Here is a 144,179-nt window from a genome sequence, read left to right on the forward strand (position 1 = left end):
AGATTCCACAAGTTGAGATAGAAATAAAGTGTTCCATATAGCAAAAGTATCACGGGCCTTTATTTCACAGCAGGTAGACTCATGTGTGTGGTCATTGTCTATGGTGCTATTGACTTCATTCTTCTGGCCAATGACATATCAGTTGCACCACAATTAAGTATGAAAGCAGGAAACCTGATATATCTTCTTTCTTTTGGTAAGCATGGTTACCCCTTTGTCACCTTTAAACATTAGATTCCACAAGTTGAGATAGAAATAAAGTGTTCCATATAGCAAATGTATTCACGGGCCTTTATTTCACAGCAGGTAGACTCATGTGTGTGGTCATTGTCTATGGTGCTATTGACTTCATTCTTCTGGCCAATGACATATCAGTTGCACCACAATTAAGTATGAAAGCAGGAAACCTGATATATCTTCTTTCTTTTGGTAAGCATGGTTACCCCTTTGTCACCTTTAAACATTAGATTCCACAAGTTGAGATAGAAATAAAGTGTTCCATATAGCAAATGTATTCACGGGCCTTTATTTCACAGCAGGTAGACTCATGTGTGTGGTCATTGTCTATGGTGCTATTGACTTCATTCTTCTGGCCAATGACATATCAGTTGCACCACAATTAAGTATGAAAGCAGGAAACCTGATATATCTTCTTTCTTTTGGTAAGCATGGTTACCCCTTTGTCACCTTTTAATATTAGATTCCACAAGTTGAGATAGAAATAAAGTGTTCCATATAGGAAATGTATTCACGGGCCTTTATTTCACAGCAGGTAGACTCATGTGTGTGGTCATTGTCTATGGTGCTATTGACTTCATTCTTCTGGCCAATGACATATCAGTTCCACCACAATTAAGTATGAAAGCAGGAAACCTGATATATCTTCTTTCTTTTGGTAAGCATAATTACCCCTTTGTCACCTTTAAACATTAGATTCCACAAGTTGAGATAGAAATAAAGTGTTTCATATAGCAAATGTATTCACGGTACTTTATTTCACAGCAGGTAGACTCATGTGTGTGGTCATTGTCTATGGTGCTATTGACTTCATTCTTCCAGACAATGACATATTAGTTGTACCACAATTAAGTATGAAAGAAGGAAACCTGATATGACTTCTTTCTTTTGGTAAGCATGGTTACCCCTTTGTCACCTTTAATAATTAGATTCCACAAGTTGAGATAGAAATAAAGTGTTCCATATAGCAAATGTATTCACGGGCCTTTATTTCACAGCAGGTAGACTCATGTGTGTGGTCATTGTCTATGGTGCTATTGCTTTCACTCTTCTGGCCAATGACATAACAGTTGCACCACAATTAAGCATGAAAGTAGGAAATTTGATACATCTTCTCACATTTGGTAAGCATGGCTACCCCTTTGTCACCTTTAAACATTAGATTCCATAAGTTGAGATAGAAATAAAGTGTTCGATATAGCAAATGTATTCACGGGCCTTTATTTCACAGCAGGTAGACTCATGTGTGTGGTCATTGTCTATGGTGCTATTGACTTCATTCTTCCAGACAATGACATATTAGTTGCACCACAATTAAGTATGAAAGCAGGAAACCTGATATATCTTCTTTCTTTTGGTAAGCATGGTTACCCCTTTGTCACGTTTAAACATTAGATTCCACAAGTTGAGATAGAAATAAAGTGTTCCATATAGCAAATGTATTCACGGGCCTTTATTTCACAGCAGGTAGACTCATGTGTGTGGTCATTGTCTATGGTGCTATTGACTTCATTCTTCCAGACAATGACATATTAGTTGCACCACAATTAAGTATGAAAGCATTAACCTGATATATCTTCTTTCTTTTGGTAAGCATGGTTACCCCTTTGTCACCTTTAAACATTAGATTCCACAAGTTGAGATAGAAATAAAGTGTTCCATATAGAAAATGTATTCACGGGCCTTTATTTCACAGCAGGTGGAGTCATGGGTGTGGTCATTGTCTATGGTGCTATTGACTTCATTCTTCTGGCCAATGACATATCAGTTGCACCACAATTAAGTATGAAAGCAGGAAACCTGATATATCTTCTTTCTTTTGGTAAGCATGGTTACCCCTTTGTCACCTTTAAACATTAGATTCCACAAGTTGAGATAGAAATAAAGTGTTCGATATAGCAAATGTATTCACGGGCCTTTATTTCACAGCAGGTAGACTCATGTGTGTGGTAATTGTCTGTGGTGCTATTGACTTCATTCTTCTGGCCAATGACATATTAGTTGCACCACAATTAAGCATGAAAGTAGGAAACCTGATACATCTTCTCACATTTGGTAATCATGGCTACCCCTTTGTCACCTTTAAACATTAGATTCCATAAGTTGAGATAGAAATAAAGTGTTCCATATAGCAAATGTATTCACGGGCCTTTATTTCACAGCAGGTAGACTCATGTGTGTGGTCATTGTCTATGGTGCTCATGACCTCATTCTTCCAGACAATGACATATCAGTTGCACCACAATTAAGTATGAAAGCAGGAAACCTGATATATCTTCTTTCTTTTGGTAAGCATGGTTACCCCTTTGTCACCTTTAAACATTAGATTCCACAAGTTGAGATAGAAATAAAGTGTTCCATATAGCAAATGTATTCACGGGCCTTTATTTCACAGCAGGTAGACTCATGTGTGTGGTCATTGTCTATGGTGCTATTGACTTCATTCTTCCAGACAATGACATATTAGTTGCACCACAATTAAGTATGAAAGCAGGAAACCTGATATATCTTCTTTCTTTTGGTAAGAATGGTTACCCCCTTTCTCACCTTTAAACATTAGATTCCTTAAGTTGAGATAGAAATAAAGTGTTCCATATAGCAAATGTATTCACGGGCCTTTATTTCACAGCAGGTAGACTCAAGTGTGTGGTCATTGTCTATGGTGCTATTGACTTCATTCTTCCAGACAATGACATATCAGTTGCACCACAATTAAGTATGAAAGCAGGAAACCTGATATATCTTCTTTCTTTTGGTAAGCATGGTTACCCCTTTGTCACCTTTAAACATTAGATTCCACAAGTTGAGATAGAAATAAAGTGTTCCATATAGCAAATGTATTCACGGGCCTTTATTTCACAGCAGGTAGACTCATGTGTGTGGTCATTGTCAATGGTGCTATTGACTTCATTCTTCCAGACAATGACATATTAGTTGCACCACAATTAAGTATGAAAGCAGGAAACCTGATATATCTTCTTTCTTTTGGTAAGCATGGTTACCCCTTTGTCACCTTTAAACATTAGATTCCACAAGTTGAGATAGAAATAGAGTGTTCGATATAGCAAATGTATTCACGGGCCTTTATTTCACAGCAGGTAGACTCATGTGTGTGGTCATTGTCTATGGTGCTATTGACTTCATTCTTCCAGACAATGTCATATTAGTTGCACCACAATAATGCATGAAAGTAGGAAACCTGATACATCTTCTCACATTTGGTAAGCATGGCTACCCCTTTGTCACCTTTAAACATTAGATTCCATAAGTTGAGATAGAAATAAAGTGTTCGATATAGCAAATGTATTCACGGGCCTTTATTTCACAGCAGGTAGACTCATGTGTGTGGTCATTGTCTATGGTGCTATTGACTTCATTCTTCCAGACAGTGACATATTAGTTGCACCACAATTAAGTATGAAAGCAGGAAACCTGATATATCTTCTTTCTTTTGGTAAGCATGGTTACCCCTTTGTCACCTTTAAACATTAGATTCCACAAATTGAGATAGAAATAAAGTGTTCGATATAGCAAATGTATTCACGGGCCTTTATTTCACAGCAGGTAGACTCATGTGTGTGGTCATTGTCTATGGTGCTATTGACTTCATTCTTCCAGACAATGACATATTAGTTGCACCTCAATTATGCATGAAAGTAGGAAACATGATACATCTTCTCACATTTGGTAAGCATGGCTACCCCTTTGTCACCTTTAAACATTAGATTCCATAAGTTGAGATAGAAATAAAGTGTTCGATATAGCAAATGTATTCACGGGCCTTTATTTCACAGCAGGAAGACTCATGTGTGTGGTCATTGTCTATGGTGCTCATGACCTCATTCTTCCAGACAATGACATATCAGTTGCACCACAATTAAGTATGAAAGCAGGAAACCTGATATATCTTCTTTCTTTTGGTAAGCGTGGTTACCCCTTTGTCACCTTTAAACATTAGATTCCACAAGTTGAGATAGAAATAAAGTGTTCCATATAGCAAATGTATTCACGGGCCTTTATTTCACAGCAGGTAGACTCATGTGTGTGGTCATTGTCTATGGTGCTATTGACTTCATTCTTCCAGACAGTGACATATTAGTTGCACCACAATTAAGTATGAAAGCAGGAAACCTGATATATCTTCTTTCTTTTGGTAAGCATGGTTACCCCTTTGTCACCTTTAAACATTAGATTCCACAAGTTGAGATAGAAATAAAGTGTTCGATATAGCAAATGTATTCACGGGCCTTTATTTCACAGCAGGTAGACTCATGTGTGTAGTCATTGTCTATGGTGCTATTGACTTCATTCTTCCAGACAATGACATATTAGTTGCACCACAATTAAGTATGAAAGCAGGAAACCTGATATATCTTCTTTCTTTTGGTAAGCATGGTTACCCCTTTGTCACCTGTAAACATTAGATTCCACAAGTTGAGATAGAAATAAAGTGTTCCATATAGCAAATGTATTCACGGGCCTTTATTTCACAGCAGGTAGACTCATGTGTGTGGTCATTGTCTATGGTGCTCATGACCTCATTCTTCCAGACAATGACATATCAGTTGCACCACAATTAAGTATGAAAGCAGGAAACCTGATATATCTTCTTTCTTTTGGTAAGCATGGTTACCCCTTTGTCACCTTTAAACATTAGATTCCACAAGTTGAGATAGAAATAAAGTGTTCCATATAGCAAATGTATTCACGGGCCTTTATTTCACAGCAGGTAGACTCATGTGTGTGGTCATTGTCTATGGTGCTATTGACTTCATTCTTCCAGACAATGACATATTAGTTGCACCACAATTAAGTATGAAAGCAGGAAACCTGATATATCTTCTTTCTTTTGGTAAGCATGGTTACCCCTTTGTCACCTTTAAACATTAGATTCCACAAGTTGAGATAGAAATAAAGTGTTCGATATAGCAAATGTATTCACGGGCCTTTATTTCACAGCAGGTAGACTCATGTGTGTGGTCATTGTCTGTGGTGCTATTGACTTCATTGTTCTGGCCAATGAAATATTAGTTGCACCACAATTAAGCATGAAAGTAGGAAACCTGATACATCTTCTCACATTTGGTAAGCATGGCTACCCCTTTGTCACCTTTAAACATTAGATTCCATAAGTTGAGATAGAAATAAAGTGTTCGATATAGCAAATGTATTCATGGGCCTTTATTTCACAGCAGGTAGACTCATGTGTGTGGTCATTGTCTATGGTGCTCATGACCTCATTCTTCCAGACAATGACATATCAGTTGCACCACAATTAAGTATGAAAGCAGGAAACCTGATATATCTTCTTTCTTTTGGTAAGCATGGTTACCCCTTTGTCACCTTTAAACATTAGATTCCACAAGTTGAGATAGAAATAAAGTGTTCCATATAGCAAATGTATTCACGGGCCTTTATTTCACAGCAGGTAGACTCATGTGTGTGGTCATTGTCTATGGTGCTATTGACTTCATTCTTCCAGACAATGACATATTAGTTGCACCACAATTAAGTATGAAAGCAGGAAACCTGATATATCTTCTTTCTTTTGGTAAGCATGGTTACCCCTTTGTCACCTTTAAACATTAGATTCCACAAGTTGAGATAGAAATAAAGTGTTCGATATAGCAAATGTATTCACGGGCCTTTATTTCACAGCAGGTAGACTCATGTGTGTGGTCATTGTCTGTGGTGCTATTGACTTCATTGTTCTGGCCAATGACATATTAGTTGCACCACAATTAAGCATGAAAGTAGGAAACCTGATACATCTTCTCACATTTGGTAAGCATGGCTACCCCTTTGTCACCTTTAAACATTAGATTCCATAAGTTGAGATAGAAATAAAGTGTTCGATATAGCAAATGTATTCATGGGCCTTTATTTCACAGCAGGTAGACTCATGTGTGTGGTCATTGTCTATGGTGCTCATGACCTCATTCTTCCAGACAATGACATATCAGTTGCACCACAATTAAGTATGAAAGCAGGAAACCTGATATATCTTCTTTCTTTTGGTAAGCATGGTTACCCCTTTGTCACCTTTAAACATTAGATTCCACAAGTTGAGATAGAAATAAAGTGTTCGATATAGCAAATGTATTCACGGGCCTTTATTTCACAGCAGCGAGACTCAAGTGTGTGGTCATTGTCTATGGTGCTGTTGACTTCATTCCTCCAGACAATGACATATTAGTTGCACCACAATTAAGTATGAAAGCAGGAAACCTGATATATCTTCTTTCTTTTGGTAAGCATGGTTACCCCTTTGTCACCTTTAAACATTAGATTCCACAAGTTGAGATAGAAATAAAGTGTTCCATATAGCAAATGTATTCACGGGCCTTTATTTCACAGCAGGTAGACTCATGTGTGTGGTCATTGTCTATGGTGCTATTGACTTCATTCTTCCAGACAATGACATATCAGTTGCACCACAATTAAGTATGAAAGCAGGAAACCTGATATATCTTCTTTCTTTTGGTAAGCATGGTTACCCATTTGTCACCTTTAAACATTAGATTCCACAAGTTGAGATAGAAATAAAGTGTTCCATATAGCAAATGTATTCACGGGCCTTTATTTCACAGCAGGTAGACTCATGTGTGTGGTCATTGTCTATGGTGCTATTGACTTCATTCTTCCAGACAATGACAAATTAGTTGCACCACAATTAAGTATGAAAGCAGGAAACCTGATATATCTTCTTTCTTTTGGTAAGCATGGCTACCCCTTTGTCACCTTTAAACATTAGATTCCATAAGCTGAGATAGAAAAAAAGTGTTCGATATAGCAAATGTATTCACGGGCCTTTATTTCACAGCAGGTAGACTCATGTGTGTGGTCATTGTCTATGGTGCTCATGACCTCATTCTTCCAGACAATGACATATTAGTTGCACCACAATTAAGTATGAAAGTAGGAAACCTGCTACATCTTCTCACATTTGGTAACCATGGCTACCCCTTTGTCACCTTTAAACATTAGATTCCACAAGTTGAGATAGAAATAAAGTGTTCGATATAGCAAATGTATTCATGGGCCTTTATTTCACAGCAGGTAGACTCATGTGTGTGGTCATTGTCTATGGTGCTCATGACCTCATTCTTCCAGACAATGACATATCAGTTGCACCACAATTAAGTATGAAAGCAGGAAACCTGATACATCTTCTCACATTTGGTAAGCATGGCTACCCCTTTGTCACCTTTAAACATTAGATTCCATAAGTTGAGATAGAAATAAAGTGTTCGATATAGCATATGTATTCACGGGCCTTTATTTCACAGCAGGTAGACTCATGTGTGTGGTCATTGTCTATGGTGCTATTGACTTCATTCTTCTGGCCAATGACATATCAGTTGCACCACAATTAAGTATGAAAGCAGGAAACCTGATATATCTTCTTTCTTTTGGTAAGCATGGTTACCCCTTTGTCACCTTTAAACATTAGATTCCACAAGTTGAGATAGAAATAAAGTGTTCGATATAGCAAATGTATTCACGGGCCTTTATTTCACAGCAGGTAGACTCATGTGTGTGGTCATTGTCTATGGTGCTATTGACTTCATTCTTCCAGACAATGACATATTAGTTGCACCACAATGAAGCATGAAAGTAGGAAACCTGATACATCTTCTCACATTTGGTAAGCATGGCTATCCCTTTGTCATTTTTAAACATTAGATTCCATAAGTTGAGATAGAAATAAAGTGTTCGATATAGCAAATGTATTCACGGGCCTTTATTTCACAGCAGGAAGACTCATGTGTGTGGTCGATGTCTATGGTGCTCATGACCTCATTCTTCCAGACAATGACATATCAGTTGCACCACAATTAAGTATGAAAGCAGGAAACCTGATATATCTTCTTTCTTTTGGTAAGCGTGGTTACCCCTTTGTCACCTTTAAACATTAGATTCCACAAGTTGAGATAGAAATAAAGTGTTCGAAATAGCAAATGTATTCACGGGCCTTTATTTCACAGCAGGTAGACTCATGTGTGTGGTCATTGTCTATGGTGCTATTGACTTCATTCTTCCAGACAATGACATATTAGTTGCACCACAATTAAGTATGAAAGCAGGAAACCTGATATATCTTCTTTCTTTTGGTAAGCATGGTTACCCCTTTGTCACCTTTAAACATTAGATTCCACAAGTTGAGATAGAAATAAAGTGTTCCATATAGCAAATGTATTCACGGGCCTTTATTTCACAGCAGGTAGACTCATGTGTGTGGTCATTGTCTATGGTGCTATTGACTTCATTCTTCCAGACAATGACATATTAGTTGCACCACAATTAAGTATGAAAGCAGGAAACCTGATATATCTTCTTTCTTTTGGTAAGCATGGTTACCCCTTTGTCACCTTTAAACATTAGATTCCACAAGTTGAGATAGAAATAAAGTGTTCCATATAGCAAATGTATTCACGGGCCTTTATTTCACAGCAGGTTGACTCATGTGTGTGGTCATTGTCTATGGTGCTCATGACCTCATTCTTCCAGACAATGACATATCAATTGCACCACAATTAAGTATGAAAGCAGGAAACCTGATATATCTTCTTTCTATTGGTAAGCATGGCTACCCCTTTGTCACCTTTAAACATTAGATTCCATAAGTTGAGATAGAAATAAAGTGTTCGATATAGCAAATGTATTCACGGGCCTTTATTTCACAACAGGTAGACTCATGTGTGTGGTCATTGTCTATGGTGCTCATGACCTCATTCTTCCAGACAATGACATATTAGTTGCACCACTATTAAGTATGAAAGTAGGAAACCTGGTACATCTTCTCACATTTGGTAAGCATGGCTACCCCTTTGTCACCTTTAAACATTAGATTCCATAAGTTGAGATAGAAATAAAGTGTTCGATATAGCAAATGTATTCACGGGCCTTTATTTCACAGCAGGTAGACTCATGTGTGTGGTCATTGTCTATGGTGCTATTGACTTCATTCTTCCAGACAATGACATATTAGTTGCACCACAATTAAGTATGAAAGCAGGAAACCTGATATATCTTCTTTCTTTTGGTAAGCATGGTTACCCCTTTGTCACCTTTAAACATTAGATTCCACAAGTTGAGATAGAAATAAAGTGTTCCATATAGCAAATGTATTCACGGGCCTTTATTTCACAGCAGGTAGACTCATGTGTGTGGTCATTGTCTATGGTGCTATTGACTTCATTCTTCCAGACAATGACATATTAGTTGCACCACAATTAAGTATGAAAGCAGGAAACCTGATATATCTTCTTTCTTTTGGTAAGCATGGTTACCCCTTTGTCACCTTTAAACATTAGATTCCACAAGTTGAGATAGAAATAAAGTGTTCCATATAGCAAATGTATTCACGGGCCTTTACTTCACAGCAGGTAGACTCATGTGTGTGGTCATTGTCTATGGTGCTATTGACTTCATTCTTCCAGACAATGACATATTAGTTGCACCACAATTAAGTATGAAAGCAGGAAACCTGATATATCTTCTTTCTTTTGGTAAGCATGGTTACCCCTTTGTCACCTTTAAACATTAGATTCCACAAGTTGAGATAGAAATAAAGTGTTCCATATAGCAAATGTATTCACGGGCCTTTATTTCACAGCAGGTAGACTCATGTGTGTGGTCATTGTCTATGGTGCTATTGACTTCATTCTTCCAGACAATGACATATTAGTTGCACCACAATTAAGTATGAAAGCAGGAAACCTGATATATCTTCTTTCTTTTGGTAAGCATGGTTACCCCTTTGTCACCTTTAAACATTAGATTCCACAAGTTGAGATAGAAATAAAGTGTTCCATATAGCAAATGTATTCACGGGCCTTTATTTCACAGCAGGTAGACTCATGTGTGTGGTCATTGTCTCATTGTCTATGGTGCTATTGACTTCATTCTTCTGGCCAATGACATATCAGTTGCACCACAATTAAGTATGAAAGCAGGAAACCTGATATATCTTCTTTCTTTTGGTAAGCATGGTTACCCCTTTGTCACCTTTAAACATTAGATTCCACAAGTTGAGATAGAAATAAAGTGTTCCATATAGCAAATGTATTCACGGGCCTTAATTTCACAGCAGGTAGACTCATGTGTGTGGTCATTGTCAATGGTGCTATTGACTTCATTCTTCTGGCCAATGACATATCAAATGCACCACAATTAAGTATGAAAGCAGGAAACCTGATATATCTTCTTTCTTTTGGTAAGCATGGTTACCCCTTTGTCACCTTTAAACATTAGATTCCACAAGTTGAGATAGAAATAAAGTGTTCCATATAGCAAATGTATTCACGGGCCTTTATTTCACAGCAGGTAGACTCATCTGTGTGGTCATTGTCTATGGTGCTATTGACTTCATTCTTCTGGCCAATGACATATCAGTTGCACCACAATTAAGTATGAAAGCAGGAAACCTGATATATCTTCTTTCTTTTGGTAAGCATGGTTACCCCTTTGTCACCTTTAAACATTAGATTCCATAAGTTGAGGTAGAAATAAAGTGTTCCATATAGCAAATGTATTCACGGGCCTTTATTTCACAGCAGGTAGACTCATGTGTGTGGTCATTGTCTATGGTGCTATTGACTTCATTCTTCCAGACAATGACATATTAGTTGCACCACAATTAAGTATGAAAGCAGGAAACCTGATATATCTTCTTCCTTTTGGTAAGCATGGCTATCCCTTTGTCACCTTTAAACATCAGATTCCATAAGTTGAGATAGAAATGAAGTGTTCGATATAGCAGATGTATTCACGGGCCTTTATTTCACAGCAGGTAGACTCATGTGTGTGGTCATTGTCTATGGTGCTATTGACCTCATTCTTCTGGCCAATGACATATCAGTTGCACCACAATTAAGTATGAAAGCAGGAAACCTGATATATCTTCCTTCTTTTGGTAAGCATGGTTACCCCTTTGTCACCTTTAAACATAAGATTCCACAAGTTGAGATACAAATAAAGTGTTCCATATAGCAAATGTATTCACGGGCCTTTATTTCACAGCAGGTAGACTCATGTGTGTGGTCATTGTCTATGGTGCTATTGACTTCATTCTTCCAGACAATGACATATTAGTTGCACCACAATTAAGTATGAAAGCAGGAAACCTGATATATCTTCTTTCTTTTGGTAAGCATGGTTACCCCTTTGTCACCTTTAAACATTAGATTCCACAAGTTGAGATAGAAGTAAAGTGTTCCATATAGCAAATGTATTCACGGGCCTTTATTTCACAGCAGGTAGTCTCATGTGTGTGGTCATTGACTATGGTGCTATTGACTTCATTCTTCCAGACAATGACATATTAGTTGCACCACAATTAAGTATGAAAGCAGGAAACCTGATATATCTTCTTTCTTTTGGTAAGCATGGTTACCCCTTTGTCACCTTTAAACATTAGATTCCACAAGTTGAGATAGAAATAAAGTGTTCGATATAGCAAATGTATTCACGGGCCTTTATTTCACAGCAGGTAGACTCATGTGTGTGGTCATTGTCTATGGTGCTATTGACTTCATTCTTCCAGACAATGACATATTAGTTGCACCACAATTAAGTATGAAAGCAGGAAACCTGATATATCTTCTTTCTTTTGGTAAGCATGGTTACCCCTTTGTCACCTTTAAACATTAGATTCCACAAGTTGAGATAGAAATAAAGTGTTCGATATAGCAAATGTATTCACGGGCCTTTATTTCACAGCAGGTAGGCTCATGTGTGTGGTCATTGTCTATGGTGCTCATGACCTCATTCTTCCAGACAATGACATATTAGTTGCACCACAATTAAGTATTAAAGCAGGAAGCCGGACACATCTTATTTCTTTTGGTAAGCATGGCTACCCCTTTGTCACCTTTAAACATTAGATTCCATAAGTTGAGATAGAAATAAAGTGTTCGATATAGCAAATGTATTCACGGGATTTTATTTCACAGCAGGTAGACTCATGTGTGTGGTCATTGTCTATGGTGCTATTGACTTCATTCTTCTGGCCAATGACATATCAGTTGCACCACAATTAAGTATGAAAGCAGGAAACCTGATATATCTTCTTTCTTTTGGTAAGCATGGTTACCCCTTTGTCACCTTTAAACATTAGATTCCACAAGTTGAGATAGAAATAAAGTGTTCCATATAGCAAATGTATTCACGGGCCTTTATTTCACAGCAGGTAGACTCATGTGTGTGGTCATTGTCTATGGTGCTATTGACTTCATTCTTCCAGACAATGACATATTAGTTGCACCACAATTAAGTATGAAAGCAGGAAACCTGATATATCTTCTTTCTTTTGGTAAGCATGGTTACCCCTTTGTCACCTTTAAACATTAGATTCCACAAGTTGAGATAGAAATAAAGTGTTCCATATAGCAAATGTATTCACGGGCCTTTATTTCACAGCAGGTAGACTCATGTGTGTGGTCATTGTCTATGGTGCTATTGACTTCATTCTTCCAGACAATGACATATTAGTTGCACCACAATTAAGTATGAAAGCAGGAAACCTGATATATCTTCTTTCTTTTGGTAAGCATGGTTACCCCTTTGTCACCTTTAAACATTAGATTCCACAAGTTGAGATAGAAATAAAGTGTTCCATATAGCAAATGTATTCACGGGCCTTTATTTCACAGCAGGTAGACTCATGTGTGTGGTCATTGTCTATGGTGCTATTGACTTCATTCTTCTGGCCAATGACATATCAGTTGCACCACAATTAAGTATGAAAGCAGGAAACCTGTTATATCTTCTTTCTTTTGGTAAGCATGGTTACCCCTTTGTCACCCTTAAACATTAGATTCCACAAGTTGAGATAGAAATAAAATGTTCCGTATAGCAAATGTATTCACGGGCCTTTATTTCACAGCAGGTAGACTCATGTGTGGGGTCATTGTCTATGGTGCTATTGACTTCATTCTTCTGGCCAATGACATATCAGTTGCACCACAATTAAGTATGAAAGCAGGAAACCTGATATATCTTCTTTCTTTTGGTAAGCATGGTTACCCCTTTGTCACCTTTAAACATTAGATTCCACAAGTTGAGATAGAAATAAAGTGTTCCATATAGCAAATGTATTCACGGGCCTTAATTTCACAGCAGGTAGACTCATGTATGTGGTCATTGTCTATGGTGCTATTGACTTCATTCTTCTGGCCAATGACATATCAAATGCACCACAATTAAGTATGAAAGCAGGAAACCTGATATATCTACTTTCTTTTGGTAAGCATGGTTACCCCTTTGTCACCTTTAAACATTAGATTCCACAAGTTGAGATAGAAATAAAGTGTTCCATATAGCAAATGTATTCACGGGCCTTTATTTCACAGCAGGTAGACTCATCTGTGTGGTCATTGTCTATGGTGCTATTGACTTCATTCTTCTGGCCAATGACATATCAGTTGCACCACAATTAAGTATGAAAGCAGGAAACCTGATATATCTTCTTTCTTTTGGTAAGCATGGTTACCCCTTTGTCACCTTTAAACATTAGATTCCATAAGTTGAGATAGAAATAAAGTGTTCCATATAGCAAATGTATTCACGGGCCTTTATTTCACAGCAGGTAGACTCATGTGTGTGGTCATTGTCTATGGTGCTATTGACTTCATTCTTCCAGACAATGACATATTAGTTGCACCACAATTAAGTATGAAAGCAGGAAACCTGATATATCTTCTTCCTTTTGGTAAGCATGGCTATCCCTTTGTCACCTTTAAACATTAGATTCCATAAGTTGAGATAGAAATAAAGTGTTCCATACAGCAAATGTATTCACGGGCCTTTATTTCACAGCAGGTAGACTCATGTGTGTGGTCATTGTCTATGGTGCTATTGACTTCATTCTTCCAGACAATGACATATCAGTTGCACCACAATTAAGTATGAAAGCAGGAAACCTGATATATCTTCTTTCTTTTGGTAAGCATGGTTACCCCTTTGTCACCTTTAAACATTAGATTCCACGAGTTGAGATAGAAATAAAGTGTTCGATATAGCAAATGTATTCACGGGCCTTTATTTCACTGCAGGTAGACTCATGTGTGTGGTCATTGTCTATGGTGCTATTGCTTTCACTCTTCTGGCCAATGACATAACAGTTGCACCACAATTAAGCATGAAAGTAGGAAACCTGATACATCTTCTCACATTTGGTAAGCATGGCTACCCCTTTGTCACCTTTAAACATTAGATTCCATAAGTTGGGATAGAAATAAAGTGTTCCATATAGCAAATGTATACACGGGCCTTTATTTCACAGCAGGTGGACTCATGTGTGTGGTCATTGTCTATGGTGCTATTGACTTCATTCTTCTGGCCAATGACATATCAGTTGCACCACAATTAAGTATGAAAGCAGGAAACCTGATTTATTTTCTTTCTTTTGGTAAGCATGGTTACCCCTTCGTCACCTTTAAACATTAGATTCCACAAGTTGAGATAGAAATAAAGTGTTCCATATAGCAAATGTATTCACGGGCCTTTATTTCACAGCAGGTAGATTCATGTGTGTGGTCATTGTCTATGGTGCTATTGCTTTCACTCTTCTGGCCAATGACATAACAGTTGCACCACAATTAAGCATGAAAGTAGGAAACCTGATACATCTTCTCACATTTGGTAAGCATGGCTACCCCTTTGTCACTTTTAAACATTAGATTCCATAAGTTGAGATAGAAATAAAGTGTTTGATATAGCAAATGTATTCATGGGCCTATATTTCACAGCAGGTAGACTCATGTGTGTGGTCATTGTCTACGGTGCTCATGACCTCATTCTTCCAGACAATGACATATTAGTTGCACCACAATTAAGTATGAAAGCAGGAAACCGGATACATCTTCTTTCTTTTGGTAAGCATGGCTACCCCTTTGTCACCTTTAAACATTAGATTCCATAAGTTGAGATAGAAATTAAGTGTTCGATATAGCAAATGTATTCACGGGCCTTTATTTCACAGCAGGTAGACTCATGTGTGTGGTCATTGTCTATGGTGCTATTGCTTTCACTCTTCTGGCCAATGACATAACAGTTGCACCACAATTAAGCATGATACACCTGATACACCTTCTCACATTTGGTAAGCATGGCTACCCCTTTGTCAACTTTAAACATTAGATTCCACAAGTTGAGATAGAAATAAAGTGTTTGATATAGCAAATGTATTCACGGGCCTTAATTTCACAGCAGGTAGACTCATGTGTGTGGTCATTGTCTATGGTGCTATTGCTTTCACTCTTCTGGCCAATGACATAACAGTTGCACCACAATTAAGCATGAAAGCAGGAAACCGGATACATCTTCTTTCTTTTGGTAAGCATGGCTACCCCTTTGTCACCTTTAAACATTAGATTCCATAAGTTGAGATAGAAATAAAGTGTTCCATATAGCAAATGTATTCACGGGCCTTTATTTCACAGCAGGTAGACTCATGTGTGTGGTCATTGTCTTGGTGCTATTGCTTTCACTCTTCTGGCCAATGACATAACAGTTGCACCACAACTAAGCATGAAAGTAGGAAACCTGATACATATTCTCACATTTGGTAAGCATGGCTACACCTTTGTCACCTTTAAACATTAGTTTCCATAAGTTGAGATAGAAATAAAGTGTTCCATATAGCAAATGTATTCACGGGCCTTTATTTCACAGCAGGTAGACTCATGTGTGTGGTCATTGTCTATGGTGCTCATGACCTCATTCTTCCAGACAATGACATATTAGTTGCACCACAATTAAGTATGAAAGCAGGAAACCGGATACATCTTCTTTCTTTTGGTAAGCATGGCTACCCCTTTGTCACCTTTAAGCATTAGATTCCATAAGTTGAGATAGAAATAAAGTGTTCCATATAGCAAATGTATTCACGGGCCTTTATTTCACAGCAGGTAGACTCATGTGTGTGGTCATTGTCTATGGTGCTATTGCTTTCACTCTTCTGGCCAATGACATAACAGTTGCACCACAATTAAGCATGAAAGTAGGAAACCTGATACATATTCTCACATTTGGTAAGCATGGCTACACCTTTGTCACCTTTAAACATTAGTTTCCATAAGTTGAGATAGAAATAAAGTGTTCCATATAGCAAATGTATTCACGGGCCTTTATTTCACAGCAGGTAGACTCATGTGTGTGGTCATTGTCTATGGTGCTATTGACTTCATTCTTCCGGCGAATGATATATCAGTTGCACCCCAATTAAGTATGAAAGCAGGAAACCTGATATATCTTCTTTCTTTTGGTAAGCATGGTTACCCCTTTGTCACCTTTAAACATTAGATTCCACAAGTTGAGATAGAAATAAAGTGTTCGATATAGCAAATGTATTCACGGACCTTAATTTCACAGCAGGTAGACTCATGTGTGTGGTCATTGTCTATGGTGCTATTGCTTTCACTCTTCTGGCCAATGACATAACAGTTGCACCACAATTAAGCATGAAAGTAAGAAACCTGATACATCTTCTCACATTTGGTAAGCATGGCTACCCCTTTGTCACCTTTAAACATTAGATTCCATAAGTTGAGATAGAAATAAAGTGTTCGATATAGCAAATGTATTCACAGGCCTTTATTTCACAGCAGGTAGCCTCATGTGTGAGGTCATTGTCTATGGTGCTATTGCTTTCAGTCTTCTGGCCAATGACATAACAGTTGCACCACAATTAAGCGTGAAAGTAGGAAACCTGATACATCTTCTCACATTTGGTAAGCATGGCTACCCCTTTGTCACCTTTAAACATTAGATTCCATAAGTTGAGATAGAAATAAAGTGTTCGATATAGCAAATGTATTCACGGGCCTTTATTTCACAGCAGGTAGACTCATGTGCGTGGTCATTGTCTATGGTGCTCATGACCTCATTCTTCCAGACAATGACATATTAGTTGCACCACAATTAAGTATGAAAGCAGGAAACCGGATACATCTTCTTTCTTTTGGTAAGCATGGCTACCCCTTTGTCACCTTTAAACATTAGATTCCATAAGTTGAGATAGAAATGAAGTGTTCGATATAGCAAATGTATTCACGGGCCTTTATTTCACAGCAGGTAGACTCATGTGTGTGGTCATTGTCTATGGTGCTATTGACTTCATTCTTCTGGCCAATGACATATCAGTTGCACCACAATTAAGTATGAAAGCAGGAAACCTGAAATATCTTCTTTCTTTTGGTAAGCATGGTTACCCCTTTGTCACCTTTAAACATTAGATTCCACAAATTGAGATAGAAATAAAGTGTTCGATATAGCAAATGTATTCACGGGACTTTATTTCACAGCAGGTAGACTCATGTGTGTGGTCATTGTCTATGGTGCTCATGACCTCATTCTTCCAGACAATGACATATTAGTTGCACCACAATTAAGTATGAAAGCACGAAACAGGATACATCTTCTTTCTTTTGGTAAGCATGGCTACCCCTTTGTCACCTTTAAACATTAGATTCCATAAGTTGAGATAGAAATAACGTGTTCGATATAGCAAATGTATTCACGGGCCTTTATTTCACAGCAGGGAGACTCATGTGTGTGGTCATTGTCTATGGTGCTATTGACTTCATTCTTCTGGCCAATGACATATCAGTTGCACCACAATTAAGTATGAAAGCAGGAAACATGATATATCTTCTTTCTTTTGGTAAGCATGGTTACCCCTTTGTCACCTTTAAACATTAGATTCCACAAGTTGAGATAGAAATAAAGTGTTCGATATAGCAAATGTATTCACGGGCCTTAATTTCACAGCAGGTAGGCTCATGTGTCTGGTCATTGTCTATGGTGCTATTGCTTTCACTCTTCTGGCCAATGACATAACAGTTGCACCACAATTAAGCATGAAAGTAGGAAACCTGATACATCTTCTCACATTTGGTAAGCATGGCTACCCCTTTGTCACCTTTAAACATTAGATTCCATAAGTTGAGATAGAAAGAAAGTGTTCCATATAGCAAATGTATTCACGGGCCTTTATTTCACAGCAGGTAGACTCATGTGTGTGGTCATTGTCTATGGTGCTATTGACTTCATTCTTCTGGCCAATGACATATCAGTTGCACCACAATTAAGTATGAAAGCAGGAAACCTGATATATCTTCTTTCTTTTGGTAAGCATGGTTACCCCTTTGTCACCTTTAAACATTAGATTCCACAAGCTGAGATAGAAATAAAGTGTTCCATATAGCATATGTATTCACGGGCTTTTATTTCACAGCAGGTAGACTCATGTGTGTGGTCATTGTCTATGGTGCTATTGCTTTCACTCTTCTGGCCAATGACATAACAGTTGCACCACAATTAAGCATGAAAGTAGGAAACCTGATACATCTTCTCACATTTGGTAAGCATGGCTACCCCTTTGTCACCTTTAAACATTAGATTCCATAAGTTGAGATAGAAATAAAGCGTTCGATATAGCAAATGTATTCACGGGCCTTTATTTCACAGCAGGTAGACTCATGTGTGTGGTCATTGTCTATGGTGCTCATGACCTCATTCTTCCAGACAATGACATATTAGTTGCACCACAATTAAGTATGAAAGCAGGAAACCGGATACATCTTCTTTCTTTTGGTAAGCATGGCTACCCCTTTGTCACCTTTAAACATTAGATTCCATAAGTTGAGATAGAAATAAAGTGTTCGATATAGCAAATGTATTCACGGGCCTTTATTTCACAGCAGGTAGACTCATTTGTGTGGTCATTGTCTATGGTGCTATTGACTTCATTCTTCTGGCCAATGACATATCAGTTGCACCACAATTAAGTATGAAAGCAGGAAACCTGATATATCTTCTTTCTTTTGGTAAGCATGGTTACCCCTTTGTCACCTTTAAACATTAGATTCCACAAGTTGAGATAGAAATAAAGTGTTCCATATAGCAAATGTATTCACGGGCCTTTATTTCACAGCAGGTAGACTCATGTGTGTGGTCATTGTCTATGGAGCTATTGCTTTCACTCTTCTGGCCAATGACATAACAGTTGCACCACAATTAAGCATGAAAGTAGGAAACCTGATACATCTTCTCACATTTGGTAAGCATGGCTACCCCTTTGTCACCTTTAAACATTAGATTCCATAAGTTGAGATAGAAAGAAAGTGTTCCATATAGCAAATGTATTCACGGGCCTTTATTTCACAGCAGGTAGACTCATGTGTGTGGTCATTGTCTATGGTGCTATTGACTTCATTCTTCTGGCCAATGACATATCAGTTGCACCACAATTAAGTATGAAAGTAGGAAACCTGATACATCTTCTCACATTTGGTAACCATGGCTACCCCTTTGTCACCTTTAAACATTAGATTCCATAAGTTGAGATAGAAATAAAGTGTTCGATATAGCAAATGTATTCACGGGCCTTTATTTCACAGCAGGTAGACTCATGTGTGTGGTCATTGTCTATGGTGCTCATGACCTCATTCTTCCAGACAATGACATATCAGCTGCACCACAATTAAGTATGAAAGCAGGAAACCTGATACATCTTCTCACATTTGGTAAGCATGGCTACCCCTTTGTCACCTTTAAACATTAGATTCCATAAGTTGAGATAGAAATAAAGTGTTCGATATAGCAAATGTATTCACGGGCCTTTATTTCACAGCAGGTAGACTCATGTGTGTGGTCATTGTCTATGGTGCTATTGACTTCATTCTTCCAGACAATGACATATTAGTTGCACCACAATTAAGTATGAAAGCAGGAAACCTGATATATCTTCTTTCTTTTGGTAAGCATGGTTACCCCTTTGTCACCTTTAAACATTAGATTCCACAAGTTGAGATAGAAATAAAGTGTTCGATATAGCAAATGTATTCACGGGACTTTATTTCACAGCAGGTAGACTCATGTGTGTGGTCATTGTCTATGGTGCTCATGACCTCATTCTTCCAGACAATGACATATTAGTTGCACCACAATTAAGTATGAAAGCAGGAAACAGGATACATCTTCTTTCTTTTGGTAAGCATGGTTACCCCTTTGTCACCTTTAAACATTAGATTCCACAAGTTGAGATAGAAATAAAGTGTTCGATATAGCAAATGTATTCACGGGCCTTTATTTCACAGCAGGTAGACTCATGTGTCTGGTCATTGTCTATGGTGCTATTGCTTTCACTCTTCTGGCCAATGACATAACAGTTGCACCACAATTAAGCATGAAAGTAGGAAACCTGATACATCTTCTCACATTTGGTAAGCATGGCTACCCCTTTGTCACCTTTAAACATTAGATTCCATAAGTTGAGATAGAAATAAAGCGTTCGATATAGCAAATGTATTCACGGGCCTTTATTTCACAGCAGGTAGACTCATGTGTGTGGTCATTGTCTATGGTGCTCATGACCTCATTCTTCCAGACAATGACATATTAGTTGCACCACAATTAAGTATGAAAGCAGGAAACCGGATACATCTTCTTTCTTTTGGTAAGCATGGCTACCCCTTTGTCACCTTTAAACATTAGATTCCATAAGTTGAGATAGAAATAAAGTGTTCGATATAGCAAATGTATTCACGGGCCTTTATTTCACAGCAGGTAGACTCATGTGTGTGGTCATTGTCTATGGTGCTATTGACTTCATTCTTCTGGCCAATGACATATCAGTTGCACCACAATTAAGTATGAAAGCAGGAAACCTGATATATCTTCTTTCTTTTGGTAAGCATGGTTACCCCTTTGTCACCTTTAAACATTAGATTCCACAAGTTGAGATAGAAATAAAGTGTTCCATATAGCAAATGTATTCACGGGCCTTTATTTCACAGCAGGTAGACTCATGTGTGTGGTCATTGTCTATGGTGCTATTGCTTTCACTCTTCTGGCCAATGACATAACAGTTGCACCACAATTAAGCATGAAAGTAGGAAACCTGATACATCTTCTCACATTTGGTAAGCATGGCTACCCCTTTGTCACCTTTAAACATTAGATTCCATAAGTTGAGATAGAAAGAAAGTGTTCCATATAGCAAATGTATTCACGGGCCTTTATTTCACAGCAGGTAGACTCATGTGTGTGGTCATTGTCTATGGTGCTATTGACTTCATTCTTCTGGCCAATGACATATCAGTTGCACCACAATTAAGTATGAAAGTAGGAAACCTGATACATCTTCTCACATTTGGTAACCATGGCTACCCCTTTGTCACCTTTAAACATTAGATTCCATAAGTTGAGATAGAAATAAAGTGTTCGATATAGCAAATGTATTCACGGGCCTTTATTTCACAGCAGGTAGACTCATGTGTGTGGTCATTGTCTATGGTGCTCATGACCTCATTCTTCCAGACAATGACATATCAGCTGCACCACAATTAAGTATGAAAGCAGGAAACCTGATACATCTTCTCACATTTGGTAAGCATGGCTACCCCTTTGTCACCTTTAAACATTAGATTCCATAAGTTGAGATAGAAATAAAGTGTTCGATATAGCAAATGTATTCACGGGCCTTTATTTCACAGCAGGTAGACTCATGTGTGTGGTCATTGTCTATGGTGCTATTGACTTCATTCTTCCAGACAATGACATATTAGTTGCACCACAATTAAGTATGAAAGCAGGAAACCTGATATATCTTCTTTCTTTTGGTAAGCATGGTTACCCCTTTGTCACCTTTAAACATTAGATTCCACAAGTTGAGGTAGAAATAACGTGTTCGATAAAGCAAATGTATTCACGGGCCTTTATTTCACAGCAGGTAGACTCATGTGTGTGGTCATTGTCTATGGTGCTATTGACTTCATTCTTCCAGACAATGACATATTAGTTGCATCACAATTAAGCATGAAAGTAGGAAACCTGATACATCTTCTCACATTTGGTAAGCATGGCTACCCCTTTGTCATTTTTAAACATTAGATTCCATAAGTTGAGATAGAAATAAAGTGTTCGATATAGCAAATGTATTCACGGGGCTTTATTTCACAGCAGGAATACTCATGTGTGTGGTCATTGTCTATGGTGCTATTGACTTCATTCTTCTGGCCAATGACATATCAGTTGCACCACAATTAAGTATGAAATCAGGAAACCTGATATATCTTCTTTCTTTTGGTAAGCGTGGTTACCCCTTTGTCACCTTTAAACATTCGATTCCACAAGTTGAGATAGAAATAAAGTGTTCGAAATAGCAAATGTATTCACGGGCCTTTATTTCACAGCAGGTTGACTCACGTGTGTGGTCATTGTCTATGGTGCTATTGACTTCATTCTTCCAGACAATGACATATTAGTTGCACCACAATTAAGTATGAAAGCAGGAAACCTGATATATCTTCTTTCTTTTGGTAAGCATGGTTACCCCTTTGTCACCTTTAAACATTAGATTCCACAAGTTGAGATAGAAATAAAGTGCTCCATATAGCAAATGTATTCACGAGCCTTTATTTCACAGCAGGTAGACTCATGTGTGTGGTCATTGTCTAAGGTGCTATTGACTTCATTCTTCCAGACAATGACATATTAGTTGCACCACAATTAAGTATGAAAGCAGGAAACCTGATATATCTTCTTTCTTTTGGTAAGCATGGTTACCCCTTTGTCACCTTTAAACATTAGATTCCACAAGTTGAGATAGAAATAAAGTGTTCCATATTGCAAATGTATTCACGGGCCTTTATTTCACAGCAGGTAGACTCATGTGTGTGGTCATTGTCTATGGTGCTCATGACCTCATTCTTCCAGACAATGACATATCAGTTGCACCACAATTAAGTATGAAAGCAGGAAACCTGATATATCTTCTTTCTATTGGTAAGCATGGCTACCCCTTTGTCACCTTTAAACATTAGATTCCATAAGTTGAGATAGAAATAAAATGTTCGATATAGCAAATGTATTCACGGGCCTTTATTTCACAACAGGTAGACTCATGTGTGTGGTCATTGTCTATGGTGCTCATGACCTCATTCTTCCAGACAATGACATATTAGTTGCACCACAATTAAGTATGAAAGTAGGAAACCTGATACATCTTCTCACATTTGGTAAGCATGGCTACCCCTTTGTCACCTTTAAACATTAGATTCCATAAGTTGAGATAGAAATAAAGTGTTCGATATAGCAAATGTATTCACGGGCCTTTATTTCACAGCAGGTAGGCTCATGTGTGTGGTCATTGTCTATGGTGCTATTGACTTCATTCTTCCAGACAATGACATATTAGTTGCACCACAATTAAGTATGAAAGCAGGAAACCTGATATATCTTCTTTCTTTTGGTAAGCATGGTTACCCCTTTGTCACCTTTAAACATTAGATTCCACAAGTTGAGATAGAAATAAAGTGTTCCATATAGCAAATGTATTCACGGGCCTTTATTTCACAGCAGGTAGACTCATCTACATCTACATTGATACTCCGCAAGCCACTCAACGGTGTGTGGCGGAGGGCACTTTACGTGCCACTGTCATTACCTCCCTTTCCTGTTCCAGTCGCGTATGGTTCGCGGGAAGAACGACTGTCTGAAAGCCTCCGTGCGTGCTCTAATCTCTCTAATTTTACATTCGTGATCCTCTCGGGAAGTATAAGTAGGGGGAAGCAATATATTCGATACCTCATCCAGAAACGCACCCTCTCGAAACCTGGCGAGCAAGCTACACCGCGATGCAGAGCGCCTCTCTTGCAGAGTCTGCCACTTGAGTTTATTAAACATCTCCGTAACGCTATCACGGTTACCAAATAACCCAGTGACGAAACGCGCCGCTCTTCTTTGGATCTTCTCTATCTCCTCCGTCAACCCGACCTGGTAAGGATCCCACACTGATGAGCAATACTCAAGTATAGGTCGAACGAGTGTTTTGTAAGCCACCTCCTTTTGTTGATGGACTACATTTTCTAAGCACTCTCCCAATGAATCTCAACCTGGTACCCGCCTTACCAACAATTAGTTTTATATGATCATTCCACTTCAAATCGTTCCGTACGCATACTCCCAGATATTTTACAGAAGTAACTGCTACCAGTGTTTGTTCCGCTATCATATAATCATACAATAAAGGATCCTTTTTTCTATGTATTCGCAATACATTACATTTGTCTATGTTAAGGGTCAGTTGCCACTCCCTGCACCAAGTGCCTATCCGCTGCAGATCTTCCTGTATTTCGCTACAATTTTCTAATGCAGCAACTTCTCTGTATACTACAGCATCATCCGCGAAAAGCCGCATGGAACTTCCGACACTATCTACTAAGTCATTTATATATATTGTGAAAAGCAATGGTCCCATAACACTCCCCTGTGGCACGCCAGAGGTTACTTTAACGTCTGTAGACGTCTCTCCATTGATAACAACATGCTGTGTTCTGTTTGCCAAAAACTCCTCAATCCAGCCACACAGCTGGTCTGATATTCCGTAGGCTCTTACTTTGCTTATCAGGCGACAGTGCGGAACTGTATCGAACGCCTTCCGGAAGTCAAGAAAAATAGCATCTACCTGGGAGCCTGTATCTAATATTTTCTGGGTCTCATGAACAAATAAGGCGAGTTGGGTCTCACACGATCGCTGTTTCCGGAATCCATGTTGATTCCTACATAGTAGATTCTGGGTTTCCAGAAATGACATGATACGCGAGCAAAAAACATGTTCTAAAATTCTACAAGAGATCGACGTAAGAGATATAGGTCTATAGTTTTGCGCATCTGCTCGACGACCCTTCTTGAAGACTGGGACTATCTGTGCTCTTTTCCAATCATTTGGAACCCTCCGTTCCTCTAGAGACTTGCGGTACACGGCTGTTAGAAGGGGGGCAAGTTCTTTCGCGTACTCTGTGTAGAATCGAATTGGTATCCCGTCAGGTCCAGTGGACTTTCCTCTATTGAGTGATTCCAGTTGCTTTTCTATTCCTTGGACACTTATTTCGATGTCAGCCAATTTTTCGTTTGTGCGAGGATTTAGAGAAGGAACTGCAGTGCGGTCTTCCTCTGTGAAACAGCTTTGGAAAAAGGTGTTTAGTATTTCAGCTTTACGCGTGTCATCCTCTGTTTCAATGCCATCATCATCCCGTAGTGTCTGGATATGCTGTTTCGAGCCACTTACAGATTTAACGTAAGACCAGAACTTCCTAGGATTTTCTGTCAAGTCGGTACATAGAATTTTACTTTCGAATTCAATGAACGCTTCACGCATAGCCCTCCTTACACTAACTTTGACATCGTTTAGCTTCTGTTTGTCTGAGAGGTTTTGGCTGCGTTTAAACTTGGAGTGGAGCTCTCTTTGCTTTCGCAGTAGTTTCCTAACTTTGTTGTTGTACCACGGTGGGTTTTTCCCGTCCCTCACAGTTTTACTCGGCACGTACCTGTCTAAAACGCATTTTACGATTGCCTTGAACTTTTTCCATAAGCACTCAACATTGTCAGTGTCGGAACAGAAATTTTCGTTTTGATCTGTTAGGTAGTCTGAAATCTGCCTTCTATTACTCTTGCTAAACAGATAAACCTTCCTCCCTTTTTTTATATTCCTATTAACTTCCATATTCAGGGATGCTGCAACGGCCTTATGATCACTGATTTCCTGTTCTGTACATACAGATTCGAAAAGTTTGGGTCTGCTTGTTATCAGTAGGTCCAATATGTTATCTCCACGAGTCGGTTCTCTGTTTAATTGCTCGAGGTAATTTTCGGATAGTGCACTCAGTATAATGTCACTCGATGCTCTGTCCCTACCACCCGTCCTAAACATCTGAGTGTCCCAGTCTATATCTGGTAAATTGAAATCTCCACCTAAGACTATAACATGCTGAGAAAATTTATGTGAAATGTATTCCAAATTTTCTCTCAGTTGTTCTGCCACTAATGCTGCTGAGTCGGGAGGTCGGTAAAAGGAGCCAATTATTAACCTAGTTCGGTTGTTTAGTGTAATCTCCACCCATAATAATTCACAGGAACTATCCACTTCTACTTCACTACAGGATAAACTACTACTAACAGCGATGAACACTCCACCACCGGTTGCATGCAATCTATCCTTTCTAAACACCGTCTGTACCTTTGTAAAAATTTCGGCAGAATTTATCTCTGGCTTAAGCCAGCTTTCTGTACCTATAACGATTTCAGCTTCGGTGCTTTCTATCAGCGCTTGAAGTTCCGGTACTTTACCAACGCAGCTTCGACAGTTGACAATTACAATACCGATTGCTGCTTGGTCCCCGCATGTGTGTGGTCATTGTCTATGGTGCTATTGACTTCATTCTTCCAGACAATGACATATTAGTTGCACCACAATTAAGTATGAAAGCAGGAAACGTGATATATCTTCTTTCTTTTGGTAAGCATGGTTACCCCTTTGTCACCTTTAAACATTAGATTCCACAAGTTGAGATAGAAATAAAGTGTTCCATATAGCAAATGTATTCACGGGCCTTTATTTCACAGCAGGTAGACTCATGTGTGTGGTCATTGTCTATGGTGCTATTGACTTCATTCTTCTGGCCAATGACATATCAGTTGCACCACAATTAAGTATGAAAGCAGGAAACCTGATATATCTTCTTTCTTTTGGTAAGCATGGTTACCCCTTTGTCACCTTTAAACATTAGATTCCACAAGTTGAGATAGAAATAAAGTGTTCCATATAGCAAATGTATTCACGGGCCTTTATTTCACAGCAGGTAGACTCATGTGTGGGGTCATTGTCTATGGTGCTATTGACTTCATTCTTCTGGCCAATGACATATCAGTTGCACCACAATTAAGTATGAAAGCAGGAAACATGATATATCTTCTTTCTTTTGGTAAGCATGGTTACCCCTTTGTCACCTTTAAACATTAGATTCCACAAGTTGAGATAGAAATAAAGTGTTCCATATAGCAAATGTATTCACGGGTCTTTATTTCACAGCAGGTAGACTCATGTGTGTGGTCATTGTCTATGGTGCTATTGACTTCATTCTTCTGGCCAATGACATATCAGTTGCACCACAATTAAGTATGAAAGCAGGAAACCTGATATATCTTCTTTCTTTTGGTAAGCATGGTTACCCCTTTGTCACCTTTAAACATTAGATTCCACAAGTTGAGATAGAAATAAAGTGTTCCATATAGCAAATGTATTCACGGGCCTTTATTTCACAGCAGGTAGACTCACGTGTGTGGTCATTGTCTATGGTGCTATTGACTTCATTCTTCTGGCCAATGACATATCAGTTGCACCACAATTAAGTATGAAAGCAGGAAACCTGATATATCTTCTTTCTTTTGGTAAGCATGGTTCCCCCTTTGTCACCTTTAAACATAAGATTCCACAAGTTGAGATACAAATAAAGTGTTCCATATAGCAAATGTTTTCACGGGCCTTTATTTCACAGCAGGTAGACTCATGTGTGTGGTCATTGTCTATGGTGCTATTGACTTCATTCTTCCAGACAATGACATATTAGTTGCACCACAATTAAGTATGAAAGCAGGAAACCTGATATATCTTCTTTCTTTTGGTAAGCATGGTTACCAATTGTCACCTTTAAACATTAGATTCCACAAGTTGAGATAGAAGTAAAGTGTTCCATATAGCAAATGCATTCACGGGCCTTTATTTCACAGCAGGTAGACTCATGTGTGGGGTCATTGTCTATGGTGCTATTGACTTCATTCTTCTGGCCAATGACATATCAGTTGCACCACAATTAAGTATGAAAGCAGGAAACCTGATATATCTTCTTTCTTTTGGTAAGCATGGTTACCCCTTTGTCACCTTTAAACATTAGATTCCACAAGTTGAGATAGAAATAAAGAGTTCCATATAGCAAATGTATTCACGGGTCTTTATTTCACAGCAGGTAGACTCATGTGTGTGGTCATTGTCTATGGTGCTATTGCTTTCACTCTTCTGGCCAATGACATAACAGTTGCACCACAATTAAGCATGAAAGTAGGAAACCTGGTACATCTTCTCACATTTGGTAAGCATGGCTACCCCTTTGTCACCTTTAAACATTAGATTCCATAAGTTGAGATAGAAATAAAGTGTTCCATATAGCAAATGTATTCACGGGCCTTTATTTCACAGCAGGTGGACTCATATGTGTGGTCATTGTCTATGGTGCTATTGACTTCATTCTTCTGGCCAATGACATATCAGTTGCACCACAATTAAGTATGAAAGCAGGAAACCTGATTTATTTTCTTTCTTTTGGTAAGCATGGTTACCCCTTTGTCACCTTTAAACATTAGATTCCACAGGTTGAGATAGAAATAAAGTGTTCCATATAGTGTGTGTGTGTGTAAGTATAATCTAACTTCTGCACCATTTCAGTGCAGTAATGTGTTCATTGTAAATAAGTATTACAGTAGTTGTATTACATGTTTCTTACCTTATAAATAAATATAAAACTTTTTTATTTTAAATTCAGTGCAATAGTATTTGTAAAATGACTCTTAGTGTTCATTAAAAAATGACGATCATTCCACTTGGGACCTGTGGAATGGTACATCAGCTTATTTGTTTTAGTTTAAATATTTGTCATGTATTGTTGTTTTTCTGACATGTTCCACATCCTGGAGGACCTCCTCACTACGGATCAATTGGAATGAATGTAAATCTAATCTAATCTAAATGTATTCACAGGCCTTTATTTCACAGCAGGTAGATTCATGTGTGTGGTCATTGTCTATGGTGCTATTGCTTTCACTCTTCTGGCCAAAGACATAACAGTTGCACCACAATTAAGCATGAAAGTAGGAAACCTGATACATCTTCTCACATTTGGTAACCATGGCTACCCCTTTGTCACCTTTAAACATTAGATTCCATAAGTTGAGATAGAAATAAAGTGTTCGATATAGCAAATGTATTCACGGGCCTTTATTTCACAGCAGGTAGACTCATGTGTGTGGTCATTGTCTACGGTGCTCATGACCTCATTCTTCCAGACAATGACATATTAGTTGCACCACAATTAAGTATGAAAGCAGGAAACCGGATACATCTTCTTTCTTTTGGTAAGCATGGCTACCCCTTTGTCACCTTTAAACATTAGATTCCATAAGTTGAGATAGAAATAAAGTGTTCGATATAGCAAATGTATTCACGGGCCTTTATTTCACAGCAGGTAGACTCATGTGTGTGGTCATTGTCTATGGTGCTATTGCTTTCACTCTTCTGGCCAATGACATAACAGTTGCACCACAATTAAGCATGAAAGTAGGAAACCTGATACATCTTCTCACATTTGGTAAGCATGGCTACCCTTTTGTCACCTTTAAACATTAGATTCCATAAGTTGAGATAGAAATAAAGTGTTCGATATAGCAAATGTATTCACGGGCCTTTATTTCACAGCAGGTAGACTCATGTGTTTGGTCTTTGTCTATGGTGCTATTGCTTTCCCTCTTCTGGCCAATGACATAACAGTTGCACCACAATTAAGCATGAAAGTAGGAAACCCTTATACATCTTCTCACATTTGGTAAGAATGGCTACCCCTTTGTCACCTTTAAACATTAGATTCCATAAGTTGAGATAGAAATAAAGTGTTCGATATAGCAAATGTATTCACGGGCCTTTATTTCACAGCAGGTAGACTCATGTGTGTGGTCATTGTCTATGGTGCTCATGACCTCATTCATCCAGACAATGACATATTAGTTGCACCACAATTAAGTATGAAAGCAGGAAACCGGACACATCTTATTTCTTTTGGTAAGCATGGCTACCCCTTTGTCACCTTTAAACATTAGATTCCATAAGTTGAGATAGAAATAAAGTGTTCGATATAGCAAATGTATTCACGGGCCTTTATTTCACAGCAGGTAGACTCATGTGTGTGGTCATTGTCTATGGTGCTATTGACTTCATTCTTCTGGCAAATGACATATCAGTTGCACCACAATTAAGTATGAAAGCAGGAAACCTGATATATCTTCTTTCTTTTGGTAAGCATGGTTACCCCTTTGTCACCTTTAAACATTAGATTCCACAAGTTGAGATAGAAATAAAGTGTTCCATATAGCAAATGTATTCACGGACCTTTATTTAACAGCGGGTAGACTCATGTGTGTGGTCATTAGCTATGGTGCTATTGCTTTCACTCTTCTGGCCAATGACATAACAGTTGCACCACAATTAAGCATGAAAGTAGGAAACCTGATACATCTTCTCACATTTGGTAAGCATGGCTACCACTTTGTCACCTTTAAACATTAGATTCCATAAGTTGAGATAGAAATAAAGTGTTCGATATAGCAAATGTATTCACGGGCCTTTATTTCACAGCAGGTAGACTCATGTGTGAGGTCATTGTCTATGGTGCTATTGCTTTCACTCTTCTGGCCAATGACATAACAGTTGCACCACAATTAAGCATGAAAGTAGGAAACCTGATACATCTTCTCACATTTGGTAAGCATGGCTACCCCTTTGTCACCTTTAAACATTAGATTCCATAAGTTGAGATAGAAATAAAGTGTTCGATATAGCAAATGTATTCACGGGCCTTTATTTCACAGCAGGTAGACTCATGTGTGTGGTCATTGTCTATGGTGCTCATGACCTCATTCTTCCAGACAATGACATATTAGTTGCACCACAATTAAGTATGAAAGCAGGAAACCGGATACATCTTCTTTCTTTTCGTAAATGGCTACCCCTTTGTCACCTTTAAACATTAGATTCCATAAGTTGAGATAGAAATAAAGTGTTTGATATAGCAAATGTATTCACGGGCCTTTATTTCACAGCAGGTAGACACATGTGTGTGGTCATTGTCTATGGTGCTATTGACTTCATTCTTCTGGCCAATGACATATCAGTTGCACCACAATTAAGTATGAAAGCAGGAAACCTGATATATCTTCTTTCTTTTGGTAAGCATGGTTACCCCTTTGTCACCTTTAAACATTAGATTCCACAAGTTGAGATAGAAATAAAGTGTTCGATATAGCAAATGTATTCACGGGACATTATTTCACAGCAGGTAGACTCATGTGTGTGGACATTGTCTATGGTGCTATTGCTTTCACTCTTCTGGCCAATGACATAACAGTTGCACCACAATTAAGCATGAAAGTAGGAAACCTGATACATCTTCTCACATTTGGTAAGCATGGCTACCCCTTTGTCACCTTTAAACATTAGATTCCATAAGTTGAGATAGAAATAAAGTGTTCGATATAGCAAATGTATTCACGTGCCTTTATTTCATAGCAGGTAGACTCATGTGTGTGGCCATTGTCTATGGTGCTCATGACCTCATTCTTCCAGACAATGACATATTAGTTGCACCACAATTAAGTATGTAAGCAGGAAACCGGATACATCTTCTTTCTTTTGGTAAGCATGGCTACCCCTTTGTCACCTTTAAACATTAGATTCCATAAGTTGATATAGAAATAAAGTGTTTGATATAGCAAATGTATTCACGGGCCTTTATTTCACAGCAGGTAGACTCATGTGTGTGGTCATTGTCTATGGTGCTATTGACTTCATTCTTCTGGCCAATGACATATCAGTTGCACCACAATTAAGTATGAAAGCAGGAAACCTGATATATCTTCTTTCTTTTGGTAAGCATGGCTACACCTTTGTCACCTTTAAACATTAGATTCCATAAGTGTAGATAGAAATAAAGTGTTGGATGTAGCAAATGTAGTCACGGGCCCTTATTGCACAGCAAGTAGACTCATGTGTGTGGTCATTGTCTATGGTGCTCATGACCTCATTCTTCCAGACAATGACATATTAGTTGCACCACAATTAAGTATGAAAGCAGGAAACCGGATACATCTTCTTTCTTTTGGTAAGCATGGCTACCCCTTTGTCCCCTTAAAGATTAGATTCCATAAGTTGAGATAGAAATAAAGTGTTCGATATAGCAAATGTATTCTTGGGCCTTTATTTCACAGCAGGTAGACTCATGTGTGTGGTCATTGTCTATGATGCTATTGACTTCACTCTTCTGTCCAATGACATATCAGTTGCACCACAATTAAGTATGAAAGCAGGAATCCTGATATATCTTCTTTCTTCTGGTAAGAATGGCTACCCCTTTGTCACCTTTAAACATTAGATTCCATAAGTTGAGATAGAAATAAAGTGTTGGATGTAGCAAATGTAGTCACGGGCCCTTATTTCACAGCAGGTAGACTCATGTGTGTGGTCATTGTCTATGGTGCTCATGACTTCATTCTTCTGGCCAGTGACATATCAGTTGCACCACAATTAAGTATGAAAGCAGGAAACCTGATACATCTTCTTCATTTTGGTAAGCATGGCTACCCCTTTGTCACCTTTAAACATTAGATTCTGTGGTGTCACCGCCAGACACCACACTTGCTAGGTGGTAGCTTAAATCAGCCGCGGTCCATTTAGTACATGTCGGTCCCGCGTGTCGCCACTGTATGATCGCAGACTGAGCGCCACCACAAGGCAGGTCTCGAGATACGGACTAGCACTTGCCCCAGTTGTACGACGGCTTTGCTAGATACTACACAGACGAAGCCTTTCTCTCATTTGCCGAGAGACTGTTAGAATAGCCTTCAGCTAAGTCCATGGCTACGACCTAGCAAGGCGCCATTAGCCTTACATAGTTGGATAGTTATCGTATGAAATTTCTCATCAAGAGCGTTGTAAACCAAAGGACTATATAAAAGTTAAGTATTCGAGGAGCTGCATACTTTTCTTATTAGAATTCACTACTTATCCTGTTCCAGAATTCACGCCCGTCTGCGTTAGATAGCGTGCATTTCGGCCTCCTCTATCTACAAGGTGTTGGCACATTTGCCAACACATCATTGGCGACGAGGGAAACGTGTTCTTTCTAATTGCTTACATTTGCTTGTGTCATGGCTTCGCCAGATGTACTGTCCGAATTTTATAGCTTGCAAAATCAGCAGACACAGGCATTATTGGATGCCCTTGGACAGCTCGTCCAGGGTCAACGTGCCATTCAAACCGATGCGGCAGCCGCCGCTTCACCGCTACCGCAGCCACAACTCGCAGTTGCACCGCAGTTTCGCAATTGCGATGCACAGCAAGAGACCTGGCCTGAGTGGTCTCGCCAGTTTGGATTTCATCTTGCCGCCTACAGAATTCAGGGTAACGAGCGGCAGCCTCACTTATTGTCTTGTGTCGGCGTGCAAACGTACCGTGTGATAGTGAAATTATTTCCTCGACGCGACGTAGCAACTCTGTCCTACGAAGAAATTTTGTCGGCATTGGATGCGTATTTCAAAGAAACAGTTAATGTAGTTGCAAAAAGGTATACTTTCTTTCGTACAAAGCGTACGGCTGGTCAAATCAATCGGGAGTGGGTTGCAACTTTGCAAGGCCTTACTAGGGATTGTGCGTTTGAATGTGACTGTGGCCTTCCTTATTCAGATACTATGGTGCGTGATGCAATTGCACAGAACGTTTCTGATGTTCGCATACGGGAACAGATTTTGAAACTAGTTAATCCCTCCCTTCAGCAAGTGATAGACATATTGGATAGGCAAGACACACTTGACTGTGCTCAGGAATCTTTTGAAACTTCGCCAGCAGTGTGTAACATTAACCGGCCCGCCGGGCGCGCTGTGCGGCCCGGTAAACTGCCCTCGCACACTTCCGTGCAGCTGCTGCCACGCTTTAAACCAGGTGTGCCGCGCCAGCATACAAAAGCAGTGAAATCATGCCCGCCGTGTGCTACTAGACATTCGCGTGACAGTTGCCCGTCACGCCAAGCTATTTGCTTTTTCTGTCGTAAGAAAGGACATGTTCAAAGTGTTTGCCAGAAACGGCTCAGATCAGACAATCACAATCATTCCCGGCCCTTTGCTTCACGCCGGAATCGAACCAAGGACACTCAGGCTCGTGGACCTTCGCCCATGGACATTCATGTAGTTAATTCCACTTCGTCCAGTGCCACTGTCTCTACCTGTGACTGTGTTCGTCCCACAAAAAGTGTGCATCGACGTCGCCGGAAATCACGTCAGTTAGCAAGTGGGACAATAAACTTTTTGTAGATTTGGACTTTAATGGCAAGGTCATACCATTCCAGCTCGATACCGGAGCTGCAGTTTCATTGCTCAATCACGACACGTACAAACAACTGGGCAAACCTCCGTTGCGTGCCGCAAATGTTCAGTTAAAAAGTTGTTCAGGACAGAAAATTCCTGTGTTAGGACAGTGCAGCCTTCTTGCAACATACAAGGGACAAACAAAACTTGTGTCATTTTACGTTCTTCGTTCGTCTACTGCAGTGAACTTGTTTGGTTTAGATTTATTTCAGTTGTTTAACTTGTCTATTGTAAATCAGGTCCTATCAGTGAATCAGACTGTGCCTTCAGACAGTATTTCTCGTCTATGTGAAGAATTTGCAGACATTTTTGCACCGGGCCTTGGTTGCGCTACGAACTATGAAGCACATTTGGAACTGAAAGTAAACGCGCAACCGAAATTTTTCCGAGCGTGCAATGTTCCCCACGCATTGCGTGATGAGGTTGCAAGAACATTAAACGATCTAGAATCACAAGGTGTAATTGAACGTGTGCAAGCTTCTCTCTGGGCCTCACCCTTAGTAATTTTGCCAAAACCTTCCGGTAAACTGAGACTTTGTGTGGACTTCAAGGCAACAGTGAATCCACAACTCGTGATTGCGACTTTTCCCTTACCCCGCCCGGAAGATCTTTTTGGTAAACTGTGCCCGGGTAAATACTTTTCGAAGTTGGACCTAGCAGATGCGTACTTGCAAATCCCAGTGGACGCCGAATCCCAGCGCGTCTTGGTGGTTAACACGCATCTTGGTTTGTACCGATTCAAAAGACTGCCATTCGGGTGTGCATCTGCCCCTGCATTGTTTCAGCAATATTTACAAACTGTTTGTGCGTCGGTCCCTACTGCTGCGAACTATCTGGACAATATTGTGATCTCCGGAAAGACAGCCGACGAGCATTTAGCACACCTACGAACATTATTTCAGGTATTGCGACAAAATGGTCTTCGCTGTGTGTTTTTTGCTCGTGACTTACCATACCTGGGACATGTCATCAATGCCCAAGGCATACATCCGAGTCCAGAGCACCTCCGTGCCATACAAGAATTGACTTCGCCACGGAATATGAAGCAGCTACAGAGTGTGTTGGGTAAAATTAACTATTATCATCGCTTTCTGCGCAATGGCTCTTTCATTTCAGCTCCGCTTCATCGCTTACGCTGTAAGGGTGTTCCGTTCGTCTGGACGACGGAATGCGAACGCGCCTTTCGCCAATTGAAATCGGCGTTGCTTTCTAATACTTGCCTTACGCCATTCGATCCCCAGAAACCCCTTTTGTTGATGGTAGATGCATCGGATTTCGGGATCAGTGCTGTGCTTGCGCACAAAGTTGGCTCGAATGATCGCCCTATTGCCTTTGCGTCCACATTGCTCTCAACTGCGCAAAGAAATTATTCCCAGATAGAGAAAGAAGCTTTGGCTCTCGTATTTGGTGTTACTAAGTTCCATGATTTCTTGTATGGTCGTCACTTGACCATCATCACAGACCACAAACCTTTGACGTCGCTTTTTTTCATCCGAACAAGCCTGTACCTCCGTGTACAGCGCCGAAATTCATTCGCTGGTCTATTTTCCTCTCGCAGTACCGCTACGATATCTTGTATCGGTCCACTGCTAAGCACGGCAACGCTGTGCGTTGTCCCGTTTGCCTGTTGCTGATGATAAAGCATTCGATTCTTCCGAACTTGCTTGCATGTTCATTGATTCGGAAACCGATGAAGTGGTCGAATCGTTTCCGATTGATTTTCGTCGTGTGACCCTGTCCTTGCTACCGTTTTGCGTTTTGTTGCTACGCAATGGCCATGTGTCAAAGTCTCGGATCGAGGATCCGTTGGTTCGCCGATTTTTTGCTCATAAGGAGAGACTTTTTGTACGACGTGGTGTTTTGTTGTTGCGTTCTGATAATGATCAGTCCAGAGTCGTGGTCCCACGTTCGTTACAGTCCTCTGTTTTATGGCTTCTTCTCCAAGGACATTGGGGTATAGTGCGAACAAAACAACTTGCTCGTCAGCACTGTACTTGGTTCGGAATCAATGCTGCGATTACGAATATGTGTCCTTCTTGCATGGCGTGTGCCGAACAACAATCCGCACCGCCGCAGAAAGTCTTTGCATGGCCAAAAGCCACTTCCCCTTGGCAACGCTTGCACATCGATTTTGCTGGTCCATTCTGGAATGCTCGATGGTTGGTTCTGGTAGATGCCTTCAGTAATTTTCCTTTTGTTGTCCGGATGTCTTCCACGACGTCCTCTGCCACCATCCAAGCGTTGTCTGCTATCTTTTGCATTGAAGGTCTTCCGCAGACTATTGTTTCCGACAATGGCCCACAATTCATGTCCGCAGAATTTCAGTCATTCTGCCAGGCCAATGGTATTCAACATCTGACATCCACGCCGTTTTTGCCTCAGTCAAACGGTGCCGCTGAACGATTGGTCCAGACTTTCAAGTCACAGATGTTGAAGTTGAAAGAATCGCATTCTCAGGAGGACGCGTTGTTGCTCTTTTTGTCATCGTATCGCTCTCAGCCCCGAGATGGTCGCTCGCCGGCTGAGTTGTTCCACAGTCGTCCTCATCGAACCATGATGTCTTTGCTGCATCCGCCGCATCAGGTTCCTGTGCAGCGGCAGACTCCTGCTTTTGCTCCAGGCGACGTTGTATTTTATCGCAACTATCGAGGTTCACGGCGTTGGCTCACAGGGCGCATTCTTCGCTGCCTCGGCCGCGCGATGTATTTGGTTTTGGGGGCCTCTGGTGAGGTGCGTCGGCATCTCAATCAGCTGCGCCTCTGTCGTCCCACGGGTTCTGCCCCTCCCCATCTGCTTTCAGCGACAATGCCGTCCGGTCAGCGCCCTGGGGACCCATCTACTGGCTCGCCTCATCCCCAGGTGTTACCGACGATGCCTTCCATTTTGCCCCAAGGCGACACGCCGCCGCAGCTGCCGCCACCGCCGCCTGTTCTCCCGCCGGCGCCGCCCAGATTCGACGCTTCGTTGCCGCCGCCAAGCGCCTCCCTGGGTCACGCGCCGCCGATCGCTTCCAGCAACCAGCTGTCCTCCGCCATGGAACTGTTGCCCGCTCCGGACCACATGCCGTCTTCGCGCGTCGGGTACCCCGACGCCATGGAGGTCGACCCTTCGGCCCCTCCTGTCTCTTTATGGGCGCATACACTGCATGTTGACGTGCGCCCTGGACTAGGTTTTCAGGCGTTTCCTAGATCCCCTCGGACCGAATGGCCGGGTGCGGGTGGCACAAACTTGCCTGTTGTTAGGATCCCCACCTCATCGCATACGTCAACATGGGGTCCTCCCCACGGCGGGCGGAAGCCTTATAACAGGACCGTTCGCCGATTTGCGGGGGAGGCATATGGTGTCACCGGCAGACACCACACTTGCTAGGTGGTAGCTTAAATCGGCTGCGGTCCATTTAGTACATGTCGGACCCACGTGTCGCCACTGTGTGATCGCAGACCGAGCGCCACCACAAGGCAGCTCTCGAGATACGGACTAGCACTCGCCCCAGTTGTACGAAGACTTTGCTAGCGACTACACAGATGAAGCCTTTCTCTCATTTGCCGAGAGACAGTTAGAATAGCCTTCAGCTAAGTCCATGGCTACAACCTAGCAAGGCGCCATTAGCCTTACATAGTTGGATAGTTATCGAATGAAATTTCTCATCAAGAACGTTGTAAACCAAAGGACTATATAAAAGTTAAGTATTCGAGGAGCTGCATACTTTTCTTATTTGAATTCACTACTTATCCTGTTCCAGAATTCACGCCCGTCTGCGTTAGATAGCGTGCATTTCGGCCTCCTCTATCTACAAGGTGTTGGCACATTTGCCAACACATCAGATTCCATAAGTTGAGATAGAAATAAAGTGTTCGACATAGCAAATGTATTCAGAGGCCTTTATTTCACAGCAGGTTGACTCATGTGAGTGGTCATTCTCTATGGTGCTATTGACTTCACTCTTCCGGCCAATGACATATCAGTTGCACCACAATTAAGTATGAAAGCAGGAAACCTGAGACATCTTCTTTCTTTTGGTAAGCATGGCTATCGCTTTGTCACCTTTAAAAATTAGATTCCTTAAGTTGAGATTCAAATAAAGTGTTGGATGTAGCAAATGTAGTCATGGGGCTTTATTCCACAGCAGATAGACTCATGTGTGTGGTCATTGCCTATGCTCGTATTCACTTCATTCTTCCGGCCAATGACATATCAGTTGCACCACAATTAAGTATGAAAGCAGGAAACCTGATATATCTTCTTTCTTTTGGTAAGCATCGCTACCTCTTTGTCACCTTCAAACATTAGATTCCATAAGTTGAGATAGAAATGAAGTGTTCGCTATAGCAAATGTATTCAGAGGCCTTTATTTCACAGCAGGTTGACTCATGTGTGTGGTCATTCTCTATGGTGCTATTGACTTCATTCTTCCGGCCAATGACATATCAGTTGCACCACAATTAAGTATGAAAGTAGGAAACCTGATACATCTTCTTTCTTTTTGTAAGAATGGCTACCCGTTTGTCACCTTTGAACATCAAATTCCAAAGGCTGAGATAGAAATAAACTGTTCGATATAGCAAATGTATTCTGGGGCCTGAATTTCGCAGCAGGTACCCTCATGTGTGTGGTCATTGTCTATGGTGCTATTGACTTCATTCTTCCGGCCAATGACATATCAGTTGCACCACAATTAAGTATGAAATCAGGAAACCTGAGACATCTTCTTTCTTTTGGTAAGCACGGCTACCCCTTTGTCTCCTTTAAACATTAGATTCAAGGAATTGAGATAGAAATAAGGTGTTGGATGTAGCAAATGTAGTCATGGGGCTTTATTTCACAGCAGGTAGACTCATGTGTGTGGTCATTGTCTACGGTGCTATTGACTTCATTCTTCCGGCCAATGTCATATCAGTTGCACCATAAATAAGTATGAAAGCAGGAAACCTGATATTTTCTCTTTCTTTTGGTATGCATAGCTACCCTTTTGTCACCTTTAAACATTAGATTGCATATGTAGAGATAGAAATAAAGTGTTGGATGTAGCAAATGTATGCCTGGGACTTTATTTCACAGCAGGTAGACTCGTGTGTTGTCATTGTCTATGGTGCTCATGACCTCATTCTTCCGGCCAATGACATATCAGTTGCACCACAATTAAGTATGAAAGCAGGAAACCTGATACATCTTCTTTCTTTTGGTAAGCATGGCTACCCCTTTGTCACCTTTAAACATTAGATTCCATAAGTTGAGATAGAAATAAAGTGTTGGATGTAGCAAATGTAGTCACGGGCCTTTATTTCATAGCAGGTAGACTCATGTGTGTGGTCATTGTCTATGGTGCTATTGACTTCATTCTTCCGGCCAATGACATATCAGTTGCACCACAATTAAGTATGAAACCAGGAAACCTGATACATCTTGTTTCTTTTGGTAAGCATGGCTACCCCTTTGTCACTTTTGAACATGAGATTCCATATGTTGAGATAGAAATAAAGTGTTCGATGTAGCAAATGTATTCACGGGCCTTTATTTCACAGGAGGTAGACTCATGTGTGTGGTCATTGTGTATGGTTTCCATGACCTCATTCTTCCGGCCAATGACTTTTCAGTTGCACCAAAATTAAGTATGAAAGCAGGAAACCTGATATATCTTCTTTCTTTTGGTAAGCATGGCTACCCCTTTGTCATCTTCAAACATTAGATTCCAAGGGTTGAGATAGAACTAAAGTGTTCGATGTAGCAAATGTATTCACGGGCCTTTATTTCACAGCATCACAGCAGGTAGACTCATGTGGGTCTTCATTGTCTATGGTGCTATTGACTTCATTCTTTCGGCCAACGACATATCAGTTGCACCGCTATTAAGTATGAAAGCAGGAAACCTGATACATCTTCTTTCTTTTTGTAAGAATGGCTACCCATTTGTCACCTTTAAACATCAAATTCCAAAGGCTGAGATAGAAATGACGTGTTAGAATGTAGCAAATGTGGTCACGGGCCTTTATTTCACAGCAGGTAGACTCGTGTGTGGTCATTGTCTACGGTGCTATTGACATCTCTCTTCCGGCCAATGACATATCAGTTGCACCAAAATTAAGTATGAAAGCAGGAAACCTGATACATCTTCTTTCTTTTGGTAAGCGTGGCTACCCCTTGGTCACCTTTAAACATTAGATTCCACAAGTTGAGATAGAAATAAAGTGTTGGATGTAGCAAATGTAGTCATGGGCCTTTATTTCACAGCGGGTAGACTCATGTGTGTGGTCATTGTCTATGGTGCTATTGAGTTCATTCTTCCGGCCAATGACATATCAGTTGCACCGCAATTAAGTATGAAAACAGGAAACCTGATAAATCTTCTTTCTTTTGGTAAGCATGGCTACCACTTTGTCACCTTTAAAAATTAGATTCCATAAGTTGAGATGCAAATCAAGTTTTGGATGTAGCAAATGTGGTCACGGGCCTTTATTTTACACCAGGTGGACTCATGTGTGTGGTTATTGACTATGCTGCTATTGACTTCATTCTTCGGGCCAATGACATATCAGTTGCACCAGAATTAAGTATGAAAGCAGGAAACCTGATACATCTTCTTTCTTTTGGTAAGCATGGCTACCCCTTTGTCACCTTTAAACATTAGACTCCATAAGCTGAGATAGAAATAAATTGTTGTTTGTATCAAATGTAGTCACGGGCCTTTATTTCACAGCAGGTAGACTCATGTGTGTGGTCATTGTCTATGGTGCTATTGACTTCATTCTTCCGGCCAATGACATATCAGTTGCACCACAAATAAGTATGAAAGCAGGAAACCTGATACATCTTCTTTGTTTTGGTAATCATGGCTACCCCATTGTCACCTTTAAACATTAGATCCCATAAGTTGAGAAAGAAGTAAGGTGTTGGATGTAACAAATGTATTTACGGGCCTTTATTTCACAGAAGGTAGACTCATGTGTGTGGTCATTGTCTATGGTGCTATTGACTTCATTCTTCCGGCCAATGACATATCAGTTGCACCACAAATAAGTATGAATGCAGGATACCTGATACATCTTCTTTCTTTTGGTAAGCATGGCTACCCCTTTGTCACCTTTCAACATTAGATTCCGTAAGTTGAGATAGAAATAACATGTTGGATGTAGCAAATGTAGTCACGGGCCTTTATTTCATAGCAGGTAGACTCATGTATGTGGTCATAGTCTATGGTGCTCATGACCTCATTCTTCCGCCCAATGACGTATCAGTTGCACCACAATTAAGTATGAAAGCAGGAAACCTGATATTTCTTCTTTCTTTTGGTATGCACGGCTACCCATTTGTCACTTTTAAACATTAGATTCCATAAGTTGAGAAGAAAATAAGTGTTGAATGTAGCAAATGTATTCACGGGCCTTTATTTCACAGCATCACAGCAGATAGACTCATGTGTGTCGTCATTGTCTATGGTGCTATTGACTACATTCTTCCGGCCCATGACATATCAGTTGCACCACAATTAAGTATGAAAGCAGGAAACCTGATACATCTTCTTTCTTTTGGTAAGCATGGCTACCCCTTTGTCACCTTTAAACATTATATTCCACAAGTACAGGTAGAAGTGAAGGGTTTGAAGTAGCAAGTGCAGTCACGGGCTTTCATTTCACAGCTGGCAGACTCATGTGTGGACACTAGCTATGGTGCTATTGACTTCATTCTTCCGGCCAATGACGTATCTGTTGCACAACAATTAAGTATGAAAGCAGGAAACATGATACATCATCTTTCTTTTGGTAAGCATGGCTACCCCTTTGTCACCTTTAAACATTAGATTCCAAAAGTTGAGATAGAAATAAAGTGTTCGTTGTAGCAAATGTAGTCACGGGCCTTTATATCACAGGAGGTAGACTCATGTGTGTTGTCATTGTCTAGGGTGCTCATAACCTCATTCTTCCGGCCAATGACATATCAGTTGCACCACAATTAAGTATGAAAGCAGGAAACCTGATATATCTTCTTTCTTTTGGTAAGCACGGCTACCCATTTGTCACCTTTAAACATTAGATTCCATAAGTTGAGATAGAAAAAAAGTGTTGAATGTAGCAAATGTATTCACGGGCCTTTATTTCACAGCATCACAGCAGGTAGACTCATGTGTGTCGTCATTGTCTCTGGTGCTATTGACTACATTCTCCCGGCCAATGACATATCAGTTGCACCACAATTAAATATGAAAGCAGGATACCTGATCCATGTTCTTTCTTTTGGTAAGCATGGCTACCCCTTTGTCACCTTTAAACATTAGATTCCATAAGTTGAGATTGAAATAAAGTGTTGGATGTAGCAAATGTATTCACGGGCCTTAATTTTGCAGCAGGTAGACTCATGTGTGTGGTCATTGTCTATGGTGCTATTGACTTCACTCTTCTGGCCAATGACATATGAGTTGCACCACAATTAAGTATGAAAGCAGGAAACCTGATACATCTTCTTTCTTTTGGTATGCATGGCTGCCCCTTTGTCATCCTTAAACAGTAGATTCGATATTTTGAGACAGAAATAAAGTGTTCGATGTAGCAAATGTATTCACGAGCCTTTATTTCACAGCATCACAGCAGGTAGACTCATGTGTGTTGTCATTGTCTATGGTGCTCATGACCTCATTCTTCTGGCCAATGACTTATCATATGCAGCACAATTAAGTATGGAAGCAGGAAACCTGATACATCTTCTTTCTTTTGGTAAGCATGGCTACCCCTTTGTCACCTTTAAAAATTAGATTCCATAAGTTGAGATAGAAAAAAAGTGTTTGATATAGCAAATGTATTCACGGGCCTATATTTCACAGCATCACAGCAGGTAGACTCATGTGTGTCGTCATTGTCTATGGTGCTATTGATTTCTTTCTTCCGGCCAATGACATATCAGTTGCACCGCAATTGAGTATGAAAGCAGGATACCTGATACATCTTTTTTCTTTTGTTAAGCATGGCTACCCCTTTGTCACCTTGAAACATTAGATTCCATAAGTACAGGTACAAATCAACTTTTAGATGTAGCAAATGCAGTCACGGGCTTTCATTTCACAGCTGGCAGACTCATGTGTGGTCACTGGCTATAGTGCTATTGCCTTCAGTCTTCTGGCCAATGACATATCAGTTGCACCACAATTAAGTATGAAAGCAGGAAACCTGATACATCTTCTTTCTTTTGGTAAGCATGGCTACCCCTTTGTCACCTTTAAACATTAGATTCCGTAAGTTGAGATAGAAATAAAGTGTTCGATGTAGCAAATGTATTCACGGGCCTTTATTTCACAGCAGGTAGACTCATGTGTGTGGTCATTGTCTATGGTGCTCATGACCTCATTCTTCCAGACAATGACATATCAGTTGCACCACAAATAAGTATGAAAGCAGGAAACCTGATACATCTTCTTTGTTTTGGTAATCATGGCTACCCAATTGTCACCTTTAAACATTAGATCCCATAAGTTGAGAAAGAAGTAAGGTGTTGGATGTAACAAATGTATTTACGGGCCTTTATTTCACAGAAGGTAGACTCATGTGTGTGGTCATTGTCTATGGTGCTATTGACTTCATTCTTCCGGCCAATGACATATCAGTTGCACCACAAATAAGTATGAATGCAGGATACCTGATACATCTTCTTTCTTTTGGTAAGCATGGCTACCCCTTTGTCACCTTTCAACATTAGATTCCGTAAGTTGAGATAGAAATAACATGTTGGATGTAGCAAATGTAGTCACTGGCCTTTATTTCATAGCAGGTAGACTCATGTATGTGGTCATAGTCTATGGTGCTCATGACCTCATTCTTCCGCCCAATGACGTATCAGTTGCACCACAATTAAGTATGAAAGCAGGAAACCTGATATTTCTTCTTTCTTTTGGTATGCACGGCTACCCATTTGTCACCTTTAAACATTAGATTCCAAAAGTTGAGATAGAAATAAAGTGTTCGTTGTAGCAAATGTAGTCACGGGCCTTTATATCACAGGAGGTAGACTCATGTGTGTGGTCATTGTCTAGGGTGCTCATAACTTCATTCGTCCGGCCAATGACATATCAGTTACACCACAATTAAGTATGAAAGCAGGAAACCTGATATATCTTCTTTCTTTTGGTAAGCACGGCTACCCATTTGTCACCTTTAAACATTAGATTCCATAAGTTGAGATTGAAATAAAGTGTTGGATGTAGCAAATGTATTCACGGGCCTTAATTTTGCAGCAGGTAGACTCATGTGTGTGGTCATTGTCTATGGTGCTATTGACTTCACTCTTCTGGCCAATGACATATGAGTTGCACCACAATTAAGTATGAAAGCAGGAAACCTGATACATCTTCTTTCTTTTGGTATGCATGGCTGCCCCTTTGTCATCCTTAAACAGTAGATTCGATATTTTGAGACAGAAATAAAGTGTTCGATGTAGCAAATGTATTCACGAGCCTTTATTTCACAGCATCACAGCAGGTAGACTCATGTGTGTTGTCATTGTCTATGGTGCTCATGACCTCATTCTTCTGGCCAATGACTTATCATATGCACCACAATTAAGTATGGAAGCAGGAAACCTGATACATCTTCTTTCTTTTGGTAAGCATGGCTACCCCTTTGTCACCTTTAAAAATTAGATTCCATAAGTTGAGATAGAAAAAAAGTGTTTGATATAGCAAATGTATTCACGGGCCTATATTTCACAGCATCACAGCAGGTAGACTCATGTGTGTCGTCATTGTCTATGGTGCTATTGATTTCTTTCTTCCGGCCAATGACATATCAGTTGCACCACAATTAAGTATGAAAACAGGAAACCTGATAAATCTTCTTTCTTTTGGTAAGCATGGCTACCCCTTTGTCACCTTTAAACATTAGACTCCATAAGCTGAGATAGAAATAAATTGTTGTTTGTATCAAATGTAGTCACGGGCCTTTATTTCACAGGAGGTAGACTCATGTGTGTGGTCATTGTCTATGGTGCTATTGACTTCATTCTTCCGGCCAATGACATATCAGTTGCACCACAAATAAGTATGAAAGCAGGAAACCTGATACATCTTCTTTGTTTTGGTAAGCATGGCTACCCCATTGTCACCTTTAAACATTAGATCCCATAAGTTGAGATAGAAATAAGGTGTTGGATGTAGCAAATGTATTCACGGGCCTTTATTTCCCAGCAGGTAGACTCATGTGTGTGGTCATTGTCTATGGTGCTATTGACTTCATTCTTCCTGCCAATGACATATCAGTTGCACCGCAATTGAGTATGAAAGCAGGATACCTGATACATCTTTTTTCTTTTGTTAAGCATGGCTACCCCTTTGTCACCTTGAAACATTAGATTCCATAAGTACAGGTACAATTCAACTTTTAGATGTAGCAAATGCAGTCACGGGCTTTCATTTCACAGCTGGCAGACTCATGTGTGGTCACTGGCTATAGTGCTATTGACTTCAGTCTTCTGGCCAATGACATATCAGTTGCACCACAATTAAGTATGAAAGCAGGAAACCTGATACATCTTCTTTCTTTTGGTAAGCATGGCTACCCCTTTGTCACCTTTAAACATTAGATTCCGTAAGTTGAGATAGAAATAAAGTGTTCGATGTAGCAATTGTATTCACGGGCCTATATTTTGCAGCAGGTTGACTCATGTGTGTGGTCATTGTCTATGGTGCTATTGACTTCATTCTTCCGGCCAATGACATATCAGTTGCACCGCAATTTAGGGTGGAGCGGGAAACCTGATACATCTTCTTTCTTTTGGTAAGCATGGCTATCGCTTTGTCAACGTTAAATATTAGATTACATAAGTTGAGATACAAATCAAGTTTTCATTGTTGCAAATGTTGTAATGGGCCTTTATTTTACCGCAGGCAGCCTCATGTATGTGGTCATTGTCTATGGTGCTATTGACTTCATTCTTCTGGCCAATGACATATCAGTTGCACCACAATTAAGTTTGAAAGCAGGAAACCTGATACATCTTTTTTCTTTTGGTTAGCATGGCTACCTCTTTGTCACTGTTAAAGATTAGATTCCATAAGTTGAAATACAAATCAAGTGTTCGAAGTAAGGATTCTGATATCGAGAAGGCTATTTACACCTACATTGAAAATGTAGTTAATTCATTAAATAACAAATTACAAGCAGCAGGTATTACATTGAAAATGTAGTTAATTCATTAAATAAAAATTACAAGCTGCAGTTATTTTCTGTGATTTGTCAATGTCATTTGATTGTGTGAACCAGAACATCCTTTTAAGTAAATTAGAATTCTATGGTGTCACGGGCAGTGCTGCAAAATGGTTCAAGTCGTACCTCACTAACAGGAAACAAAGGGTGTCACAGCTAGGGACTAGTGAATTAAGTCATCAGTTATCATCAGAATGTGAAGAAATTACATGTGGTGTCCCACAAGGATCCATCTTAGGGCAATTGCTTTTTCTTGTGTACATTAATGATCTCTCCTCAGTTACACTGCCAGAAACAGAGTTCGTTTTGTTTGCAGATGACACAAGTATTGCAATAAATAGTATGTCAAGTGTAGTTCAAGAAAGAACTGCTAATGATATTTTCATGGATATTAATAAATGGTTTAAAGCCAACTCACTGACATTAAACTTCGAAAAGACTCACTATATGCCATTCAGAACCCGTAAGAGGTTTCCACCCAGCATATGCATAAAATACAAAGAAGAGCAGATAGAAGAGGTTGACAGTCTTAAATTCCTGGGATTACAACTTGATAATAAATTCAGTTGGGAAGAGTACACCACAGAACTGTAGAAATGCCTTAACAAATCTGTATTTGCAATTCGAGTGTTAGCAGACATAGGCGACATAAAAATGAAAAAGCTTGCATACTTTGCCTACTTTCATTCCATAATGTCATATGGTATAATATTTTGGGGTAACTCTTCAAGTCAAACAAAAGTTTTCAGAGTCCAAAAGCGTGTAATACGTATTATTTGTGGAGTAAATTCATGGACATCCTGTAGAAACCTCTTCAAAGAACTGGGTATACTAACTACTGCCTCTCAGTATATTTACTCATTAATGAAATTTGTCCTAAATAATATATCTCTTTTTCCAACAAACAGCTCAGTTCATACATACAATACCAGGAACAAAAATGATCTGCACAAAAACTTAAAAGCACTTACTTTGGTTCAAAAAGGGGTCCACTACTCAGGAACACTCATCTTCAATAATTTGCCAGTAAACATAAAAAATTTAGTTACAAATAAAGATCAGTTTAAAAGGAGCATGAAAGACTTACTAGTGGCCAACTCCTTCTATTCCATTGACGAATTTTTTAATAGAAACAAATGATGTATATATTCATACTATTAGTATTGTTATTTCTGCTTAAAAAAAAAAAAAAATGACATGTTCCACATCCACAAGGATCTCCTCAGCACGGATCTATGGAATGAAAACTAATCTAATCTAAGCAAAGCTAATGCAGTGAGCGCTCAGCTATAATCTACTCTCTTCTGCAAGAAGGAAGTCAGTACTAAGACTAAGTTATCTGAGCACCGTTCTATCTTTTGACCAACTTTGTTGTATGGGAGCGAAAGCTAGGTGGATTCAGGTTACCTTATCAATAATGTTGAGGTTACGGATATGAAAGTAGCTAGGATGATTGTAGGTACTAGTAGATGGGAACAATGGCAGGAGGGTGTGCACAGTGAGGAAATCAAAGAAAAACTGGGAATGAACTCTATAGATGCAGCAGTCAGGGCGAACAGGCTTAGATGGTGGGGTCATGTTACATGCATGGGAGATACGAGGTTACCCAAAAGACTCATGGGTTCAGCAGTAGAGGGTAGGAGGAGTCGGGGTAGACCAAGGAGAAGGTACCTGGATTCGGTTAAGAACGATTTAGGCTTAACATCAGAAGAGGCACCAATGTTAGCACTGAATAGGGGATCATGGAGGAATTTTATAAGGGGGACTATGCTCCAGACTGAACACTTAAAGGCATAATCAGTCTTAAATGATGATGATGATGATGATGATGATGATGATTTTACCTGTCATTTCCTGTTGTTTTTTTTTTTCCTCTCTCTCTCTCTCTCTCTCTCTCTCTCTCTCTCTCCTTTTTCCCTGAACCAAGAGTGCAATAATCTCTGTGTTCTCAGTATTTAACTATGGTGGATATTTTCCATTCTTACACTTATTCGGCACATACTCCTCAAGAGCTCAACTGAGAGTCCATTCAAACTTTATCCATACTTCCTCTAGTAACTACTTATCTGCTCTTTCCTGCGTAAAAACTCTCCTAGTCTTCTTGCTGAGTTTATTAAGTTTTTAATAATAATCTTTGCTATGATGACATCATAATCATTAATCCTAGTCTCTGTACTGACACTCATGATAAAGTCGACCTGTTTGTTGCTACAGGGCCTGATATATATCTATTGTCAATGGGTTGTTGAACTGACTGTTCAAGACAACACTCTGTATGTTGCTTCCAACTAATACTGCAGGATCAGGGTACTTTTGTGCTACATTTTTTGAATGAATCTACAACTATGGCGCCAAAATTTGATGCCTGGTAAAAACATCCCATTAACTTCAGTTCATCTGGGTCATCATTACTCGCATCCAGATAACTTCACAGTCGTACTCAATTTTGACCTTAACAGACACCATATTATTGTCGATTGTAATGAATACAGCAACTTATATGGCACCTAACCTGTCTTTTCAATATATGTACCATACCTCATTAAATATTTACAAGCTTTCTACTTCCCATTGCACACATCTCTCAGTTATGAGTATAATTTGAGTGCTACAGATGTCTTTGAGGGCAGTATACTCAGGACTTTATTACAAATGCATAAGCAATCTACTGTTAAAATTTTGTCATTTGTAGTGTCTTTACTCTGTATGTAATTTGATTTCACCCTATGCATATTGAATAGACCGGCCATAGTGGCCGTGCGGTTCTAGGCGCTACAGTCTGGAACCGAGCAACCTTTACGGTCGCAGGTTCGAATCCCGCCTCGGGCATGGATGTGTGTGATGTCCTTAGGTTAGTTAGGTTTAATTAGTTCTAAGTTCTAGGCGACTGATGACCTGAGAAGCTAAGTCGCATAGTGCTCAGAGCCATTTATGCATATTGAATAGTAGGCATCCATCAGAGGACCTCAGACCCCAGCTTCTTTTTATACTGGTACTTGACACTTGCTGATACAAAAATTAAGCAACTGTGACATTCAGGGGCAACCAGGTGAATGGATAAAATCATACTTCTGCAACCGCAGGCAGTATGTATCATTAGAAAACTCATACCAATCAGAAACCAAATCCAACAAATACGGAGTGCCGCAGGGTTCGGTTATGGGGCCATGTTATTTAATGTGTTTGTTAATGATATAGGTGTTGAGGGGGAAGAAAAGAAAATATTCTATGCTGATGACATGACAATACTAAATAGTGACCAAAATATGGAACAGCTTGAGAGAAGAGCATACATATCTGCAAATGTCACAGCTCAATGGCTGTTGTAAAATGAACTGGTTATAAATCCAAAAAAGACTATGTATGCAGTGTTTAAATCAAGGAAAAGGCTGTAGACATGGATTTAGAGGTTGATGGAACAAGGCTGGAAGAAGTAGAATCTGCTAGATTCTTAGGTATTCTTGTGGGTAATGAACTGAAATGGAAAAAAACATATTAATAATGTCTGTAAGAAACTGAGCTCTATCATATTCTTAATGATGCAGCTATCACAGAATTCAGACAAGAACCTTCTGTGTACAGTGTATCATGGACTTTTCAAACCATACTTACAGTATGGAGTGACTGTGTGGGGAAACTCAAACAAACAAGAGACAAAACGAGTGTTCACATTACAAAAAAAAGCAATTAGGACCATTTTAAGAAGAAAGACCTCTGAAACGTACAGGAACTGTTTCAAGAATTTAGGTATCTTAGCTTTTTCATCGTTGTATACAAAACAATAATGTACATCACAAAAGGTAGTGAGGACTGGATTACAAATGCTAGTGTGCACACCCACAATACAAGAAGGAAGAATGAAGTACGGAGCATACCCCACTGACTGGCAATGCTAGAAGAAGGACCCCAGTACTCTGGTATCAGACTACTAAGAAGTCTGCCCAAAAACCTGCAAGATAGTGTACTTCACAATGACTTTCCAAAGAAACTTAAAGACTATCTCATTGAAAAAGAGTTTTACAGTCTTGCAGAATACTTATGCCATTAAATTTGTATATATTGTTACTCATTATCAGTGATGTAAAAATGTAAGCTAAAGGTGTAGAAAAATAAGTGATAAGTGATGAAGAATGTTAATATTAATGATATGAATTAATAGAGGGAAACATTCCACGTGGGAAAAATATATTTAAAAACAAAGATGATGTGACTTACCAAACGAAAGCGCTGGCACGTCGATAGACACACAAACAAACACAAACATACACACAAAATTTAAGGACAGATATACACACGCACACACACACATATCCATCCACACATATACAGAGACAAGCAGACATATTTCAATATGTCTGCTTGTGTCTGTATATGTGTGGATGGATATGTGTGTGTGTGCGAGTGTATACCCGTCCTTTTTTCCCCCTAAGGTAAGTCTTTCCGCTCCCGGGATTGGAATGACTCCTTACCCTCTCCCTTAAAACCCACATCCTTTCGTCTTTCCCTCTCCTTCCCTCTTTCCTGATGAGGCAACAGTTTGTTGCGAAAGCTTGAATTTTGTGTGTATGTTTGTGTTTGTTTGTGTGTCTATCGACGTGCCAGCGCTTTCATTTGGTAAGTCACATCATCTTTGTTTTTAGATATAAAGAATGTTAATACTTTGACATGTCCTATATTACATGTACATTTACTGTACACAATGTAATCTTACAGGATCAAATAAAATTCAATTCAATTCAATTCAATTCTCTTAATGGAGATCCAGAAATCCGCAGCCAAGACTATCAGAGAATTGACAGAGCCTCTGGCTGAGGCACTCCACTTGGCTCCAAGCCTTAAACATGAGTCAGTGTCACAGATAGAATAGGCTGGTAAAATAAGAAATTGAGTTTTAAAATCTGTTAACTTATAACTTCATGTACAGTCAAAAATTACAACATATGAATACAAAATGACCCACTCCACATTACAATTTATCGTACAAATGATCTGTGGAAATGAATAACTCTGCAACCAGAACAAAAAGAAAATCATAAATGAAACAGGTCATAAACATTTCCATTAAATTCCATTTGCATCATAGAATGTTCAAAATTGCCTCCATCTACTAGAATACTCATTTGCAGTCCCTGTTGCAAGGATTTTCTGGTTAGACTACAGAGATTGCTTGATTATCGTTTTATGTGCTGCAACAATGCCATGTTTTAAAACCAATCATATCCTTGAAACTTCTTCATGTTCACATCAGAGAATAAAGTCTAGTGGCCTCAAAACAGCTGAATGTGTGTGACAAATGATAATGCCTTCATGTTTTATCAAGCAAACTGAATGCTCACGCAAGTAGTAAGCTAGATACTCATTGTGCTGATACCACGTATTTACAACTGACTGGGTAAGTCATTTCAAAAGTTAGAGGAAGGCAACAGCATACCACCTCCAGTCAGACAATGCTCCATACAGCACTTTTATGTTGAGACCAGTCTTTGGACTGGTGACAACTTTACCTAATTATTTGAAGTGATACTTCCTCTAGCATAGCCAGCAGCACTTTTGGTATGAAACAATGTGCATCTATTACACATTAAGGTTTCATCAATGAAGTAAGGAGCAATTAAATAATCTCCAATTCCAGAAAGAGCATTAACACTCCACTGCCTCCAGCTTTCAACCTGCCATAGCCAGTGCAAATTCCAAAGGTCCCACTAATGAATACTTCTTACATTCAGTTTTTAATAATTTTTAAGGAGTGCTTCATTGGTGAAGAGGATTCTTTGAAGAAAGAACCTCTCGTCCTGATTATGAATCAGAGCCACATGACAGAATTTCTTGTGTCTTCTACAATCCTGTTAATCTAGTGACAAAGTTAAACACAGACAGGGTAAGGACAAATGCTGTTTATGCACAAGTTGCTAACAACAGTGAATTGCAGAGGTACTTGCATTATCTCTATAGCTAGCACAGATTGTGAGCCAGAAACTATCCTCCACTCTATCCATTGCATTAGCATGTACACTATGTGATCAAAAGTATCCAGACACCCCAAAAAAAATACATTTTTCATATTATGTGCATTGTGCTGCCACCAACTGCTAGGTACTCCATATCAGTGACCTCAGTCTTCATTACACATTGTGAAAAAGCTGAATGGGGTGCTCCGTGAAACTCACAGACTTAAAAGTGGTCAGGTGATTAGGTGTTACTTGTGTCATACGTCTGTACGCAAGATTTCCATACTCCTAAACATCCCTAGATACAATGCTTCCAATGTGATAGTGAAGTGGAAACATGAAGGGGCACATACAGCACAAAAGCGTACAGGCCAACCTTGTCTGTTGCTGACAGACCGCCGACAGTTGAAGAGGGTCTTAATGTGTAACAGGCAGTCATCTATCCAGATCATCACACAGAAATTCCAAACTGCATCAGGACCCACTGCAAGTACTATGACATGCGGGAGGTGAGAATACTTGGATTTCATGGTCGAGTGGCTGCTCATAAACCACACATCATGCCGGTAAATGCCAAATGACACCTTGCTTGGTGTAAGGAGTGTAAACATTGAACAACTGAACAGTGGAAAAACGTTGTGTAGAGTGATGAATCGAGGTCCACAATGTGGCGATCTAATGACAGGATGTGGGTATGGCGAATGCCCAGTGAACATCATCTGCCAGCATGTGTAGTGCCAACAGTAAAATTCAGAGGCGGTTATGGTATGGTGTGGTCATGTTTTTCCATGGAGGGGGCTTGCACCCCTTGTTGTTTTGCATGTCACTATCGCATCACAGGCCTACAACGATGTTTTAAGCACCTTATTGCTTCCCACTGTTGAAGAGCAATTCGAGAATGGTGATTGCATCTTTCAACACGATCCAGCACCTGTTCATAATACACGTACTGTGGCCGAGTGGTTACACAACAATAACATCCCTGTAATGGGCTGGCCTACACAGAGTCCTGATCTGATTCCTATAGAACACCTTTGTGATGTTTTGGAACGCCGACTTCATGCCAGGCCTCACCGACTGACATCGATACCTCTCATCAGTGTAGCACTCCGTGAAGAATGGGCTGCCATTCCCCAAGAAACCTTCCAGCACCTGATTGAACATATGTCTCTAAGAGTGGAAGCTATCATCTAGGCCAGGGCTGGCCAGAAATTCTGCACGCGTGCGGTGCTCCTGCACACGTCCAACTTCCGGGTCACAGCGTGCACACTGCAGCCGTCAGCGTTCATGTAGTGCATGTTTCTATGCACAGATGTCGCTTTATCCTCTTGCTGAGATACTCTGTACCGGCACATTCTAGTGCTCTTTCCACAGCTTGCAAGCCAACCATGGGAAGGTATTTCGCGTATTAAACATTTAAAATACTGTCACAGTCTACTCATTGAGACATCTACTTTTATGTTAACAGTTTAAACCAGTAAGACATGTAATACAGTTAACAACCGTGGGTTTTTATTAAGGAAGCTTAACTGACGGCAGGTAAATACGCCTAATGTTTTTGAGCTAGTATTTGAGAAAGAGAGCACTTAGCGACTGCCAACGAATCTTATTCATGATTTCAAATAACATTAAACTAGTGCAAGGTTTCCTATAACTAATTCTCGGTGCCCTCAGTTACACCCACATAATTTCTCTCTCACTGACCTTTGAACAGAATGATAACTGCAGACCTCTCAATGATCACCTGCTATTTCAATACCATTATTGCTATATCTTTCATCAAGGTTTCCTATAACTAATTCTCGGTGCCCTCAGTTACACCCACATAATTTCTCTCACTGACCTTTGAACAGAATGATAACTGCAGACCTCTCGATGATCACCTGCTATTTCAATACCATTATTGCTATATCTTTCATCAGTTCCGTCTGAAATCTGCATAATAACCGACAGTTAGATGAATGTTATGTTTTATCGACTTCAGCTGAGCGTAGCCCTTCACACATTTAAAAAAAAATCCTATATGTAAGTATACATTGAAACAATTGGTTTAATGACCAATTTGTCTCTTGGTTGTACCACATAAACAGGAAAGTGGAGCCGCCGCAGTTCATTTAGGACACGTCTAATAACAGATGGCGCTGCCGCACATGTGCAGCACTTCCAGCACTTCCACACACCTGCACACTGTGCAGCATTTGGCCGGCCCTGATCTAGGCTAAGGGTGGGCCAACGCTATATTGAATTCCAGCATTACTGATGGAGGGCACCATGAACTTTTAAGTCATTTTCAGCCAGGCGTCTGGATACTTTTGTTCACACAGCTATATACACTATCGAGAGACCATCCAATACCAATTTTTTGCACATTCCTTGAAATGTCATTCTTGTTGTACACCATTTATCAGATTACTTTTGTACTTCCCAAAAGGAGGAGGAGAAAAATTAAAGTATTCCATTCTGATCTTTTTAATTAAATAATTATAATATGCATGCAAATTTTATGTTTCAGATGCAGCACAAAATTCATATGAACTATATTTATTGATATATATGAGATCTGTTCAAAAAATTCCAGAACATTCATAATTTCGCATCGATGGTGTGTTGGAGCGAGAAGCAGTTGGCCTCCCTGCACATGCCTGTCTTTAGTGTGTAACTGCCAGAAGTTTCATTGCTGTATGTCAGTTATTGTTCAGTGGTGTCTTGAATAGAATGTTGTGTCCCACAATTTGTGAATTTTGAGATGGCAGAGTTAGAGGAGCAATGCATAAATTTTGCACGACACTCAAAATCTTTACAGAGACACAACAAATGATGCAGGAAGCCTACAGTGATGAGTGCTTAAGCCATACTCAGTATTACAAATGGTTCACATGGTTCAAAAACGGCCAGATGGAAGTTAAACATAATCCTTGTGCATGATGCCCTTCAATATCAACTGCAATGCTCTTATCAGAAACATCAACGAAATTGAGTGTGCCAGTCAAAGACCGACAGAGACTGCAGAAGAATGTGGTGTTTCAGCTGGATCATATAATAAAATCCTGACACAGCACCTTGGAATGCATTGTGTTATCACCAAGTTTGTCCCATGGCTCATGAGTCAAGACCTGAAAGACCTTCTCCTCCCAATCTGTGAAGAGCTTGTGGATCGATCAAACAAGAACAAGATGTTCCTTTAGAGAATCATAACTGGTGATGAAATGTGGGTCTACAGTTATGATGTTGAGACCAAGGTTCAATTTCCACAATGGATCAGCAAAGGTTCTCCAAGGCCAGAAAAAGCTGGTCAGATTGGGTCAGGTCAAATGTCAAAGCCATGCTGATAGTTTTCTTTAGCTTTGAAAGATTAGTTCATAATAAATTCACACCACAAGGTCAAACTGTTAATCGATGGTACTGTTGGGACATGTTGCAACACCTTTGAGAAAATATGAGAAGGAAATGTTCTGGAGTGTGGCAAGACAATTCATGCCTCTTGCACAATAACACAACCAACACATTCATCCCTGTTGGTGCACGACTATTGCACAAAAAATGAACTCATTTTGCTGCCTCATTTGCCATACTCTGCAGACCTGGCCCCTGTGGACTTGACTTCCCCTCCCCTCCCCTCCCCCCCCCCCCCCCCCCCCGCCCCCCAGCCAGAATTAAAAGCCCCATTGAAATGATACAGATTCATAATGATAGACAAGATACAAAATTCGCAGATGGTGCTTTATGTAATCCAGCAAGAGGTATACTGAGTCTGCTTCTGGATGTGGAAACAGCGTTGGGAGCAGTGTATCAATTTTGGAGGAGAGTATTTTGAAGGATACCATACACAATAAGTAGAAGGTAAATGTACGAAAATTCTGAGGAACACTTCTGGAATTTTTTGAATAGATCTCTTATATATGTTAAAGGAAGTATCATAAATAAAACTCTTTTACTACAAAAATTGCCTGTATTTTGCATACATGGTTATAAAGTGTGTATATAATAAATTAATGACAGTCAGCAATTGTTCTCCAGTCCGTGAGTGCCTTTCCCTTCACCTCTGATGGCTCTGCACACAGCGATGGTGCCAGAAGCACAGATGGCTGAAGGCGTCCTTTAGCAGCCAGCTTGTCCAGTACTGGCTTCAGACTGCAGTCGCATCTAGAGAGAAACCAAAGGATATTTACACAGTTCTAATAAGTTTAAGCAGGATAGTGGCCAAACAACAAGGTCCAGAAAATATACCTGACAATATTTTGTTAGTAGTTACACTACATTTATTTTTCAAGTACTACGTATATAACCAGATTATCACCAGCCTGGCCTAGGTGAAAAACATGGTATAGCCTAAAATAACAACATTAAGGAAATCAGATCTTATTTGAGTATGAAGTCAACAATGAGCAAGTCACATGGCAAAATATCAGCATTTATCAGGATATGTTCATGACAGCACCATTTCAGGAAGTTCAAACTTATGTCACACTGATATGCAAGTACTTATGAGAACAAGGGGAAACTCCATGATAAACCCAATGTTAATGCCAATGACCAGCAATCAATCAAATCAAATCAAAAATTATCTCCCTTAAGGACAATGTACATTCATAAGAAAATAAGGATAAAGTAAACAACAGATTTAACCAGCTTGCACCAACAACATCATTCCTCAAGTGAAATTCTAGCTGGAAAAAAAAAAAAAAAAAAGAGTTGTTTCTACCTTTCTTGACAAATAATGGAGGAAAAACTGTCAGACACTGAAACAAACTAAAAAATTAGTGCTATTGTCACTCCATAGACTATACTCTGAGTATTTATTCATAGTACTTGTCTTGGGATCACAGACAGATCCGAAAATCAAATTCACGGAAGATGTAAAGATGAACTCCTGAGGGATTAGAGCCATTGCCTCTATACAACCCACAGAATTTCCATGTTCTGTGTCATAGGGGCAATGGTTCTGGTTTTTCAGCTGTTCACCCAAAATATTATGTCAATTTTATTTTAGGGTGAGGCTGCAAATTCAAAAAACTTACTACCAATCCATACTAATGATACTTGTCTCCAAAGAAGAGCAGCCACTAGTCATCAATTATTAAGTAATGATATAAATGAGGTTCAGTCCTAATTAAAAATTGGGACTCTGTACTGAAAGTCATGACATTTGATTGCCCAGATTGTTGTTGAATACCTGCACATGTTCCATGCTTTCCAGATAAATACTTAAACAAGAAATTGTTTATCATTAACAATTCTATGGGACATTCCTAACGTGCTCGTAATGGAACTTCCCTTTCAGTTTTATGAAAGTGTTTGTAGTGTTCTATAGATGTACTGTTTCAATAAAGTTAATGTTGTATATCATCCATATCACAAATCCAGCTAAGTGTGTATAGAGTGTTCACGACATTTTATAAAAAAATAAAGAATAAAAATTCTGAAACTGAAAATCAAAGAAAGGATGAAATCGTGAAGGGTACTGAAATACATGGAGCAACACATGTATATTTCAATTACAAAAATAATTTGTGATTTGAAACAGAAAGATGCAGCCTTTCAAAATATGATGAAAGACAATCTACACAAGAACAAGTACAAGAAATGGTTTGAGAATGAACATAATATATCATCTATAACTGGTTGTGGTTCAATGTAATAACTTCACACAGTGCATTTCAAGGCTTAATACCTCACCAGACATGTCTACTACACAGTGTGGCTTAGTGTTTGCCTGAATGACATTGTGATTTTGTGACAAACATTCCCATTTGAAATAAGCACATAAGATCAGGTAAACTAACATTGCAGTAAACGTTTTAATTTAATTGGGTGGATAAAAAGAGCTACTCACCAAGCAGTGGCAGAACTCACACATAAAAGAGGGTTGTAATTAGGCAAGCTCTTGGAGCCAGTGGTACCTTCTTCAAGCAGAAGGATTGAAGGGGAAGGAAGAGGAGTAGATTTTGGAAAAGTCACCCAGGACTGTGGGTCAGGGGAGACTTATCGCACATGATGAGAAGGAAAGACAGACTGTTGGTGACTGCATTGGACAAGATTTGAAAACCTGAGAGAGCTTAAAAGTGAAAGAGGATAATATGCAAGACAGAGATTACTGCTAAAACATTGTACATGAGTTAATAAGAGTGAAAAGCTAAGTGCATTGTACATAGCAGAGGTGGGCAGGGGGTAGGGGGTGAAAAATAGACAGGTAAGATAAAGAAAGATATAGAAAATTAAAACTGAGTGAAGAGAAGAGTATTTTCTGTAAATAAATGCTGAGATGGAAGAAATTAAGGCCACATGGGTGGCAAGAACCAACAACATACAACATGTTGTAGTGCTAGTTCCCACCTGTGGAGTTCTGAGAAACTGGTGTCTGGGAGAAGAAGCCAAATGGCGCGTGTGGTGAAGGAATCAAGGTTACAATTGTCATGTTGTAGAGCATGCTCCATAATATGATACTGCATGTTGCCAGTATACACCCTTTGCTTATGCCCATTCATCCTAATTGATAACTTCGTGGTAGTCATGCTGATGTAGAAGGCAGAACAGTGCTTACATAACTGCTGATACGAGGTGTTGTTTCACAGGTGGCTTCCCCTTTGATAGTATATGTATTTACAGTTACAGGACTGCTATAGGTGGTGGTAGGAAGATGCATCAGGCAAGTTTTGCAGCAGGGACGGTCACAGTGGTAGGACCCATAGGGTAGAGAGATGGGTGTAGGGGGAGCACAGGATCTGACAAGAATATTGCGGCTATAGGGAGGGTGATGAAAAGCTATTCTGGGTGTGGTGGGCAAGATTTCATTTCATGGCATGATTTTAGGAAGTCATGGCCCTGTCAAAGTAGCCAATTAATACATTCCAGACCAGGATAATACTGAGTCACCAGTGGTGTGCTCCGAAATTGTTTTTTGGAGCGATAAGCAGTACCAGGATTTGATGTGATGGTCCAGGAAATCTGCTTTTGAACTAGGCTGGTTGGGATCCATAAGTCTTCAGCCCCTGGTTTGGTATAGCTACATTGATGACTACATCTTTACTGCATGAACTCATGGTGAGACTGACCTGTTGAAATTCCTGCCGTCTCTGAATACCTACTCCCAGTTACATTTCATGCGGTTCTATTTCAGTTCCCATGCCACTTTGCTTGATGCTGATCTCATACTCACTTAAGGCCAGCTACACACTTTCGTCCACATTTAACCTACCAACAAACAATAGTACTTAAATTTTGATAGCTGCAATCCTTGCCATGTCAGACATTCCCTCCCATACAGCCTTGGCTTTCAAGGCAAACATATTTGTTTGTATGCAGACTCTGTACAGCAATGCCCACCATTCTCGTCTCAGCATCACTGCACATAATTTCCCAACCAGACTAGTTCAAAAGCAGATTTCCCAGGCCATCACATCCAGTCCTGGTGCTGCTGATCCCTCTGAAAAACAACTTCGGAGCACACCACTGGTGACTCAGTATTATCCTGGACTGGAAGGTATTAATTGGCTACTTTGACAGGGCCATGACTTCCTAAAATCATGCCATGAAATGAAATCTTACCCACCACACCCAGAATAGCTTTTCCATCACCCTCCCTATAGCCGCAATATTCTTGTCAGATCCTGTGCTGCTCCTACACCCATCTCTCTACCCTATGGGTCCTACCACTGTGACCGTCCCTGCTGCAAAACTTGCCCGATGCATCTTCCTACCACCACCTATAGCAGTCCTGTAACTGTAAAAACATATACTATCAAAGGGGGAGCCACCTGTGAAACAATACGTTGTATCAGCTGTTGTGTAAGCACTGTTCTGCCTTCTACATCAGCATGACTACCACCCAATTATCAATCAGGATAATGGGCATAAGCAGAGGGTGTATACTGGCAACACGCAATATCCTGTTCCAGAGCATGCTCTACAACATGACAATTGTAACCTCAATGTCTGTTACACCACAATTGCCATTTTGATTCTTCCTCCCCAGACACCAGCTTCTCAGAACTCTGCAGGTGGGAACTAATGCTACATCATGTCCTTGGTTCTTGCCACCCACCTGGCCTTAATTTACATTAATTTCTTTCATTTCAGCATTTATTCACAGTAAATACTCTTCTTCACACTGTTTTAGTTTTCTACATCTTTCATTGTCTTACCCGTCTATTTTTGACCGCCCCCCTCTCGTCTGTGTTACATACAATGCACTTAGCTTTTCGCTCTTATTAACCCGTGAATGATGTTTAAGCAGTAACCTCAGTCTCACGTCTGCCACTTTTAAGCTTCCATATTTTCAAATCTCATCCAATGCAGTCCCCAACAATCAGTCTTTCCTTATCCTGTTCAGTAAGTCTCCCCTGAGCCATGGTTCTGCATGCCTTTCTGAAAATCTACCCCTTTTTCTAGACCTCTATAGTCCTTTTCCTTTGTCTCTCTTCCTTCCCCTCCAACCCTTCTGCATGAAGGAGGACCCACTTGCTCTGAAAACTTGCCTAATTACAACCATCTTATGTGTGTGCTGCCACTGCTTGGTAAGTAGATTTTTTAGCTATCCAGTTACATTATTTTGTCAAAACTTAATTGCTTTTGTTCTTACACTGAAAATGTTTTGTTTTATGAAACTGACTCTTGTAGATATGTACCCTATAGTGAGTTATTAAGCCTCAAAACACATTGTATGATAATGAGCTGTTAAGACATTGTAAACAAAGACCACCTTTATCCCTGTTTGCAGTCCTTGACATGGCCAAGTACATGGTATTATTAAAATAGTGCAGGATGCAATTTTAATTCCATGAGACTTTGTTAATGATAATAATTATTTGACCCTTCAATGTTACACTTAATTTGCAGGTATTTTATATGAGTCATTCCAACTTACTTCCATGGGTTGTTGTTTAGCCCAAGTTTATCAAGGTCTACCAACACTTTCTCCAGTTCATAATCTTCTGGTAGTGTGTGTATCTTATTGCCAGAAACATCAAGGTAGGACAGTTTTCTCAATGAGTTTCCTTGCCACCACACAGATTTCAAGCTTGTGAGCTCATTGTTTGCAAGCAGCAGAGACCGCAGTTTAGTTAGCGGAGACAGGATGCCTTCAGGAAGATCTGTCAGGTGGTTTTCTGACAGATCAAGTGTTTCCAACTTGGCTGTGTTCCTGTAATGAGAGTAATTACACAGTTAAACCAAAAAACATTTTTACTTTTGGCAAAAAGAAAATAATGTTATATTAACAGGAAAGACTGCAGCTGTTAGCTGAAATTGCTGACAGTGGTATGTGAAACCCGTGTTTCCAAATGACTGTGCTATAATATCATTGCTTATATAGTTTTGCAAAAAGTCCTGCAAATACATGTTTCTGTGAACACTATATTACATTTATTTACAATTTATGGTGTTTTGTTACACGCACTGAAATGAACTTATTGAGTATTATAAAACATTAACGAAAACCTGCTTTCCTTGCACGATCTTTTTGATGTTTTTAAATAGTTCTATTCATGTTCTGCCATCATGAGGACTGTCATTTTTTTCTTATGTTCTTTTATATCATTTCGAAAATAAAAACAATTTGTGTCTTTAACAGTGGAAGTGGAAGATTAGTAATGTATATTAGAAGCAAAGGACCCTACACAGAACCCTCAAATCACGATTCCTGATGGCTTCATATTCAGAATGTCTATCGTCATATGGAGGACATGGAACTGACAAACATTTCATCATACAGATGTGATAGAATCTGTTTGCTGTGGGCAGTTCAGAAGAATGCCCACAAGGAGTGGATTAGCAAGCATGGAAAGTGTGTCTTGCCTTTCCAGTATTGCTGGCAGTGGTCTGTGCTATTATCCATCTGAAAAAAATATTCCCATACTTAATAGATGTAATTGTCAGCCTTGTGTTATATTTCATTTGATCACTGTTTATGGCCTCTTTTTTATTTCTTTCTTACAGCACCAGTCCCAAATGGGAAAATTTTTGTGAAATATGCATTCAGATCATATCTTCATTGTAAGTGAGAAACAAAGGGAAATATCTTTCCACTCGCAATATTTCAGGGAATAAAACAAAATTTGTGGCATGGTTTATAAACAGCTAACCATGGTACTAAATTAATTTGTTGATGGATAAATCATAATTATGCGTTTGTCCAATGAAGTCAATAGGCATGACACAAAAGGATATACCTTCACGGGCAATGGCAGCCTCACTTGTTACACAAGAGTCAATATTTACAGCAAGGGCTCTGGTGTGTGTGTGTGTGTGTGTGTTGATTATAACCCTACACTACTTGCTTTTCTCCTGGGCTGTGATTTAGCCTTTGTTGTTACCTATCAATATTTGGTTACTGCACAGGCTTGCCCCTCTGCTGAGTGCACCACTGTCTTCGCTTAATGTTCAACCAACATTTTTGTTTTCAGTGGACAAACTGATGGAATATGGATGCACAGAGTGCTTCCCAGTTGACACTTTATACGGTGTTCTCCAGCACTGATGTGAATTATTCAACAAACTTTCAGAGTAATATATTGGCAAGAGGTGTCCACCTCAAAGTCATTTTGTATATTTCTAGAAAATCAGGAACTATTACCTTCTGTGATTTAATTGTAAATAACTTATGCTTAATAAAATCTGGTTGTTGAAGAACAAGACTTACAACACTTACCTAAGTCAGACCTATACCTGGTCAGCTCCAATTAAATAAAGAGCCATGTATGAAATGACTCACATTGTATACCAACCAAAAAGCAATCTTTAGTCAGCTTTTTACATAATGATAACATACCAGCACAATAGCCAATGCTTTATGTCTGTTGCATGCTATTTTGATTCCTCTTCTTTATACAAGCTGGTAAACAGCAATCTATTTTCTCCTACACTGGTAATTTTTCCCATGTATTTTCTCACCAATTCTGCTATTTTCTCCTTTTCTATGTTGCTGCCTATTTTATCTAACTTGTCCTTCCATTTTCAGTCTACAGACATGAGTTGAGAGCAATTTTTTCCCCATTGTGGATCAAATGATATGTTACTCATAACTACAGGAAAAGTCCACATTATTTTTTACCTTCTTCTTTCGATGGATATTCACCTGAAAAAATCTGCAGGCAGTGATGAGATTTTGTTGGACTCAGCCCAGAGATATTTCAGCCGTGTTGCAGAACTGAGTAGTCCTGATGGCAGAGTTGTCAGCTTGTTATGACAGAGTGCCAATTTTTCCAAGCGGGATGCAGAACTGAAAAAAAAAATTGACATGGGTGTAATTTGCTTATTTTTTGTAAACTGACTGTGCTAAACCATAAATTTAATTAAGAAGCTTATTTTGAAGTGTGTTTGGTACTTTTAGAGTATGAAGTTCAACATTCAGTGAACACTTTGGCCATCAGGAGCTAAATTCTGTTTTCCAGCTTTCTATAAAATATTATTTAAGATGATCCTGAATCTACCAGTCCAGAGACACTAAAAACTTGCAAGGTGAATACCACAGTAAGACAGTAATGTTACAACCCATAAAAAACTGTTTTAATTATATTTAAACATTTGAGATTTCATTTCAATTTTGTCCTTAGGTTTCATTAATATGAAGATTTGTAAAATTAATTTCACTGCCTAGAACTTCATAATGTTTGATCCACTAATATTCATAAACAATTTTAGAAATACAAAAAGTTAAAATACTGAAATATTTTAGTTAACTAGTCATGAATGTCATACTACAGCTCAGTTCTCAAAGCTGCTTAACAAAAGCAAAGCAGTCCTCAGCATGGTTTGAACAGCAGAGAGCTTTATTAGGCATGGCCCTATTATAGCTATTTCTTTGCCTTACTCTGACATATGAACTGACAGATCAAACCTTTTCCCAAGAAGGTCTACAGTTTTAATGTGGATTCAGAATAATGGAGCAGTCTTGCATTTTTCACATGTACAAATCATTGCCAGAGGTAAAAGGAAGGAAAGATAACTATTAAAGAAAGTCTTGGAACTGACAGAGGATTGAATCCCGAAAATCTGTGTGTCATCATAACCACATTATCAGTAATTCACCCATTACAAATACATACACAGAATTATGAATTCAAAATTGAGATTAACCATAGTGGGGCACCCAGGAATCTCAATGAAGATTATCTGCTGATAAAAGCAATAATCATATGGGAACCAAGACCATCTATAATAGTACTGAAAGTTTAGGATGGTAAAATAATGATTTCTCATTGAATTTTTTGCCCATTTTTGTTCACAAAACATTGAAAGGCATAAAAATGAACTTACTGGTATGTTTCTAAACTACTGAGAGTTCAAATATTACTAACACCATAATGCTTAGTTATTAGTCTAAAAATTTTAACTCTTTAATTTTTTCTGTCAAATCAGCTGAAATACAATCTCTCCAGGTCTAGTGCCCAATAACCCACTTATGAGAAACGTTCAAAAATTTCTACCTGACAACCACCAATAGGTTTAAGGGGAAGCATCTAATTGCACCCTAGAGACACAATATGTTCTGATCATGCAACAGATAACACTCAGAATAATTCCTAATTCTTAGATGAATGGTTCTTTTGGCTCTTGAGAGCAAAGATCTTAATTCCTCTAAATTCTCAGTTATACTTGTCGTTTTATCAACTCTTTAAGATATCATGTTATAAATGAAGAAATATTAATGATCAAAGGGGCAGGGGGATTCAAAAGTGCTAGAGCATAAATTACAGATGAGCAGCTCTACCAACACAACTTTAACAGTATGTCTATGTGAAGGAAATGTGACTCAACAAATTTGTCATTCATCAAGAACAGGAAATGTGGAATTTATACAATGACAAAGCAATTAGCCTACACCACTTAGCATTTCTGAGGCAGCAAACAGCTGCTACATAGTCCTCTATGAGCTGACACAGTTAGATCGAACTTTTTACATATAGTAAGGTTAATCTGACATGAAAAATCTAAACATGAAAGACAAGAACTGTTCTTATTCTTTTTAGCTCATTCAAGCGTGCTATAAACTCACCTCAAGAGATCATTAGGAATTTCAGTTAAATAGTTGCCACTAACATCTAGTTTCTCCAGCCTTCTGTTGGAAGCACACAGCCCTTCAGGCAACCTTTCCAGTTTATTGTTGGATACATTCAGTTTTTCAAGATGAGTCAGGCTGCTGAGTAGTGTAGGTGGAAGCTCTGTCAGTAAATTGTCCTGAAAAATAAATGTTTTGTTTCACAAAAGCAACATTTAATGAATAAGATCACAAATACTGATAAAAAGGAATCAAGAATCATCATTGGCAATGATTTAATGGTCATTGAGAATACCATTAGAAACAGAGCCTGTCCTTTATTTCAGAATGTACATAGAAGGAGCATAAAAATTATTGTTTAGTTGTTTCCAAGTAACCAACAGGTCATAATTGCAATCTTTTCACAATGAAGTGCCTGACAGTGTGCCTCGAAATTTCCTTCATGCTATTTCTCTGTTGTTCTGCTCTCAAACAGTGTGCAGGACAAATGAGCACTGTATGAGCTCTAATTTCTCTTGTATTGTGACGATCATGCCTTCCTATGCAGCTGGGCACTAACAAGAAATTTTTGCATTCAGAGGAGAAAGCTGGTAATTGAAAATGATTTGTTTTAATTTTTGGCTGTCCCAGTTTGTGTACCATATCAGTGTCACTCTTTTTACCTATTTCATGATAATACAAAGTGAGCTACCCTTCTTTGAACTCCTTCAATGTCCTCTGTCAGTTTTACCTGATGCAAATCCCACACTGTGTAACAATACTCCAGAAGAGGACAGACAAGAATAGTGTAGAATCTCTTTTCTGTGTTCTGCCAATAACTCACAATCTTTTGTTCACTTTCTTTTTGTGAACCATACAGATATCTTGTCTAAATCATTTTGCAATTGGCTTTTATCATCTGAGAACTTTATGAGACGTTAAATAACAGCATCATCTGTAAACAGTCTAAGAGTGCTGTTCATTTTGTCTTGTGAATTGTTTATACGATCATAAACAGCACAAATACAAACAACGGAATTTTTTTTTAAATGTACCATGCATGTTTTCATGTATCAAGATTTTACTTTAGTCAGTGTGAGTACAAAAATGAATGAAATGACAATGTGAGAGACTTTTACTGGTTTCATACAGATATTATATGCATATAGACTGGAAAGTGAGTGATAATTTGTACTAAGGACAGGAATCAAACCCAGGTCTCATACTTATTAGGCAGGTGTGCTAGCCACTAAGGCACCTTGGTCCAACAGTTTGCACAACTGCATGAATTACACTGGGGCGCCTCCCTCCTCGATCGAAATTCTCACTGCTGCTCCAATGTACTTTAAATTCCCCCTCTCACACAAACAGAATTGCTGAGGATTTCCACGTTCTCACTCACTGCTTCAGTCTATATAGGTAAAATCTTATCTGTACGAGACCAGTGAAGTCTCTGAAATTGTATCATTTCATTTGTATGATGCTGAGGTGCTATTCCAGTACATGGAGAGCCTCAGCAATTCTGTTCATGTTTAAGGGGACATGTAAACTAGGCTGGGGTGCCAGTGGGAATTTGGATCGAGGAGGGAGGCATGCAAAGGTAATTCGTGCAATTGTGTGAACTGTTGTGCCAAGGTGTCTTAGTGGCTAATGCACCTGTCTAGTAAGTAGGAGAACTGGGTTTATTTCTTGGCCTTGGTACAAATTTTCACTCATCACTTCAGTCTATATACATACAAATATGAATGTGCCATTAGTGTATGCCACAATATAAATTCTTGTTTTGTTGTATAATGTCCCATATTTGCTTTCATGTATTAAGTTGTCATTTGATACAAGTTATAACATGAGTATACAATGGTCAGTTGTGCTCTTAGTAAAATCAATAAAGAAGTTAAAAAACAGGCTCACCTGTAGCAGGAGATCTTCAAGTTTAACAAGAGGATCTAGCAGATGTGGAGGCAAAGATTCTAGTTCATTTCCTGATATGTACAGGTCCTCCAGCTCAACCAGTCCATCAAACAATCTTTCAGGCAGAGATTTCAGCTTATTGTTGCTAATGTCAATTTTCTCCAGCTTGCGGAGGAGAAAAATGGTATTATTAGTAGAAGATTTATTTGTCATAGCCTCCATAATAAGCTGATGAGGAATTCTGCCTATCATGTGCTGAAATGAATTGAGAGTTTTGCTGTGTACCACAAAGACAGTAAAACAATGGACTAATTGTGCCCTAGGCAGAAAGAACAAGAATAAACAAGAGTTTAAGAATGAAAGTATGTTTAAATTATCCTAAAATTTGTTTTGATAAATATAGTGCCACAAAGAAGGTAAAAAATAAAAACATACTACCTGGGACAGCTTTAAGTAACTTCAGTCATCAAATCTTACAAAGGCATGAAGCAATAATACTAATATGAAAAAATAGATAAATCATTATTTAGAACCGGATGATTCCTCTCTATGGTGGAAAAACAAAAGAGAAAAAAATTTTTTAGCATGGATTGTCACTTCCATTTTTACCTATTTTACTTTTTTCTCTCTTCATGTTTTTCACATGGAATCTGTTGAATCAGTGGCTTGGAGATCATAGTGTCAAAGATTTGATGTCAGCCAAAAAAAGAACATTTAAATGATAGAATAGTTAGCTATTTTTGTGAACTATTGAGGTCAACAGTTTTATAAAACCAATATTTAAGGTCCTAATTTCATGGAAAGCAGATTTTTACATTTCCGTCACAAATAGAGATGTTTCATTATTCAGAAATGTATCCAGAAAATCTGCTACTCTACTCATTTTCTCTCTCAAGAGAGATCCTCGCTTCAGCACTTTTGTAGCATTAGTAACACAGATATCTTCTGTGGCTTCTTTCTTCTTTCTCCAATAATTTCTTTTTTCTTAATAATTCAGGTAAGAAGACCACAATTTCAAAGTTTAGAATTTAGTATCAATCTCTTCCACTGAAAAGTCTTAAGGAACATGAAGTCCAAAAAAATTCTTACCATATTCATCATTGTTGTTGTTGTTGTTGTTGTTGTTGTGGTCTTCAGTCCTGAGACTGGTTTGATGCAGCTCTCCATGCTACTCTATCCTGTGCAAGGTTCTTCATCTCCCAGTACCTACTGCAACCTACATCCTTCTGAATCTGCTTAGTGTACTCATCTCTTGGTCTCCCTCTACGATTTTTACCCTCCACGCTGCCCTCTAATACTAAATTGGTGATCCCTTGATGCCTCAGAACATGTCCTACCAACCGATCCCTTCTTCTGGTCAAGTTGTGCCACAAACTTCTCTTCTCCCCAATCCTATTCAATACTTCCTCATTAGTTATGTGATCTACCCATCTAATCTTCAGCATTCTTCTGTAGCACCACATTTCGAAAGCTTCTATTCTCTTCTTGTCCAAACTATTTATTGTCCATGTTTCACTTCCATACATGGCTACACTCCATACAAATACTTTCAGAAAAGAATTCCTGACACTTAAATCTATACTCGATGTTAACAAATTTCTCTTCTTCAGAAACCCTTTCCTTGCCATTGCCAGTCTACATTTTATATCCTCTCTACTTCGACCATCATCAGTTATTTTGCTCCCCAAATAGCAAAACTCCTTTACTACTTTAAGTGTCTCATTTCCTAATCTAATTCCCTCAGCATCACCCGACTTGATTCGACTACATTCCATTATCCTCGTTTTGCTTTTGTTGATGTTCATCTTATATACTCCTCTCAAGACACTGTCCATTCCGTACAACTGCTCTTCCAAGTCCTTTGCTGTCTCTGACAGAATTACAATGTCATCGGTGAACCTCAAAGTTTTTATTTCTTCTCCATGGATTTTAATACCTACTCCGAATTTTTCTTTCGTTTCCTTTACTGCTTGCTCAATATACAGATTGAATAACATCGGGGAGAGGCTACAACCCTGTCTTACTCCCTTCCCAACCACTGCTTCCCTTTCATCCCCCTCGACTCTTATAACTGCTATCTGGTTTCTGTACAAATTGTAAATAGCCTTTCACTCCCTGTATTTTACCCCTGCCACCTTTAGAATTTGAAAGAGAGTCAACACTGTCAAAAGCTTTCTCTAAGTCTACAAATGCTAGAAACGTAGGTTTGCCTTTCCTTAATCTTTCTTCTAAGATAAGTCGTAAGGTCAGTATTGCCTCACGTGTTCCAGTATTTCTACAAAATCCAAACTGATCTTCCCCAAGGTCGGCTTCTACTAGTTTTTCCATTCCTCTGTCATAAACACTTTGAAATTAAGTTCTAGTTGTTAAAAATGCTTTGAATGAAAAATATGCCCCAAACAAAACAATTTCATTGTGTTGTTCCCAAACATGTGTAGCATCAAGAATCATCTTCATCTTTTTAACTATTGCAATGTCCAATTTGGATCCCTGACTTAAGGGTTTACAGAGTGGCAACACATGGTTTAAATTTGAAATTTTGTCTTATTCCAAAGACAAATGTAAAAACCACACTGTCTTTATAAGAAAAATGAATTAAAATAATTTATGGAGTACACATTTTGAACATACATTGACTGTAAGTTAATTCCTTAAGTTAATATGAGCTGTCAGAAATACTAAACATGATTAAATGGGTGTATTGACTATCAATTAAAATTGTCAGTTGACGCTTCTTCCAAATTTTACTTCCACATTCAGACATCATGAATATGCCTTAAATGAGACAGCATCTATTAGAAGAAGTAGTACATCACCAAAGCCACAGGATATGAAAACTTTCTATTCACATTATTTATGTTCTTGCCATAGTAACACGTTCTTGCAAATGGGTGTGTGCACCACATGAATGTATGCCAAATAACATACTGAAATTTCACTTCAGAATATTTTAATTATAATTATAATGTAATTATGTTATTTATGAAAAGGCATTATTGGTGACCTGTGCTTGTTTTAAGGTGAATGCTTTTCTTCCGCAAAATCCCCAGTATAGGGTTTTCTTGTAAATTTTTAATGTTGTTTCACCTTAATATACTTATAGACTTACTTGAAAATGTCTGATGGCAATGAAGTGAGGCCATTATGGGTAAGTTCAAGTTCTTCCAGTTTGGGATTGTGAGAAAATAGACCAGATGGCAAGGTGGTAATCTTGTTGTATGATAAGTCCACTTCGTCTAGCTTGGGATTATTTGCAAATATTGTTTCTGGAACTTCTGAAATTTTATTGTCTGAAAGATTCACCTATAAAACATATATACACATATTTAAGTAAGAAATTTTTAACACATGCTTCTTTATGAATTGGTTATATAATTATTCAATCAAATAAAATCAAGGAAGTCTAATGGTATCAGACAGATCCTTGGGCAGGTAACAGTATCACCACTGCAAGCTGCTCATGAAGTTTACTCCTAGCAATTTAAACACTGTAATAAAGTGAAAGAAGAACAGCATGAAGGAAATGTGATGAATTAGGAGAAACTGGAAGATGTTCTGAAACCTAGGCATAAAAAGATTAAAAAATAAAAATTAATAATATTTTTGATTTTGTGCAACTTTTTGGTTTTGTGCTTCACATTGATTTTACACACTTCAGCTTTTCAACGGTACATATACGTTATAGGTCAACACTGTATTGTGTCCCTTGCAGTTCACTTTTTTATAATTATTTTCTTAAGAATATGAATAAAAAGCCAAAAACTGAAATAAAACAATATTTCACACCTTTTGAACTACTTGTGAGAATTCTTTGTTAACTTTCTCTTGCACATTCAGACTTATCTGGAGGTAATTTATTCAACATAAATTCAGTTTATACTATTTTTCTTTTGTAATCATTTTTCTACCAAATTAAAATAACAGCATGTCTTTACAGTTTATGCAAGTTTTGATTTGTTTTCCTTTTCAGTTTCTTTGTCTCTTACAAAGAAAATCCATATTTTTAACTTTTATTACACAGAATTTAATAAATTGTAAAGCAGCTACATTACATCTGTTGTCACTAATTCGCTACCGTTTTAGAAATTCTGCCATCAAGACCTTCCTTGAACATTTGGCATTTTATACACAAGTGAAAAACTTTGGACCATTAATCAAAGTAGTCATTTATTATGTGCTAGATGTTACTCACACCTTCTAGCAGTAGTTTTTAAGTGATAAGTTATGGTGAGTAAGTAAACAACAGTAAGTGCAATAACATCTGGTGCCCTCACATGCCCGCTGGCTTGGGTAAACACATCTCATGATGCACATCCTGCTCTACCCCCTCCAAAGCAGAGCAACACATGATGCATCAGCTTGCAAAGTGTTGTTATCAAGTGCATACAGAGGGGCACAGGCAAGAGTGCACATGGATGCATCGTAGTAGCTGTACATTATATAATGTGTACAACATTAAGCAACAAATAATGATGAAGTATGGATTGAGTACACTGATGATATATAAGCATTGTATTCACTACTTTTAATTGTATCAATTATGACAAATGGAATATCTCTGAATACACCTTCTACTTGTCAGTATCCATTACATGTTCTAGTTTTCTTCAAAGTAGTACTGAACCGATGTGCGTTTGCTGGAGAACATACATGAGACACTTATACTGCTCCCCAATTTTTCCTTCTCCTTTCATTCTTTCCTTGTTGATATTTTCGTTTCATAAATTTCTAGTTCACTGCTTCTGTTTTACATAACAGCTTTAAAAATAATGTATAATTAAATGTAAAGAAATGTGTGTAATGCTATAAACCAGAATATTCACCTCTTCAAGACTGGGGTTGGTGGCAAAGGCATCAGCTGGAATTTCACTGATTTCATTGTTACGGAGGACAACATCTTTCAGCTTTGCAAGGCCAGTCACTGATGGTAGCTGCTTAAGAGCGCATGATTTTACTATAACCTGCCTAATCTGGAAAGATATTTGTAGACACATTAGAACAGAAGTACACATGTGTAGTCTGTCGAATTTATTCACATAAAATGGGTGGATACTATAGTTACTTATACACATTAGTTTATGTTAATTAAGATAATATGTGGGTTTACTTAAAACAACTTTCTTTGAAAATAACATCTTTTACTGACAGCAGCATAAACAAAATGAAAACTTTACAGTAGCATAAACACAACAGAAACTGAGACACCAATCTAGCTGTAGGTGAAGCCCAAGAATTCAAATAGTGCTGCCTTCCTTGGTGGAAAGCTACTGATGAGAATTGGTAACAGGTTATGAGCTGCTCATCTCTCTGTTGTCTACATGCTGGTCAGAGCAAGCCAATGAAAGAACAGCTTCACCAGAGTTGCTATGTTGCACAGCATACTACTAATATAATTATCATATTATTCCTGCCATTTGAAAGATAAAAAGCTTTTAATAATACATTTTTGTTTGCAGACATATTACAGACTGCCAGCAAAACTAATTACCGAACACAATAGTGAATTAACTATGTCTGAGTAACATTAAGTTACCTGACATAGTAGGAATCTATGATAAGTTAGTAGGCCCCTAAATAATAGAAACCAGGAAAATCACAACAGTTTCAAAGGACATTATCTGATGAAACAAGAGAATATTGTTGATAAGAAATATTACTGGAAACACAGCATGAGCAACTTATGTATGAAATATCTATAAAAACTTTTTTGGGGTCAATTGGTAATGCAAGCTTGTGAATAACAGATCACAATCGGACAATAAAATACTGTACCAGATATGATTAAAATCATGTTCAATTAGTTTACCTAGTGTCACATATTTTATTTGTGATAATGAATGCAAAAATTAATGACTCTTTCACAGAGCGCATTTTGTCACTTATAAGTGATGGAGGACGGGTCTCCATTAGCAAATAACCAAATTTGCACCACATTCTCTGGTCTAAAGCTATCAACACATGTTTTCAGATGAATGCACCTGGAAAAAGCTAAATAGATGCTTTTGTAATTTTCAATGCGACAGGGTCCGCAGCTGCGATGAATTTTTTGGATGATTTCTTGAAGCCTTCAGCTGCCTTTTTTTATTTCCCGTTGTTTGTTGTTGTTGTGGTCTTCAGTCCTGAGACTGGTTTGATGCAGCTCTCCATGCTACTCTATCCCGTGCAAGCTTTTTCATCTCCCAGTACCTACTGCAACCTACATCCTTCTGAATCTGCTTAGTGTATTCATCTCTTGGTCTCCCTCTACGATTTTTACCCTCCACGCTGCCCTCCAATACTAAATTGGTGATCCCTTGATGCCTCAGAACATGTCCTACCAACCGATCCCTTCTTCTGGTCAAGTTGTGCCACAAACTTCTCTTCTCTCCAATCCTGTTCAATACTTCCTCATTAGTTATGTGATCTACCCATCTAATCTTCAGCATTCTTCTGTATGATTGTACAATTTCAGCCTTAGGCCATTTTCAAGTATATAAAACTGAAGTTTCATACAGTGGATACATTAGTGACACTTGTGTTTTTGATATAGGAACAAGTAATATCTGTACATATACTAGACGCATTATAACTTACTTTACGGATGATTTTTTGGTAACAGATCATGTCATATATGTTGTTGCTCCTATGACATATCATACTCATAAATTAGGTCAAGGAGTTCACACTATTTTAGGAGCACATTACTTACAAGCAGTTGTTGCAAAGCTCTTATATAACCTACTTAACACTAGGAAGATTATAATTATTTTACAGAATGTTGCTACTTAACCTGCATATGCCTTTGTTCTCAGTAATATTTAATTATCGTTCATCATTGGTATAAATATGATTGTATGGAATTTCTTTAAAATAACTTTTAAATATTTGTTCCATTATTGTAGGAGCACGTCATTTTTGAATAGACAAAATAACTAACTAGAGACAAAAACAAACCACAGAAAAAATAATGTCCTTGTACGCCCATGTCTAGGAATTATCTCTGACAAAATTACTCGATGATTCAAGGATACAAAACTATAGACCAGTTACTTTTCACAATCAGGAATCTACAAAATTAGCTGTGAAGAATGCCCAAAATTTTATATTGGACAAACAGGAAGAAAATTTGGTACACGATTCAAAGAACACATGACAATAACCCATCCACATTGGCGGCACACTTAAAAGACACCAACCATTCACTTCAGATATTACATAAGCTACAGGAAGGAAATGTCATGGACGTAAAGGAAGAAATTTAAATCTACATACATCTAAAAGATCAGTCAGACAAAGTTTTAAATGGGAAATTCCTAGACAATTTTCTACCAGTTCTAGGGCAAAGCATTACAGAAGCATAGAATGTACAATTGTTGCTACACTCATTAATAAATATGACTAATGCGAAACATCAAGCAACCATAAAGCAATTTTTACCAGACTCTCGTGGTTCTCAGTACTATCTCATTAGAGTACTGTGATAAATGTGATATATAAGATCTTTGTACCAACTATTCAAAAATGACGTGCTCCTACCATAACAGAACAAATATTTATACGTTGTTTTAAAGAAATTACATTCAGTCATATTTATACCAATGATGAACAATATTTAAATATAACTGAGAACAAAATCATATGCAGATTAAGTAGCAAAATTATAATCTTCCTAGTGTTAAGGACATTATATATAAGAGTTTTGCAACAACTGCTCGAAAGTAAAGTGCTCCTAAAATAGTGTGAACACTTTGAACTGATTTATAAGCATGATATGATGTCGTAGGAGCAACAACGTATACGACAATCTGTTACCAAAAAAATCATCCATAAAGTAAGTTATAATGCGCCTAGTATATGTACAGATATGACTTGTTTCTATATCAAAAACACAAGTGTCACTAATGTATCCACTGTATGAAACTTCCGTTTTAGATACTGAAAATGGCCGAAGGCTGAAATTGTACAATCGCACAGGAATAAAAATAAAAAAAATGGCAGCTGAAGACTTTTTAAAAAAAGGGATGCTTTTATCTCTGTCATCTTGGAAACGTTCATCTGTGTTAAAAATATTAAACAAAGCATGACAAACCTGAACACCTAATACATACACACAACCTTCCCTTGACATGGTACCAACAAAATACCATATAAGTATATCCAATATCATCACCCTGAGGTTGCCTACATCCCCAAGGAATTCTTTATTTAACAATAGGAAGTAATCTATCCAACTCTCATTGGATCACATCACATGTCATTGTGTAGTGTTGACTATGTCCCCCATTCTAATTCATTCTTCACTGGCCACAAAAACAGACGATTAATGTGGAAAATATGCTGACTGGGTCAGACAACATTGGCACTTCATTCGCTCAGGGACATATTCTGAGTATTTTGGTGTAAGGGACCCTTGGCCTTAAGTGATTCATCAATTCATCACGGAGGAATTGTTTTTTAGTTTGATTCCTCTCACTCCCCCCCCCCCCCCCCCCCTCTTATTTATCTTTGCATCCGTACTGCACTGAAAATATTTTTCCAATAAACTAATAGCATGCATTGTGTGGATAGGTTTAATGATTAAGAATTGGCCAGTATGCATCTCATGTGCATGTGCTCACTGGATGGAACTGAAGAGTAGCACAATAATGCTATGCTGAAATTTTCAGGAAGCAAAGCAACCATATACACATTACTTCTCTGTCTGTACAGGAAATCAGTGTTGTACATTCTGATAACTCAACAATATGAAGGTGTTTTCATAGGAACAAAGATAACTGGGGGAACAAACAAATAAGTCATAATTACATTATTACTCCATTACATATGTTGACTTAAAAAAAAGCATACGACTCCATAGTCCGACAGACGCTCTTTGACATACTGGAAGAATATGGCAGTGACAGAGAAACGGCAATTATACAACAGACACTCACAGACACCACCTTGAAGGTTAAGTTCCTGGGAGAAATTTTGGAACCCTTTCAGATACAAATAGGTGTCCGACAAGGAGAGGGGCTTTCACCAATCCTGTTTAACATAGTCTTAGACAAATTGTCAAACAATGGGAAGAACAAGTTAAAGGAATACAGCTAGGAAGAACATGTGAAATCACAACAATCATAAAATGTCTGGCATTTGTAGATGACATAGCCATACTTAGTAATAATACACAGGAGGCAAAGGAAGCACTGTAACATCATGAAATAGCTGCCAAAACAGATGTACAGATATCATATGAGAAGACTCAATACAGGGAACGACAAACCAACAATGTACACATCATGCAAACAATGTATGGATCCGTAAAAAGAGTCAAAAAATTTAAGTATTTAGGGGAATACATACAAATAGGAGGATAAAACAAGGCATCCAAAATAGAACAAACCAAAAGACTCCAGAAAGCATATAAACTCACATGGTCACATTATAATAAGAAAAGCATATCAAGAGAGGCCAAAATTAGACATTACAAAACAGTTGTATTACCGGAAGCACTATATGTGTCAGAAACGACCACAACTGGAGCATCAGGCATTATAGAGACAGAAAAAATAGAATGCAAAATTCTCAGGACAATATTTGGACCAATACACAAAGATGCATATGGACGAAAAGACCAACACACTGACAGACACACAGACATGATCAGAAAATGCAGAATAAATTTCTATTGATGCATACAGAGAATGGACAACACCAGACTTACAAAGAGAATCTTTGATGTAATAAAACATTCAAGCCTTAAGACAAATTGGTATCATGAAATAGAGGAAGACATAAGGCAGCTGGGGATCAATAAACAAATGATAAAAAGACAGAAAGGAATTCAGGAACAAAATTAGGAATGCAAAATTTATGGTAAATGAGAAGAGGAATACGGGAGCATTATGGACAGAACAAAGGCATATGCAAAGGATTAAGAGATTTTGGGACAAGAAAAGGAAGAAAGGAAAGAAGTGCAAATCGTGTCGTCATGAGATATTTGAGTTCAAACACTGTCCATAAGTGCAAAAACAATATGAATGAATGAAGTTACTCCATGATGAGATACTGGAGACCATGTGTCCCTTATACTAAAATGCCTAGAAAATATCACCAAACAACCTCTGAAATTTTATCAGCTTTCAGGTTTGTGCTGTATCGTACACCTAAGTAGGGAATACAGAAATGTTTGCCCCTCCATTTTACCATCTATATGATATAATGAGTTGTTTCCAGCAGCTCATAATATGATATTGCTTCTTAATTCATAATGGTATTCAACATTCTCTGTAAATCCCAGTAATAGGATTTTGTAGTATGAGAAAAATAATAGTTTTTTCACCTTTCTGCAATTACTACCAGACTTCCCCAAGTGAAGGTTCCTCTACAGCTGTTCTAGGTCTCAGGGGAATCCAGACAACTGATATCTACTAAGAAGCAGTCACTTTATTATTTATGTCTTTTATTAGAAGCTCTCGTTAACTAATCTACGTGTACACAGATACTCCACAAGCCACCATACGGTGCATGGTGGAGGGTACCTTTACCACTACTACTCATTCCCTTTCCTGCTCCACTCACAAATAGAGCAAGGGAAAAAAAACCAACTATCTATATGCCTCCATATGAGTCCTAATTTCTTTTATATCTTCGTGGTCCTTACTCACAATGTATGTTAAAGGCAGTAGAATTGTTCTGCAGTCAGCTTCAAATGCCAGTCCTCTAAATTTTCTCAACAGTGTCCCTCAAAAAGAATGTTGTCTTCTCTCCAGGGATTCCCATTTGAATTACCGAAGCATCTCCAGAACACTTACATGTTGTTCAAACATGATGGTAGCAAATCAAGCAGCCTGCCTACGAATTGCTCTGATGCCTTCTTTCAATATGACCTAGTATGGATCCCAAGCACTCTAGCAATACTCAAGAATAGGTCACACCAACGTCCTATGCAGTTTCTTTTACAGGTGTACCACTCTTTCCTAAATTTCTCCCAATAAACTGAACTTGACCATTCACCTTCCTTACCACAGTTCTCACATGCTTGTTGCATTTCTTTTCACTTTGCAACCTTATGCACACATATTTAAACCACTTGACTGTGTCAAGCAGGACATTAGTAATAATGTATCTGAACATTAGAGGTTTCTTCTTACTACTACTACTACTACTACTACTACTACTACTCTGCATTAACTTACATTTTTCCACATTTAAAGCTTGTTGCTTGTCATCACACCAACTAGAAATTTTGTCTAAGCCATTTTGTATCTTCCTACAGTCATCTGACTCCAACACCTTACCGTACACCACAGCACCATCAGGAAACAACTGCACATTGCTGCCCACCCTGTGTACAAAATCATGTATGCATATAGAAAACAAGAGTGGTCCTCTCATACTTCCCTGAGACACTCTTGCTGATACCCTTGTCTCTGAGGAACTCTCACTGTCGAGGACAACATACCAGGTACTTAAGAAGTCTCCAAGCCATTCACATATCTGTGTACTTATTCCTTATGATCATACCTTCTTTAACAGCATGCATTGGGACACCATGTCAAATGATTTTCAGAAATCTAGAAGTATGGAATCTGATGCCTTTCATCCACAGTTCGCAGTATATCATGTGAGAAAAGGGCAAATCTATTTCTCATGAGTGATGCTTTCTAAAACAATGCTGACTTGTGGCCATAAACTTTCTTTAGACTGAGAAACTTAATATATTCAAACTGAGAATATATTGTATTCAATGAATCTGCAACAAACTGAAGTTAGGTATATTGGTGTGTAATTTTGTGGGTCCGTTCTTTTACCTTGCTTATATACTAGTCACATGCACTTTTTTCCATGCACTTAGGACTCTATGCTACGCAAGACATTCATGATAAATGCAGACTAAGTATGAGGCCAGTGTCATAGAGCACTCTTTGTAAAACTGAATTGAGATTCCACCCAGACCTGGTGATTTATTTGCTTTCGAATCTTTCAGTTGTTTCTCTAGACCAAGGACACTTATTACTATGCCATCCATACAGGAGTCTGTCCAATGGTCAAATGATGGTATGTTTGTACAATTCTCCTGTGTGAACAATTTCTTGAGCATGAAATTTGAAACTATTTCTTTTGTTTTGTTATCTTCAACTGCCACACCAGACTGATCATCAAGGAGCTGGATGGAAGCCTTAGTGGCACTTAGTGATTTCACATAGGACCAGAGACAACTTATCCTTCTGTATTTCAATTTCACTATCTATTTTCTCACGTGATTGTAACAAGAAGTGACTTGAGGATGGTTGTTACTCTTATATCTTTTGATAATCAAACATATTCCTTCTTTACCCACAGTAAAACAGAACCTGGGGGTAACGAAAACCAAATTTCAATAATGCTGCACAAGAAAAACTAAAAGCAGCTATTCAAGTATATGGAACTTTCACAACTTTGTAAATGTATCATATATACAAGAAGAATATATAGTAATTTGTTTTATTGCTTTTTGTAAATAGCACACATAACAAGAAATGACAATAATATTTTGATTATTACCTGTGGGCAGTGTGACAGACCCTCCACCTCCCAGAGTTTGGCTACTTCTGTCACAATGATTTTTTCCAAACTGGCACAGTACTGTGATGATGGCAACTGCAGTGTCTTAAATCCACCTTCTTGTAGTCTTGAAATTACTAGCTGTTTTATTGATTTACCTGAAATAAGAGCAAACTCATCAGCTGTCTGGAAATCAGAATAGATGTCAGCAGGTGTGTGTCAAACATAGTGATGATTGGACCTACTGTGTAATAACTTCACTAGACTGAGATAATAAAAAACTTCCAATCACATATCAGAAAAGGATGTTCCAAACTGTCATTAATGAAAAATATACTGTGTATAATTGAGTGTATTGGATAGTACACTGTTGAGAGATAATACATACAGGTAGTATACATTACTAAAGAGTGTTGATGTTCTGACAACATTCATGGAAGGTTTATAACAGTAACATTGTGACACATCTAAGTCTTGGGTCCTGCAGTGTAATTCAACCATATTTTATTAAAATTAATTTATCTCATTTGGAAATTTAAATAGAGCCCTATTCCACAAATAAAATAATAATCTGTGAGGAAAATACAGTGAGAAATCTTACTATTTTTGTTTATTGTTAATCAATAGGCATTGATTAACCCATTTTGTGTCATCAAATCTTTAATTAGAACTTTTATATTATTGCACTGAAATTCAGATTGGTAAGTAAGCAATTACAGTTACAGGTATAGTCAAAATAAGGAAACAAGAAACAGTTATTATAAAATAATAAACAGAAAATTATTTTAAATGAGAAGTATGATTATATTCAAGGTATGTACATTGCAATAGTAAATGTAGTAATAAGTCATTTTTTGCATTTATTTTCTTTCTTTTGGTACCATTAGTGCAGAAGCACATGGCTGTGAAAATAATCTCTATGAGAGTTGGTAGTTCTAAGTGAGAGCTCATAGCAAGCAGTGCAAAGGTTGAGCTCATTGTCAAAATTTGTGTTTGGAGCCAGCGGGTAGATCATAATCGGAATTATTTGAACTGAAAATGTAAAATCTTTCAAATACAAGATGTTGTAATAATAGTAAGTAAATGACTGGAAGAAAATTTGTGCAAGTTACACATACATTCGCAGGACCTTGAAGAGATTTCTGTGTCAGCTACAAGAATGTATGTAGAATCTAATTATATACTTTTCAAGCAAGCTTACAGTATGCGGTGGATAGTACTTTGTGCGACACTGTCATTTTCCTCCTTTCTGTTCCAGTCATGAATGGCTCATAAGGAGGATTCTTGGTAAGCCTCTGTGAGAGTTCAAGTTTCTGATTTTACAGTCATAGTATTTTCTTGAGACATATGTAGGAGGAAGCAATATATTAGTTGACTCTTCTAGGAATGTATGCTCTGTGTTTTAAATGCACACCTCAGCATTATGCAGAATATTTCTGTTGAAGTGCCTGCTGCTGGAGTTGGCCGAGTGTCTCCATGATGCATTTGCACACTGCTCTTCTGCAGATCTTTTCTGTTCACCCCTCATCAATACTATCTGGCATGGATCTCAGACTGATCAACAATAATCAAACAATGGAAAATCCAGGAGTCGCAGATAGGCACAACAAAAAACACCCCCCCCCCCTTCTCTCTCTCTCTCTCTCTCTCTCTCTCTCTCTCTCTCTCTCTCTCTCTCTCTCTCTCTCTCTCTCTCTCTCTCTCTCTCTCTCTCACTACAAGTCTGATATTCCATCCTTCTTACCTATGGTACACTTCTCCTAAAATAGGAACAAGTTCTTTCACATACTCTACTCAGAACTATAATGGTGTCCCATCAGGTCCAGTGGCTTTCACCCTGTTGAGTGGTTTTAGGTGCTTTTCTATCCCATGATTACTTGTTTTGCTACCTGTCATTTTGACATTTGTATGATGATTTAAAGAAAGAATTGCAGTATGATCTCCCTGAGTGAAACAAACTCAGAGAAAGGCATTTACTATTTTGGCCTTATCTTTTCTCTGTAAGTCTCCATTTTGACCATTATGGTCAGACAGTCTGCCTAAAATAAGCTGCATACCGTATTTACTCGAATCTAAGCCGCACTTTTTTTCCGGTTTTTGTGATCCAAAAAACTGCCTGCGGCTTAGAATCGAGTGCAAAGCAAGCGGAAGTTCTGAAAAATGTTGGTAGATGCCGCCACAAGTAACTTCTGCCGTCGAATATATGTACCGCTACACAGGCATGCTTTGCAAAGATAAATACTGGCGCCAAAACCTCTGTGTCAGTAAATAAATTTTAAAAAAAAGGTGGAAGACGAGCTTTTTTTTCTCCGCCCTGTGTTTCGACCACTGCATTTTCATACATTATCCAATGAAGTAAATACAAATTCCGTATTGTTCATCTTGGAATGTAGCAGAATTTCTATGTACTACGAAAATCCGACTGGCAAGACTGTTGGGGATGTTTGTCAATATGGCCAACTCTACGTTCTGAATTTTTTTCTACCTGTGAGAAGAGATGGTTGCTAATAGGAACCTGATGAAATGTGAATCGCATGCAGTATTCTCTTCACCATAAGAATAATATGAATATAAACATTTTGCCATGTATTCTTTCCTGTTTGCTGCTATCCCATTTAAACCCTGTCTGTCTAATAAGCTACGAAACTAGAGTGAGACAACAGCAAACGCGGAAGAATATACGTATCGTATCATGTTTATATTCGTATTATTCTTATGCCTAATAGTGATACAGTCAGAAATGAAGCACGGCAACTGACTAGATTTTTAAATCTAAGATGACTAATTTCTGTGCAGAATTTGATGTACTAAAGAAGCGGCCGCAAAGATTTTCAAACGGAGAAAAATTTTCACCTAACTCTCATTCAGAACATGTTCTATCATACACAGTCTATTATTTGGTTCTTGTTGATCATTATCAAAGAAAGCAGCAGTGTAAGTAACAACAAATAGCAGTCTCTTGCCATTGTTTTGCCGAGACGGTCCTCTCCTCTTTTTTTCTTTTTTTAATTGTAAGCGGCGGTAGCGCGCACAAAAGCAAGCCATGCCGCGAGCGGCGACAGGCCGTAAACACGCTCTATCAGAATGTGACAAACAAGGCATGACACAGTACAGTAATGCATTTTAGCGTAGAGTGACGTAAACACCTATAACAAAGAAAACGGCAGTTATCAGATCAAATAAAAATAAGCAATCGATTCAAACCAGACGAAACACGTGAAAAAGGAAGGGTACCCGTATAAATACGAACGGAGCGCCTGATGCATAGCAATGGCTACCTGGTAAAGCGTAACTGCTAAGCTTAAGACTCGAACCAAACTACTGTAGCTGTATCGTCTTTCATTCGACCTAAATTGTGTCTCATATTACAATGGACCAACTTTGCTTCGATTTGGAGGTGCGGCCTAAAACTTTTCTCTCCCCTTGAATTTCGAATCTCAAATTTCAGGTGCGGCTTATATTCGGAAATTTTTTTTTCCGTTTACTTCGAGTCCCATTTTTCAGGTGCGGCTTAGATTCGAGTGCGGCTTAGATTTGCGCAAATACGGTAAATATTCACCCAAATCTTGACAAGATTTCAAAGCAGTGCACAGACTGGAAACTTGCTTTAAACATTTAGAAAATGCATTTCACAAACAGAAAACAGTTTCCTACAAATGTAATATTAGTGACTCATGAAGGGAGTTGGTCAATTCTTACAAATAGCTGGATCTAATAGTTTCTAGGGATATCAAATGAAATGATCATGTAGGTTCAGTCATGGGCAAAGCTGGTGGCAGACTGATTTATTACTAGAATACTGGGGAAATACAATCAGTCTATAGACAGCTTTACAAACCACTTATGAGACCCATCCTAGAATATTACTTAAGCTTTAGAGACTTTTGCCAAAATAGGAGTAACAGGGGATACGGAATGTATACAGAGGAGAACATCACAAACTGCTACAAGTTTGTTTTACCTGTGGGAAAATGTCATGGGGATGCTGAAGAAACTGAACTGGCAGGCACTTTAAAAATAGACAAACTACCCCAAGAAAGCCTACTTACAAAGTTTTAAGAACTGGCTTTAAATTATATATTATAATCCCTTATATATTTCTCCCATAGGGATCAGGACAACAATAAGAGATTAATCACAGCTCATGTGGAGGCATTTAAACAATCATTCATTCCATAATCTATATGTAAATGGAATGGAAAAAAACCCTAATAACTGGTACAATGGGACATACCCCTCTGCCATGCACTTCACAGTGGTTTGCGGAGTATATGTAGATGTAGAGTGTCTGGATTGATGGCTTCTGATTTAACAGAAGACCAAACTTCTTAGGGCTATCTGCAAAGGCAGTAGACAGAATTTTACTTTTGAATTCACTGAACACTTCACATATGGCTCTCCTTATGCTAATTTTGATTTTGTTCAGTTTTTTGTCTGTGAACTTTTGGATACATTTAAATTTCCAGCTTTCTTTGCTTTTGTGGCAGCTTTCTAATGTGGCTGCTGAACCACTGCAGGTCTCTCTCATCCACCACAACTTTTTCACCAGTTGCGACATAGTCGCATATACGAACAGCAATCCAATACTACGATAGGTTTTTTATTCCAGTCTTTGATCACAATATCAATTTATATTGTGATCAAAAACATTTCACCACAATTTTTCTTCTCACATATCTGAGCAATAATGTAGAATACTCAATTTTTTTTTCTATTCATGCTCAGAATTTTGGTCCAAGAGATTAATTTTGAAGTGATCTAAAATCTGTGTTTTGTTGCTCTTGCAAGGCAGAAATATCTTCCTTTCTTTTCTTTACATTCCTACCTACAGCCCTATTCAGTTACTGCTGTAATGGCTTTAATGTTGTCTTAATCAGACAGTTCTCTGATTAGCTATTCAAGATAATTCTCAAATACATCATTTATAGAAACTTAATATGATTCCCTGTCTTTGCAACCCCCCCCCCCCCCCCCCCCCGCCCCTTATAGTTGGTTAAGTTGAAATCTCCACCTACAACTAATACTGATCAGAGAACTTATACAAAATCTTCAAGTTTCCTTTCAAATGTTCCACCACTACTGCTCCTTAACATTTAGCTTCACCCAAATTATTTCACATTCAAAATCTTACTAACCTTACCAGATGATATCATATTTTTATAGCTATAAAAACACCTCTACCATCAACATTCAACATATCTTTGTGACGTGTATCACTGCTATTAACATCTAGCTTCTGACAATAATCTGATAACCACTTGTCAATTATCGTGGCAAAATGCTTCAACATAAAGAAGTTAAGTTTTGTGTACATGTGTTTAATATAGAGGTGATTTTAGATTGGAAGTAGTGGCTATTTGCTTCCCTCAGAATTATGAATATATCAATTTATAATAGTGTATGGAGAGATCAAGATGAATTTAAAATTCTTGGAATGTAATTTGATCTTACTGACAATATAATTATTAAGCAATATTTTATATACATATATAGATCATCCACAGTGTGCAATTTATGTTTGTAAAGAAGTTATGGCAATACAGCATATTAATGGCACAAGCTTTATGGCTGGCAGTTTTCAGTCCCTAACATCACACAAATTCATAAGATGATCTACTGCAGTTGGAAACTTTCACAATTCTTTTTAAAGGTCTCCACACAACTGCACAAGTAAGGACATTATTTAGCTGTCTTCCTTTATAATGGAAATGCAAGTATAATGAATACAATATTTCAGTTCCAGTACACACTAAGTATGCTGCGACTCTGAAAATCTTTGCTGTTACAAATGCTTGATGGCATTATTGTGCATTCTTCCTAAAAGGATGTATGTACTGGTCTGTATTTTATTCCTATTCTGCTCTCAACATGTTCCATTGAATTTCATAGTACTGTAAAAAGAATTTACAACCCAAGTGAAAGAAGCCTACAATGTGATGCCTGTCACCTTCTAACAATATTGCACAGACTTTTAAACAATACATTAAAATTTTAACAAATAAATTGTAAAAATTACTTGTAAAATGTATACTTGACTTGTCCAATACCATATGTACAAATTGTACAACAGTGTGATTTGTTGAATCCATAAAATACAATGTCACATGAATAGTATTCCAGGTGCCATTGAACTTGCACCTTAGCATTTCCTACAGTTGCAGAAGATGAAAATTTTAATTATATCAGTACTGTACCTGCAAAGCAAGACTCTGGCGGTGAAGCATCAAGTTTGATACCAGTACAGATGAGCTTGTTCCCACTGATGTTGCAGGGGCACTCCTCACCCAGAACAATGCAGCAGGCTGCTGCTAGAGCCAAAGCCACCAGCTTCCACATTCTGTAACATTGTAATGCTGATAAGTTTAAGAATGCTTGTTATTTAAGGCTACCTTACTTATGCACAATGCATTGACAACTTAAAAAAAAATTGTTGCCACCACCTAACAGTGTTGTTACACAAAACTCCTGCAATTCATGATATGAAGTCTACAACTCTTTCGTACATCCAACTACAAATGGTTATGTGTTCACTAAAAACCACAATGAGAAGCTTTAAATACTTCTAGCTTGTGCTCTGCATCATGTGTGTTTCAGAGGTTTGATATTTCGACATTTGTAAGCTGGTACATTGACAGGAATTTAGCCACAAGCTACTCTAATAACTGTTGTGTTCCGTTCTTGTGTCATACTGAAAGATTCCACGTCTGGTATGGACGACATCAGCTGCAAAGGATTTGTGGCTAACAAGAATACAACTGCCATCATGCCTTTGGTAACAACTGAGTGAATACATTTGTTTCAGAGCAAATCTGCAACAATGCGTTATGAGCAGTGTGATCCAAACAATGTTTGTCTTCCCAGGAATAGTACTCGGCTTCCACTCGCTTTGCACATTGCAGTCTACCCTGTTCACTGACTGAGCAAACAAGTAAAGTCCAAGTTGTCAGAAGAAACCTAGATGTCCAACGGCAGTTTCACTGCTATTCATCCACTTTTACTACTGAAAGTAGAATATCAATATACAGAATACTGTTGCCATTTCCATGACACTGCTCCCCATTTAGTGAGTCATCACAAACTATCTTTCAGTAAAGTTGTTTGCAGATGTAGCTTCCCTTTTCTCTTCACATTTAGCTAATTGAAACTGCTGAGGTGTCGATGCAGAGAATAGAAGCGCTCGCCACAAGAAAACGTATGTAAAAACAAATACAAGCGCGTAAACAAAACTAAATTACATTCTAGAAGATAGGTTAACTCCCAGCAAGAAACTTTCTCATCAACATCGTTTGGTTGCAGATGACAAGCTACCTGTAGTAATTAACACGCAAGTGATCCAGAAAATTCATGCACACCAAATATAAAGGTATTTACAAAAAGAAACAGTCTGTCGTTTGAACTAAATATGCACATAATTCTATAATCATTTAACAAAAATGTTCACATTGCAGAATAAATAAAAACGAAAAGCCACTGATGATGGCACAGTGGTGCCGAAACATGTCTGGGTACTGAGAAAAACGGTGTTCTGCATGACTGGCGGACCTCACATCCAAACAATTTTAACTGCAAACAGAGCCAATACAAGAAGCTGCAAATCAAAATGATGGATACAGTGTCATTTCTGTTTGTCTCTCTACGCATTTCTTTTAGTTACCTTCTTGCTATACTGAAGCAGTTCAGTCACTGTACAGTCCCAGGTTTCATCAAGCTATGTTACTTGGCAGTGACATATGAAAGTTACTTTCATTCAAAAGTTTTGCACACCAGAGTACAATGATACATTTAATTGGTTGTACACAGTACGGTTCCATTAAGTACCATAATTTCGTTTCCAGTAATGCTTCTTTTTATTAAATTTACTTACAAAATGGAGGGGGGTTCAGCTTTTGTAGTTCTGCAAAGAACACGAGATGACCTCGGTACAGCTCTGCATAGCATGTGCCACTCTGAATGGGAAACCATTAAACATATGCTCTGTGCTTAACAGGTCTGCAAAATGCAGCGTCGTGTCACTATCTGCACCATGTTGGTCACTTGTAAGTTACGTTATTGGCACAACTATGTATATGGGAGAATTTGCTTGTTCACTTTCAAATGTTGTTCTTCACAAATTATTTGAGTTTTGTATATGCACCCTGACAAGTTTTGGCAACATCCGCTTTAAAATGCAGTGAAGATAGCAGTGCCTATTTTAGCTATAATCGATTACAGAATTAGACAAGTATCCTTGAACCAGGGCTTAATTTTGGCCGGAACGGCGCACCGGCATCTCCCAGAGACTTCCTTCTTTTAGCTTGACTGAAAAAAGTCGGCAAGTAGTACACGTGATGTCGAATCGGAAAGTACCGCTAATTGTAGACTGCCGCTGCGCCGGCTGCAATGAACTTGTAAATGCTCCGAGGACAGACAGTTAACACCTGTTTATATTAAATCTTGTGGCGTTATTGTTTTAGTCGTAAGAAATTTTACTATAAAGCCCTGGATTTCAGAACAGTATCTTGTAAAAAGTGATTTCTCATTGTAAGTTTGGGGGAGGTTGTACAGTTGAAGAGGAGAGTTCCGGCACCTAAAATTTTAGAAATTAAACACTACCTTTCAACACTCCTACTCCTTATTGTTTCAAACAACAGTATTTCGGAATCCGGTAACAGGGCACGTGTTTTATTATGATATTTTTCCTCCAGACCTCCAGAGGGGCCCATATTATTGTCTCTAAATGTTTGTCCACATCTTCCAGAATGCCCTGCCGTAAGACCTTCTCGCTGTTCTGGTCCCCCCCTCTCTCTTCAATAACACTTGCTTGTGCGAACAATACCGGTACTGTACACAAATGCGCACAAGAAACTGAGTGCTGACAATGGCAATGAATCAAGAACTAACCATAGCCTGGCGGGATGTTTTGCCAGTTGCCAGTACAGAAGTGGTTAACTGTGACTCACCGATTTGGCACAGCTGTCGAGACCAACTTCCTGCTTTATGGCGCAATTTTCTCGCAGTTAGGTCCGCTCCTGCATCTGTAATGCGCGACATTGGGCGAGTGGCCAGAATTTGTCTCGCCTGCATGGGATTTCAAGTCAGCCCCGCGACTATGGAGTTCCTTACTTCGTGCCTCATAAGCTTCACTCGTCTAGCAACGCACGACAACTCATTTGCTCAAAATAATTACAAGAGTCACACAGATGCCCACACGCTGCGTTTTTTAGTTACCAACTTATGTCAATCTCATATTAATGTGAAATCTGTGTTCTTTCTTTCATTTGTTACACAAAACGAGCAAATACGAAAACTCGCGGCAACTAATGGTGATAAAACTTGGACTTAGCCATTTTGGAAGCCAAGCGCAACACTAAAGACGTCCTGATATCGGATCTCTTGTCGGCTAATACCGTACCACATCCGTTCACAATTGTGTATTTCACGTCACGATCGAATCCGTCGAAAGAGAAAAAAGATGTTGCCAATTAGAGCACACAGACATCTGAGCATGTTTCTTCATGAACCAGGAATGACGCAAAACAAACATCTACGCCGGCCGGAGAGGTCGAGCGGTTCTAGGCGCTACAGTCTGGAGCCGCGCGGCCGCTACGGTCGCAGGTTCGAATCCTGCCTCGGGCATGGATGTGTGTGATGTCCTTAGGTTAGTTAGGTTAAAGTAGCTCTAAGTTCTAGGGGACTAATGACCTTCGAAGTTAAGACCCATAGAGCCAAACACTACTGGTAGTAAATTCTAACTGCGACTAGTTAACAAGCGGCATGAATTATTTGATGTGGCAGTGGTCTTGACTTCACTGTAATGCAAAACGAATACACTTACGTAAGAGAAGAGTACTGAAACTGTTGGAAGACCTGAAGACACTAACTTTGTTGAGTGTGTACTTTTCCTATAATCGCAGTATTCAGAGAAACATGAGGAACCCGATCTAGGGATTATCACTGTCTGCCAGGTAACCAGAATGATGGTTGTCAGGTACAGTATGGCGGCCGCTGCTCATTTAATCGCTTCTCTAAGGAACTGGGCCATTTTATTTCTTAATAAATTTTTGTTTAACTATGTGTGCTTCGTCTCATTATCGTACGGAATATTTATTTACAGCCTTTTCTCCGAAGTTCACTTCTTAGCAAGTATTTTGCTGATGAACTGTACGGGTTACTCTTAAATGGCAGTCAGTACATTCAGGTACGTCCTGGTACAAGTGGTAATGTTGCACATCGCAGATCGTATGTTGGTTAATTACTTTATTTTTTGCTTTACGGATCTAAATGTGGCGCATGTGGAACCGAAACCGACCACAGTTTTTAAAAAATGTGATCTAAACGGACAATAAAATGTTTTTTACAACAACCGATTGCGGATTTTATCTGAAAAAGACAATTCGTCAATTTTTGCGACGCTAACTGGTTTCTCCAACGTATTTGTTCGATCTGTGTTCATTGCGCAACACTTTACCACTTATCACGTACCAGCCTCGCTTTTCAGTGTCAGTAATCGGTATAGAAAGGAAAACAAATGAAAACAAGCGACATGTTTTATCGGAGGAAACTTAGCGCTCGTAGGTCATCTCAGTGGCGGCTGTAGAGTTCGCGATAGCCCCTAACCTGTGCAGATAGGAGAGGGTAGAGGTGACAATCAGGCTTGGGATCACACTCATTTCTGCCTCTTTGTCAACAAACACATGATCTTTTACACCTCTCACCCTACTGTCCTCAATCTGAGTGATGTAATACCAAGGTCTTAGTCTAACCAAATCCACGCTGACATAACAGGCAATGTGGACTGAAGCAACAGAGTCAAGTTAGTCAGCTGCATCTGCTTGCATTAAATAAAAGATCATCATCTGACCGTGGAAATGTCTCTACTGTTATAAGACAGGAGCTGATTCTGCATCCACCCGTAATTACAATGACGTGTCACGAATTTACGAACGTCCTTCGTATTTCAAAACGGGTTGAGACACTGAAACAATGTTGTCTGTAAGAAAGGTGACTACTTCACGGTACGACTAATACCTGAACGTATAACAACATTGGTAGTGAAACTATCTCGAAAAGTCAGGATCAGAAAATGTGAAAACAGTGACTGCAGACTCACTGCAGGACTACCCTATTAACCTGGATTTACGGATAAATCAGATCAAACTGCGCAGTTCTTTGCTTCCGTATTTTTAATTATATATGAGATATCACGGAAATTCCTCTTACGACTGACACCTTGTTTATAAATGACATTCCCAACTTAACTTGATATGAAGCAGAAATAGTTCTCCGTGTTGATAAGAAATTTAATAAAGCTTAGCGTGGAAGCGTCGACAGACGAAATAGTAAACGAAACTTTCACTTTCCTGATTTGCTTTTCTATGGTTCTTGTAAATCACATAAGACAAATGCCGGACTTGTTCCTTTGAAAAGGAACTTTGGCTTGCACGGCCAATGCTTTGTAGCCAGGTTCCTACATACAAGGCTGGGCCGATGCGTTGGGCAGCCATCGCGCGCTTCCTCGTGACGTCACCGTCGAGAACCTTCAGCAGCACGAGACGTATTCTCACGTTCGCGTATGGCGCTATTCCTCTCATACTAACATTTATTTACGAAAACTGAAGGGCCGCGCTTCCTCGTGAGTCACCGTCGAGAACCTTCAGCAGCACAAGACGTATTCTCACGTTCGCGTATGGTGCTATTCCTCTCATACGAACATTTATTTACGAAAACTGAAGGGCCGTGTAATCAGTCATGAGTTCGATAGACGTTTACCTATACAGGTACTGAATGTTACTACCTACTGCGTCTATGAAACTCTTACACTGTCTTTCTAGGAATGGCAAAACTATTGATTGTGGCCTCCTTAACATGTATGTTCCGTTATTCGATATTTTTCATTATATAAGTCATAATTTAGCATACTTCAGTCAGTTTTCAAATATTATACAATTTTCAATTTTACGTAAACGCAACAATGACAAGAGCTTCCAGTTTAGAAAACATTTTTTGCGTCACAATCGGAAATAGTGTATAACACTTTTGTCATGCAGATATTAAATAGTAAGGAAACGCTGTAAGTCCAGTTACTTGACACATTACTACGCATGATGATACAGAAGTTACACGATTAATCGCCTCATTTTCAAAAATGTGAAGAATAATTTAAATGTCTTAATCCGTTCTGGAGTGAACCGCAGATGCTGTCCACCAGCGTGTTGTTCTCTGCTGCTACTGGTTGGCCGTCTGTGCCTTTGCTGATGTGTTGAGGTGTCTTGCCCGGATAATGGCCTTAGCATATACTGTGATGACCTCTTGACAAAAAGCTGGAAGCTTCCCAATCGGATGTCTCGTTAGGTTTGGCGTCTTTACACAGACTGCTGCCATGAAAATTTAAAAATAAGTGAAAAGCCGGCGGCTCACGGCTTTCTATTATTTTAGTTTTAAGAATCGTTAGCTCTGTATAAGAATGGAAAATCTTTATAGTGCGTATGGCTTAAGCATACGACCTTTTTTTCTATCTCAGGGCTTCAAACTCGTGGTCCAATATTCAAACAAAATTCCAGATATGACTATTGTAAAAATTGTTTTATATCAAATTGTTTTACTTTTGTGAAAATACAAGGCTAAGTTGACTCTTGCAATTTCGTTAAACGAGGATTGAAAAAATTTACTGAACTCAATTTACTCAAATATGATTCAATATTGAAAATATTTATTACTTTTATTGTTGCAAAGGAAGAACCGCTAATCAAGAGAAATCTCCTGCATTTACATTTATTTTTAGTTGTCAAAATTAGAGAATGTTAAGATATTTATTACGACCCTGGGCCATTATCGTTTAGAATAATGGCGCTGACCTCTGCACCAATGTACCAAATAAAATTTGCACAAAAAATTAATTTTACCACTTCATGAAATTTAGAAGCTGGTGCATATAAAAATTGACAATACTTTTAAGTAATATTTGATTATATTTAGGCTAAATATTACACGAAATTTACAAGTTTTCGTGCCTCTTCTTACACTACGGCTTCTTACACTACGAAAAAAAGGGAAGAGAAGGTATCTTTTTGCAAAAAACAGACTGCAGTTACATTTGCAGATCATATTAGAGACTTTGTTATTTTCCTTAGAAGAGATAATATTTATGTCCTTGACAGTTCACACAGTAACGTATTTCTTTACATCAGTTTTGGTATATTTGTGAAGTTTATTTAATGTTTTTATCACGTTATGAGGCGTACCGCCACAACAACCGATATGTCAACCCCTGCCTGGTGACTCAGAGACAGACACCACATACGGGTCACATCGTCAGATACAGTTTGTTATGGCACATGGTTTACGTGGGACCTGGAAGCAATCTGTGTATTATAATTTTGGTATTACAATGAATCGTGTTTTTCTGGTCAGTATCATCAAAGAGACGCAGAAAGTGGGATGTATTGTAGATGGTATTGTGTCTGATTTGGGAGGTAAAAATGGAAAAGTGTGGAAGAAATTCCATATAGACTACGCAAGCACTTGCTTCATCAACGAAACGAAACGTGTTTTGGTATTTGCTGATGTGTCACATATGGTGAAACTTTTGAGAAATCACTTTTTGGATGATGATTTTGCATTAAGCGATGGAAAACCATAATAAAACGAGCAGTCAAGCAGCTGTTGTAAGTTAATGACGAATTAAAACTGTGCCCTAAACTTGCTGCTCGTCATCCGAAAGTTTTCGGAAGGGATCGACAACGTGTTCATCTTGCCTGCTAGCTCTTTCCAGCACCGTGTCAGATTTCTTTCGTGATCTCAGAAGAAAAAGACAGAGCAGAATTTTTTAAGTTGGTGAAAGATATCTTTGGCGTCATGAATTCCAAGGCGCCTGTTGTCAAGCGACCACTTTCTAGTGCTTTTGGATCGTGAATGGAGACAAAAGAGGAAGTTGTTCGCAGATTCTACTCCATCTGTGGAAAAAGAGAGAGAGAGAGAGAGAGAGAGAGAGAGAGAGAGAGAGAGAGAGAGAGAGAGCTGGAACGCAACTCGATAGGTCATTATTGGGCTGTTTCTCTGATTTGAAACATAGCTACTATTTGAAGTATGTATTGACCTCAAGGTTCAACCAAGTCTGCCTGGAAAACTTATTTTCCCAGATAAGAGCAACTGACAGCGAATGTGATGATCCGTTACCGGTGGAGTTCAAAAGCCGTTTGCGTATTTTAATTATGAGCTAAAGAACTGCTGACAGTTACGTAATTCTTCACCAGTCGCAGTGGAAACTGATACAAACTGGCTGTCATGTTGTTTACCGGACTTGTGCCCGGCGTTGAGGAAGCGTTGTCAATGACTGATGAGCAACAAATGAGAGAGACTACACTAGATGATTTAACTGTTTTCGCAGTTGATAGAAGCTTCAGAGTGTTCTATAGAAGGTTTCCGCTACGTCGCTGGATATATTGCTTCCAGATGCGCCTCCATAGACAAATCATTTGGCCATCCTAGTAGCAAGATAATGAAAGTGTCAAAACCTACAAGATCTGGATGGATTGAAACAGTTATATACTTGTTAATTTAGGTCGTACATTGTCATATGAATGAGATGGCGTCTCTTAATATAAAAACACCGTGTACGGCACATTAACTGCGAGAAGCGCCACAACTGAGTCACTGACGCAAATAATTTTCCAGTTGAGAAGCAGGCACAATAACATTATCTTCAACTTTTCATAATGTATAAAATCCAATACATAAAGCACCACCAAATCGTGCACTTGAGGGGAGTAAGAACGGAAAAAAAGTTTCCCATTTTCAGATTTTTATCTCATAAAATTTGCAATTTTCCAAATAAAATGATGTAGCTCACTTATAAACTCGCATGGGAAGCATATTTTATTTTTTAAATATGATCTACACACGTTGAAAATGTTAAAATTTTTACGTGCATTACTTCAAGATCTAATAAAATCTTTAATTTTTTATGTAGCAGGCTCTGGGTTGCTGTGTTATAAAGGTCAAATTACGTATTCAGAATGAGATTTTCACTCTGCAGTGGAGTGTGCGCTGATATGAAACTTCTTGACAGATGAAAACAGTTTTAATCTGCCAGGAAGTTTCATATCAGCGCACACTCCGCTGCAGAGTGAAAATCTCATTCTGGAAACATCCCCTCGGTTGTGGCTAAGCCATGTCTCCGCAATATCCTTTCTTCGAGGAGTGCTAGTTCTGCAAGGTTCGCAGGAGAGCTTCTGTAAAGTTTGGAAGGTAGGAGACGAGGTACTGGCAGAAGTAAAGCTGTGAGGACGGGGCGTGAGTCGTGCTTGGATAGCTCAGTTGGTAGAGCACTTGCCCGCGAAAGGCAAAGTTCCCGAGTTCGAGTCTCGGTCCGACACACAGTTTTAATCTGTCAGGAAGTTTCGTTAAATTACGAGTTTGTATTGATAGCACTGTCAAGGGTGGATGGGCACCAGGTTGAGGAAGTGGAAAAAGTTTGAGACACAAGAAATTTTCTGATGGTAAAACCATAAGAGGCTGGCTGACAGCCAAAATGGTCGATTAACTACAGCAGTATTATTGGATGGCCATTAAAATAATACTGAGGATTTGTTAAAAATGAAGCAGGCAGTATGGGCTACCTTCTTCCACAGACTGTCAACTGATGAAAAACCAGTGCACCACCTTTGCCCTCCTGGACCTGATTCATGATGCAATTACCGCAATACCCACTACTCAAACAGTTCATACAGCCATAAACAATCCATCCCAGCAGCTGTCATGAACATCATAAACCTTTTTTACAGAGACCTGGCAATCCTGAATTACTGAAGAAGTGTCTGCATGGTCAAACTCAAAATCCCAAGAGTCGTTCGATAATTTTATATGGACTCGCTTACCAAAAAAAAAGTTTTTGTTGGAATGAAGACACTGAAGTGGGGGGAGGGGGCGGTGTCAGTGATGCTGTTATCGCTTGAACGGATGGACAAGGTTGGCATTGATAAGGCAAAGTATGCAGCACATTTGGCCACTAAGGAGTCCAGAAAGAAGAAAAAAATTGGAAAAAGATCAAGAGGATGATATACAGTATGGTGCAGGATGCCTCTGAGTGACTAAAAATAAAAAAATTAAGCATATATTGAGTTACAGTCTTTTGAAACTTCAGAAGCCGTTCCTGAAAATTTACATTTTCTGTTTCATTTTTCCCTAAATCTCAGAAATCACTTCGAGTAGAGTATTCAAATTTTTCAGGGAGTAATACATATCCTGAGTCTACTGAACTAAAAGAAGAACATACTGTTATGTACAATTAAAATTATTTAGGATAACATACAAAAAAGTACACAAAATTTTAACTGTGTAATTAAAAAATTGTATTTCCGAAAGCAGTGGCTAAATGCAATTATTGTAGCTCAGTAGACTCAGAACATACAGTTTAATCTCCTGTAAAAGTTTCATGTCAATGGCTACAGTGGTTCCTGAAATACAGGGAAGCCAAGTCACTAAATTTAACACTGTAGGGATAGGGAGTTCCAACTTCCCTAAAGACAAAGGATGGGACCGGGAGGGGGGAGAGGCGAAAGGAGGCATTGCCCCCTTTTTTTTCTTAACTTTTGGTTTACTTTCTGTTCATTACAGAATTCTTACGCATTTCTAACAATGACTGGCTGGGATCTTACTAAACCGTACATTCTGCATTGTCGAGCGCTATGAGAAAAACTATTTGGCAAGTTCGCACAAAGTTGTGTCAAACTGGGAAGACGAGGACCACCTTGGTTCAATTCCAGGCTGCTGAAAATAGGTTCCATCGGCCAAGTGGAGGGTAGTTTCGGGAGGTTTCCCCCACATTCATTTAGTCGTTTGTTGGTCCTAAATTACATTTTATCGAAACTAAAAAAAAAAAAAAATAGCTTTCAAGAGATTCAGTTATGCTAGATAACATCAAATAGCACAAGGCATGGTAAATTGTGCAACAGTCTACTAACACGGTCAAATGTGAAGTTTTGTAAGTAAAAAGACTTGCAGAGGGCATGAAAGTTTAAAAGCCTTTTTAAAGTTCTTTACCTGTTTCTTCACTTTGAGCAGCATTACTGTGACTTTTTCGCTGGTTGTTTTATTTCTTTTCTTTCGTTCTGATTTTTGTAGACTAAGTGTCAACCTAACTTTATTGATATATGAATAAAATAATATTTTTTGTAAATGACTCTACACTGGGTTTAATCACAATAATGGTGTAATTTCAGATAGCTGAATGAAAAAGGTGGAGCTTATATTTGTATTAATAGCATAAAATTATTTATTTTGTATATACTAATAAAATATGTTTACGGTCTGGGTATAATTCGGTAGATACCAATTATTCGTTTGAGATATAATAAATTTTGTGTGATTCCTGTCAAATACAGTCCTTGGGAAACAGCTCCTTTTCGAACTCACCAGTCACATCAACAACTGCAAGTAGGTCTTGGATGAATTTCTGTGGACACCTTTTTTCAGACAGAGCGTCTCTCATGCGCGAAAATGCGGCCGAGTTTAGTTGCATGTTTCTACAAAATCGTAAGTTTAATTTTTCAAACTCAACTTCTTGTAACCGCAGAAACACTTAAAAATCAACAAAGCTAATACCACACGAAAACCGCATGAATGAATGACGCTGCGAGTCGTGTTTCATGAGCGCTCCTGGTCTCCGGTCAAGCAACGTTTTTCACTTTTCTGGTCCCCCGTTTCTGTCTAGCATCCGCAGAACGCAAAAGGCTGCTCTCCTACAAAGGGGTTTAGCCATTGCCCTACAGAACAACACACTATAAGAAATTACATACGTTAAACAGGACGACGCCATTCAGAATTGCTGTTTTCGAAATGGTGTATGTCTAAAAATCTGCACGTTGCACAGTGGTACAAATTTCAATTAACTCTGATTTCGGAAGAAAGTTGCAGCAATAAACACTAATATCCCTAGCCCAGCTCTCTTGAACATATCTACCAGAGCGGAGTGAGCAGACGCCAACCTTCAGTAAACATTTTGCATAACAGTTATAGTTGACTGAAGTTTACATCTTTAACCAAGCCGAACAATGGAGCAGACACTTTTGGTGCAACAGTGCGAAGAACTGTTCCATCGTACCGCTGAAGATATAAGGAAAGCAAATAAATGTGCAAATGACGCAGCTTAGCACTGAACCGAAAAAATGGAATAAGCTTATAATTTGTTGTTGTTGTTGTTGTTGTTGTGGTCTTCAGTCCTGAGACTGGTTTGATGCAGCTCTCCATGCTACCCTATCCTGTGCAAGTTTCTTCATCTCCCAGTACCTACTGCAACCTACATCCTTCTGAATCTGCTTAGTGTATTCATCTCTTGGTCTCCCTCTACGATTTTTACCCTCCACGCTGCCCTCCAATGCTAAATTTGTGATCCCTTGGTGTCTTAGAACATGTCCTACCAACCGATCCCTTCTTCTTGTCAAGTTGTGCCACAAACTCCTCTTCTCCCCAATTCTATTCAATACCTCCTCATTAGTTAAGTGATCTACCCATCTAATCTTCAGCATTCTTCTGTAGCACCACATTTCGAAATCTCCTATTCTCTTCTTGTCCAAACTATTTATTGTCCATGTTTCACTTCCATACATGGCTACACTCCCTACAAATACTTTCAGAAACGACTTCCTGACACATAGATCTATAGTCGATGTTAACAAATTTCTCTTCTCCAGAAACGCTTTCCTTGCCATTGCCAGTCTACATTTTATGTCTTCTCTACTTCGACCATCATCAGTTATTTTGCTCCCCAAATAGCAAAACTCCTTTACTACTTTAAGTCTCCCATTTCCTAATCTAATTCCCTCAGCATCACCCGACTTAATTCGACTACATTCCATTATCCTCGTTTTGCTTTTGTAGATATTCAAGACACGAAAAAAGTAAAAGTCTTCGGTCAGGGAGTACTCAATTATTAGACATTGTACGAATAGGCTGCGAAGTATAGGTCATCATAGCAACATTACACAGTTATTGCTCTGAATTCGTTATCCATTTCATAGTTAAGGGCAGTCGCCGAAATTCCCTACATCAACTCTCGAATTAAGACGTCTCGCCCGCGACTGATTCAACTGCGTAGCTGCGTACGCCGCGAGAGGTCTGTGTTGACGTGTCACTAGGGCTTGCACGAGAAGAATAGTGGCACGCAGTCTGGTGCATTCAACTTCGGGCGCTTATTTTTGATGAGGCTACCCAGCTGGCCACACAGAGACCGTATCCTTGGCGAAACAATCCAGTGCAGTCTATACAGGTCGTCACTTGGAATCGAACCTCGAACCCTTTTATCAATGCAGGTCGCTGAAGTCACTCTGAACGGGTAGTCCATCGCTGAGGCGGAGCTAAAAGGGCCACTGCTGTTCATTTTATCCCATGAGACTTACCAACTTTGTTTACCTCATATATTTCGGGAATCAGTGGAGGCACAGAAGCAAATTTTTCAATAAATGATAAAACGCAAAAAGGTAAGTATTATGATGCATGAACAATACCCATTGTTTATTAATCTAACGATAAACACAAGCAATTGGTTTTTATTATATGGAGCTATGTACTGTTCTACATCCATACCACTGCGAAGTGTATGATAGTACTTCCATCGTCCCACATATTATGATTACTTTCCGTTCCATTCGCATATAGAGCGCGTGAAAAATGATTCCTTAAATGCCTTTCCGCGTGCTATAAATAGATCTTGCCTTCACGATCCCTACGTGAGCGATATGAAGCGGCATTGGAGAGCACTTAAATAGAGGACATTCAGTAGAATACGTTTCTATAGATACACTAATGTTGATGTTGAGACTGGTTGTACATTAGTACGCTGTCCCATATATATACCAAGCTCGAGTTAAGATTCAAAAGTACGATCCCTGCTTTTGGAAACGACACTACACAGATGTTTGCAATGCACCTAACCAGTTATGTACATAGCAGGTCAGATCAAACTGCACTTTGCCTGGCCCAGATATTCAGGCATGGCCCCCTCTTTTTTTTGCGAAAATTCACGCTGGGAACCCTAACAGTCTTTATCACTACACCCTTATTTTTAAAGGATTTCAAATGCTGCTCAAAACAATGTAATTATCTTTTTCTATAGACGCTTTCATAGTCGAGAGAAAGACGAAGAGCATTGTCCACGCAGCGAAATACAACCCTTCTGTGCGTCTTTCAGCTTTTCTCTATAAAGAAATGAAGAGAAAAGCTGAAAGACGCACAGAATGGAGACAAGCTGCCATTGTAGCTGTTGCAAACCAATCCTTGGATTGACCACTACAGAAGAAGAAGAAGAAGAAGAGTTTCCTTATTGAGATACTTATTTCTAAATCTTTGACGGTTTCGAAAATATTTGAGCTGAGCTACTTGGGCAACATTCTGTGTTTTAACGTCTGACAGAGTGTTAGCTGCTGTCTCAGATTTTATTTTAGATGACGTTGGAACCCGTGGAAAAATATTATACGATAAAAATTGGGAAGGCGGTAGAACATAGTGCAACACAATACGTGCATCGCAGGCTTACGTGTTGACCTCTTTGGGTACCGCGAATGTTAAGATTTAAGTACGAAATAATTCCTCAGTTACCAAAACTGGTATGTGTGACTCACGTCAGTCATGCATGACCTCTGACGGACTCAATGTGCATATAGTGGTATTTCATTCGTTAACTACTTCAGTTTCAGGTTGCTTCGCAAATGTAGCTGCAGCAAGTGCTGAATGAAATGGTGGTTTTTCTCAACATAAGGGGATCTATAGGCACTTACATTTTTCTTGTGCCGGAATTTTGATAACTTCTAACACCAAAGGCTTACTGAGAGAAGCGACATATAGCTCGGAATCGATATAAGGGAAGTTAATATCTCCATCCAGCCATACTGACTTACGTCTTATGCTGTTTTTCTAACAAGGGAACCTCCCCATCGCACCACCCTCAGATTTAGTTATAAGTTGGCACAGTGGATAGGCCTTGAAAAACTGAACACAGATCAATCGAGAAAACAGGAAGAAGTTGTGTGAGTCTATGAAAAAAATAAGCAAAATATAAAAACTGAGTAGTCCATGCGCAAGATAGGCAACATCAAGGACCGTGTGAGCTCAGGAGCGCCGTGGTCCCGTGGTTAGCGTGAGCAGCTGCGAAACGAGAGGTCCTTGGTTCAAGTCTTCCCTTGAGTGAAAAAGTTTATTTTCAGACAATTATTATCAGTCCGTCCGATGCGAGGTAACTGCGCCGTAGTATGGGGACGCTACACCTAAACACTTCTTTGGGAGTGATTATCACATCCACACGAAAACCTAAATCGGACAAGGTAGAAGAATCTTTTTACCCATTCGCCAAGTGTACAAGTTAGGTGGGTCGACAACATATTCCTGTCGTGTGACGCACATGCCGTCACCAGTGTCGTATAGACTATATCAGACGTGTTTTCCTGTGGAGGAAACGGTTGACCTATGATCTTGCGATCAAATGTTTTCTGTTCCCATTGGAGAGGCACGTCCTTTCGTCTACTAATCGCACGGTTTTGCGGTGCGGTCGCAAAACACAGACACTAAACTTACTACAGTGAACAGAGACGTCAATGAACGAAAGGACAGATAATAAATTTGCGAAAATAAAGAAAGTAAACTTTTCACTCGAGGGAAGACTTGAACCAAGGAACTCTCATTCCGCAGCTGCTCACGCTAACCACGGGACCACGGCGCTCCGGGGCTCACACTGCCCGTTATGTTGCCTATCTTGCGCATAGATTACTCAGTTTGTATATTTTGCTTATTTTTTTCATAGTTCCACACAACTTCTTCCTGTTTTCTCGATTGATCTTTGTTCAGTTTTTCAAGGCCTATCCACTGTGCCAACTTATAACTAAATCTGAGGGGGGTGCGATGGGGAGGTTCCCTTGTAAGTGTGCGAAGCTAACGCCGGCCATCCTGATTTAGGTTTTCCGTGATTTCCCTAAATCACTCCAGGCAAATGCCGGGATGGTTCCTCTGAAAGGGCACGGCCGATTTCCTTCCCCATCCTTCCCTAATCCGATGAGACCGATGACCACGCTGTCTGGTCTCCTTCCCCAAACCAACCAACCAACCTAACGCCGGGATGGTTTCTTCATAAATCATTGCCTCTTACTATTCTCCTCCTATTGCAGCATCTCCATGTCCACCAGTACGTTAAATTCTGATAAAAATTTCGGCCAACAGTAGCTAGAGATATGTACGTGCGATGGTTAAAAGTATAAACATCCATAACAAATGGGGAAATTTAAGACACTAATAAAGGGCGACTCAGAATCAGATTTCATGTTATTTTATAGTTAATACACTGAGCTCTCACAGACGATGGAGCAAACAGTTCTCAAAAATTTACAGCGCCTGGGAACAAAAGACAGAAGTTTTAGTCTGCCGAGATCATTGGGCATGTCAAAGATAAAAAGTTTAAAACGGGTACTTAGAACGGTGATCGGAAACTATAGGGGGAAAAAAAAGATATAATACAAATGCAACAATGAATTTAGCTACATTTACATCCACCGTATATTCCGCGAGCCACTTCAGAGTGTGTGGTGGCTCGTATTTTATTTACCACTGCCAACCTCCCTCCCCCCCTCTTTCCTGTTCCAGTTGTGGGAAGAAGTCTACGCGTGACCTCGAATCACACTAACCGAATCTTCAAAGTCGTTTCGCGAGGTTTATCTAGGATGAAACAATATTGGCTTTCTCCTCTATGAAGAGATGTGAAACGATGACAGAGTACATAGTAAAATGCAAGTGTGATGCGAATGTGTATGGAGATAAAGAGAACACGAGAAACGAAGAAAAATGAAGTTACCTCAAGTTGTAAAAATATATGTTATTTAAAACGAACTCAGGAGGAAAATGAAAAAAGAGAATGAATTCAAACGTCCTACTGGCGTCAATAAATTACAGCAAGAAAAAAATTCCACGGTAATGAAAATGTCGTGTGGCTAGGGCCTCCCTTCGGGTAGACCGGTCGCCTGGTGCAAGTCTTTCGAGTTGATGCCACTTCGGCGACTTGCACGTCGCTGAGATGATGATGATGATGACTACACAATCCCAGTCCCTAAGCGGGCCCCTTAGCATGACAGTCCGCCGCACTGACCACTCAGCTATCGGGACGGACAATTACAAAAAAATGGGTCAAATGGCTCTGAGCACTATGGGACTTAACTTCTGAGGTCATCAGTCCCCTAGAACTTAGAACTACTTAAACCTAACTAACCTAAGTACAACACACACATCCATGCCCGAGGCAGGATACGAACCTGCGACCGTAGCGGTCGCGCAGTTCCAGACTGTAGCACCTAGAACCGCTCGGCCACTCCGGCCGGTGGACAATTACATCTATGATATTTCATAAACCAGAAAAACCAAGCTTTCCGATAACGAGTAAGGTTTATCTTATTTTCCTGCACAGCTCGTATCCTTAACTTTTTATACACCAAGGTGGTGAGGGAACAACTGTTTTTCTTATAAAGAGAGGACCTTTCCAAACACATTCGAGAGCTCTTGAGAAGGCCAGCAAGAATGGATGATGACGGTCAGTGTTTGAAATGAAGCATTTACCATGAATAGACAGGCAAACTACTGCAAGTAAATGCCACAACAGATAGAGCTTCGGTTTCACCTCCTTTTTCAAAACTATCACGGATCACCCTGAAACTTAGCTATGTTTGCATATTTTGCCCTCGCATTGTTATACAGTTTCTATTTTTGTGAAACGTCTCACTGCAAACATTAACAACCAGTGTTCCGTTGCACTCCTCAAGAGCAATTCAATGGCGTTAGTAACAAATCCAGCAAGTAACCATTGTTTCAAAATCTCAGCTAAGGATTACGTTAAAAACACGAGCAGCATAAGAAAGATCGACTCTTTGCATATCGGAAATTCTGTTTCATCATCTTAGAATGTTCATGATACAGCTATTAGCATTGTTTATTGCTGTGAGACGCCCTGTTTATTAATCACAGTAGATCGTTCCAACTTTGCCATAATTTTATTACCATTTTTCTCTCACCGATACCAAACACAAGGAAATTTTTCGGATTACGAAAGAAGTTCCAATAAGATATGACATTTATGTGGGCAAGATTTAACTTGTAACAGTGAGGGAAGAAGAAAAGATACCACAGATTTTAATGCGTAAATTACATAGCTCCAGCAGCCAATAAAATACTGATGGTCCATGTCTCGTAAGCTCCACACATATGAAACAGTACACGCCATCCAATGATAAACTTCGTCATGCGTATAAAGATTAATAAAATTAATATGCGACAGACGAGGGATAACAATAAAACAAAAGGCACGCAGACTCAAAAGTGTACACATTTGTTGGTTACAGAAGACCAGGTGAGAAATGAAACGTAGTAACGAGGCAGAAATGAGCTGAAAGCGTTAGCGGTCAAATTAAGGTTCAAAAATGGTTCAAATGGCTCTGAGCACTATGGGACTTAACCTCTGAGGTCATCAGTCCCCTAGACTTAGAACTACTTAAACCTAACCAACCTAAGGACATCACACACATCCATGCCCGAGGCAGGATTCGAACCTGCGACCCTAGCAGTCGCGCGGTTCCGGACTGAAGCGCTTGGAACCGCTCGGCCACCGCGGCCGGCGGTCAAATTAAGGGATATGCGGCCAGAGAGTCAGTGTCCGTGATTCATTCTCTAATACATATTTTCAGGAAGGAGAATCCTCTGCGAATGTAGATTGTGTCATTTTAAATGGCAGGGGAGAGAATTATCAGTTATAAATTAATTAGCTATTCACCGAAATTTATATAATCTGATCCCTTTCTTGTTAAAGGCTGCAAACAGAGCAGTAGTGGTGAAGTCCCCATTTAGTACAATTAATAAAGATGCTTCTTTCCCAGGTTTGCGAAGTAGGTATTTATCGACCATTGTGTTTAGTATTTACATGAGTACAATAATAACTACCAAACAATTATATATATACTGTAAGAGCAAAAGCCTGTTTGTAATGAACGTCATACTGCTAATAGGCTTGACTTGTTCTAGAATCGAGGTATCAGGCAATCCGTAGATATAGTGACCAATAAGATGGGATTGTAATGCTATTGTTAAAAGTCTTTGCAATAGAATGCAAAAACGCTTTCTGATCCCTCCTGAAGAAAAGTAAGTATTTGTAGAAATTAGTTTAGATCTTGCATTGTGTTTGTGAAAATCGCAGCTAATTTGAAATTGAGTAATGCTCTTAAGTATACCGGCATGTGAATTTAAGAACTTTTGAGGAGGTATAAGTTTCGTTATCTGTTTTAGTCAGTATTTTTTTTCTTATTCAATTGATACTAGCTACACTACTACAGAAGGTAATTACACAAGGACCAGGAGATGATTGTATAGAAAATAAACTAGTTCCTTCGTTTCGTCAGTGGGAGACGACAAAACACTGAAGTAACAATGAACTACCATCCTATAGACAGAAAACGCCTAGATGGGCGAGAGAAGAGGTGTAAAGAACAATGAGACGAATGCGACTAAGTAGTAAGTATAAGATGTAACTGTCTGGCTTAAAGTAACGAAAACAAGGAGAATAAGAAAGTAAACAGTTGGTAGATCGTTACCTGATGCGTCGCGCGCTGAGCAGCCGAAACGCAGAACTGGAGAACAGCCGGCCGGCCGTCCAATATATCGAGGCTGCCCCCACTTCCCGGCCTTGGCCTTGCCAGTGACGTCACCGGACGCCGCCGATGGTCAGTGTCCCGTGCGCTGCTTACTGGAAACCTCTCCGTTATCGCCCCTTTAACATCTCAGCTCTTACCAGAAGTCGCATAGTGCTCTCGACTACGAACGGGTTTAGAGAACCTCTGTTAAATGCTCCAAATGGACTCCCAGCACACACCGGCATTGTAAACATCGGTATACAGTTGTCGTTTTTCGATTGCTTCAGTACTGTTAAGTCATCCTGTGTGAGCGAACAAATATTTATGTTTGTGCGGATACTATTAGCATCTGTGTCACTCCCTTGTCTAATTATAATTAGCAATGGCTTTACGCTATCAGCGGATGAGGTGTCTTACCCGGAATGACCTCCTTCATGTTAACCAGTGTAGATTCCGTGAGCACTGGTCACGCGAAATCCAATTCGCGCCTTCCTCACATAACTTCCTGAAAGCCATGAATCGAGGCAGCCAAGTGGATCCAACATTTTTTGATGAGTGGAAAGCATTTCACTTAGTACCACACCATTACTCATTAATGAAAGCACTATCATATGCGACTGGATCAAGTACGGAAGACACAGCTATATTACCTTGGAAGCAGAGACATCGAATAACGTAGAACTTCAGATGTGTCTCAGAGAAATGTGTAGGGATCCTTGCTGCTGATGTTGTACATTAATGATCAGCATCAAATATTGTTGCAAACCTCCGATTTTTCGTGGATGATGCAGTTATCTATAACGAAGTACTGGTCGAAAAAAAAAGCTGCACAAACATTCAGCCGGATAGGGATAAGATTTCACAGCGGTGCAAGTCCGGCAACTCCCTTTAAATGTTCAAAAACGTAAAATTACACCATTCTCAAAACAAAAAAGCGCAGTATCTTATGACTAAAATATCAACGAACCACAAATGGAATGAGTCAACTCATATAAGTACCTGGGTATCACAATCTGTGGGGCTATAAAGACGTGTGGCTACAGGCTCCCGTGGGATAGACTGGTTGCCTGGTGCAAGTCTTGTTAGTTGACACCGCTTCGGCGACTTGCGCGTCGATGGGGATGATATGATGATGAAGACAACAGAATACCCAGTCCCTGAGCGGAGAAAATCTCCGACCCAGCTGGGAATCGAACCCGGACCGCTTTGCACAGCATTCTACCGCGCTGACCACTTTTTTTTTTAAATTTTATTTTGTTCGGTATTGTTCGTTGCGTTTCTCCGGGGCGAATTCCCGTGACACATGTTGAAGTTTATCGTTAATCTATTCACAAAGTTTTTTTTTTTTTTAATACAGAGGGCAGATAACCCTCTGACCGAACACGCTGCCGTGCGGTTCTAGGCGCTCCAGTCTGGAACCGCGTGGCCGCTACGGTCGCAGGTTCGAATCCTGCCTCAGGCATGGATGTGTGTGATGTCCTTAGGTTTAAGTAGTTTTAAGTTCTAGGGGACTGATGACCGCAGATGTTAAGTCCCATAGTGTTCAGAGTCATTTGAACCATTTTGAACCGAACACGCTGAGCTACCGTGCCGGCAACCCACTCAGATATCGAGGAGAACTGTGGGGCTATGAAAGTGAACGACCACGTAGAGTTAGTAGCAGGTGTCAGGTGGCCAGACTATTCTGTCTGTCGATTTATATCCTTCTTTATTTTTTATTTATTATTAGGACCAGAAGAGATGCTTCGCATTCCCTTTTTTATATACAGGACGTTTGTTTTATCTTGAGACGACTAAGTATCTCGTAAGCGATGGATGGTACGAAAAAAATTTCTAGCTGAAAAGTTAATATTAGTAAAGGGAACATCCGTCTGTGCTACAGACGGGCACGTCCTAGCCACCCCTCCTGCGTGGGCGGAGTCTCCTTTGTATTTTCAAAACGAAACTCCCCTTTTTTTTGCATTTTCTTATTCTATACCAAAAAATATTCATAGTTTACTCAAGGCATTATTTACCATTCGTCTTCGAATGTAAACCTTTGTGTGGTAACGGTTCATGTTCAAACGTTGCATGAGTTTTACAAACGTTATTGTACGGTACAAATAATATGACTAGACATTGACATTTCTGGCAAATGAGCTACGTGTGTGGTAACGTAGTTTTCTGTTCCCTATAGGTTTGGTTGTGGTGAGTCCTCAAACCATCGCATGCTTGATTTCAGTGGCCGCCCTGGAGCCGCGTCGTGTGGGTGACTGATATCGGTGTGTGTTTCCATCCAATCGCCGTAACTTTCACGCTGGTAGCTACGCAGCTACTGGCGGAATACAAATCACGAACACTGTAATGAGGCAAAATGTCAATGAGTTGTTGTGACAGACCCGCTTGCCATGGATACTGACCGTAAACAACCACCCCGAGTGTGAGTCCGATGGAAACAGAAAACGATCACATCCACGTCATTGTTCATGGATCACGCTAGACGTAGTTTGTAAGCAGACACTGAAACGGCTAACCATGTCGTACTTTACGATCAAATTTGCAACACTAAAGTAAATTTCGAACATAAATATCAGCTGTTACAACATAAAAGGTTTACATTTACATCCTAAATGAAATGTAGATTCAAATACGTCGGTTCTTAATCGCAAAAGCAGTTACACTCTATATTTGTCGATTACAGCGCCATCTACCACAAATGGAAAACAATGGTTTGAGTAAACTGTACGTATTCTTTGGCGTATAATCCGAATATACAATAAAAATGGGGGTTTCCCACTTGAAAATACAAAGTTCACCCCGAGCGCGCAGGAGGCGGTCCGTTGTAGCATAGAAAGGTATAATATTTTCGTCTAGAACACTTTTTCACGAAACATTTCATTCACTGCAGCTTAAATAGCCTTGCGTCCGGTCTTCACGAACGCTCAATATCACCTGCTTACGGAAACTATTTACTGCGTTGTTGTAGTAGAAAACTGTTGTAGGAACAACCTGCATCGCTTTGAGGTAGGTGTGTTTACGATAGAGAATCTGGGAAGCAGGAAACTGAATTCTCCTCTTCATGTAGGAGCTGTGTTAAAGATAAAGGGCGACAATTGTCTGTTGATTTGCTGCAGTGTGGTACTTCAATATTTTTTACAAGAAAAGGAAGGTTTAAATGTTATTCTAACGAAGTTCCGAAGAGACAGTTTGTAGATACCTAATGCAGATCTCGTTCCACTCTTCACCAGGGAGGAACCAACGAAGCATTTTCCGCGTTATCGAGAGCCACGCACGTCCAGTGTGCTACAGATCTGACACACGGGTGGACCAGGACCAGCCGTTTCCTCTTGAGCTGTGAAGATGACGTAGACATATCTGTACTGTTCACCATGTGATTTGGCATTCTGTTGTTGGAACACTGCGACTGAATAGTGCTTCTTACCGTTTGTGGTTTCTTTGTTCGAGAATAACCAGAATTAGTAACGTTCTTCACCGATGACAGTAAAGAAACCGCCCCAGCCTCACGTACGTCAAACGTCCGGGTTTGATTTTTTATCATATTTTGATTAACTGGTTTTGAGTTGTTCTCAGTTCATTGCTGTATTATATTGTTCCATTCAGTTCCGTGTACCCACCACAACCGAAATCATCGATAATCTGCGTTACATATTGCAGTCATTCTTCTAGTGGTAATTAATAATTCTCAGCCGTTGTCCACTAATTAGTCCTTTCTTCTACCAAGACTTCTAACAACATTTGTTTCTTTTATTCCAGTGTATGTTTTCAGTCATGGTGACAATCGTCAGATGGCTATGAACAGTAGCGCCGTGGTGACTCTGTTCGCACCATATTTATGTCCGACGATGTCTGGTTGATTTTGTTTGCACCTCTTGGCGATTTCACTCTGGCGTTATGATATTAGAATACGTTTTAATCATATCTGAAGATAAAGCGATAGTCTGAGAAAATTTTTTTTGCCTTCATAGACTAGAATTGTTGAACGGAATGGACAGTGTCTCGAAAGGAGGATATAAGATGAACATCAACAAAAGCAAAACAAGGATAATGGAATGTGGTCGAATTAAGTCGGGTGATGCTGAGGGAATTAGATTAGGAAATGAGACACTTAAAGTAGTAAATGAGTTTTGCTATTTGGGGAGCAAAATAACTGATGATGGTCGAAGTAGAGAGGATATAAAATGTAGACTGGCAATGGCAAGGAAAGCGTTTCTGAAGAAGAGAAATTTGTTAACATCGAGTATAGATTTAAGTGTCAGGAAGTCGTTTCTGAAAGTATTTATATGGAGTGTAGCCATGTATGGAAGTGAAACATGGACGATAAATAGTTTGGACATGAAGAGAATAGAAGCTTTTGAAATGTGGTGCTACAGAAGAATGCTGAAGATTAGATGGGAATGACGAAGTTTGGAATAGGTTTTTTTTTGGGGGGGGGGGGGGGATAAGAGAAGTTTGTGGCACAACTTGACTAGAAGAAGGGACCAGTTGCCAGGACAAGTTCTGAGGCATCAAGGGATCACAAATTTAGCATTGGAGGGCAGCTTGGAGGGTAAAAATCGTAGAGGGCGACCAAGAGATGAATACACTAAACAGATTCAGAAGGATGTAGGTTGCAGTAGGTACTGGGAGATGAAGAAGCTTGCACAGGATAGAGTAGCATGGAGAGCTGCATCAAACAAGTCTCAGGACTGAAGACCACAACAACAACAACAACAACAACAACAGACTAGAATTAACTAAACAATTTGCTGGATTACTGTTTTTATTCGCGACTACGATGCAGCTTGTGAAGGCGTTCAATAGTTTCTTTCGTCCCATATTCTTCCCAGTATATCTCCATTTCGGCGCCAACGTAATTCTTTCATCGGTTTTTGAGATTACATTTCGAGTGTTCCTAATTTCTTGTTCATTTTCATCACTTACACTTCAGTGCAAAGCTGTACTTTACACGCAATTTCAAATAGACCTTTCTCAGTTGTATGCTAAGCTTTTATGCCAGTAGAGCTATTGTGACGAAAAAAAAGGTATTTCTGCTCCAGATGTCTCCCTTGCCTTCGCTGTGTTGAGTAACCTTCGCTCTCGTGGTCGTGCGGTAGCGTTCTCGCTTCCCGCGCCTGGGTTCCCGGGTTCGATACCCGGCGGGGCCAGGGATTTTTCTCTGCCTCGTGATGACTGGGTGTTGTGTGATGTCCTTAGGTTAGTTAGGTTTAACTAGTTCTAAGTTCTAGGGGACTGATGACCATAGATGTTAAGTCCCATAGTGCTCAGAGCCATTTTTTTTAACCTTCGCTCTTAAATAGGCAAATTCTACGACCTCCACTGTTTCTTCCTTGATTTTTTATTTGTTTCAATTTTTTAATTGTTTTGGAGAGTCACTATTCGTTTTTCTATTACTGTTCATATTTTCATCTTTCCTTTTTCTATGCTTAATATTTGTTTTTACTTAATTAGGCCGACAGTGCTGTAGTATTCTGCCTCAGTTCCGAATGGAAGGGCTATGTTGTGTACGAATCTACGTCTTAGTATTTGTTCTCCTTATACGTGTATAACTCTTCTGTAATATCCTTTTCCTTCTTCATATTTCCTCATCCATGGTTGAAAGAACGGTGGCAAAAAGGCAGAACTTTACCTTATACCTTTCCTAACACGGATTTATTTTTCGTATCATTCTACATTTATTACATCGTCTTGGATTTTACATATGTTGTAAACTTCACGACTATCTGTGTTCTGTTCCCATTGTTATCCAAATTTTGATGATTTTCTTCCACCTTATATCGTTGGTGACCTTCTGTAGGTCTTATAGCACCCAGTAACACATCTTAATAATGATCTCAAACATTAGACCCTTCCGGGTAAGGATAGCAAACTACGTGTATCGTAGCTACACTCAGTAACATTTGCCCAGCGCTAAACGGATATTTCAGTGCACTTTTGGTCGCGTTCACAGGCCAAAAGCAGCGTTAGGAATTAGTAAGTATAGGCTGTTCCTAATTACCACGTACCCTCCGGGCACTGGTATATCTGTGGAACCGAGCGAGGTGGCGCAGTGGTTAGCACACTGGACTCGCATTCGGGAGGACGACGGTTCAATCCCGTCTCCGGCCATCCTGATTTAGGTTTTCCGTGTTTCCCTAAATCGCTTCAGGCAAATGCCGGGATGGTTCCTTTGAAAGGGCACGGCCGATTTCCTTCCCATCCTTCTCTTACCCGAGCTTGCGCTCCGTATCTAACGACCTCGTTGTCGACGGGACGTTAAACACCAATCTCCTCCTCCTATGTCTGTGAAGATGTAAAAGTCGAAACAAAGTCTTTGATGCATTTTCTACAGGACAAGCGATGGTTTCTTATCGTTAATTGCCAAATGTTTTACTCAACATAGCTGATAGAACACACCATTTCTTCTTTGATAGTCTGGAGAGCAAACGTTTGTTGAGCGCCTCGTACCCACAAACACACACGAGCAAACGTATCGCAGTCTAGAAGCAAAGAATATTGGGTCATAACCTTTTGTCAATAACGAGATAATTAGAGACGGATCGCAAGCTCGGATAAGACAAAAACGAGGACTAAAATCATCCGTGTACTTTTCAAACGAATCCTCTTGACATTCAGCTGAATCGATTTAGGGAAACCATTGACAGAAACCCAAGATCCGGATGGCTAGACAGAGTTTTAGCCTTAGTCTTCCCGAATACCAGTGTCTAAAACAATGCGACATCTCGATGCATTACTGTAATTTAGAATCGCGTGACATCAGATCGCGTGGCAATTGACTTCACTATTTCCTGCAGCACTTGTATCTGAAAACTGCGAATTCTTTACGAAAGAATGTGACACGCTATGTTTCAAACGTGTGTTACACATTTCTCAAATCTGATGCTTTGATGCAAGTATCCTTGACATTGCTCCGGTTTAATAAAAAAATACAGTCATCTTTTTATTCTAATAACACACTGGTAATCTGTAACTTTAATAGTTAATTAACAATTATCATGAGTTCCGCAAACACCTATCGTGTGAAACCCGTTTTGCTTTCTTTATTCATGAGAAGCAGAAATCTGTTACTACCACAGCCCAGGCAGTTGCCGTATTTGCTGGAGTTCCGGACAGCCATCGACACACTTCTGCACTGCCGTCCTGTAAACACAATGCCTGCTAACGGTATATCGGTCTATACGAGCGTATTCACCTCTTAGTCAAACGGGATTTAGTTCGTCGTTCCCAATAAGGAGATATGTTCATACGCAAAAGTAGCATTGGATACACCGGTATCGCAAAGAAGAATAGGACTAGAATTTTTAAGTCACGACATAAACAAATTATCTCCTAGATAACACTGGTTCCTCTCTGAGGCTGTAGAATGACTAAACTGAATACAGGCAGGCTCCTCTTTCGAAATTCAGGAAAACGAGCAAATGATTAGCGCTCGGGGAAAGGCTGGTACTTGACCATTGTCATCAACAGCATCAGCATGATCATCATCATCATTACCATCACCAATCCTGTGACATCCACTGCAAAACAAAGATGTCCTACGGATTTTTTTTATGTTGTGTTCTTCAGGTCTACCCGTTGATACGTAGCAGATTAGTTTAGAAAGTATATTGTACTGATTGGTGTCACAATTCTTAGTTCTTTAAGGGCAAGTGATAAACCAGATTTCAATTAACAAGATAACTGCAATATCAGTACCAGTAATCTGTACCTTGTGGATGATGTAAAATGTAAACAATTATGATACATCAATACATCAAACCTAAAGAACCCGACTAGGTGGTCGGAATTATCCTATCTGTTGTAATTATTATATAATGATATCGTTTAATTCAGTGTTACTCGTTTTCAGTCTGTTAGCCAAAATATCCGAAAAATAGTTTGGAACAACTTGTAAACTCCTATTATCCAGCTGTACAACAAATGTACGCGACGAAAGTCACTAATTTTTGAAGTAATTAAGACAGTGTGCGGTATTATGCAACCTGAAAAACGACAGGTCGTCAAAAGATACTTTCTGTGTAAAAGACAGTATTACTGTTAGTACGATTAAAAAGTTCTAGTTAAATATATATCGAAAACATTGTAGAAGAGTTATGCTTAATTTCATCTTCAAGTAAGTAAGGAAATTGTAACATTCAATGCGTGTTCTGCATTTTTATTTAAACTTGTGTGATAATATAATTTTTTTGGCTGACTTGTTTGTCTGAAACTGATAAGAGGTTTTTTTTTAACATAGCTGCACAACAGCAACGGTTTCACGTAATAAAATTATAAACAGCCGACCAGTTGCAATGGATAAAGAAATTCTTTACCTAGGTTTCGACAAATATAAATTTGTCTTCTTCAGAAGGTAACCTAAGGACAATGAACATCATAGCTTACATTAGAAAAGTATGAAACTTATAAGCCAAGAATAAATTTTAAGACAAATTAGAGAACTCTTGCATTACAGAAGTATGATAACGACGACTGGTACTTACAATTTTACATTAGTAAGGACTAATGTACCATCGCCGTTTTTACAATTGTCGGCATAGATCCACGTGTCAAAAATAAAATATAGCCCTAGAATTAGGGTTTGTCACGTTAATATAAAATAGCTCATGGATCTTGCAGAGCTTACAACCGACTGAGTGTAATCGGCGAGCGTAGTTACTCTGAAAACAGGGCAGGTGGCCCTCGTGCCGAGAACCATGTGCCAATTGGCGTACAGAGGCAACGTGTAAATTATCAGTATTAATAACGTCCTTAGGTAGACTAACAATAAAAAAAGGATGGAAATTAACACTCCCGTTATAACAGTATGGGAGCATTGGTACAAATAATGTAGTTATACATAAAAAAGGCAGGTTGCGCTTATGCCGAGAAACTTACGCCCAGTGGCATATACAGCCAAAATATAAAAAATTACATTACTATATTAGTGAAGCCCACAAACGGTATACATGTCAGAACTTTAAAATTGACAATAATGGCTCTTGTCAAGAAAGAATTACGAACACTGGTACACGATCCTGTTAATACACATTCACAGGAAAAACAAAATTTTAGAGCCAGGCAAAATCACATAAGGGCCGATGTAGTAGCAAACATACATCGTGACAAACCCACCGTTACATAAGGGGTAGTGAGCTTAAAGCACTGAAGGTGCATCATAGCTTCCTGAGGAAATAAACCACTAAGGTTACCAGCTTTAATGTTATACCGTAGACAGTACAGGTTTAAAGCCTTCGAAAAATTGTCTACAAGCAAGGTTCAACTGGTCGTTCAGTATATTACCGTCCTTGAGCTCAAGATGTTTGAAAATTTGTAGCTCTTCCCACAGATCTAATCTACGCCCTTTGTCTTCTCTGTGTAGGATAACAGTGTTTTCTAAATGTTCTGGCGTATGACTGGCTATCAGAAGGTGTTCAGCAAAAGTAGAATTGCGTATATTCGCTCCTTTTTTACCTAACAGGTGTTCTTTATATCTTGTCTTCACAGCTCTGCCTGTTTGACCAATATGATATGAAGGACAGTTGTTACAGGTTAGTTTGTAAACCCCTGAATTGGAAAACCAATCGCCGGCGATCTCTACTGAATGTACAAGATTTCTCTTTAAACTGTTATCTGTAGAGAAGGAGACGTTACAGTTATATATATTTTTAATATATATATTTATCGAAACCTAGGTAAAGAATTTCTTTATCCATTGCAACTGGTCGGCTGTTTATAATTTTATTACTGATAAGAGTATTTGAAATAATTTTGTACGAATGTCAAAATAACTTAATGTGATGATATTTAATTGTAATATCTAAAAATCCTCAGGGACTCACACCGACCTAGAGAGTACGAGGCTGGTGATCACGGGGCCCCGAGCTGAGTCCTGGCATTGCTTCCACTTACTTATGCCACGCTCCTCACTTTTATCTTCCCTATCTGGCCACCCTCGGCCAGCTCTTGTTCTTTTCCGACCCTGACGCTATTAGATTTCGAGGGCACGGGTCTTTCATTTTCCAACCTATACTTCTCATGCAGCGTCTGACCAGGAGCGGGCGGCTACAAAAGGCGTCTGTATCCCAGGTTAGTCCCCCATTCGATCTCTGGGGTGGGCGGGGGGGGGGGGGGGGACAACTTGAAAGGAGGCAGAAAATCAAAACGAGAATTGGTACTTGGAATGTTAGAACTCTGCTACAAGCAGGAAAACTAGAAAACCTTAAAAGAGAGATGGAAAAGAATCATATGGACCTCGCAGGAGTTGTTGAGGTAAGATGGAATGGATGTGGAGAGTTACTGTCGGATGAATATGTATTGTATTACTCAGGAGGACAAGTAAAAGGAATGAATGGAGTAGGAATGATTATGACAAAGGAATTGGCTAAATGTGTGGGATATGTGGACTATGCAAATGACCGGGTTATTGGTGTAAGGCTGAAAGGAGCATAAAAAGATTTACTGATTGTCCAGGTGTATATGCCAACTTCAGAACATGATGACCAAATTGTAGAGGAAACGTACAATGTAATAGAGAGAATAATGGCCGAAAATAAAAAATGCTGCAAAATAGTAATGGGAGACTGGAACGCCATTGTGGGAAAAGGGAAAGAGGGAAACATAGTAGGCAGTCATAGTCTTGGAAAGAGAAATGATAGAGGCGAGTAGCTAATAGACTTTTGCAGGGAAGGTGCTGATAGCGGCAATCACATGGTTCAATAACCACAAGAAGAGGCTCTAAACTTGGAAATCACCAGCGGATAAATACAGAAACCAAATCGATTTTATACTGGTAGAAGAAAGATACAGGAATGGAATCAAGAAGGTGCACGCATTACCAGGTGCAGATATTAATAGTGACCACAACTTACTTATGGCAGGAATAGAAATAAGAATGAAAAAACTGAAGAAGGCGACCATGGTGAAGAAGTAGGATCTAGAGAAGATAAGATCCAACAAAGAACAAATTACAGAAATGGTGTCACGTGAGTTCCTAAACACATTACGAGACAAAGAACCACCTGATAATGCCAACGAGTACGGGAATATGCTGAAAGAAGGTATCATTAAAGCAGGCCAATCAGCCTCATTTCACATGCAGCCAAAGTGATGTTAAGAATAATTAATACGAGACTTGAAAAAGTAATGGAGGAGAATCTAGGCGAGGAGCAGTTTGGCTTTAGAGGCAATACGGGCACCAGAGGTGCAATAGGGCTCCTATGAACCTTGGGAGAAAGGTTTATTGAAAAAGGAAGAGGCCTATATGATCACGAGGCAGAGAAAATCCCTGACCCCGCCGGGAATCGAACCCGGGAACCCGGGCGTGGGAAGCGAGAACGCTATCGCACGACCACGAGCTGCGGACTTTGCTGATGACATGGTCCTTCTAGCCACAGGGGAAAATGAATTACAGGACGTGATGGACACCATTGAGGCTAACGGAAAAAATTATGGAATGAAATTTAACACAAAAAAACAAAAGTATTGGCACTAGGAGGAAATAAAGAAATAAAAATTATGCTGAATGGAGACATATTAGTACAGGTGCAAAATTTTAAGTATCTTGGAAGCAGAATAGACACCGACTGGAAGTGCACCACAGAAATTAAAACAAGGATAGCAATGGCAAAAGAGGCATTTTATAAGAAAAGGAGAATTTTCTACAGCGGTCTGGACGGAGAACTCAGGAAGAGACTCGTAAAATGTCTTCTATGGAGTGTTCTTAAAAAAAACTCATGTCAGAATTAAGCAAATCTCGCTTTGTTTTTGTTTTTTTGAATTTAGTTTAATTATTTTTCAAAGGCATACAAAATACTATTAAGAGCAATGGTTTATGATACAAATCACAATAATTACTAAAAAATATAACACCAGTACTGTCATCAACTAGATTACATAAAATGCATTCTTCTTATTCTGTGGCATTTTCAGGTTCAGTTGGCCAGGAAAATAGTTCTGTGTAGAAATACTTGTGCTCTTGAGGAATGTAGGGTTCGATTTTCTTTAGGTCTTCAATCTTAGCTCTTTTGATGTGAACTTTCCTAGAAGAGTACGATGGTGATGATGGCGGAGAGGGGGGCATTGAACTGAGAGCCATGAAGGATGTGTGGAAGACCAGACCATTTATTGTCGAATACCTCTTCATGTAACCCTTTCTTTCATGGGAATAGACAAAGTGATAAAGAGCACTAATTGAAAACTTTATTCTTTCATTTCCAGATTTGCTTTTCGTCTCTTCAGAGGTAGCATACTTTTTGTAGTGCAATGGCCACCAGCTTTTGAAATCCAGAATTTCTGTGGTTGTCACTTCTTTACCACAAACTTTCCTGGTACAGAACTCTCTATAATATGACGAGCAACCTCGTGCACTGAATAAATTCTATCATTTTTTGGAGATGTTTTGCGATGATTCCAAAATCACGGTCACAAGGTGAAAAACTGTGACCTCTCCCAAGGAAAAATTGTTGTATTTTCTTAAATCGACCTGTGTCTGCGAGGGAGAGAAGATATCGAGAAAGTGTCTGATTTTTGTTTTGGCCTGTGCAATTATCTGAAAATAAACAGAGCTCTGTTTTATTTTGAGGCACCTCTTTTACAAAATCTGATAAAAAAGAACAGACCTCATCTGGGTACTTTCTGCCATTCTCTTCATGGTAAATGTACAATGTACTCTTCTTTTCTTTAATGTTACTGATGCAGAATATATTAACAGTAAGATGTCTTAAACAGAGAAGCTCCTGAACTGGAATCTTTGGTAGGGTTATATTCTGCATGTAGTCAATTGCGATGGACAAAACATGGCTGTCTTTTTGCCTCTCTACAGATAAATCAAGCTTTAGAACAGAATACAACTTCCTACCCCTGCGTTTAAGTATTAATAGTTCGGCAGTAGTTGTCCTTTTAGTAACCTCATTAAGATGTGGGGCTTTAATTTTCTGATTAAGTTCTTCACAGGTACAACATACACCTACTTGAGGCCTATTAAATCTGTAGCCAAAATTCTTGTTAAAATCATTCCAGTATGGGTAGTATGAGACAGTTCTGAATTAAGGATATTTCGTTCTGAACAGTTACCACACTGTTTTTATTGATAGATGAGGGCTCAGGTAGCATATTTTGCCCTGAGAATACTGTGATTCATACAATGCGAAAGATCTAATACGATCGTGAATCGCCTCATGCATTTTAGGTGCAAGACATCTGGTAATACCTCTACCTCTTTTATCTTCTGGAGTACATCCAGCCATTTTTAAATTTCTAATTCTACTGACTCGCTTTTCACTAAGAGAAAAAACTGAAAGAAAAGCTTTCATGCACACCTTCATTCGATCACTTCCTACAAGAATTTGGTAAGAGAAAGTAGCACTTTTCACTACCTTGGGATTAGGTCTACCCTTTGGTCTTCTCTGTTTAACTTCATCTACATCAATCAAGTCTTGTAGATACAAATACTGGGCATTCTTACTAAGAATATTGTAAAATTTTGAAAACACATCCAAACGGTCGTCTTCCCCCAGATTGTCTAAACACTTTCTTGTACATCTAACAGAAGAAAGAAAAAGAAAGAAACAAATGAGTAACTGTTGCAGTAAACACAACTAGTACATGGTCGTTCTGAAGAAGAGGGAGGCTACCATTTAAAACAATTTTGGTTACCTATCAGTAATATTGTTATTAATTGTTTTAATTATAAACATAAGGTATAGCTTTGAAATAATAATGTATTTCTAAATTATTAACACAAAAAAGGAACAAAATAATGGAAGCAAAGCAGCTTACCTGCAGGAAAATTCAGTTTTTTTAGCCTCAAGAATGTTGCCTCTGTGGTTAACGTAGCCTTCACCCCTAAGTCGAGCTGCTTGTACTTTGTTTGCTTCATATAATGACGGATTTGCACCACGTTTTCTTTTGCATGGTTTGTCAGCGTAATCACCACTACACACGCTATCAATGTCACTCATTTTATCGTTTGATGTGAACTAATTGTCAACTGAACAGCAATGGAACAAAGGCTGTATGTCACAGGTTAGAAAATAAGCAGCAAACTGAAACAGCTTTTTACAATGCTGCCAACAGATTTTTTTTTTAAGAGACGGAATTGTCAGTGACATTCGTCCATTTAAAAAGAAACTGCGACCTTTGGTCTGGGATTCTCGCTCAATGTGAGGCATTAGAAACGCCCTTTTAGAAATAATCGATAGGCGTATCTATCGGGTTTCTGAAACAACAAAAAACTGAAAATTGGTGAAATGATGAGTTACGCCCCTTTAAAAAAACTCTTTGATGGTGGCACTGTACTGTTTGCCGCTAGTGCAGATAAACGTCAACGACTAATGGAATAGTTGAATAGAGCAATTTTGAAATTAGGCCCGAAAATCAACTGTAATAAGACTAAACAAAAGTGTGATATGTTCTATATGTTAACAAGGAAATCGACTTAGGTCATCTTCCAGTGCTCTGTCAAAGTGTCCTCGCAATATCATGTCTCCCATCTCATCTTCATCCACGTCCTCTTCCATTTCCATAGTATTGCCCTCAAGTACATCTCCCTTGTATAGACCCTCTACATACTCCTTCCACCTTTCAGATTTTCCTTCTTTGCTTAGCACTGGTTTTCCATCAGAGCCGTTGACATTCACATTGTTGTTTTTCTTTCCTCCAAAGCCCTTCTTTACGTTTCCTGTAGCCAGTATCTAACTTTCCCTCAATTTTTCATGCTTCTACAGATGTAAATTTGTCTTCTAGCTATCCTTGTTTAACTATTTTGCGCCTTCTGTCAATCTCACTTTTAGACGTTTGTATTCCCTTTCGCTTGCTTCATTTGCTGCATTTTTAAATTTTCTCCTTTCCTGAATTAAATGTAGTTCCACCTATGATATCCAGGGATTTCTACTAGGCCTTGTTTATTTTATCTATTTGAACCTCTCCTGCCTTCACTGTTTCATCTCTCAAAGCTACCCTTCGTCTCCTACTGTATTCAATTCCTCTGCATCAGTCAGCTGTTGCCTAACGCTTCCTTTGAATTTCCCAACCATTGTGGTTCTTTTAACTTATCAAAACCCCTTCCCCTAAATTTCCTACCTTTTTGTAAATTATTTTGTTTCAATCTACACGTTGTAACTTATAAGTTATGGCCACAGTCCACATCTGTCCCTGGAAATGTCTTACAGTTTAAAATCTAGTTCCGAAGTCTTTGTCTTTCCATTCTACAAGTATGACCAATCTGGAACCTTCCAGTACCTTCAGATCTCTTCCACGTATACAGCCTTCTTTCTTGATTCTTAAGCCAAGTGTAAACGATGATTATATTATTATGATCTGTGCAGTATTCTACCAGTCTGCTTCCTCTTTCGCTCCTTACTCCCAGTCCATATGCTCCTAACTTTTTTTCTTCTCTTCCCCTGCCTATAATCGAATTTCAGTCATTAATCACAATTAAATTTTCCTCTCCCTTAGCTGTCAGAAAAATTTCTTTTATCTCACCACACATTCTTTCAACCTCTTAATCATCTGCGGAGCTAGTTGGTATATAAATCTGTACTACCGTGGTGGAGAAGTAGAAATGACATGTGGTGTTTTTGATATAAAAATGGGGAATTACAACCTGGACTTCCAATGTGTCTGAAGATGAAATTTTACTATCAGTATGTATTATCTGACGTTACCGTAGCCAGGTAACACGGAATTACTGTAAAATTTCGTGATCAGATACTTAGGAAGCTCAGGTTGTAATTCCCTATTTATTACATCATAACCACTCCGGCTCATTTTTACTTCTCTGTTTCTTGTTCTGGCCATCCAGTCATTGTTTTCACCCGTTTTAATAACAAAAAATCATCAACTCGTTGTGTGAACTTCCTTGTTAACATGTACAACATATCGTACTTTTGTTTAGTCTTATTACAGTTGATTTTCGGGCCCAATTTCAAAATTACTTTATTAAGTTATTCCATTAGTCGTTGACGTTTATCTGCACTAGCGGCAAACAGTACAGTGCCACCATCAAAGTGAAGATGGTGCACATACGTGGGTTATTTGTTAGGTCCGGTAAAAAATCAAGGAAAAATGTTTGTTTGGTAAACAACTCAGCTTACTTCCCGACATAATCTCCTTTGAGGGGTATTCGTGGTCCAGCGATCCTTCAGCTTTTCCACCCTACCGGAAAAATACGAGGGCAGTTCAATAAGTAATGCAACACATTTTTTTTCTCGGCCAATTTTGGTTCAAAAAACCGCAAATTTCTTGTGGAATATTTTCAAACATTCCCGCTTCGTCTCGTATAGTTTCATTGACTTCCGACAGGTGGCAGCGCTGTACGGAGCTGTTAAAATGGCGTCTGTAACGGATGTGCGTTGCAAACAACGGGCAGTGATCGAGTTTCTTTTGGCGGAAAACCAGGGAATCTCAGATATTCATAGGCGCTTGCAGAATGTCTACGGTGATCTGGCAGTGGACAAAAGCACGGTGAGTCGTTGGGCAAAGCGTGTGTCATCATCGCCGCAAGGTCAAGCAAGACTGTCTGATCTCCCGCGTGCGGGCCAGCCGTGCACAGCTGTGACTCCTGCAATGGCGGAGCGTGCGAACACACTCGTTCGAGATGATCGACGGATCACCATCAAACAACTCAGTGCTCAACTTGACATCTCTGTTGGTAGTGCTGTCACAATTGTTCACCAATTGGGATATTCAAAGGTTTGTTCCCGCTGGGTCCCTCGTTGTCTAACCGAACACCATAAAGAGCAAAGGAGAACCATCTGTGCGGAATTGCTTGCTCGTCATGTGGCTGAGGGTGACAATTTCTTGTCAAAGATTGTTACAGGCGATGAAACATGGGTTCATCACTTCGAACCTGAAACAAAACGGCAATCAATGGAGTGGCGCCACACCCACTCCCCTACCAAGAAAAAGTTTAAAGCCATACCCTCAGCCGGTAAAGTCATGGTTACAGTCTTCTGGGACGCTGAAGGGGTTATTCTGTTCGATGTCCTTCCCCATGGTCAAACGATCAACTCTGAAGTGTATTGTGCTACTCTTCAGAAATTGAAGAAACGACTTCAGCGTGTTCGTAGGCACAAAAATCAGAACGAACTTCTCCTTCTTCATGACAACGCAAGACCTCACACAAGTCTTCGCACCCGAGAGGAGCTCACAAAACTTTAGTCGATTGTTCTTCCTCATGCACCCTACAGCCCCGATCTCGCACCGTCGGATTTCCATATGTTTGGCCCAATGAAGGACGCAATCCGTGGGACGCACTACGCGGGTGATGAAGAAGTTATTGATGCAGTACGACGTTGGCTCCGACATCGACCAGTGGAATGGTACCGTGCAGGCATACAGGCCCTCATTTCAAGGTGGCGTAAGGCCGTAGCATTGAATGGAGATTACGTTGAAAAATAGTGTTGTGTAGCTAAAAGATTGGGGAATAACCTGGCGTATTTCAATGCTGAATAAAACAACCCCTGTTTCAGAAAAAAAATGTGTTGCATTACTTATTGAACTGCCCTCGTACATTCTGTTAAACCCTGCAAAATACTTGTTGACTGCAACAGTCGCTTCCTCCCAGCAAGCCAAACTTTCAAATCAGGGAACAGGAAGAAGTCACTTGGGGCTAGGTCTGGTGAACAGGGTGGATGAGGAAGCCTAATTCAGCCAATTTCCCTTGTTATCGTTGATGTGTGGGATGGTGCATTATCCTGATGAAAGAATCCTTTTTTGCTTGCCAACCTTGCTGTTTTTTCAGCAAATGGAAGATTCAAACGATCGAGCAATGAAGCATAATAGGGTCCAGTTACGGTTCTGTCTTTTTTCAAGTGATCTAAAAGCATCATTCTACGAGAATAAAAAAAAACTGTGGCCAGACCTTACAAGCTGACAAAATGTCTTTGCCTCCTTCGGTGATCTTTCACCAGCCTTTGTCCGTTGTTCTGACTCTGGTGCGTAATGATGGATCTAGGTTTCATCAACAGTCACAAATCGGTGGAAAAAGTCTTGCTGGTTGCCATTACACATCGCCAGACATTGTGTTGAAATGTTGTGCCCAATGCGCTTTCGGTCGACTGTGAGCAACCGCGGCACCCTCCTCGCATACAGGTTCATCATAGCCAATTCTCTGTGCAGGATATTATGCACTAGCTCAGTTGAGGTGCCTACAGTCTCAGTTGCCTCACGAATTTTTATTCGGTGGTCTTGCATTACCATATCATGGATTTTGTCAATGGTTTCCGTTGTAATGACCTCAATTGGACAACCGGAGCGCGCTTCGCCTTCGGTGCTCATCCGACCACTTTTAATTCATTAATCCAAAACTATATAGTCTTGAATGATGGTGAAGAGTCCGCATGAACTTCATCCAATTCTTTTTTGATTTGTGCCGTAGTCCAACCCTTCAAATGAAAATGTTTAATAATCACGCAGTGGCAGTCGACACTGACAAATTTTGTCGGCTGCCAACAATTAACTGTTTTCTGCACATTGTTGAAATTCTGTATACCATCCATGGAATAATCATGCTTATCGACCATGAACTTCCCCCATGAACCATGGACCTTGCCGTTGGTGGGGAGGCTTGCGTGCCTCAGCGATATAGATGGCCGTACCGTAGGTGCAACCACAACGAAGGGGTATCTGTTGAGAGGCCAGACAAACGTGTGGTTCCTGAAGAGGGGCAGCAGCCTTTTCAGTAGTTGCAGAGGCAACAGTCTGGATGATTGACTGATCTGGCCTTGTAACATTAACCAAAACGGCCTTGCTGTGCTGGTACTGCAAACGGCTGAAAGCAAGGGGAAACTACAACCGTAATTTTTCCCGAGGACATGCAGCTTTACTGTATGATTAAATGATGATGGCGTCCTCTTGGGTAAAATATTCCGGAGGTAAAATAGTCCCCCATTCGGATCTCCGGGCAGGGACTACTCAAGAGGACGTCGTTATCAGGAGAAAGAAAACTGGCATTCTACGGATCGGAGCGTGGAATGTCAGATCCCTTAATCGGGCAGGTAGGTTAGAAAATTTAAAAAGGGAAATGGATAGGTTAAAGTTAGATATAGTGGGAATTAGTGAAGTTCGGTGGCAGGCGGAACAAGACTTTTGGTCAGGTGATTACAGGGTTATAAATACAAAATCAAATAGGGGTAATGCAGGAGTAGGTTTAATAATGAATAAAAAAATAGGAGTGCGGGTTAGCTACTACAAACAGCATAGTGAACGCATTATTGTGGCCAAGATAGACACAAAGCCCATGCCTACTACAGTAGTACAAGTTTATATGCCAACTAGCTCTGCAGATGATGAAGAAATTGATGAAATGTATGACGAGATAAAAGAAATTATTCAGGTAGTGAAGGGAGACGAAAATTTAATAGTCATGGGTGACTGGAATTCGTCAGTAGGAAAAGCGAGAGAAGGAGACATAGTAGGTGAATATGGACTGGGGGGAAGAAATGAAGAGGAAGCCACCTTGTAGAAATTTGCACAGAGCATAACTTAATCATAGCTAATACTTGGTTCGAGAATCATAAAAGAAGGTTGTATACCTGGAAGAATCCTGGAGATACTAAAAGGTATCAGATAGATTATATAATGGTAAGACAGAGATTTAGGAACCAGGTTTTAAATTGTAAGACATTTCCAGGGGCAGATGTTGATTCCGACCACAATCTATTGGTTATGAACTGCAGATTGAAACTGAAGAAACTGCAAAATGGTGGGAATTTAAAGAGATGGGACCTGGATGAACTGAAGGTACCAGAGGTTGTAGAGAGTTTCAGGGAGAGCATAAAGGAACAATTGACAGGAATGGGGGAAAGAAATACAGTAGAAGAAGAATGGGTAGCTCTGAGGGATGAAATAGTGAAGGCAGCAGAGGATCAAATAGGTAAAAAGATGAGGGCTAGTAGAAACCCTTGGGTAACAGAAGAAATATTGAATTTAATTGATGAAAGGAGAAAATATAAAAATGCAGTAAATGAAGCAGGCAAAAAGGAATACAAACGTCTCAAAAATGAGATCGACAGGAAGTGCAAAATGGCTAAGCAGGGATGGCTAGAGGACAAATGTAAGGATGTAGAGGCTTATCTCACTAGGGGTAAGATAGATACTGCCTACAGGAAAATTAAAGAGACCTTTGGAGAGAAGAGAACCACTTGTATGAATATCAAGAGCTCAGATGGCAACCCAGTTCTAAGCAAAGAAAGGAAGGCAGAAAGGTGGAAGGAGTATATAGAGGGTTTATACAAGGGCGATGTACCTGAGGACAATATTATGGAAATGGAAGAGGATGTAGATGAAGATGAAATAGGAGATAAGATACTGCGTGAAGAGTTTGACAGAGCACTGAAAGACCTGAGTCGAAACAAGGTCCCGGGAGTAGACAACATTCCATTAGAACTACTGATGGCCTTGGGAGAGCCAGTCATGACAAAACTCTACCACCTGGTGAGCAAGATGTATGAGACAGGCGAAATACCCACAGACTTCAAGAAGAATATAATAATTCCAATCCCAAAGAAAGCAGGTGTTGACAGATGCGAAAATTACCGAACTATCAGTTTAATAAGTCACAGCTGGAAAATACTAACACGAATTCTTTACAGACGAATGGAAAAACTGGTAGAAGCGGACCTCGGGGAAGATCAGTTTGGATTCCGTAGAAATGTTGGAACACGTGAGGCAATACTAACCTTACGACTTATCTTAGAAGAAAGATTAAGAAAAGGCAAACCTACGTTTCTAGCATTTGTAGACTTAGAGAAAGCTTTTGACAACGTTAACTGGAATACTCTCTTTCAAATTCTGAAGGTGGCAGGGGTAAAATACAGGGAGCGAAAGGCTATTTACAATTTGTACAGAAACCAGATGGCAGTTATAAGAGTCGAGGGGCATGAAAGGGAAGCAGTGGTTGGGAAAGGAGTGAGACAGGGTTGTAGCCTCTCCCCGATGTTATTCAATCTGTATATTGAGCAAGCAGTGAAGGAAACAAAAGAGAAATTCGGAGTAGGTATTAAAATTCATGGAGAAGAAGTAAAAACTTTGAGGTTCGCCGATGACATTGTAGTTCCGTCAGAGACAGCGAAGGGCTTGGAAGAGCAGTTGAACGGAATGGACAGTGTCTTGAAGGGAGGATATAAGATGAACATCAACAAAAGCAAAACGAGGATAATGGAATGTAGTCAAATTAAATCGGGTGATGCTGAGGGGATTAGATTAGGAAATGAGACACTTAAAGTAGTAAAGGAGTTTTGCTATTTAGGGAGTAAAATAACTGATGATGGTCGAAGTAGAGAGGATATAAAATGTAGACTGGCAATGGCAAGGAAAGCGTTTCTGAAGAAGAGAAATTTGTTAACATCGAGTATAGATTTAAGTGTCAGGAAGTCGTTTCTGATAGTATTTGTATGGAGTGTAGCCATGTATGGAAGTGAAACATGGACGGTAACCAGTTTGGACAAGAAGAGAATAGAAGCTTTCGAAATGTGGTGCTACAGAAGAATGCTGAAGATTAGATGGGTAGATCACGTAACTAATCAGGAGGTATTGAATAGGATTGGGGAGAAGAGAAGTTTGTGGAACAACTTGACTAGAAGAAGGGATCGGTTGGTAGGACATGTTTCGAGGCATCAAGGGATCACAAATTTAGCACTGGAGGGCAGCGTGGAGGGTAAAAATCGTAGAGGGAGACCAAGAGATCACTACACTAAGCAGATTCAGAAGGATGTAGGTTGCAGTAGGTACTGGGAGATGAAGAAGCTTGCACAGGATAGAGTAGCATGGAGAGCTGCATCAAACCAGTCTCAGGACTGAAGACCACAACAACAACAACAACGACCATGAAGGCGCAATAAAAATGTTTCATTCTTTCATAGAAATTTATCAGACTTATCAATCCACCCTCTTCAAATATTTTCCATTAACACGAATTCCTTGGACGCTTTTGCAATTTAAGGATTTACTCTGTGTAAGACGTGTATATTTCTAATGTCTATTGTCAAACCACAATTTATGAAAGATGTTTATATTTCATTGATGGGATTAAGTAGGAATAATTAATATTTGTCATTTGGAAATAATTGTGGCAGCAGGGAATGTCTGCACCAAGGTATTGTTGGCAGGAGAGACCGCACATTGATATAATTTTAAAAATGGCGGGAGAGACCACGTATGGATACATTTTAAGAAAAGAGTGGGAAAGACCGCGCATCGATACATTTTGTAATGGTAGCAGGGAATGTCTGCACCAAAGTATTGTTGGCAGGACAGACCGCACATTGATATAATTTTAAAAAGGGCGAGAGAGACCGCGAATGGATACATTTTAAGAAAAGAGCGAGAAAGACTGCGCATTGATACATTTTTTAATGGTAGCAGGAATTGTCTGTACCAGAAAGCATTGTTGGCGGGAGAGACCGCACTTTACTGTTCGTAGGAAGTCAGTAGTAAGCGAGAAGTGAAGCGAGTCTGTAGCAGGTCTGAAGCGAGAGGTTGAGAGGAGCGGTGTGCCTGCCAGCCACCAGCTATGATTTACAAGAGATTATAAATGGATGTACAGAGACATCAGCTAACTATTATCATAAGAGGAACTAACATTATTGAATTGAACGTTTGTAAAAATCATTTCATTCAGAATATAATTAATTTCTGCCACCAATATTGCATTACTAATTATAATCCATCCCAAAAATTATCAACGTAAAACTTCGCAAAATTTTATTGTTGTCAAGAAAAAGTTTAACTATGAATTACGTAACTTAAGTAAAACTAATTAAAGAATAACGTCAGCTTTGGTAATAAATACAGCCACTTATTATGACAGCCCATCAGCAGCCAATAGAGTATAGTAAAAACAGAGTAAGTATATTCATGTCGCAGTTCGGTGTAGCAGTCAGATGGCGATCCAATAACAGTAAAAAAGGTAAGGAACAGTTTTGGGTTATTGCGGGTAACGACTGAGGGCCACGACGACTACTCATTCTGTGTTTCGTAGAAATAATCATAAAATCACTTTTAATAAGCAGCATTTAAATTTGTATGCGAAGATTGAGAAAGAGAATTAATTTCAAAGGGAAGATTTCATTTCTTATTATTAAGCAGGAGATAGAAATCCTAAGGGAAGGTTTCATAGGTTATTGTAAAAGGGAAGGTTGCGTAACAAAAGAGATATAGAGGAGACGGGAAGGTTTCATCTGGAACTACCGAGAATACTTCTGGTGATGTTGAATCTCCTTGCTTCATTGCGTCAATTTAGAATATCGCCTTACCTTGAAGAATTCTTATGGAAGCAACTGTACTGACTTTTATATTCTTCACTTTACCGGCTTATGTTCACTCAGTGGGTTGTTTCTCTAGGGCTTCTAGCACAAGTTTCAATTGAATCTCTCAAATTCTATAAAACCATCCGTACAGAATTCTGAGTTCTCTGCTTCCATTCAAGATTCGCAAATGGTCCTTTGTGCTATATAAACTTCTAAAGCCAGCTCTTTCCTCTGCTTGATTAAAATCCAATGTTTTCTTTCCTATGCGATCAGTCTTGTAGCTTTTTTGTCTTATCTCTTTCCGTCCCCGTGAAGCAGACAGATCACAGCACTGTTCCAGTTTCGGGGAATCGTCTTCCTCTGCAAATATCCTGTAAAATGTTTTGGTGTTACTTGCCCTCCGGCATTAATCATTTGTATTGATAGTCCGTCAACTCCAGCCGCCTTTCTTACGTTCACACCTCAAATTACATCGCTGACGGAGTGTGATTATTTTCATTATCAACTATTTGCGTTCCTAATTCAGCTCGAACTGCACAGACGTTTGAAGAAGTATCGAAATGTATCTACAATTTTCTCTCTGTTGTTAGCTACTGAGCTGCCTACCACCTTGACTAATGAAATATGGAGTCTACACGACAAAGCTTTCTCTTTTGTTTTCTTCAAAGTCTTTTTGTTTCAAGTCGTTAATCTTATCATGTTTTCACTACATCGTCTCACACTCCTTCGAATACATTTCTCATTGACAAAACCATCTGTTACGAAGAATTTCTGTTATTATAATGTGTGAAAGGTGATGCGTAGGAATTGCTAACTCACATTTGTATATTAAAAAATCAAGACAAAAAATCTTAAAAAGCTTGTCCTGAATCCAAGTAATTTTAAAACAATAAAAGGAATAAACGTAAAATTATAAGACAGGGCAGCAGTTTTATAAAGTTAACTGGCAACATGTCATACGCAAAAGAGAGATCCTATAACTCTAAAATAAAAAAAGAACCCTCAGAGTACTTGGATACAGGTACAAGCTTTTCAAGACTTTTGTCTTGAATTATTCCGGCAGGTTTACAACCTGGCCCTGGCTCTCTCTCTCGCTGATGCTTTTAATAGCACACTGTTCTGATCTTGTTGACTCATACAATACGAATGCGTGCCACTGCATGACTGTTACTAATGATGGTGTTTTTCAGTGCATAGTCAATCCCTTTTTTACAATTTGAACGGAAGGTTGTCTTAAAATGCGGCAACATGTTCCCTATACAGCACTTTCAGTGGACTGACATACGTTCATTTTTACTATCGGAGTTGGGTCACCTTACATGATTTCTTCAATTTTTATAAATATTTTATATTTCTGCATTACAGTACCAAATTTTCTTAGTCGGTTTTTTTCCTCTGCTTGCTTACAAATCTAAAGATGGCTGTTGTACACAACCGAAACTAGTCACCATGCTTCAATTGAATAATGTACATTGCGGTGTATGCAATAAAAGTTTTTATATTAAAAATTATTTATTCAGTAAACCGGTATCTAATTTTGCTCTGTAGCTAACTAGTATATGATGATTTAAAATCTTAGAGTGGTTTTAGGAGTGTTGTAACCTCTACAATTTCCTTATTGCTGGATAAAATGTGAAATGTTGTCACATACTTTTTTAGTTCCATTTGGTCTTTGCCAAGTCTATTTTTTCTGGAAGTAGTGTCGGGATCGGACAAACGGTTACTGCGGTCAAATTCTAGTAACATCATCACCCTGGTATCAAATTCGAGGTAAACTCCTGAATAATCGTTTTTCAGTTTTTGTTCTATTTTCGCATTAAAATCTCTCGTTATCATTTTCCCGTTGGTTATGATGTCATTTACCTTCTTCTGTAAGGCTCCCTAAAGTTTTACCTCCTCATCGGAACGGGAGAAAGTTGGTGTACTCACTTAGATGATTTCCATAGTATATTTTTAAAAAGGTCTTGCTGTTCCGTCTCAGAGTCCTTTAATATCTTTCATAGTTTTTTTTTTCAAATCTTTTGTTTCCAATAAAACCTACACCTAAACTCTATCTCCCTCTTTTGTCTGCTCCTCTGTAATAAAATGTGTGTCCCGTTTTTAATGCTTTTCGATATTAATTTTTTCACCTTGGTTCAAATAACCGTATTTATACTTACTTGATCTTATTTAATTTCTCTTTAAATCCAACTACCTTATTTCGAACCCCAGAGTTATGCAGTTTATTGTTTCTTCATGAAAAATAGTTGAAGCAAATGTGTTGATATTGCTATCAGTAGAGCGAAATTTCGTGTAGCAAAGTGCGTGAGCAGTGTAGCCATTGTCTGAGTCGCTCGATTCACTACTAACGGGATTGTTTCACCTGTGCCTGAATACCAACGTCCTAAGAAGTCAGTCATGTCACTGGGATCTCTAACAACTGTCCGACAACCTTATCTGCCAGGATGCAAAGAGTTTGGCAAAGCACGGGGATAGTGCTAAAACCTATTCAAACAGCTATCTTAGCATGGACCTGAATGATACATCATAGGGTCGAGTATCAACATGACCAGGTCGTGACATGATAGCGCGCCAGATGAGCCACAAAGTCTTCAGTCAACAACGCCCTTTGGCATTAGGCAGACTTTGGATCTCCTGTAAAAAAAAAAAAAATAAAATAAAATAAAATAAAAAAAATGGTTCAAATGCCTCTGAGCACTATGGGACTTAACTTCTGAGGTCATCAGTCCCCTAGAACTTAGAACTACTTAAACCTAACTAACCTAAGGACATCACACACGTCCATGCCCGAGGCAGGATTCGAACCTGCGACCGTAGCGGTCGCGCGGCTCCAGACTGTAGCGCCTAGAACCGCTCGGCCACTCCGGCCGGCTCTACTGTAATACATTTGGTATAGAGTGCAGCAGACTTTGACATATACTTCTTTGTTCCTCATAGAGTAACACACCAAGATTGTTACCTCAGAGGTGCTAACATCTAACCGGCATGTATGGACACTGGGTGTCTGGAATCGACACTGGGACCCATCCTGGTTGGTTCCCTTAGTCCTAACAAGCGCTCGATAGACGAAAGATCTGAGGAATGGAAAGTTGTTCATGTCAGATCAATTCATAAGAAAGCAAATAGAAGTCTGTCTATCTATCTATCTATCTATCTATCTATATCCGGATCCCGCTCCAGTTACTGCAAATAGAAGTAACCCACTGAATTAGAGACCTATATCATTCACATCGATTTGTGGATGGATTTTCGAATGTATACAATGTTCCAACATTATAAAATATCTGGAAGAAAAGGATCTTTGTTGGTACAAGCCACCACGGATTCAGAACACGCCATTCTTGTGAAACACAACTGGTTCTTTACTCACACGAAGTAACGAGTGTTACGGGCAGGAGATCTCAAGTTGATTCCCAGTTTATAGATCTCCAGAAGGCTTTTGACACCGTTTCTCAAGAGCGTCTTCTAACAAAACTGTGTGCGACTGGATTCGCGATTTCCTGTCAGAAATGTCATAGATCGTAGTAATTGACGGTAAGTTAAACCAAAGTGTTATCTGGGGCTCCCGAAAGAAGCATTATAGGCCCTCTTCTCCTCTTAATCTATGTAAATGATTTAGGAGACAATTCGAGCAGCCCTCTTAGGTTGCTTGCAATTAACACTGCCGTTTACCGTCTAGTAAAGTCTTCAAAAGATCAAAACGAATTTCAAAATGATTTAGGTGGAATATTTGTGTGGAAGGGTTTCCCAAACTGTGTGAAGTGAATAAGTGCTCTGCAAAAGCTATTAATACCATGGTGTAATTTTCCGACATTCTGTCGGCACTTTTTACGGTCTCCTTGCAAGTTTTCTTACACTACTTCTACGTCTGGGTTGGTTTTTGAGAATTTTTTGACTCATTCGATCGCTCTTCATCCGTAGTTCATGATCTTTCCCTGACGTGTGATTCTGTACTGTGTTGAGAATTGGTTTTACTTTGACATCTTTACGGATATCATCAGAGCTTTTCCTGCTCCGTAGTGTGTATCCAGCTGCTGTTTCGTAACCCGCCTCTCAATGCTCTTTGTTATCCGCTCGTCATCTCTACGGAGTGTCTAAGCTTTACTGCCACACAAGGGGGTAGGTTTGATCAAGATGTTGTATAACTTGAGTCCGTCTTTGAGACCTGAAAGCAAAGCATTTAGTCCTACCAGTCGGTTGCTGGCCAAAAGGCAGTAAGTGTGGCTATGGGGCTGCCACATTTCCGCTACCAGGTTTTTGTCGGTTCTCTTTTCGAACACGGCTGATCGTAATGGGATCCTTAGTATATAGGATTGACGGAGGACACTGAAGAAGTTCAAAGAATGACAACTCGTTTTGTATTATTGTGAAACACGGTAGAGAGTGCCCGAGATATAATAAGAGAATTGAGGTGGCAATCATTAAAACAAAGGAGTTACCGCGAGATGTTTTCACGAAATATCAACCAACGTTTTCATTCGAGTGACAAAATACTTTGTTGACTCCCGCCTAATTAGGGGTAAATGACCAACATAATATAATAAGAGAAATCGGATCTCTTACAGAAATATTTAGTATTCATTTCCAACGTGCTATTCGGAGTGTTAACGACCGAGAAATAGTCTGAAAGTGATTTGATGCTCCCTCAGCAAAAGACTGAATTGTGAACTGCAGAGTAACCATGCAGATGTAAATGTAGATGTTGTTATACCTAAAGCTGACGTCGCGTTCTGTATTTGCATTCGCAACGTAAGTCTCACTGGCTTTAAAAGCCTGGCTTCCCCGGAAGCCAAATTTGGTTTTGGAATATATTCTGACGTATGTGCTGAGTGAATTACCTCCAGTACTAAAACAAAATTTTGTACAAATAATTCGCTAGGTGAGCAAGGGCCAGATTAAATTTATGACTAAGCTGCACACATGGTGAAGTCAAAGTAGTATGAATATAATGTTGCTCGGCGTCGTGCGCCCAGAATATCTGATTTGGGATATATTGTAACAATCATAACCACTCTCAATAGTTCCACTGCTGACAATAGCTATCAAATTAGGTGAGAACCTAGACGTTTGGCGAGCGTACATTATAACAGATCCTTTCAAAAACTAATTTCTTCACGATCATTGGTTCAGGTGTACGTCAGAGCCGAAATGTGAAGCAACTTCCAGTATGTAGCGTCTATGTCAATATAACCTGCAGTGCCTCCTATTCATTAGGAGCAGAGCCCTATCTAATTTGGAGCGCGACTTATTTAAGAGCACATCGCAGGATTCGCCTCAAGTAATGTAGGGAAAGCAAGGAAAGTCTGTATCAGAATAGCAAGCCAAGGATTTGAACCCTGCTCCTCCCGAACACGAAACAAATGCCTCCTTATTCGCTGCTCCACCTGGCTCGATCACGCTGCATTTTCTTTCAGTTTTTCTTGCTTTTAGAAAATAATATTAATTCGTTAATTATGAGTAATAGTAAGGAAAATAAGTGATATGTAAGATCCCGTGGATTACACAACGGATGTCGTGAAACGTGCTCGCATTTTGGTCTGCTAAACGCAGGAAATTTCAAATGGGCTGAAGGCAATACGGAATAGCTGTAGCTGTTTACACTTAACCATCACTTGTTCAGAAGCGCCAGTTGGAAATTCGGTTGAAACAATCATTAGGGTTGCCTTAGAAAGAAGCTTCATCCTGAAAACATTACCGGAACATGAAGGAGGTGGGACATCAAATAGGTAGAGCTCTTAAAACCATCCAAAAGCGTATACAAATTACAAATGATCAAATTCGCAAAATTCCAAAAACTCAACTTTGACAAATTTTCATCATAGTCGACTTAACATTTTGACTTACTGTTAATTTTGCCATTTGTCCTTGTTTTGTGAAAATGGTTTACTTGAAACCAGTTGCGTCTTTTCATTGTTTCAGAGCTACAATTGTGACTCCCCACAAGACCGTTTTTAAAAACTATATGTTGAAATTAACGCAGTGTAAAGATGTCATTACGAGAATAATGTCAAACTTCTCTTAATTTTGACCTAGTTGTGGAAAAGCTCTGACGCCATTTCTTGAGCTCCGAACAAAAATTGAAATTTTTGATGAAAAGTATCGTTCTCTGACTGAGTTACAAAACAAATGAGTGGTTATGGAAGATATCGTTTTATATTAACGAAACATATGAACAGGCTTTATTTAAAATTACAAAGTGAATACCAGCTACTGCCTGGTTTGTACATTCATATTAAATCCGTTACACAAAAAATTGATTTCTTTCAGTCTCAACTGAACAAAAAATGTTTCGCGCATTTTAATAGTCGAGAAACATTCATTCAGCAATCAGAGACACCGTTTCCGATAGATTCCGCTACTGAACCTTTGAGTGCTTTAAAAATAAATTGAGTCTAGATTTTCAGATTTTGATGCAATTGCCAACGATATCAAGATTTTTCGAAATCATTTTAACACAGATGTAGAAACTTTTGCCACATAACTTCAGATTCAAATGGTTGATTTGCGATGTAGGGCTTTTTGTAAAGATAACTATTTATATTCATCATTGCTGCAATTTTATAAAAGTCTTTCACTGACACAGTTTGATCAGCTGCATAAGTTTTCTCGTGGCTTTGGTCAGCTTCCGCCACTCCTTACCTATGTGAAAAAAGTTTTCTCCAAAATAAAACACAATAAACATTTACAGATATAAACTAACGGATGAGCATTTGAAGTTGCTGCTGATAATTTCCACTAGTAAACTTGATCCACAACTGCAGACAGTTGAAAGTGAGAAGTTACAGCTACATAAATCTCTTTAACCATAATTACAATGCTTAATTTCGGTATGTGAATTGACTATGTATCTCACTTAGGTACTATAAATTTTCAGGAAATCTCATATAATTAATTATAGTTAAAAATTTCAACTGCATTATGCACTAAAGCGCCAAAGAAACTGCTATAGGCATGCGTATTCAAATACAGAGATACGCAAACAGGCAGAATACGGCGCTCCGGTTGGCAAGGCCTATTTAAGACAATAAGTATCTGAAGCAGTTATTACATCGGTTACTGCTGATTCAATGGCAGGTTATCAAGATTTAACTGAGTTTGAACGTCGTGTTATAGTCGGCGCACGAGCGGTGGTACACAGCATCTTCGAAATAGCGATGAAGTGGGGATTTTCTCGTATGACCATTTCACGAGTGTACCGTGAATATCAGAAATCTGGTAAAATATCAAATCTCCGTCATCGCCGCGGCCAGAAAAAGATCCTGCATGAATGGGACCAACGACGACTGAAGAGAATCGTTCAACGCGACGGAAGTGCTACTCTTCCGCAAACTGCTGCATATTTCAATGCTGGGCCATCAACAAGTGTCAGCGTGCGAACCATTCAACGAAGCATCATCGATATGTGCTTTCGGAGCCGAAGGCCCACTCGTGTGCCGAGCGAAGTGGCGCAAGTGGTTAGCACACTGGACTCGCATTCGGGAGGACGACGGTTCAATCCCGCGTTCGGCCATCCTGATTTAGGTTTTCCATGATTTCCCTAAATCACTCCAGGCAAATGCCGGGATAGTTCCTTTGAAAGGGCACGGCCGACTTCCTTCCCCGTCCTAACCTAATCCGATGAGACCGATGACCTCGCTGTTTGGTCTCTTCCCCCAAACAACCCAACCCAACCCACTCGTCTAGCCTTGATGGGTGGACGACACAAAGCTTTACGCCTCGCCTGGGCCCGTCAACACCGACACTGAACCTTTGATGACTGGAAACCTGTTGCCTGATCGGACGAGTCTCGTTTCAAATTGTATCGAGCGGATGGACGTGCACCAGTATAAAGACAACTTCATGAATCCATGGACCCTGCATGTCAGCAGGGGACGGTTCAAGCTGGTGGAGGCTCTGGAATGGTATGGGGCGTGTCCAGTTGGACTGATATGGGACCCCCGATACGTCTAGATACGACTCTGACAGGTGACACGTACATAAGCATCCTGTCTGGACACCTTCATCCATTCATGTCCATTGTGCTTTGCGACGGACTTGGGCAATTCCAGCAGGACAATGCGACACCCTACAAGTCCAGAATTGCTACAGAGTAGGCCCAGGAACACTCTTGTGAGTTCAAACACTTCCGCTTGCACCAAACTCCCCAGATATGAACATTCTTGTGCATATCTGGGATGTCATGCAAAGTGCTGTTCAGAGGAGATAATCCGCCCCCTCGTACTCTTTCGGATTTATGGTCAGCCCTGTAGGATTTATGTTGTCAGTTCCCTTCAGCATTACTTGAGACGTTAGTCGAGTCCACGCCACGTCATGTGTGGCACTTCTGCGTGCTCGCGGGGGCCCTACACGATATTAGGCGGGTGTACCAGTTTCTTTGACTCTTCATTGTATATAACAGTTAGTGTGTATCGCAATTGGTCGTAAAATTAAAAATAACTGATTATTGAACGTATTTTGCACGATTTATTTGTACTGTAAATTTTACACTGTACAGTGTTACTTCGCTTAATGAATGTGATTCGTTCGCGAATATTACTGGTAATTAACATTCGTAAGAATCCATGTAGAATATGTCAAAGCGTTGCACTCCAAAAGAACAGGTACTCAAACAGATTTATGATACAGTATTGCAATTTTTTATTTGTAGTTCAATACATTTTAGAAGAAAGTTGTATAATAAATATACTTGTTTGTGCCTGTGTTTTAAAATTTGTCGAATAAGGGGCATAGTATTATCCTAAATTAAATTCATAGCGTGCATAGCGACTGCGTTTTTGGCATATTAAATGAACTCAAGACAGCTAACGACGACAAACGAGAATTGGATTGAATTGTTTGGGGGAAGAGACCAAACAGGGAGGTCATCGGTCTCATCGGATGAGGGAAGGACGTCGGCTGTGCCCTTTCAAAGGAACCATCCTGGCATTTGCCTGGAGCGATTTAGGGAAATCACGGAAAACCTAAATCAGGATGGCCGGACGCGGGATTGAACCGTCGTCCTCCCGAATGCGAGTCCAGTGTGCTAACCACTGCGCCACCTCGCTCGGCTGAGAATTGGAATTCATAAATACAGTGTATACTAGAAGGGAATGTGTAGGTTATCACCCGTCGGCGAAGAATAGATCTTCCAACGGTTGCAGAGAATTTGCGACATCTTTGCAGAAGCCCGACTAGTGGTACGGGTGACAAAAATTGTGGCGCGACGCCCATTGCGATCACTATACAACTTATTCAGTACAGCATGTTCGGGCTTGTACTGTACAGTGCGGTAGGTTATATAGGGGAACGCGTGGCTTGACGTTCATTTACTGTGGGCAAAGAAACAGATTCAGGACAGAAGGGGCTTTTTGAAATGCCTATCAAAGACTGAAAAGATAACACTAAACAGACGCTTTACGCGAAATATTATTTGTTAGAAGAGGCAGTTTGTACCATTTTCTTCTATTAATTGTGCCAATCAATTTTTATGGGAGGTCCCCGATAAGAAAGGATTAACTGCAATAAAAAAAAATTACGGTGTGCCGCATACCACGCATGCGTGACTCGTTACTGCCGGCCGGATTCGTGGTGGTCGCGGGCCGGTGTGGCAGTAGTTGGAGATACCTGCTGTGCAGGTTTCGTGAGTTCGACATTCGTCTTGCGATAGGTTACAGTGTATTCGCCTAGGTTACGGGTGAGTGAGTATACCTTCAGAAGAATGCTTACACTCTACAAAATTCAGTTTGCTTTTGCAGTCACAGTCAACTTGCTGTAAGCAGTCAGATGGAGATCCGTCCCTTTCTAGCAAGTATAAAACAATTTGTACGTTCGTAATGTTTCTGAGTTAACAGAAAAGTGGACCATCGATGTTCAGGATGGACCAGTGTTGTTAGAAGAGACATCATTCACCTATTTTAGAAGTGCGGATTAGGTTTGTATGTCGTTGTCACCGAAAGAACGTTGTTCTTGTGAATGACTAACAAAATACACATTTTTTTCAGCTGATAGGACGAAGACCAGCGGACAACGTATTTATCCTTATTAGGAATCAACGGGGAAGATCAGGTTGGATTCCGTAGAAATGTTGAAACACGTGAGGCAATACTGACCTTACGACTTATCTTAGAAGAAAGATTAAGAAAAGGCAAACCTACGTTTCTAGCATTTGTAGACTTAGAGAAAGCTTTTGACAATGTTGACTGGAATACTCTCTTTCAAATTCTAAAGGTGGCAGGGGTAAAATACAGGGAGCGAAAGGCTATTTACAATTTGTACAGAAACCAGATGGCAGTTATAAGAGTCGAGGGGCATGAAAGGGAAGCAGTGGTCGGGAAGGATGTGAGACAGGGTTGTAGCATCTCCCCGACGTTATTCAATCTGTATATTGAGCAAGCAGTAAAGGAAACGAAAGAAAAATTTGGTGTGGGTATTAAAACCCATGGAGAAGAAATAAAAACTTTGAGGTTTGCCGATGACATTGTGATTCTGTCAGAGACAGCAAAGGACTTGGAAGAGCAGTTGAACGGAATGGACAGTGTCTTGAAAGGAGGATATAAGATGAACATCAACAAAAGCAATACGAGGATAAGGGAATGTAGTCGAATTAAGTCGGGTGATGCTGAGGGAATTAGATTAGGAAATGAGACACTTAAAGTAGTAAAGGAGTTTTGCTATTTGGAGAGCAAAATAACTGATGATGGTCGAAGTAGAAACGATATAAAATGTAGACTGGCAATGGCAAGGAAGGCGTTTCTGAAGAAGAGAAATTTGTTAACATCATGTATAGATTTAAGTGTCAGGAAGTCGTTTCTGAAAGCATTTGTATGGAGTGTAGCAATGTATGGAAGTGAAACATGGACGATAAATAATTTGGACAAGAAGAGAATAGAAGCTTTCGAAATGTGGTGCTACAGAAGAATGCTGAAGATTAGATGCGTAGATCACATAACTAATGATGAAGTATTGAATAGAATTGGGGAGAAGAGGAGTTTGTGGCACAACTTGACAAGAAGAAGGGACCGGTTGGTAGGGCATGTTCTGAGGCATCAGGGGATCACAAATTTAGCATTGGAGGGCAGTGTGGAGGGTAAAAATCGTAGAGGGAGACCAAGAGATGAATACACTAAGCAGATTCAGAAGGATGTAGGTTGCAGTAAGTACTGGGAGATGAAGAACCTTGCACAGGATAGAGTAGCTTGGAGAGCTGCATCAAACCGGTCTCAGGACTGAAGACCATAACAACATAACAACAGGAATCAACTGTTAATCATTCCGCTTAAGCTAGCTATCGATCTTTATCATACTTCTGTGTGTATTTTGTTGTCCTTAGACTTTCATTTCTTCTTTCTGCGTTTATTTTCTCGTCATCGTGCCCTGTGGTTCTCTGCTCTTCCCCATAGCTCATGTCGCTATAGCCGCCTTCCTATTTTTTAGTTTGAGTCTGGTTGAGAAGTAACTCTCACTACCTTTTTAAAATTTCATCAAATGTGTTTAGTTTTCAAATTTCTGTTAATTGTGCCATTAATGTCATCGAACCTCCAAACTTTTTTGCGTTTCTTAACCTCTAGTTCTAAAGATAATTTTTTGTCTTTGTTAACCTCTAGTTGTAAAGATAATGTGTTTACTAGAAAAACGATTAAATTCATAGTCCCCTTTTTTTAATTTTCAGTCCTTATTTTGCTCTGATAGGTCTAAATGTTTAAATGATTAGATCATAATTGTTTTTAAAGATGAAAAACTGAGTCTAAGCTCCGTAACTATCGAGCGAAGTTCATTAATGGCTCATTGTATGCTATACTTACCGTCGGTAATATTACGTCGTAATCAGCTAGCAAATCATGTTTAAACATTTAGTATCACGTAAATTGTTTGTGTGTATGTGAATTGTTACATGCATTGCCATAACGTGTAAATCGTTATAAGAAACTAGGTTTAGGTGAACGAAACGAGTATAATACGTATCTGATACTAACTTGTACACAAGACGTTGAGCCACGGTTGAAGCATGAAGGTTCCTCTGTGATGTTTTGAACAGCAGCTTCATGGTATTTCACCGGTCCCGTTGTTATTCTCCAAAAGACAAAATACTGACGAATATAACCCAAATATTGTAGGCAGCATTCCTTCGAGAAATCGTTAGTTATTTATAAGGTCTATGCTTTACAAGACAACAAAGGGTCTCTTTAACATTATCGAGTTTGTGCGGTCGGCTTAGGGCAGATAATCCAGGGAAAATGTTGTCCCCCGTCATTGATGATGGAGTAACTATTTCACTGTGTGACAAGCCTACAAAATTCTCTGAGAGATTCGTGAGTAATATGTGTATAGTCCATGTTAAATAGGAGATCCAAGCCCGAACCAATCACGCACAGAGCGCATCCTGTTTCTTGCCAAAAAGAGTATGGAGACCTGGTTGCATCGTTATTAAAATAAATGCTATTATTTGCCTCTTTAAGGTCCGCACAGTCTTTTTGGAACCGTATTAGTAACAGAATGTTACCGTCTCGAAGAAGGCCACATTGCATTTCTAATTCAACATTTACGTGTGGGCCGGCCGGTGTGGCAGAGCGGTTCTAGGCACTTCAGTTTGGAACTGCGCGACCGCCACCGTCACAGGTTCCAATGCTGCCTCGGGCATGGATGTGTGTGATGTCCTTAGGTTAGTTAGGTTTAAGTAGTTCTAAGTTCTAGGGGACTGATGACCACAGATGTTAAGTCTCATAGTGCTCACTGCCATTTCAACCATTTACGCGTGGAACAGTGGTAATGTTCGTGAACTACAGTATTTGCATCTATTATGTTGATCTACACATTGCACATACGCATGTTTCAGGACAGAAAATAATGCCAAGTCAGAGTCCACATTTTAAGAGAATCCTTACTAACAAGGACCTTCTCTCCCATATGTTGTTGTTGTGGTTTTCAGTCTGAAGACTGGTTTGATGCAGCTACTCTATTTTGTGCGTCCCTCTTCATCTCCGAATAACTACTGCAATAGACATCCTTCTGAATCTGCTTACTGTATTCATCTCTTGGTCTCCCTCTTCGATTCCCCCCCACGTTTCCCTCCAATACTAAATTGGTTTAGTATTGGAGGGCAACCTGGAGGGTAAAAATCATAGAGGGAGACCAAGAGATGAATACACTAAGCAAGATTCAGAAGGATGTAGTTTGCAGTAGGTACTGGGAGATGAAGAAGCTTGCACAGACAGGATAGAGTAGCATGGAGAGCTGCATCAAACCAGTCTCTGGACTGAAGACCACAACAACAACAACACTAAATTGGTGATCCCTTGATGTCTCAGAATCTGTTCTATCATCCGCTCCTTTCTTTTGGTCAAGCTATAGCACAGATTCCTTGTCTTCCCAATTCTGTTCAGTAATTCCTCATTAGTTACGTCATCGACTAGTCTAGTCTTCATCATTCTTCTGTAGCACCACATTTCTACAGCTTCTTTTCTTTTTTTGTCTGGACTGTTTATCGTCCATGTTTCACCTTCTTACATTGTTACACTGCAGACAAATACCTCCAGAAAAGACTTCCTAATACTTAACTCTATATTCGATGTTAACAGATTTCTCAAATAGCAAAACTCATCTACTTCTTTAGATATCTCGTTTCCTAAACTAATTCCCTTAGCATCTCCTGATTTAATTCGACTACATTCCATTGTCCTTGTTTTGCTTTTGTCATTGTTCATCTTATGTCCTCCTTTCAAGATACTGTCCGTTCTGATCAGCTGCTCTTCCAAGTCCTTTCCTGTCTCTGACAAAATACATCATCGGCAAACCTTAAGGCTTTTATTTCTTCTTCCTGAACTTTCCTTTACTGCTTGCTCAATATACAGACTGAATAACATCGGGGATAGGCTACAACTATTTCTCATTCCCTTCTCAACCCCTGCTTCCTTTTCATGCCCCTCGACTCCTATAACTGCCATCTGGTTTCTCTACAAGTTTTAAATAGCCTTTCGCTTCCTGTATTTTACCTCTGCTACCTTCAGATCTCAAAGAGAGTATTCCAGTCAACATTGTCAAAAGCTTTCTCTAAGTCTACAAATGCTATAACTGTAGGTTTGCCCTTCCTTAACCTATCTTCCAACATAAGTCTTAGCGTCAGTATTGCCTTGCATGTTTCTACATTTCTCCTGAATCCAAATTGACCTTCCCCGAGGTCGGCTTCTACCAGTTTTTCATTCTTCTGTAAGGAGTTCGTATTAGTATTTTGCAATCATCGCTTATTAAACTGGTAGTTCGGTAATTTTAACACCTGTCAACAATTGCTTTCTTTGGAATTGTAATTATTTCAGTCTTCTTAGAGTCTGAGGGTATTTCTCCTGTTTCATACATCTTGCACACCAGAGAAGAGACTTTTGTTAGTGTTGTCTCTCCCAAGGCTATCAGTAGTTCCGATGGAATATCGTCTGCCCCAGGGACCTTTTTTCGAGTTACGTCTTTCAGAGCTCTTTCAAATTCTTCTCGCAGTATGATATCTGCCATCTCATCTTCATCTGCGTACACTTCCCTTTCTATAATAATGCCTTCAAATTCATCTCCCTTGTACAGAGCCTCTACATACTCCTTCCACCTTTCAGCTTTCCCTTATTTGCTTAGGATTGGTTTTCCATCTGAGCTCTTCATATTCATACAGCTGCTTCTCCTTTCTCCAAAGTTCTCTTTAATTTTCCTGTAGGCGGTATCTCTCTTTCCCCTGGTGAAATATGCTTCCAAATTCTTACATTTGTTCTCTAACCATTCCTACTTAGCCATTTTGCACTTCTGTCAGTCCCATTTTATATGTCTGTATTCCCTTTCGTTTGCTTCATTTTTAAATTCTGTATCTCTTGTGCTATCCAAGGATTTCTACTAGGCCTCGTATTTTTACTTATTTGATCCTCTGCTGTCTCACTATTTCACCTCTTGTAGCTGCCTATTCGTCTTCTACTGTATTCCTTTCTCCTGTTCTAGTCAACCGTTGCCCAATGCTTCCTGTGAAACTCTCAACAACCTCTTGTTCCTTCGACTTCTCCAGGTCCTATCTGCTTAATTTCCTGCCGTTATCAATTTCTTTACTTTTAATCTACAGTTCATAACCAATAAACTGTGGTCAGAGTCCACATCTCCCGTGAAACATCTTACACTTTAAAATCTGACTCCTAAATCTTGTCTGACTCTTATATAATCGATCTGAAACCTTCCGGTGCCTCCAGTCTCTTGCACGCATACAGCATTCTTTCATGCTTCTTAAACCAAGTGTTAACGATGATTAAATTATGCTCTGTGCAAAATTCTACCAGGCGGCTTCGTCTTTCATTCCTTTTCCCCCAATCCATATTCACCTACTATTTTTCCTTCTCCTTCTTTTCCTACTATCGAATTCCAGTCCCCCATGACTATTAAATTTTCGTCTCCCTTGACTATCTGAAAAATTTCTTTTGTCGCAACATACATTTCTTCAATCTCATCATCTGCGGAGCTAGGTGGCATATAAACTTGTACTACTGTGGTAGACGTGGGCTTCGTGTCTATCTTCGCTACAATAATGGGTTCACTATGCTGTTCGTAGTAGC

At 39.4% G+C, this 144,179-nt stretch overlaps 1 protein-coding gene across 1 annotated transcript; it reads right to left on the reverse strand.

Annotated features, from left to right (window-relative positions):
• Positions 1-56,322: 56,322 nt before the first annotated feature.
• Positions 56,323-105,511, reverse strand: LOC124804947 (carboxypeptidase N subunit 2-like). The gene is made up of 11 exons (XM_047265332.1): positions 105,371-105,511; positions 85,979-86,121; positions 79,785-79,942; positions 72,101-72,247; positions 70,387-70,580; positions 68,377-68,383; positions 67,278-67,448; positions 65,385-65,566; positions 63,465-63,608; positions 61,257-61,532; positions 56,323-56,536 (listed from the first exon to the last, which is right to left on the reverse strand). The coding sequence occupies exons 2-11, from the start codon at positions 86,118-86,120 to the stop codon at positions 56,383-56,385; spliced, it is 1,575 nt and encodes a 524-aa protein (XP_047121288.1). The 5' UTR covers position 86,121; positions 105,371-105,511; the 3' UTR covers positions 56,323-56,382.
• Positions 105,512-144,179: the final 38,668 nt, after the last annotated feature.

This window comes from Schistocerca piceifrons, chromosome 7 (assembly GCF_021461385.2).
Source record: "Schistocerca piceifrons isolate TAMUIC-IGC-003096 chromosome 7, iqSchPice1.1, whole genome shotgun sequence".
NCBI lineage: Eukaryota > Metazoa > Arthropoda > Insecta > Orthoptera > Acrididae > Schistocerca > Schistocerca piceifrons.

Excerpts from the sequence above, each read along its gene's own strand:
- LOC124804947 (XM_047265332.1), bottom strand. The coding sequence starts at position 86,120 with ATGTGGAAGCTGGTGGCTTTGGCTCTAGCAGCAGCCTGCTGCATTGTT. Across the intron at positions 79,943-85,978 it reads GCCAGAGTCTTGCTTTGCAG|GTAAATCAATAAAACAGCTA; the intron begins GTACAGTACTGA and ends CTCTTATTTCAG. Across the intron at positions 72,248-79,784 it reads GTCTGTCACACTGCCCACAG|ATTAGGCAGGTTATAGTAAA; the intron begins GTAATAATCAAA and ends ATATCTTTCCAG.